General features: G+C 37.6%; 18 protein-coding genes and 1 pseudogene across 31 annotated transcripts in view; 9 read left to right on the forward strand and 10 right to left on the reverse strand.

The window, feature by feature from the left end:
* Positions 1 to 3,100: 3,100 nt before the first annotated feature.
* On the reverse strand, positions 3,101 to 6,577 carry LOC137950895 (uncharacterized). Of its 3 annotated transcripts, none has more exons than XM_068797557.1 (5): positions 6,433 to 6,577; positions 6,293 to 6,335; positions 4,107 to 4,151; positions 3,923 to 3,978; positions 3,101 to 3,396 (listed from the first exon to the last, which is right to left on the reverse strand). In XM_068797557.1, exons 1-5 carry the CDS (start codon positions 6,495 to 6,497, stop codon positions 3,291 to 3,293), a joined length of 315 nt encoding a protein of 104 aa, XP_068653658.1. In that variant the 5' UTR covers positions 6,498 to 6,577; the 3' UTR covers positions 3,101 to 3,290. The 3 variants fall into 3 exon arrangements, with proteins under 3 accessions (XP_068653658.1, XP_068653659.1, XP_068653660.1); XM_068797558.1 differs by having other exon boundaries at positions 3,102 to 3,396; positions 4,107 to 4,179; positions 6,433 to 6,560; XM_068797559.1 differs by lacking the exon at positions 6,293 to 6,335 and having other exon boundaries at positions 3,105 to 3,396; positions 4,107 to 4,179.
* A 1,911-nt stretch (positions 6,578 to 8,488) lies between these two features.
* Positions 8,489 to 15,657, reverse strand: LOC137949865 (uncharacterized). 4 transcript variants are annotated; one of them, XM_068796081.1, is made up of 16 exons: positions 15,524 to 15,657; positions 15,374 to 15,405; positions 15,153 to 15,264; positions 14,921 to 15,018; positions 14,621 to 14,717; positions 14,438 to 14,527; positions 13,950 to 14,012; positions 13,762 to 13,836; positions 13,613 to 13,678; positions 13,069 to 13,146; positions 11,493 to 11,600; positions 11,298 to 11,375; positions 10,114 to 10,233; positions 9,033 to 9,076; positions 8,892 to 8,956; positions 8,489 to 8,743 (listed from the first exon to the last, which is right to left on the reverse strand). In XM_068796081.1, the coding sequence occupies exons 1-16, from the start codon at positions 15,554 to 15,556 to the stop codon at positions 8,739 to 8,741; spliced, it is 1,164 nt and encodes a 387-aa protein (XP_068652182.1). In that variant the 5' UTR covers positions 15,557 to 15,657; the 3' UTR covers positions 8,489 to 8,738. The 4 variants fall into 4 exon arrangements, with proteins under 4 accessions (XP_068652182.1, XP_068652184.1, XP_068652181.1 ...); XM_068796083.1 differs by having other exon boundaries at positions 8,490 to 8,743; positions 8,902 to 8,956; XM_068796080.1 differs by having other exon boundaries at positions 8,490 to 8,743; positions 8,892 to 8,959.
* Positions 15,658 to 16,263: 606 nt separating this feature from the next.
* LOC137949699 (histone H4) lies at positions 16,264 to 16,909 on the forward strand. The gene has a single exon (XM_068795844.1). It carries the CDS (start codon positions 16,370 to 16,372, stop codon positions 16,679 to 16,681), a length of 312 nt encoding a protein of 103 aa, XP_068651945.1. The 5' UTR covers positions 16,264 to 16,369; the 3' UTR covers positions 16,682 to 16,909.
* A 1,208-nt stretch (positions 16,910 to 18,117) lies between these two features.
* Positions 18,118 to 20,300, reverse strand: LOC137949698 (RING-H2 finger protein ATL43-like). Its single transcript, XM_068795843.1, has one exon. It carries the CDS (start codon positions 20,028 to 20,030, stop codon positions 18,816 to 18,818), a length of 1,215 nt encoding a protein of 404 aa, XP_068651944.1. The 5' UTR covers positions 20,031 to 20,300; the 3' UTR covers positions 18,118 to 18,815.
* A 1,183-nt stretch (positions 20,301 to 21,483) lies between these two features.
* LOC137950619 (uncharacterized) lies at positions 21,484 to 31,067 on the forward strand. 3 transcript variants are annotated; one of them, XM_068797185.1, is made up of 14 exons: positions 21,484 to 21,765; positions 22,073 to 22,379; positions 22,693 to 22,779; positions 22,935 to 23,025; positions 23,157 to 23,223; positions 25,143 to 25,185; positions 25,352 to 25,523; positions 25,879 to 25,977; positions 27,246 to 27,314; positions 28,560 to 28,698; positions 29,705 to 29,906; positions 30,066 to 30,232; positions 30,313 to 30,352; positions 30,613 to 31,067. In XM_068797185.1, exons 1-14 carry the CDS (start codon positions 21,631 to 21,633, stop codon positions 30,798 to 30,800), a joined length of 1,806 nt encoding a protein of 601 aa, XP_068653286.1. In that variant the 5' UTR covers positions 21,484 to 21,630; the 3' UTR covers positions 30,801 to 31,067. The 3 variants fall into 3 exon arrangements, with proteins under 3 accessions (XP_068653286.1, XP_068653287.1, XP_068653288.1); XM_068797186.1 differs by having other exon boundaries at positions 30,088 to 30,232; XM_068797187.1 differs by having other exon boundaries at positions 30,103 to 30,232.
* A 2,512-nt stretch (positions 31,068 to 33,579) lies between these two features.
* Positions 33,580 to 35,957, forward strand: LOC137950829 (uncharacterized). Its single transcript, XM_068797457.1, has one exon. The coding sequence runs from the start codon at positions 34,001 to 34,003 to the stop codon at positions 35,795 to 35,797; it is 1,797 nt and encodes a 598-aa protein (XP_068653558.1). The 5' UTR covers positions 33,580 to 34,000; the 3' UTR covers positions 35,798 to 35,957.
* Positions 35,958 to 39,021: 3,064 nt separating this feature from the next.
* On the reverse strand, positions 39,022 to 40,254 carry LOC137949489 (probable xyloglucan endotransglucosylase/hydrolase protein 23). The gene is made up of 3 exons (XM_068795534.1): positions 39,953 to 40,254; positions 39,645 to 39,838; positions 39,022 to 39,550 (listed from the first exon to the last, which is right to left on the reverse strand). The coding sequence occupies exons 1-3, from the start codon at positions 40,229 to 40,231 to the stop codon at positions 39,172 to 39,174; spliced, it is 852 nt and encodes a 283-aa protein (XP_068651635.1). The 5' UTR covers positions 40,232 to 40,254; the 3' UTR covers positions 39,022 to 39,171.
* A 2,378-nt stretch (positions 40,255 to 42,632) lies between these two features.
* LOC137949523 (probable xyloglucan endotransglucosylase/hydrolase protein 23) lies at positions 42,633 to 43,705 on the reverse strand (annotated as a pseudogene).
* Positions 43,706 to 47,284: 3,579 nt separating this feature from the next.
* LOC137949578 (probable xyloglucan endotransglucosylase/hydrolase protein 23) lies at positions 47,285 to 48,449 on the forward strand. The gene is made up of 3 exons (XM_068795660.1): positions 47,285 to 47,671; positions 47,749 to 47,942; positions 48,040 to 48,449. Exons 1-3 carry the CDS (start codon positions 47,375 to 47,377, stop codon positions 48,446 to 48,448), a joined length of 900 nt encoding a protein of 299 aa, XP_068651761.1. The 5' UTR covers positions 47,285 to 47,374; the 3' UTR covers position 48,449.
* A 1,306-nt stretch (positions 48,450 to 49,755) lies between these two features.
* On the reverse strand, positions 49,756 to 50,944 carry LOC137950922 (probable xyloglucan endotransglucosylase/hydrolase protein 23). The gene is made up of 3 exons (XM_068797586.1): positions 50,635 to 50,944; positions 50,327 to 50,520; positions 49,756 to 50,232 (listed from the first exon to the last, which is right to left on the reverse strand). The coding sequence occupies exons 1-3, from the start codon at positions 50,911 to 50,913 to the stop codon at positions 49,854 to 49,856; spliced, it is 852 nt and encodes a 283-aa protein (XP_068653687.1). The 5' UTR covers positions 50,914 to 50,944; the 3' UTR covers positions 49,756 to 49,853.
* A 2,474-nt stretch (positions 50,945 to 53,418) lies between these two features.
* On the reverse strand, positions 53,419 to 54,481 carry LOC137949535 (probable xyloglucan endotransglucosylase/hydrolase protein 23). The gene is made up of 3 exons (XM_068795602.1): positions 54,203 to 54,481; positions 53,897 to 54,090; positions 53,419 to 53,802 (listed from the first exon to the last, which is right to left on the reverse strand). Exons 1-3 carry the CDS (start codon positions 54,479 to 54,481, stop codon positions 53,424 to 53,426), a joined length of 852 nt encoding a protein of 283 aa, XP_068651703.1. The 3' UTR covers positions 53,419 to 53,423.
* A 3,671-nt stretch (positions 54,482 to 58,152) lies between these two features.
* LOC137950283 (probable xyloglucan endotransglucosylase/hydrolase protein 23) lies at positions 58,153 to 59,226 on the forward strand. The gene is made up of 3 exons (XM_068796674.1): positions 58,153 to 58,449; positions 58,526 to 58,719; positions 58,817 to 59,226. The coding sequence occupies exons 1-3, from the start codon at positions 58,153 to 58,155 to the stop codon at positions 59,223 to 59,225; spliced, it is 900 nt and encodes a 299-aa protein (XP_068652775.1). The 3' UTR covers position 59,226.
* A 1,226-nt stretch (positions 59,227 to 60,452) lies between these two features.
* On the reverse strand, positions 60,453 to 61,717 carry LOC137950918 (probable xyloglucan endotransglucosylase/hydrolase protein 23). Its single transcript, XM_068797580.1, has 3 exons — positions 61,408 to 61,717; positions 61,100 to 61,293; positions 60,453 to 61,005 (listed from the first exon to the last, which is right to left on the reverse strand). Exons 1-3 carry the CDS (start codon positions 61,684 to 61,686, stop codon positions 60,627 to 60,629), a joined length of 852 nt encoding a protein of 283 aa, XP_068653681.1. The 5' UTR covers positions 61,687 to 61,717; the 3' UTR covers positions 60,453 to 60,626.
* Positions 61,718 to 65,997: 4,280 nt separating this feature from the next.
* LOC137950350 (probable xyloglucan endotransglucosylase/hydrolase protein 23) lies at positions 65,998 to 67,177 on the reverse strand. The gene is made up of 3 exons (XM_068796758.1): positions 66,882 to 67,177; positions 66,576 to 66,769; positions 65,998 to 66,481 (listed from the first exon to the last, which is right to left on the reverse strand). Exons 1-3 carry the CDS (start codon positions 67,167 to 67,169, stop codon positions 66,103 to 66,105), a joined length of 861 nt encoding a protein of 286 aa, XP_068652859.1. The 5' UTR covers positions 67,170 to 67,177; the 3' UTR covers positions 65,998 to 66,102.
* Positions 67,178 to 67,865: 688 nt separating this feature from the next.
* Positions 67,866 to 102,760, reverse strand: LOC137950349 (rRNA biogenesis protein RRP5). Of its 2 annotated transcripts, none has more exons than XM_068796757.1 (40): positions 102,496 to 102,760; positions 102,215 to 102,417; positions 101,174 to 101,314; positions 100,892 to 101,068; positions 100,604 to 100,703; positions 93,894 to 94,006; positions 93,656 to 93,778; positions 93,418 to 93,489; positions 91,003 to 91,095; positions 90,765 to 90,878; positions 90,521 to 90,643; positions 90,047 to 90,232; positions 89,785 to 89,859; positions 82,796 to 82,932; positions 82,373 to 82,507; positions 82,140 to 82,288; positions 81,993 to 82,058; positions 81,634 to 81,740; positions 81,454 to 81,534; positions 81,300 to 81,374; positions 81,103 to 81,204; positions 80,813 to 80,981; positions 80,546 to 80,673; positions 80,356 to 80,439; positions 80,103 to 80,203; positions 77,096 to 77,249; positions 76,892 to 76,966; positions 76,661 to 76,757; positions 75,919 to 76,570; positions 75,747 to 75,807; positions 71,993 to 72,138; positions 71,734 to 71,917; positions 71,549 to 71,647; positions 70,192 to 70,565; positions 69,918 to 70,097; positions 69,207 to 69,303; positions 68,978 to 69,133; positions 68,659 to 68,889; positions 68,445 to 68,573; positions 67,866 to 68,242 (listed from the first exon to the last, which is right to left on the reverse strand). In XM_068796757.1, the coding sequence occupies exons 1-40, from the start codon at positions 102,686 to 102,688 to the stop codon at positions 68,144 to 68,146; spliced, it is 5,781 nt and encodes a 1,926-aa protein (XP_068652858.1). In that variant the 5' UTR covers positions 102,689 to 102,760; the 3' UTR covers positions 67,866 to 68,143. The 2 variants fall into 2 exon arrangements, with proteins under 2 accessions (XP_068652858.1, XP_068652857.1); XM_068796756.1 differs by having other exon boundaries at positions 76,661 to 76,808.
* A 4,867-nt stretch (positions 102,761 to 107,627) lies between these two features.
* Positions 107,628 to 112,175, forward strand: LOC137950503 (deoxyhypusine hydroxylase-B). 2 transcript variants are annotated; one of them, XM_068797001.1, is made up of 7 exons: positions 107,628 to 107,857; positions 109,703 to 109,860; positions 109,964 to 110,199; positions 110,283 to 110,421; positions 111,395 to 111,521; positions 111,728 to 111,846; positions 111,925 to 112,175. In XM_068797001.1, exons 1-7 carry the CDS (start codon positions 107,713 to 107,715, stop codon positions 111,955 to 111,957), a joined length of 957 nt encoding a protein of 318 aa, XP_068653102.1. In that variant the 5' UTR covers positions 107,628 to 107,712; the 3' UTR covers positions 111,958 to 112,175. The 2 variants fall into 2 exon arrangements, with proteins under 2 accessions (XP_068653102.1, XP_068653103.1); XM_068797002.1 differs by having other exon boundaries at positions 107,629 to 107,857; positions 109,727 to 109,860.
* Positions 112,176 to 112,812: 637 nt separating this feature from the next.
* On the forward strand, positions 112,813 to 130,107 carry LOC137950000 (serine/arginine-rich SC35-like splicing factor SCL33). Of its 2 annotated transcripts, XR_011111913.1 has the most exons (7): positions 112,813 to 112,914; positions 124,225 to 124,389; positions 127,035 to 127,112; positions 128,182 to 128,346; positions 128,512 to 128,634; positions 128,756 to 129,180; positions 129,287 to 130,107. XR_011111913.1 is itself a non-coding variant. In XM_068796324.1 (6 exons), exons 1-6 carry the CDS (start codon positions 112,888 to 112,890, stop codon positions 128,895 to 128,897), a joined length of 687 nt encoding a protein of 228 aa, XP_068652425.1. In that variant the 5' UTR covers positions 112,823 to 112,887; the 3' UTR covers positions 128,898 to 129,277. The 2 variants fall into 2 exon arrangements, 1 of the variants encoding a protein (XP_068652425.1); XM_068796324.1 differs by lacking the exon at positions 129,287 to 130,107 and having other exon boundaries at positions 112,823 to 112,901; positions 128,756 to 129,277.
* A 625-nt stretch (positions 130,108 to 130,732) lies between these two features.
* Positions 130,733 to 135,627, forward strand: LOC137949733 (glucan endo-1,3-beta-glucosidase 4-like). Of its 4 annotated transcripts, none has more exons than XM_068795892.1 (5): positions 130,733 to 131,352; positions 132,213 to 132,334; positions 132,436 to 133,695; positions 134,789 to 134,816; positions 135,182 to 135,627. In XM_068795892.1, the coding sequence occupies exons 2-5, from the start codon at positions 132,268 to 132,270 to the stop codon at positions 135,342 to 135,344; spliced, it is 1,518 nt and encodes a 505-aa protein (XP_068651993.1). In that variant the 5' UTR covers positions 130,733 to 131,352; positions 132,213 to 132,267; the 3' UTR covers positions 135,345 to 135,627. The 4 variants fall into 4 exon arrangements, with proteins under 4 accessions (XP_068651993.1, XP_068651996.1, XP_068651994.1 ...); XM_068795895.1 differs by having other exon boundaries at positions 132,219 to 132,334; XM_068795893.1 differs by lacking the exon at positions 130,733 to 131,352 and adding an exon at positions 131,359 to 131,433.
* A 433-nt stretch (positions 135,628 to 136,060) lies between these two features.
* LOC137949734 (constitutive photomorphogenesis protein 10-like) overlaps positions 136,061 to 136,069 on the forward strand; it is a 4,784-nt gene continuing 4,775 nt past the window's right edge. Inside the window, exon 1 of the mRNA XM_068795897.1 lies at positions 136,061 to 136,069. This exon is cut by the window's right edge and continues 412 nt beyond it. The gene's annotated coding sequence lies outside the window, so the exon portion shown is untranslated.

A 136,069-nucleotide genomic window follows, 5' to 3' on the forward strand; every position in this document is an offset into this window, starting at 1 on the left:
CGTCTGGATAAAAAAGAAATTAATCAGCAACAACAACGACCAGCGGGCATGAGTCATCCACTTGGAGCCCTTCTGGGAGTGTTCTTCCGCCTGTTCTTGCTTCTGTTTCCGTGCTTGGAGCCACATGCTTCGACCTGGGCTTTCTCTACAACTCTCCCTCCCTTACTCATCGGTTCCTTATTAACACCCACCTCCTTGGTCATCTTCCTCGGTCTCCCCCTCTTCTTCTGCCGATGCGTGACGCTGTTTGTGCTGTTCTCGACGTTCGGGTCTTCAATCATTAAACACTTGCTTCGGTTCCCTTCTCCTTCTTCTTCCTCTGTTTCTTCTTCCGTGACCTCCATGGGGGCTTACCCTACTACATCACCCAGCCCTGTTCGACATTAAATGATCTCCTGAAACTGCCTAAATCTGGTAAGGTTATGGAACTGAGGTGAGGAGGTGAACGAGGGTTATCTATCTCTTCTGCCCCTGAATGGGATGGACGGTTGAGTGCACGTAGCTCGCATTAACTATCTCTTCATGTATAGGAACTGAGGTGGAAAGCACTTGTGTTCTGCAACTTAATGCGAAAAGAGGATCCCAGAGACGTGAAAGGCAGAACCTCGCGCATATTTGGGAAATTCAAACCGGAAAAAATCCCGGTGGTGATCCTTACTTTTCTTGTGATTAACGGAAGTAAAGTTCACTAGGTAAAGATTAAAATAACTGTGCAAATTGGCAATCTCACGAGTAAATACATAACAGATATGAATGGGAATCTCAAGAATAAATACATCAACAGATTTAAAAGTTACTGATATACAGATCTACATACAAAAAAATAGGTTAAGTTTAAAAAGAATTACATATTGTATGCTACATCCAATTTCATGATTTCATGCCGCTAAGCCAACCCCAGCCAGTCTCCAAGGGGTGCAAGCCAGAACCCAGTCAAGCCCTTGAACTCCTGATCTTCTCTTGGTGTTTGCCGCATGTCCGGCCACCATCCCGAACTCTGGTGGTGGGAACTTCAACCCCCGCAGTTTTGTAACTGGAGAAGGGCATGCAGAGGAGAAAGAGGAAGAAGAAGAAGAAGAATCGCGAGGGGAGGAGAACAAATTCCCTTCAGAGCTCCACAATCCGAAACTGTCATACCTCTCAACGTCATCGTATTCACTAGTATTTTCAGCTTGTTGGCAGTTCTGGGCCTTCCTGCCCTTCTTCCAAAACCGAGTCTTCGACCGGTTCGATCCTGGTCTCGGCAGAGAGCAGCGCTCCTTGGCCAGGATGGAGCTCATCACTGTGGGTGGAGGGCTAAGCGGTGGCAGTGGAGCACTTTGTGGCATGACTTTGGGCTGTCCAGGCTGTGCTTCCCATTCAAAAGGGACTTGCCCAGCGCCATCCAGGTAGTAGACCCTAGAAGAGAAGCCCTTTGAATTGTCTCTGGAGAGAATCCTGTCAGAGAAAACTACTTCCCCTTGAAGCAGTGAAAAATAGCGACGGCTGTTGGTAGAGTTCAAGGGTTTAGAGCTATCGCAGGAGACAACGTTGTCTGTCATCATTTTCACAAGGGAAGCTGATGGATAGTCTTCTAGATAATAGCAGCAGGGATCTGTGTTATATAAGAATGATAGTAGTACTGGATTTCGAACTTGATGAAGGAAGAGGCTTAAATGGTGCTATATATACTTCGGTGTTATCCGGTTCTACAGGAGAATGCAGGGGAGGAGAGGTTACATGATCCGGCAGAGCAGGCCTCTCAAGCTTTAATTAAATGGAGTAGATATTGTCGAGAATACTATAGTTCCAAGTTTATTTTTCTTTTTAAGAAGAGTATTAAGAAAATAAATCCAATGCTTAGAGACTCCTGCAAGTCACCGTCCAACAATTTCCAGCCGTTGACTGCTACATGCAGAATGTCGGTCATGTTATCGTATTTCCTCTTGTTTAGGATTACGTTGATTGATTAGGAAGATTTTACGATACTTGGGCAATGAAGAATTTTTCCAATCTCTGCTTTGTTTTGTACTAGACGAAGTTCAGAGAAGTGCAGATATATGAAGACGAATCATTGCTTATGCATGGCTTTATTCAAACTCTTGATTATTATATATATGTCCTTTTTCCCTTCGATCGAAAGTATACAAAATTTGTTGGGCGGCTGTATAACATGGATTTGTTGAGGACAAAGAACTTCTCCTCGATTCATTTTTTAAACTCTCGGATTATAATACATTTCAGGAAGTTTTGAATCCTAGATTGCCTGGCCTTTGCTTATGTTCGTCATTTGCTTGTATCATAAACTGTGGCATATGATTGCAACTTATCTTGAACTTCATCACAATCAATTGTAGGTGGAGTGTACAAACTGGGTGCAGTATCTCCTCAGGGAAACTGTTGCATCAAGTTAGCTTCACATGTCACCAGCAAAACTACTCGGTCCTGTAATCACGTTTCAATGTCTAAAGGACAACTTTGTGAGGATGTCAACTTGATTAGCTTGCACTGCAATGTCTACCAGGTCTTCTTTCACTAAGTTGATTGATGACCTAAGCGGACTGAGCAATTCATAAGAGCAGCAGCAACGGAACAATTTCATAAAAAAAAAAAAAAAAAAAAAAAGCAGGCCATATTTCATTTCACTAGTAGTTCACTGTACAACATTAAGGATGTAGAGCGGCCAACAAAGCTCCAAGCCTCCAAGCCTTTGTGGCAACCTAGTTCTTCAAAATGTAACTTTTTAACACTATGTGATCTTAGCTACAACCACAGACGGTTTATTTTCACGCACAGCAACTAAAATCTAGTTTTATCTCTTGTCTAATATGACATTCTTGAATTCAGTGTAGTTAAAGAAGCTAAAAGAATCACATCTGCAGGAAAATATTTGGAATGTTATAGGAGATTTGAAGTCTTAAACTCATGGGAAACTTCTCTAAAATAACATATTTATATACATATTTTTCTTCAAATTTAAAAAGTAAAAGTAAAAATTGAGTCAAATTTGATATAATCAGTTAATTGTAATATCCTAATATCCTTTCGAAGACAGCTTTTCAAACTGCCCTTTGAATTACTATGTACTGGTTTTCACAAATATTCATAACACATTTTAAAGTTAGATGAGATGGTTAGGAAACAGGAAAACGGACAGTAGAGAATCCAAATTTGTCCATCCCATGTGGCAAAGCTAGTTGGACTGATTCCATAATCATGTATCAGAATACACAATACATGAGGGAAACGTTGCCTACCAGTACTACAATTACACATGATTCAGTAAGACAGTATAAGTTACTACATAAATCTTACTTGGGTCCAAATTCTTCAATGGTTTTAGTAGCAAGTGTCAGTATATCCACGAATGCACTGAATGATGCTCTTAGAAATCTAGGCTCCACAGCTTCAAAATGACTGAAATGAAGATAAAACATGTAAGAAAAATAACAAAAATCGTAGAAGGTAACCCAAATGATCCACTGGAATCGAAAGAATATTGTAATAAATGCTTTCACTTTGCTGAATAAGGCATTTGACAGCATTAAGTGTTAGAGCTAAGGGGAAAAATTGTAGGCTCCACCGGATAGTGGTAAACAAAGTTCCCTTGTGTTTCCTTTTTATGAATGATGATTATATTCACAAATGCATGACATCCCATACCCACCGAGAGCTGAACCCAACCTCAAAATAGAAGTTCCCCACATTGGTACCCCACTTCCTTTGTTGTTGGTACCCTTTCACATAACAAGGCTGCCCCGTTCATAAGAGTGAAACTTGCTAGAACTTGGTCTTTCACATAACATGGCTGCCCCATGGATAACTGTGAAAACTGCTAGGAACTTGGTCCTAGTTGCATCACTCACAGCATATGTGTATCTTTTTAGAGTGAAGCTTCTTCTAATTCCACTTTAATATAGGCAAGACAAAGTAAGTGACTCACACTGAAAGCTTTCCAGCAGAAATTGACATTTGCCTCTTTACTTTGTCTGGTTGCAACTGCAATTGAAGATTATGTGTAAGAAAATGGAGCTCAAAATGTCTAAAGACAATAATCATTTGATCTCTACCACGTTTCATAGTAAAAATAAATAATGCTCTTCGGACTTGCAAGTATTTAAGCATACCTCTTTATCAACAGCTAAGGCAGCGTAGACGACAGAAGCAACCTCCTGAGATCCATAATCAACATCCAAGTCACTGAAGACAAAATTCTATTAAAATAAATGACAGTATAACCTCCAAAAACTTGCAGCAAAGAAATATATAGGTAAAGATCAATATAAAACACACAGAAGCTAGAGACCACACTGACTAAGACAATGGAGAATATTGAAAAAGAAACTCCATTTTGACAACAGGCAGGATTGACAAGAACTGGGCAGTCATTATATCAAGTGTATTAATATTTTAATTAGGTAGTGAAATTCACAATTCTATGTAGACTTCCAGTTTCTAGTTGCATCTCTTGCAACTCGTCTAACTGCTACTGCACTATGAGCAATGCCAATTTCAATAGCAAACTTCCCCTCATAGCTTACCAGTCTGCAAGCAAAGGCACTTCTTGAAATAGGGGAGGATACTGAATCACATAATTATAAGGTTAACAGTTGCTGTAGGGAAACTTTTACATGCAGGTTAATTTTTTTTTATGGTCATTTATATTTGTATTCAACATATTACATATTCTCTCTCCTTAGTGTGCATCAACCAGAGAACTGCAACAATCCAAACAGTCTTTATCCATAGCAACAGCAGATACAGTCAACAGAAGTATAAGACATTCTTTCATTAGTTAATCATGTTGAGAGTCTTTGAGGATATACTACATATATAAAGTTTGCTTCTAGGTTAAGTTATTCAAAGTCGGTCATCATGGGAGTTCAAACTTGAACAAACTCTATTTGGCATCACATCTGCAAGATTGAAAGCATGGTTAGCAAATGATGGTCAACCAGTGTAAAGTGCTGTATAGAACTGTCTAGAGATGTTAACTTTGCGACAGTGAAGTACAGGAACTACCACAAGCAAGTAAAGAGGTATTCTTTCCCCATTCACCTTTCAAAGAAAAAGGTATAATACATATAAACGTGAAAAGAAAAAAAGATCTTATAATTTAAGACTAGAGTTCAACAAGAGTTCAAATTGGATGAACTTCAAAGATTTACGCTATTTGAACAATTTAAACTTTACATTCACGAGGAAAATGCCAAAAATGAAGTCAAATGATGGATGTTCCAGATAAATAGCAAAGCATTAATAATTATTGCTGATACGTGGTTATCTTAATTCTTTTGATCCATTGTTTTCGTCGTTTAACTTCCAAATAATTTCTTTTTTTTTAGGCTAGTCTCTGATTCTGCAAAGCATCTACAGAAGATAGGTTTCAATCACAGACTTACAATTGTCAAACTAAAATATGTGATGGACATGGTTAAATACTTGATCAAAATGCTTGAGATTCTCATTAGCCAACAATGGGGGCAAAGACAAACGAGAGACAACATCATGGAGGACAGATCAGGTGGACATCCTGAGACCAAAAAAACTTAAATCTCACACTTACTTGTTCATTTCAAATGCCAGTGAGAGGTCCACATGTTAAAAGGCAAACAGTCTCAGACTGTTTGGCTTTATAATTCAGAACACAATAACAGGGGCCAAATCCAAATCAATTTATGACCCACATATATTAAGTTAGGGAGCAAATGAAAGAACAGAACAAACTCATACGCTATTACTCATTCTATTTCAGTTATAGGTCCAAGCATTAAAAAGTAAAACCATTTAGAGTGTTTAGCTCCACAAGCTAGAGCTACAAATCATGAGTTCTAATTTTGACGGTGAAGGTTACTAAAGTATCAACCAACATTCTAAAGAAAGTATAATTTCTGCAAGAAGCATGATGATAACACCAGAGGCTTGCGCTTAGTTAAAAGCATTATGATAACACGAGAGGCGTGCGCTTAGTTAAAAGTTTATCTTTACCAGGATACGCATCAGACAGTCGGATATCTTGTTTCATTCATGCAACAGAAAAAAGGAAAAATAACAAACTTCTTTCTCCTAAGTTTACCAAGTCAAAGGAATTAATTTTAATCTATCAAACTCTTCCAGCTATCACTCACATTTTTAATTTCTTCCGGTATAAAAAACCTTCAGCCAGTAAATGCACTAAAATAGAACAGAATCAGGAAGAAGAACCGTCAAAGAAGATGGATATATAACTGTTCAAAATTCAATACAACCTGCACAACCTCGTAAGCTATGAGGCACATGAAACAACTTTAACAAGCAAAGACAAACATCTTACCAGTGTGCAAATGCCGGACTTAACAGAAATAGGGACAGAGCGACTGAATGAGAAGACGAAATAGCCAAATTAAAACCTAAAACATTACTAATGAGTATTTAAGGACCACAACAAAAGAAGGAACTCAAGAGAGAACTAACCAGCTAAACTCCCATTCAGAAGCGATTCCATGTGCTACACCAGAGACGTGAGGATCGACCTCCATTCTGACAAAGCGAAGAGCTAAACCAGAGTAGAGAGTTTCAGCGGCGAGAAGCGGCCAAACCCCTCAGGGAGGACGAGAAGGTTATTATAGCCGTAAATAGATAGATGTGGCAGACCAGAAAAGGATTCAAATTTTTCAGTGGTATCAGTATCGAGTCGCGCACAAGTGACAGTAAATTCATTTCCACAATTAATTTTCACTTTCATTATACAATTTACTTTTATTTTTATATTCATTTTTTCCTGCATATTAAACAAAAATACACTAACCCCATTATTTCATTGTAAATACTAATTATGTTTAATATATAATTAAATAAAAATATCAAATTCAAAATGGATAGTATAATTTTATAATTTACTAAATAATAAAAATATATACTTCTTAAATATTGAAATAATCTCCATTTAGTAATTTTTGCTGAACTTGGAAAAGGCTATCTGACAGGCAAGTTCACCTTGGCACCCTTTCGTCTGCTTCTCATTTTAATTTTCAGTTCCATTTTTGGAATTGTTCCTCTGCCTTTACAACCTCTTTCACTTGAGTCGACAAAAATAAGGGTTTGTTCTTCTTGGTTTGGAATCATTCTTCTTGATTTGGTTACCTTCCCCTCTGCGTTTCGCATGAGTTATCCTCTTCGATATTGATTTACAGTGTTACTTCAGTTTTGATTTTTTTATTATTTGATAAGAAATCCATATACTGTGACCATTTTGTTAAAACATATATGTTGTATATTACATAATTATATAATACGCATGGAAGATTACATGGATTTATTTGAAGATGAAAATGAAAATGATTTTGGTGGAGAACATTGTGAAGATAACAATGAAAATGAAATGAAGACAGTGATAATGGTGATGATGTTGAGGATGATGTGAAAAATCAAAGAAATACTCAGAAGGAGTCTGCAATACAATATGCAAGATCATCGTATTTTCAAGATGTATTAGCAATTCAGTCGTGGCAAAAATATTGATTATTATGTTTTAATGCTATTAAATATTTTTTGTGTTGTATTTTGTATGTACAATTGTAGTTTTTTTATATTAAATAGGTAATTGAGTTATATTTTTATTTTTTTATTATTACAATGTTCGTGTAGTACGCTGGATAATGAATTTAAACAAATATAACTACGTATGTACGTTAGTTTAAAAGTGAGAATTTAAACACTTTTAATATAGTAATTGCATTTAGTTTTTAGATATTATAAAAATAAGTATTTGTGTAAATATTTTACTTTTTATAAATTATGTTAATAAATTAATATTATTTTGATATTACTAATATATATTTAGTTAATAAACATTTTATAATATCCTTTTTATATAACTATTTCATATTTAGATATTACAAAATTACAATTTGATTACAACTTAATAATATAAAAGTAATTATTTGTTTAATTGTTATATATAAAATATTTTATTTATTAACTAATATTAATTTATTTTTCTGACATCTAATATATCAAAATATTTTATTTAACAAATAATTTATCTGTACTTTATACTACACTTTTCATTATGCACATTAATACAAACAAATACTTTACCCTACACTTTTCATTACTTACACTAACACAAACAAGTGATTCATTTTAACCAGAGAAGGGAAAATACACTTTCCCTCTCACTTTCCCCAACACTTTCAAAGTCCCCCTAGAAAAAAACACAAACAAGATTCCAAATCTTCCAGAAGTGTCGTTGAGATTGAGAAAAGGATAATCTTTCCAGTTTACAAATTCAAAAGTTTGCGTTGTACAGAAGGATCTTTTAATTTCTTATTGTAGATAATAGGAACAAAATAATTGCCATTAAAACTAACTACAGAACCATCTCTTTATAGGGAGGATTGCTTGAGAACTCAAAAGCATGATGACATTTGGCAGAGGCAGCAGATTTCAGGTGTTGCGTCTCATGTATTTCTCATAGCAACAAAAAGAATCAGGTTTGGTTTTCTTTTCTTTTGGGACATAAGGAATCAGAAATCATCCGCCACTTCCTAGACATAATTGGAACGGATTGAAGAACATAGATTGGTTGATCATCATAGGATATAATAACGAACTACATCTTCAAAATTCATTTGGCAACTACATCAAGGAAGTAAGATTACATTAGAGAGTTGCTCTCCAGCTGTGATTGTCTAGCAAAGCCTGACATGGGCCTAAGATGAGCCAAAAATATTTTACAATAATTAGGATAACAAGTTGAAGTCGGTCTAAGGTTTCATTTAGCCTGCAAGGAACAAACGAGGTTAGAAATAAACTAGGAACAAGAGAACCCACAGCTAAATTATAAGGATTGCCAGTAAAGCTTGAGTTGGTTCATTTGTGAGAAAGTGTGTGATGGAACATAACAGGAAGCTAGCTAATAAGAGTTTTACCGTTAAGTACCTCGGTTGCACCTGGAAGAATCGAGTCCCTGTCAGGATCTAGATGGCCATTCACTCTTCTGATAAAATAGTCACTTAGTCATTTCTGATCATTCAAAATATTATTGTTAAAGGAGTGTGTGGTGGCATTACCTAGGTTTCTCAGACTTTGCAAGATGTTTAGACATTATAGAGGCCTGCAAATAAACTTTGCATAAATAACCCTTTTAGGTAGTAGACAACAAATGATACTAGGTATCTTAATACAGATGAAAGACATTCAATTGCAAAGTGTTGTCACATCGGTAAATACACTTATAATCTAACTGTTTTCTCATTAACACACTTGCCTTATTGGAACCAAAGCATTAACCCAGATTGCATCTCATATGGCTTTAGAATGAAGATAACTAACATGATCGTTCAGAACCATCAACCAGGTTTACACCATTAGTCATAAGAATCAACAGGCACTACTCACGATAAATGTGCACACGATAATGCATTGGCTAAAACTGAACTTTATGCATAGAGGAGGTGTGAGGACTATGTATTGAAACTAAAATGATTAACTCAATTATTTATTCTGGTTGATCAATCACAAACTTCCACCACAATCCAGCTCAAAATCTGTAAGATTTATTTTTCATAAAGAAGTTTAAAAGCTAAAACACTTAAGAGCATTGTTTAGCCATAAAATATGTAGCATTGAGAACACAGTTACCATGATTGAACTTCCAAAAGTAGTAACATACAAAGGTATATGCTATGCTTCATACAGGACTTTACATGCTTTCACTGTCGGATGTTAAGATGTTCAGGAACTGTACAGCAGGACTAATGCCACATCAAACATTCGATAGACTTTTTCACTTTCATGAATCTAAAAAGCTCTTGGTGCTCCAGAATTTTTCTTTTCCCTTCAACATTGTGTACACCATGATACTCCCATACTTTCTTCCCAAAGAAGCTCCATAAGTTAACCATAGGCAGATACTACCAGAATCCTTTTTTGTTTTTTTTAGTTGTTGAACCCCACACCCAGGTTAGACTTGATCCCAAGAACATTAATCCAAGGGCCCAATCCACTCCCAGATGTATTAATCATCAAAATATTTAGAAGTAAAAAGCTAAAAATGAAAGCTCAATCCAATATAATCAGCTACGAGAATAAGATAACAAAATAGCAAAAATAATTTTAAAAGTAAATAAGCAATGCAAAAAATTATGAGACCTGCTCTTGGATGATGCTTTGTGCCTCAACAAGTTGAGCTTCGAGCTCTAGCTCCCTTTCAGTTGCCTCAGAAGAGACCTCTGCTCCCTTCTGTGCATCTTGAAGTTGTACCATTCTCTCCTTTAAAGAACAAGGAAACAAGTGAAATTTACGGTGACAACTAACAAAAAGATGGAATGAAAATCCAAAAACCATTTGCATTTCACCATCGGGAGAAAATGAAAACGATTATAGAAAAGAGTTCAAACAATCAGGAGCAAGATTTTGTTGTATAACAATTAAGTCTGTCGATAAATATATAGTAAAAAAACAAGAAATAAGTCAACTCAAGATAATTGGATCAAGAATCAGAATCAATTCAAAAGTATGACACCCAATCCAGTTGCTAACACTCAATACTACTGCAATATGTTGTCCAAATGATTACATATTTAATACATCCGGTGTATTTTGTGTGACATAAATAGTAGTATTTGTACATAGCTATTTGCAAACTGTTGGAAGATATGATGTAATTAGGATGGCACTGATGCAATTAGTTTACATTTTCTGTCTTTTATTCACTCTTATTAGGGTGAAGGGTATACATGTAATATTGATACTTTTGATACCTATAAATATGACTTATGGGGGAGGGTTTGGCATAAGTCCAAGACCCTAATTTCTTCCTCCTTTTTCCTTCGCATACTCTACTCTCTTTTCTCTCTTGGACGTGTATCATACTCTCTCCTCTCTTCTTTTTCTCACTTCTTCCTTCTCTCCTTTGCATAACCTTATTACCTATGGAATACTGAAAATCAACACAACTAATGAAGTAAAATTATCATGGCACATTCGCATCAAATGTGACTTAGGCCTTTGGCTCAATGGTCACATAGGGGGGTTTCATACTATGAGGTATTGGGTTCAAGAGTCACCAGAGTAAAGAGTTTCAACAGTCAAAAGAAAAAAACATTTACATCAAATGAAGTTAAAACTTAAATTTAGACCATAATCTGATTACTAGTCAGATCCAAAGCCAAAACCTGTAACTGGATCAGGCTTCCAAGTTGACTCGGGTCAAGGTAAAATATGACGTATTTCTAACCCACACATTGACCCTCTCCTGACTCTTTACCTCAATATAAACAATGTACTGCATCCCATTAGTAAGAGAACAGCTCATAAGTGGAACGTGTGCTTACCTTTATGGAGGTCATCTTAGTTCGAAGGCTTTCTTCTATTTGTTCTCTAGCCATGTGAAAAGGTAAGTCAAAGACATCCTGCAGAGGATTCAATCAGTTAAAGAGCCACCAAAACCTCAAGCAAAATATTAAAAGAAAAAACAATCGATGCAGTTTCATGTAACAAATTGAAGTGTTTTAGTGTATAGCTTGTACCGTCTTGCCTCCCAATGGAGATTGAGCGGGCTCCATATCATGTTTTTCATTCATTGAAGAGATCTGCTTTGGTCCAGTAGGAGCATTCAGAAGGTCACGCACTTCCATCTGGAAGAATGCCATCCAAAAAGATATTATAATGCTTGTTTGTATTTAACCATAGAGCAATTAAACCATAAGCATGAAGTGTAGTTTGAACTGATAATTGCAACAAGTCAACTAACCACCACCCTGTGCGAAATTAAGGTCAAAGAATCTTGAATAAGGAGGCCAAAGAAAGGAATGTACTACTACAATACTGTTCCTCCAGAATGCCACATGTGCAGTATGCACTACATGAGAGTTCTATAAAAAATATAACCCACAGAAGACTCATCTAGACAAACTTTAAGTGATGGAGACCACAATCTTTAACTCCATACTTGATATCGAGCATTGGTAAAAGAGGGGCACCTTTTCAGGTTTGCAGCAGTTGTAAAACCTTTTGCACAACTCAGATAGGAATCCTTCATATAAGACAATGAGAAGTTGATATTGGTTGGTGGACCAGCAAGAAATGGAAGGCTAAAATAAGTAGTGAAGAAGGACATGAAGGATAATCACCTAGCTATTGTGGTGGCAGATAATTCAGTGAATAAGGAAGGAGAATTATGTAGGCCAAACCAACATAGTTGAGAAATGACTATAATGAGGATGATGTTTATGATAATCCAAAATCCTCCTTTCTCTTCCGAAAAAAACCCATGCTACCACTTCAGCCGCCAATGCCACTTCCATCTTCACTATTATCTCAGATACATCAACACTAAGCTTTCTGGAGCATAAATTTTTATGTGAAACATTCCATTGTCACAGCTCTATCAACAATAGCAATGAATTTGCAGTAAGCATCTTCTAGAACTAGATATACAATAAAAGGATATATCTCCCCTAAACAAGTAATGAATTTTTTCTTGAAAACAACCACAAGCTCGTTTAAGACATTTGCATCCATTTCAAGTTCTTTTTAATGCAAGCTTTATTTTTTGAAATAGTGAAAGGTTTTTATTGCTAAAACAACAAGCAATAACATAGGTATTTCATGCACTATAACATAGGTCAGACTGGTGTTGATTAGATAAACAATAGTTTCTAATTAAAAACTGAACTATGTAAACAGTTTACAGAACAATTTTCTCCAATTCCATGTAGTCTTGTTCAGACAATAGTTGTGTAATTGGTGCTAATTATCTCTTGAGGCTATTTATCAAGTTCTGTAAACTTTTTGGTTTTTGAATGATCAGTTTAGCTCCCCGAACAGCTAAATAATGTATGTGTTTTGTCTCGGTACTTGTTACTGAAGTATGAAATTAAAAACTTGGTTACAAAAGGCACTATTCAGTATGCAAGGTTTTTAGAAATCCCTGGTATGAACTTAAAAAGCACCTCAACTGACAACCAGTAGCATGTCATCATAAAATCTTATTGAAAACGTTGATATCAGAGAACCTTTTCTATGTATAGATCCACTGCACCATCTCCATTCAAACAACAGTTACATATGTTAAGTAATAACCATAAAAAGATTAAATGCAACCTGTAAGGAACGCAATGAAGCCCTTAAATCAGCATTTTCAGCCATTAGCTCTTTCTTCTTCGCCTCGTATGCATCTGCCTGCCAGTCAAAGAGTTTTAAAAGAAATCAGTAATTAAAAAAATAACCTGGCTTTCCTTCATGCTACCAAAATATTCTCCCAATAAAATTCCTCTTCCCTAGCCAATGAAGGAAATTCAATCAAAAGCCATGAGCTGAAGAAAAGATTCTGATGCTCCCACCTCCCTTACCATTGGACCATGCATATGTAGAAGTAGTTGATTTTTCATTTTTTTTAAATGAGAAGTAGTTGATGTTTGTTGCCCATGTTAGTCTCATGGGATCATATTTTAAGGAAAGCGGACATTTTTGCAGAGAGGGAGTTATCCATCATCAAGTTGTAGTGCTCAGGGCTTGTTTCTCCTTCTACTTGTTAATTCTTATATAAAGCCTTTCAATTTCATAAAATTTTGAAGTCATAAAAAATACTACTTTAGAAATGTTGGAAAACCAAGACAAAAAATATTTAAAAAAGATTCCTCCTTACAATCATTTTATAGAAATCATTGTCAGCCTTCTTTCCATTCCAAGTTCCACGTTGCCGTCCTTCTTTCTGTTATAAATAGCACAGAAGACCTTATGTACACAGAGTTGATAGGCCTTTCTCATAAATGACTCTTTTGAACTAATCAGCACCTGAAGTAAATTCATTATTTCCATTCCAGATCTGGATTCCTTCTTTTTTTCCATCAATACTTGATTTAGTCTCTCCTGAAGAAGAACATATGTAATCCCACTGTTAGTTCAACACGTCACACCTTGTACCATAAATTGCCTCTGCTGTTAACATTCAAGAACAGCAATGGAAAGAAGAATCACATCACCTGCAACTTTACATACTCCTTTTCTTTTTTCTTCATTTCATGTATTTGTTGAGTTCGGACTTGCTTTTTAAAAAACAAAGCAACATAAGATAGTGTTATGATGTCACCCATTTCCAAAACAAAAACCTAATATGGACATACAGTCCAAACTCACTAATGTGGGGAAGATGTCAACTTCATTGATAGAGAACCAGAGCTAAATGAATTCTCTGAATAAATTAAAGGTATTCAACCTAATATGCACCTCTTCCGACTAGAAGATTCCATCAAAGCATGAGATTAGCAAAGTGAAAATTGGTGAATACATGTATAGCATCATCAACATCATCATCTCTCATCTCCATCCTCCACATTACTTTGTCCCTCTAATGGTAAGGTCAGCTACGTGAGTAAACATAATACAAGGAAGAAACGGCATACGTGTAATTTAAAGCCCAAAATATAGGATGGGTGCGAACACCAGTGCATTCAGAGGTAAAAAGCTGCACCTGATTACCAATGACCATTTTCTGAAATTCATCCCTTTCCTGCTGGAGCTTTTCAATTTGGCCCTTGAGAGTTGCTCTAGCTTTAGCCTCCTGTTAATATGAAATTTCACAGCAGCTATATACTAAATCCATGAGCTGTAATATTGACAGTATCGGAAGCAGAAAATAAATAATTCAGCAGACCGAGCAAGTGATGGTTGCTATTTCTCGTTCTTTGGTAGCTATTTGTGCCTCGAGTCTTTCAATCTTGCTGTCTAACCTTGATATGTCAGATTGTAACCTGCAACAACATAGAAAAGAGTAAAACATAGTACAAATACTTATATATTTTGTTAATTTTCTATTAATTAGTTTTAATATATCAAATATATTGCAAATGACATCAAATAACAACAGTAATTTATTGTATACGAGAAAATTACTTCTACATCAGATGACATCTAAGAGCTGGAATTCTAGATCATAACTGAAACGAAAATTCACCTCTGCTTCTGTTCGTTAGCTGACTCCCTATATTCAATGTCTCTCTGCCGCTGTTGCAGCAATGAATAAATGCAGTTACAAGTACGTGCAATTGAGACCTTGCAACGGTAAAAACATTCGACCATGAGTCACAAATTACGCAGACACACTGTATCCCACTCCTGATCCAGTCGGAAAAAACAAATAAACGAGCAAATGCACAATCAACCAGGCAGACGCATCACAATCTCACCGGATCATTTGCAAACAAATCGAGTGACACCGGAAAACCATATGTAACCAAAGTCTGGTTCAGATACTTTGTACAATGATCCAGATTTCCCACATCAGCAAAAGCATAGTCCCTGAGACAACCCAAAATCAAAATGCAGGAAAAGAAACAAAAAATATACTGCACTGAAATGGAGTCGACACAAAGTGTTGAGATCCCTCGACAAAGAAAGATATTCTCACCCAATTCCGAGACCGGAATGCGTAGTTGATGTCTGCATCAGTGTAAACCGAGTCATTATCGTAAATGGAGAAAGAAAAGGGCGAAAAGGCGGAGGAGGAAGGTAACGGAAGTACAAATACGGAAAACGCGCTGTGAAGAAAACACTGTACCGTTAAACCGAAGTCGAGATCTGTTGCAGACATTTGTGAGAAGTATGCAGCGAAAGATGAAAATGGAGGAAACAGTTGTTATGAACGAAAAAAAGAAATGGCGGAAGAAAGCGAGGGTAACTTTCGACCGGGTGGATACTGGACGGGAAATTTGAAATTTGGGTCGGATGAGGGAAGCGTTTGAAAGGAGTTAGCTGAAGTGCACCGTGCTGGAAAGACGCGAGCGGCCTAAGCGTGGCCGCGTGCGTGGCTGCATGGTGTTCATTTTCAACAGTATTTTCGATTCCAAAACCTATTTCTGATTAATAACCGGTTTTTTTTTTTTCATTTATATCCAACAAAAAATGAGTACGGTGGCAAATATTTTTATCTAAATTATAATTTTTTAATAGCATCAATCGTTCTATTTGCTTCAGAATTATTTTTAATTATTTTAAAATTTTAAATTTCAGGCAAAAGTTATTCACCCTCTACAACTTGCTTGGTGACTGCTCCACCAAAAGGAAAACCCCTAAAGGAGATTTAGATTTTTCTTTGATTATCTTGACCCCAATGTTGTCAACAGATTTTGTGCGTTAGCACGTTCCCGTCCTCGATCCGACACTTGGGCTCTCCACCAATAAGAAGCGGCAGTACGTAATCAACGGTTCAAGGTAAAAACACAAACTCGTTCCGGATCGGGGTCAAATCTAACGGTTTACAATCCCCTGCGATCGCTATAAAAAACTAGATTCCATGGTCAGCGAATCGTAGGGTCGAATTTGTCTTTCTATTGCACCCGTGGTCTATCTCTCTCCGTCTCCGCGCCTTGCGACTGCGAACAACTTCAGATAGTAGTCGACGAAGATGTCTGGCCGTGGGAAGGGAGGCAAGGGTTTGGGTAAGGGAGGAGCAAAGCGTCACAGAAAGGTCCTCCGAGATAACATCCAGGGTATCACCAAGCCGGCTATTCGTCGGCTCGCTCGTCGTGGTGGCGTCAAGAGAATCAGCGGGCTCATCTACGAGGAGACGAGGGGTGTCCTCAAGATCTTTCTAGAGAATGTTATCCGTGACGCTGTAACATATACGGAGCATGCCCGGAGGAAGACTGTCACGGCGATGGATGTCGTCTACGCTCTGAAGCGCCAGGGCAGGACCTTGTACGGTTTCGGTGGTTGATTTGGCGGATATGATGGATCTAGGGTTTTTGTGGCTCTGTTGGTCTTGTAAAGAAAGGAGAGTTAACCAGTCGAATTGCAGTTAATCTTGTGAGAATTTTAGGATTTAGTATTGTGTTGTTTCTTGTTTATTTGCTTTTTTCTTCAATCATCGTTACGAATACCAATTTACGGTATGTAGTAGCGGTAGGCAGATTGTTGTTGAATGGAATTGAACGAAAATTGTCAACTCACTTGTGTATTTTACTTTTTGTGTAATATCGTATCTGGGAGTAATCAATTCTCACTGTTGATTATTTCAGTATCTTCTCTCCGTTTATTAGCGCCGATAGAGAGGTGTGTTGGTTTCTCTAATCCTTTTTAGTCGCTTGAACATTTTTTCAAGGTGTTCCATCGGTGTCGGTATTCTTTTGGTTCTTTCCGTAATATATAGGAACCTCTGCCAAATCCTGACATGGCTTGTGTCTCACTTCAATCGACAAGCAAAATTGCAGAACGTCAACTGCTGAGAACTGGAGGCCCTTCCATCGAGCAAGACCCCCCTGCCCCTTAAATTTTGTGGTGATTTCGCAGCCCATTTGTTGACCCGACGGATGCTGCTTCATTTTCTATGAAGGTATGGGTCTGCCATAATGTGGGTTTACCCCACGTCACGAGTTAGGACGAAGTTTGTGTCTGGTAACAAATTTGGATAGGCGGGAAGTGGAAACGTAATTCGAAAACATTGGACATTCCCACGTGGCTGCGCGACTGAGAAATTTTTTTCTTATTTATATAATTATTATAAAGTGCTGTGAATATGTAAATGTAAGAAATTATATTTAATAATAAAAACTAAATACTGACAATTGAAAAATTAAAGCTATTGCTCGAGCATTATAATTTTTATAATTGTTACATATGATTAAAAACGTATAAAATTAAATAAAATATAAATTAATAAAAAAATGATATTAACAACAATGTTAAGTAACGAATAAATAAATATAAGATCTAAACCAAAGTATTTATTCAAGCATTTTAAAAAGTTAAAAAAATCATTAGACATATAGACTACACAATTAAGTAATATAGAAATTTAAACAGGATAATAAATTAAAAAATTAAAAATTAATCTTGAACCATCCTTATTTTCTCTTACTCTTCATAATTGAACCTACCAACAGAGCTCGCAAGGGTCAGATTTGGGTAAGGTTTTTAAAGTTTGAAATGGAATCCTGAACCCAAAATCGAAATGTGTGAGTGTACACCAATTGTAGAAATCCCTCATGCTCACTTGTCACAACCCGAGTGCGGACAATCACCTAACCATCACATGGGATGTTAATCCCTCTGGCCCCAGATTCCTTCTTCTCGACCTCCCAAATCAGAAACGTAAAACACTTCCGACCGGTATTATCCCATCGAAGGTCTCCTCCGAAAACTAACAACTATAAAAAGACGAAACTTTTCTCCCTCTGCCCGTTGAAGAAAAAACAATAACATCACCTATTACATAACAAAGAAGCCAGTCACGTCGCCATTAGTGTCGAACGCTACTATTTTTCTTCTCCTTTATCCGATTTCTGAAGCAGGAGAAACAAGAGAACCAGCAAAACCGGACGACAGGTTCCGGGCCCATGGAAGAAAACCCGACACGCCGGCCTGCCAACCCCACTCAGAACCCTCCACAGTCCACGGCAAACGGCTCTTCACTGTCATTAATGAAAAGCGGAACGGATGCGTTGGAAATGGCGTTGGTCGCCCTCGCCCCCACTGCGTTTCCGTTCGACATCATTCATTCTTCGCGCCATTGGCGAGAGAGAGCAGGGAGATTGCTTGTCTCTTCTGTCTGGAATCTGGACCTCTGCATCCGTTTTTACTTTTTCTAATGAAAATTTCTTGTTCCGTGTCGGAGTGTTTCACATTTCCCAAGATCGGATCGAATACGGGATAATATCGGGCGGATCTGGACCGTCCGTTTCAAAATTGGAATTGAACTTTCTTCCTCTGGTACTCTTCGACTTTCCGATTACCGGTGTGGTACACGGCCGTAATTTGTCAGATATCCAACGCACATCAGTAAAAATGGAATTTTTTCTTTTTCTTATTGTTTCCATTTTCTTTCTCCGGCTTGTTGTCTTGGTTTTCGCTGTTTAGGTTTCCGGGGCGTCGTTCTCGTCCTCCGTGCGCGTGGCGGCGAAGCCCAGCCACTTGCTGTTCCTGATCACGGTCATTTCCTCCTCCGCGCGGCGGAACCGGCTCAGGCCGGTGATTTCTGATACGCATCTTGATTTTATTATCTTGCTGTCAGTGTCCCGAGCGTTGCTCGGCTGGGCAGCCGAGCACGAGGCCCGGCGGTGTGCGAGCGAATATCGACCGCTTTCGCTGACGATCTTCTCCGAGGGGAGGTAGAGCAGATCCGACGGTTTGAAATGGCCCCAACGTGGGTGATGATCGATGGCGGCCGCCGAGTCTGAGATGACGATCCGATGCTCGAACCGGTCCCGGTCGGTTGCAAGAAGTGTGTCTCTTCGGTGCGTCCGCTCGAAGCAGCTGATGCTCACAGTCTCTTCACTCTGCCCTGTTGACTTATTCAATCTGCCTATGTCCACGGACCTTCGACCATTGAAGATGAGTTGCAGAAACCCGCTTGATCTCTCCCCTGCCGAAGAGTGCCGACCCGAGACTCGGTGGTACCCGACTTCCAAATCGGCCTCTATTTCGTGCCCGGTCTTGACTTCCGGCTTCGTTGGTCCGTCCATGGCGGGTGGCTCTGCTACCAGGAGGACGTCTTCTGGGTCGACCCTGTACCTGCAGAGCGGGCAGGTGGAATGGGCGTCCAGCCACGTATCGACGCACTCTATGTGGAAGGCATGTCTGCACTTGGGCAGAAGCCGAAGCAGCTCGGAGAGTTCGAACCGGCACAAACAGACAGCGCATTCCAGCCCGTCTTTTTCTCCCTGGAGCGAACCGAACCGAAAAATCGGCAGCGACTCGATTATCCCTCGATCAATCCCCGAGTTCCTACGGGCGGCATTTGTCTGGAATGTGGAGTTGGGATTGGAGCCCCCTCCATTGGTGCCGCCACGCTTGCAGTGTTTAGCATATAGGAGAAGAAGAAAAGTAATGGAGAACATGGTGGTCAAGACCCCAACAATTACAGCTATACTGGGCCGAAAAGGAGCTATATTCGGTCTCGGACTGAAGGGGCTTCTGGGAGGAGCCGAATCAAAAGGCTGGAACGAGGAATCCACGTTGTGTGAGGCGTTGAGAGAGGGTTTCAGAGGGTCTTCCGCCATTGAAGGCAGAAAGAGGGCCGCAGAGAAGAGAAGGCAAACCCAGATGAAGCAACGTGGAGAAAAGGCCATCTCTGGTCTCGGAAAGCGAGATTTCCGAGCCAGGTGAGTAGAAAATAGTGGGGGGCTTTCGGAAAGAAGTAGGCTTTGAGAGAAGAAAAGACTGTGTTACATTTGGCCCGACGGCAACTAAGATACAGAAAGTAGAAGACAAAGGCATCTAACTGATGTGGAGGCGTTTTTTTCTTTTTTTCCTAATGCAAGAGGGAAGAGGTGGAACTTAATAAGAGGAGCAGTCGTTTTTAACCGATGTTCTTGACGGCTTCGTCATTTTTTCATCATTGGTCCTGATCATCCAGGAAAGAAGCTTCTCTCCATCTCCCTTGCAGCCTGCTTCCTCTTCACGGATCTCTCCACCATACTCAAGAGTCGGTCACTAGTATCCCAAAAGCCACTGAACTAGTCGCATCACCAAACCACAATAAACGAGATGACACGAATACCTTTCTCTATTTTTAGATGGCAGACTCTTTGGTGGTCGAAGCGGAGGGTCGAGAAATACGGAGTTGTACGTCAGGAACGAGTAGTGGACAAGAAATTAAATAAGCCTGCTTCCGAGCAAAACCTGGTGTGGACAAGATCTTTTATGGGCTCACTAAACAATGTCGAATTGGGATGAAGATGAAGTTTGAGGTTCATAGCTCTTGAAGAGCTTCCAGAGACGCAGTTTGAAAGACATATCGGGCTCCCACTCCCGTCCCCAGTACAAGGTGGCTGCCCCCCTTGATTAGACACTGTCTTCGTCTTGGATATAAGAGTCAATGAAATATAATAAGTAAGAATGATTATATCTAAGAAAAACAAGATATTCCGATAGCTAATTTCCTAGGCAGGTGCTTTGTATCTACAGACAAGGTACTTTCAGTTGAAACCACACAAGGGTCGTCATTATAATGTAGATAAAATTCCTTTTAGCTTGTCGTTGGATGGAAGAAAATAAGGAGGCAAAGGCAATTTAGGACGTTGTTGGCGACATAGTGAGACTCTGTAGCTGAAATTTCGCCATGCTCGGATTCAACGCTGTTTTCGATGGACTTAAAAAGCTTTTAAATGCTTTGTTTCACCTGACCTCAAAGAATGGATTTTTAAATTGATTTGACAGATAGCTCCTTGGAGGGTTGGTTTCTGTCCCTCGCTTTCTCTATCAGTGTGAAAGACACATCGGGGAGAGGAAGAGGTGGTGTTTGTTGAAGTTCTGTGTATTGTCCACTTCGTTCGTCTGTCTCTGAGATATTGATAATGCCTTGTCCTTAAACTTCTATTTATAATAACATAAATAAATAAATAAATTAAATTAAATTATAATTAAACTACTTGTGTTACAGTTACACCCAATCTTTAACTCTACGAGATCTTAGTATCGTATAACTATGGATGTACAATTGTACGAGTTGCTATAGTCCTCGATATATAATAAGCTAATTTGTGAGTTTTATTGTGAATGAAGTTTCGGTTGCATCCCTGTCCCTCGCCACTCGTAGATCCGGTGCGGCAAAATTCAATAACCAAAAGGGTTTCAACTCCAAAGCTGAACTGGCTCAACCCATCACATGACCACGTAATCTGCAGGTTCCGCTTCTGTTCCCGGTTCGGCGACTCCTGATCACGCTCAATGGGAATCATCAAAGATGGCGCTGTTTCCGGCCTTCTGCCCGAAGTTACGGCCTTCGCCGTTCATTACCCTGGTTATCCTTCTTCCACTTCTCGTGCCCTTGAGACACTCGGAGGCATTGACGACATTGCGCAGGTATGCTTTCGAAAACTCTCCCCTTTGATTTCTTGGGGAACTATATTACTAAATTCACGAAATTATGTGCTCGAGAACTCAATGGGCTCCGACAATTTGGTTTGTCTGTTTTTTATTTTTTTATTTTTTATGATTGTACTATATCAAACAACTAGTTCTCGAATTTCAGCCGATTGAATTAACAGATTTTGATGCTCAATAACCGAACTTTTGTTCTTTGATAATACAAGTGGGCTTAATTTGAACTAGTCTTCCTCTCGACTTGTGGTTTCTTAGTTCCTTGTACTCGTACCTGTATTTTTTCCAGGCACGCAGTTCTCGGCCAAGCTCTTTGGAGCTTCGTTTTCGCCCCGAAGATCCTTACTCTCATCCTGCTTTTGGGGAACTCCGTTCTTGTACAAGCTTACTGCTCAAAATTTCTAAAACGAAAACCAATGGTGAACAAACTTCAACGAGTTCTGAGGATTTCGACAAGTCACAATCAAACACCCAATTAGAAAGTGAGGTAGGTCGTCCTACTGTTAGCATGATTGCAGAGAAGTGCGAGGACGAATCACCAGTTCAAGTGTCTGCTGATATTGTCGCTAGAATATCTGAAGCCTATCATTTCGATGGTCAGTTGACATGGGAAAACTCTGTCAGTTAAATAATGATGGTAGAATTGCTTTTTTTTATCTTTTTTTAATGTTCTTCCAGGTTGAAAAGGTTTTTCTTCTTTAATTGGTAACTTGTGTGTGGTTCTCCAGAAGCTTATATTGGTACAAGTGGGCAGAGTTGTTTTCATTAGAGAATTATTTATTTTCAGACATACAATTGAGCTAAATTTGTTTGGACAGATACCTTAGAGAATTTTGTGTCCCAATTTCCTAAAACATGTTTGGCCTACCTTTATCTTAACTTCACCTTTTGCTATCATCTGATTGGCAGGGATGGTGGACTACCAATATGTTCCTGCAGTTCATGCTGAGGAAGCTAGAAGGAAGAGACATTGGGCTGAAGTTGAACCAAACTTTGGTATGACCTTTTTTTGAAAAAAAAATATATTGTTATGGAATACACGATGACAAATGGCAAATGTGGAGCCCTTTTAGAATCTGAGGCTGCTGCTTAACTTTTCTCATTTGGATCCATTTTTGTGTACATATTCCAATGTGTTTTATTGGTTGCAGAGAAAGTTGGTCTCATCGATATTGATCAGGACAGTATTATGTTATTGGTACCTCCATTTTTCACTCTCAAGGACATCCCAGAGAATTTAGTGTAAGATATCTAGCGTATAATAACAATTTGATGCCTTGGGCATGTTTCCAACTGAGAAAATTTGAATCTGAAAAATCATTTTTCTCATTGCGTTTTAATTTTCTTGATCTTATTTATGTTTGAACTTTCAGTTTGAGGCCATCTGCTACCATGCATGCAAAACAGAAACTTGAGGGTGTTGTGCAACATCATTGGGAGGTAAAGTTCATGTCAAGTGTCAAATAGAGCAAAAGCAATTATTATGTCTGGGTGTTTCTGCATCTTGAGTAGATAAAGTTTGTAGAACTTTCTCAAATTTCAGTTTCACTGATAGCACAGATGAAAAATACAATTTCAGAAAAGTTTTAAAAGCCATCTCCTTTTTTTTTTTTTGGAATGGAACTATTTCTAAATATGACTGGCATACTAAATCCATGATAAAAAAAATCTATACTCTCTAGCCACCAGTTTGACTGGCACATCTATCTTTGACTTTCTTCTTGCCCTTAAGGCTAAACCTTAAAAAAAACTTGTTGATGATTAGTAAGGGCTATCAAGTGCTTCACAGATCTGATGCTTAAGTTGATACTGGCCTTAAATTATGTATTTTCACTTGTTCTCTTATCTCTGTCAGCATGTGTGCAGCCGCAAGCAAAACAGTGGTTGCTTTTGTAACTTGAGTGGGAAAGGCTTGATGAAGATAAGGAGTTTTTCCAGGAAGAGGCAGTGTCCCTTTTTTTCTTTTTTCTTTTTAATCACTTAGGATGACTATCATGCTTGATTCTCTTCCCTTATTAATGATGCTCACCTCATACTGCACCTTGTAAAAGTTGATTTACAAATGTTTGCTTTTTGAGTGTTTCTGGTGCAACAAAATCTTTGGGAAAACTTGAGATATTCTGATGGAGCAAAACTGAAAATACACTGTCATTACTTGTAACTCTTTGAATGGAGGATTGGAAGCTCCACATTACAACCATGTCCAATACACAGATGGCAGTTATATTCTTCTAACCATGACATTTATTCTATGTCTCATGTTTTGTGAAATAGACTTCTTTAGGTTTGTTGTTTTTGTGGAATATCACACTTGGGTGAGCCAATGGGTATGCAGATCAGCTAGCCAGAGGGTGCTTCCTGGCATCTACTTGTTGTCGGGAGCTCCCTTCTTCTGTAACGTCAGGGCTAGGTTTCCTCCTTGTTTTCTAGCAAAAATCCATATATCATTTAGAAATGTGTATATATATGCCATTTCAAACTCTTTAATCATGGTTTTTTTAAAGTCATTGAAGGTACTTGGATTACCCCTGTAGACATGCTTGTACAGGTTTAAGAAGCATGCTCAACTATCGCTGATACCTCTCAAGTGACTTATAGATTTTGTCCTAGGTTAATTTTGTCATGTCTCCTCCTAGCTATGTAGATTCTTTTCCAAAAGAAAAAAAAAGAAACTATTGCATGCATCATCTTGTATTGAAGGGCAACATTGTAACAGGGACCAGTCATGGTACTGCTGGTCTGTCCAGTCCAACCAGGTTCATTGATCAGTTGCTATGTTATAATGTCATAGGATACATTAAACAAAAAAATTATTTCGTGTTTGTGTAATACAATCTAAGCGTGTCACTTTTATACTTTCAAGTTACAAAATCAGAATGTAACAATAAGTAAAGTTTGTCTAATGGAATCAAACTGGTCCATGAGGGTAGGTTAGTGCTTAAAAGGTTTGACTAGTCAACTTTGTCTGTTTTACTATAAAACAGGTTTTTAATATTTATAAGAATTGAAAAGGCCTAGTTTCCAATGCTATTAGATTTGACTAGTTGTTGCACTCCACTTCTTCCGACACAGTGTGAAGATCATTTTGTCCATGTACACAGATGCTGCTTGTGCTCTACTTACCAATTCTGGCTGTGACATCTGCACTGATTGTTTTAAGTTTTGCTTAAATGAAACAGTGATTGTTCCTTTATTGGTTCACTTTTACAAGCACATATAATTGCAAATTCAATGTGTGACTCATTGGATATTCTTAAGTGATTGTTCCTTTATTGGTTCACTTTTACAAGCACATATAATTGCAAATTCAATGTGTGACTCATTGGATATTCTTATTTGTTGCTTTATTTGTTTTGCAGATGGATATTGAGCCATGCCTTGCCATCAACTTTGATATAAAAGATATCCTAATTCTTAGTTACTCTAGTCAGCCTCTTTCATTTTCAAAGTCTTTTATTTTTTATTAAAATTGGGATCTTAGTTGATGATATGCCTTAAATTAGGGGAAAGAATTGATAGTTTGAGTTGGCACCAATTTTTATTTTTTTGTCTGGCTTAAAATACATAAAGATTCCCAAGACAGTTAATTGGGAGAACCACATTCCACAAGGTTCAGCTCAATGGGAGTTGCAAATGGTTGTTTCAAAACTTTTTGATGAAAGACCAATATGGCCCAGACGTTCAGTGCAGGAGCGCTTGGTCAGTGATGGCTTGAGAGCCAGTCATGATCTATTGAAGAGGTTTTCCCCTCATCTCCTAAGTCTTTATTTATTGTAATTTCTTCCAATTTCATCAATTTACCTGAATGTTAAAATGAAAAATGGGCTCAATTGCTGAAAAATGTAAATTGCCAAAAATTTACTTCTTCATGTTAATATACCTTGCCAATTCATCTACTCGGTTATTTTTGGGTGTGTCTATAAACTGTAGTCTGTGTTGAGCTCAGATGTGTTGTATCCTTCTTACAATTTGATCGATAATCTTCTCTTTGTACATCTATTTGGTGGTTTTTTTTCCCCTGTAACAAGAAGGGTTCTGTTGAAGTGTTAGGTTAAATCTGAATCTGCAAACTTGAGGTCTTTATTGGTTTTACAGGCTTCTATTCAGAGCTGCATACTACTTCTCAAAGGGTCCTTTTGGTAACTTTTGGATCAGAAAAGGATATGATCCTCGGAAGGATTCTGAATCTCGTATGTAAGATCTCTGCTTCTCCTTCTGTTTAATTGTCACTGAAATTTTTCAGGATGGTTCATTGGCTTACTGTGCCAAACTATAGAGTTTTTCTCTTCTCATTTTTCTCTTCACAGATCTAAGTGTTGATAGTATATATCTGGCCAATAAGTTGTAATCACTAAGAAACCCCTTATTCAGCAATGGATTTTTAGATCCTGTGATTAGTTTTGTTCCTTGATTCTGTTATAAAATCTTAACTGAAACCAAGTGAGAGATTTTTTAATTTTTTTGTCTGGAATCAACATTGGACTAATGAAACTCATTAATAAGTTTATTATTTTTTGTCCAACCCTGTTATGGTAACTACATATTCATATTCTCTGGTGGTATTCCTTGGTACACCAATCTTTGGACAACACTGTTTTCACATTATATTAGTATGTGGATTTCTTTCTCTTCTTTCCCTGTCAACAATCTTCTGTTGAGAAATGTATGACTGCCGCTAAATTCTTTTGTTAACCAGGAATGTGAAAGCTGAGAATCTTGCTCGTAGCACAGTTTCTTGATAACTTCTTTCTCTCAATTGATCTTTTAGCTAGGGAGGAAAGGTCTTCCGTAGATTCCCCAAACTTTGATTGTTCTACTTGGTTTTATCTAGTTAAATGTTAAAAGCCTTCCAAAATCTTATTTTGAAAAACTCATTAGTATTTTAAAGGAACACTTAAACTTCAACAAATTGTCCAACAAACAAGGCTTTTTTTTTTCTTTAATGACAAGATACTATTTAATAAGAAACTAATAAGGTATACGTTTGAGAGAATTCATTCCCCTTCACTGTATGCAATTGAAACCAAATTTAATGAAATAAACTGAACCCCTTCTTCTTGTCAGCTCCCTATTTTTGTTATTTTTGGTGTCAATCTGATGCAGGACAGTTTATTAATCAATCATGTAACTGAAGATAAATACAGAGCAGTACCATAAATTCCAGGTTTTAAGTAGAATAAGCAACTGATTAGAAAATGAAGGCAAAGATGGACTCTGCATCTCAAGATGGAAACGACACCAACCAGGACTTGGCAGGGAATTTATAAAAATTATCAACCTTCTGAATTGCTTAAACTTGTACATGGTTAAGTTCTACTATTTGGTTTCCAACATATATCTCAGACTCTTTCGATATGTGTTCTGTGTTGGTGAGGCACCTAAAATTCATTGTGTATTTATGCTGATATCTAATCCATATCTGTGTCTGCAAGACCTTATATTCTCAGAAATTGGCTTTGCAGATACCAAAGGGTTGAATTTCGAATCCCACCTCAACTGCGGAAGTCTGGAGATACAGTGGTCTCAGAAGAGTGAGTTATTTCGGTTGCCCTAGTTTTCTCTTTATATTTTGGGGTGCCGCTATTAGGGTTTGATCGAGGATCCTGTGTTGTGGGAGAGAAAGTTTATTTCTTTTGTAAACTACTTCATCATCATAGTAAATTATTGCAGTGGCAGAAGATAGGACGTAGTCTCACCTTGAGGCGAACTTGTATAAATCTTGTGTTTTTCGTGTTTGATTATTTTTTCTTCTGCCATTATTATTACTCTCGTTAGTATTGAATTAGGGCGTCTAATTCCTAATAATTTATTGATGGTTAGTGTTTAGCTTGTACAACTGAGAAGACTTAGCATGCTAACTACTTTTGTCAATTTACATAAAATTTATAAATAAATGGATCTGAAGGAAATTTATACGATTTTCTATTTTTGTTCTACTAGCTTGAAAATGGGGCTGTTCATTTATGTTTGAGCTGGTCTTGGGTCTGCTAACCAACTCTTTGACTGCATGTAGTAGATTGAGTTTTAGAGCAATGGGGCCTGATCTTATTGTCTTGATAAATTCTTGATGGTTAAAAGTCCTTCCCTTCTTTGACCCATATGGATACTCTTATTATTTGTGCTGGTCATGGAAGGCGCTTTTATGTGAAGAAATAGGCCAACATCTGTCTGTAATTAAAGATCCTTAGCTTATTAGTTGAAAAAGGCTTCCTAATTTCAGCAAGTTAGTTTGGGGGGAATAGTTCAAGTTCAACAAAATAAATCTAATTGCTTGTTTTTTCATTTTTTACTTATTAAATGTTATAATAACCTCAAGAGGCTTGTGGTATTGTTTTGGAAAGGTAAACCTCATGAAAGACTTCTTGATTTTGAGCCTAAAAAGTTTAGATTTCATGATGTATGCCGGATCAAGGATTGGTCTGATAGTGTTCGTATGAAGTGGAAATACAGATAACCAATCTACTAAGGTCATCTTAATATGATCTGGTTTGATCTGTACATACCTCTTTTGGCTTCTCTTGACATTTCTTGAATTTTTTTTACTTTTATTGTCAAAATTTTCTTTTATCCAGAATTTTATTTTGGTTCTTGGTTTTTTACCGATAAAAGAATGAATACAATCTAGAAAGATTATAAGTATAGTGCTTAATTTGAAATCCATCTGTGCATAAGTTGTACAACACCATATTCTATGTGTCCACTTTTGTTTTATAGCTGCCCATGGCTTCTTGCTCCATTTGCCTCAATTTTTTCTTTCCTTTTTTTCTTTTTAATAGGTTGAAGCATTCATGGAAAGAAATATGCGAGTTTCGCGCATTTCCTTCAAAGAGTTTTAGTTCCTTGCAACTTTTTGAACTTGCTGATGATTATATTCAACAAGAAATCAGGGGACCTGTAGAGCAGAGTACTTGTACGGTAAGTTATTTGTTTGCAGGTTTTGGTCTATGATGAAAACCCTTTTTTCTGGTTTTAAAATGCAGGAAGCATAATGTGTAATTGAGTATAAATCAAATTTGTTTGCTCTGATGCCACATGGGAAAAAGTCAGTAAAGGAGAGAAAAGTGTCCGTGGATAAAAAGTCCCTCAATCTGTAATTATACGTGTTATTTGTGGGAGAATAGTCTAGCATTGGTTTAGGCTTAAAGAGATTTATGCTTATTAGTTGGAAAGAGAGCTTCTAACATCAACTGATTATGTTGGAAGAAACGGGGCCAATTTTAACATGGTTAAATGGTATTGGAGCCAACACCAACCCATGTTTGTGCTCCATGTAACTTCTATGTGTTCTCTCTATGACCCAGTGTCTATGCCCTCCATGTCTTGATCCAAGTTTTCTGTGCCCTATACACGTTGGGGAATGTTGGTTGGTAAACGACCCACTAGTCTATAGCTAGACATGCTCCACATCTTAGGTAGTTGTCTAAAGTGATAGTTGTTGTGTTTAGGTGAATACATCCATACTGGTTTGAGTGTGAAGTGATCCTATGCTTTTTAGTTGTAACTTTGTTCTAGTCTTTTTGGAGGCACTGATCCAAGTTCAATAAAAAGAACTTGAAGTGAGAAGATGAAAATTTGCTACTACTCTTTAATTGCTGAATGCGCTTAAAAATAATATATATTACATTTTACATATGATTAAAAGTTATTTCTGTGAATTATGTTAATGGACCAAAGTAGTTAAAAAACTGGAAGGCCAGCCGAGCTAAAGAGTTCACAGATAAACAGAAAGGGTTCATGCAGCTGACTGGCACGTTGCAGAGATAAGGCCCTAAATACATGATAATCTATGATGATGGTATCTGTTATATTTTCATTGCAAACAGAATGAGAAATTGGATATCGGCTTTAATTTATCCCAGACTGAGTCTCAATGTTTTTATGACAGTAGTATAAAATACTGACCGAATATTCCAATCTCCAGATACAAACGGGATGGTTTTCCAAAGCCCGTTTTCACTGCTTGAAGCTACAGGTCAGTGTGAGATATCTTTCAATATTTCCTAGAATGGGTGCTGCTGACATATTAAAAGCTGCATCTAATAGTTTTGAAAAGTCAAAAAGGCTTCGAGTTCTTACAAGAGATTCAAGACATGAAGATCGAGAGCATCAACATATTAGTAAAGGTTTGATACTTTCTTTACCAAAAGGAAAAAAATTCTAACTTAGGTGGAAAAAGAACCCTAGATGCAGATCTCGTTTCCTATTGCTATGGCTCCAATGGTGCCTGTAGATAAAGTATAGACGTTCTATTTGGTTCCTTAGACGCATACTTTTTACTTTAGAGACTGCTGGGCAATCATCCAGATCGCTGGTTATCAGATCCAATGACATGGAAAGCATGTGCAATGATGACAACAACAATGGCGAAGAAGAAAATGATCATGAAGTTGAGTATGAAGAAGAAGAAGAAGAAGAGAAAGAATACAATGAGTTTGGGTTATCCAATATGGTAAGTTGACTGCTAGTTATGTTGTTGCTATGGTAGTTCATTATGTCTCTTGATGCTTAAACTACTTTTTCTTCTTGTAGGGTGCTGGTGACATTGATTTCCCTCTGGAGGATGGTTCTTGTATCCTTGATAAGATCTGTGCGAGTCTTATTTGTTGGTTTACTATTTCTAATTTGATGAAAGATAATGTGCTCCCTGTTGGAATCATTTGGTCAAATTTTGTATGGCTTTTTTTCAGAAACTTTAGAATTTATCTACATTTTGCTTGAAGCTATTACACTGACTCTTCTTGTTGTACAGTCCCCATGTGAATGTTAGCTAGTCTACTTGCATTGTCAACTAATTGGATGACTTGTTTAGATGTTTCCTATATTAAACAGATCCAGTTGGAGAAAACTTTCCAAACAACTACTTGCAGGAAATTCTGGGAGGCCTTTCCTTTACCAAAGACAACAATGAAACTGGTGTCGGGTTTCATGAAGCTGAAATGAGTGATGGAGAGTATCAGATTTATGAGCAAGAGAGCGAGGATGAGGATGACTATGGTGACAATTATGGAGGCCTCTAATGCCTAGCCCAAGCGAATGGACCGCTGTTAAATATGATGGTTGCAATAGGCGATTGCACAGCCTAGGGGCAAAATGGCTGGTTTTACTGCATCTTATTCCTGAAATTTTTGGTCATGTTTGCAATTTGGCTGGCGCAAATTGATGTCACTGAAAAGTAGTGGTCCGCAAGTTGTAGGAGATGTCTGTAAGCATTACAATGAAATGAATTACCTCAGAACTGTCTCAAACTATTTAAAATAGAATTCCAAGCATTTGAAAACATCCTTATGTGAAATCCATCAATTAGAGACTAACAATTATGGATGCATCGGACAAACTACATCTAGAAAATAATTGACTCAGTCAATCTCAATGACTACAGCTAACTTCACAAGAAAGAATTTCTTTCTGGAACATCTAGAGATCACACATAGAAACTGCCATTCACAAATCTATCCACCCTCATGTCTTGCCTCCTTTGAAAATATTAATATACAACCCCTTTCTCCAAGCATAGATCACCTAGCTCTACTGTAACTGTTGGTGATATGGCAGATACTAAATGCTTAATCAAATTCTTTAAGAATCCGCAATCTCTTTCCCTAGTTTTCTTACCTAAGTGTATGCACAAACACAACTCAACTCTCAGTTAGCCCCATGGTCCGTCATGCGGAACTATGCCCAGCCTTGGTGACATTACAGATTCAACAACGTTGGGAGGGTTTGTCTGATTGATTTCTATTAAAATACAAGTCTAGGGGTATTTTGGTTATTTATTATATTTTTCACATTACATTTTTCTCTTAAAGTATAGTTATTGGATAAAAAATGTCTTATTTTATCTCTAGTTAAATTTTTATTCAATTTAGACATGTATTTTAGGAGAGATGTAATTTTGAGCATTGAGGAGCATTTTTGTCTTTTGTAAAATTTCACTAACATCCTTATTATAAAGAAGTTGGAAGACCTTTCTGGATGGCATTCCGCAAAGCTGCCTCTCTTCATGAACTCTTTTTGCTCTTCTATTTTCTCCCCAAATCATATATTTTTCATGATATCAAAGCTGAAACACTTGTCTTGGGCAAGTTTCTTTCGGTTTTTTGGATATTCTCTCTATTTTTAGCAATCTTTTTTAAGGTTTTTCACTGATTTTTACAGTAGTAGGGGTAAAAATTTTATTTATCCCTTTTTTTTTGCTTATCTTAACCTATTGGTTGATGATTATTGTTTTTATTTGATTTATTGTTGGGATTTAAAAGTGTTTGATGGTCCTAATTTGAAGAAATTTCTCAAATTACCTGTGTCATCAACCCAATGCTCGAGTCATCATCTATATAGCCTGCATCATCCTGGTTTCTTATAATTAGGTCATTCTTTAATAGATTTATGGTCTCAATTGCTAGAATTTATCACTATTGGTTTTAAATTGAGTAAATTGGGAGCTGAATTGCCCTAATTAAATTCATTGTGGGGCCCACTTGACTATGCAAGCATAGAAATTTGGATAAAATGTTTCTCTTTGGTTAATTGACACTCTAGTGTATTGAATTATGGTATTTGGTGATATTTAATGGTTGATTCTAGAACATGGGTTATTTTCTAGAAGATTGTTGAGAGCTCAAATGTGAAATTCTCTTGGTCTATTCAAATAAATACGCTTCGATTGAATGGATCGAATTATGTAAACTGATTTAAATCAATTTTGATGTATTTGAGGGCAAGAAGAATGACAATATATATAATCGATGATCCTTTGGTGCCTGTTATTGAATATTGGGTGGTAGAAGATAATTTAGTAATGATCTGGTTGATCAATAGTATGGAATCCAAATTTAGTGATCAGATTTTGAGTTGCAGTACTACTAAGGCAATGTACCTTGACTTTCATTTTATCTCAAGAAAGTAATTTTTCAAGGATCTATGAGTCATATGTGAAATTCTTTAATATGAAGCTTGGAGGTAGAATAGTGATAAATTATTTCACTTAGATAAGGAGAGTACTACAAGAGAATAATACATTCTATCATTTTATTACGAATGTTGAAGATATTTGTAAAAAAAAAATCAAATTCAAGTAGCCCGGTTTTTGGATGATTTGGGGCATGAGTATGATGCTATTAGAGCTAACTGTTGGTTAATGAGGATGTGACCACCCTTGAGCAAACCTTTAATAGAATTATTCGAGTTGAATGTGCAGTTGTAAATAAAAATGAGTTAGGTGGAGCTTTAACCTACAACCTTCTACTAGTAAGTTTGATAATCAGTTTCATTGTGGTAATAATAGAGATAGAGGTCACTCTTATACTACACATGGCTGAAATGATCAGGGGGGATCAAAAATGTATTTATTGTGGTAAGACTAATCATATTTCTAAAAAATGATGAAAATTTTTTGGTAAACCTACCCAATTAAAACAAAGAGGAAGATAAATGGTTACAAAGAGAAAGAAAAGTTGAGGAGAACCAGCAAAGTAAGATACAAGTAAAGAAGAGGGAACATAATCTTCCTGTTAATCGAGTGAGAGGTAGGTGTAACAGTGAAGTCACTCATCTCATAGAGTGAATTCATTGTCGCTCGGTTTTTCAATTGAACGCGTAATTCACTTTCGCTTCCTGCGTACTTAACATTTTTGGGGTCACTTTCCCAACTACAGCAGAGTAACGGCCTAATATATGATATTACGGATGTCATCAAGTCGACCGGTTAGCTAATCGTGTGACAAAGTTGAGTTTTATAACATTGGTCCGCGTTCCCCACCGAACCGAACACCCAAAAACTGAAAATCGTCGTTTTACTGACTTGAGTCACTCAATCGCAGACTGAAAACCCAAGCTACGCGTGATGGTCTCGAAAGCTTCGAAAACCGCCTGGGACGAGAATCTCTCTCACCGACTTGGCCTCCATCCTAGGGCTTTTTCCCCCCCTCTCTGAGCATCCGATTCATTAGGGAAAACTCCCGACTTTTCACTCTTCTGCTTATATACCCTCGTTCTTACTCGCCTTCCTAGACCCGGCCAACATCTCTATGAAAACCCTAACCTCTGATTATGATTTACTCTACATCTTTTCTCTTTCGCTCCATCCATTTCACCGAAATTTAGGTTTTCTCTATCGTGTCTCTTCCTAAATTCTCCGTATATCAGTATCCGCTTCCTTTGAACTTTATTTCTGGCTCGGGAGCTTGATCCCTCGGATTTGTATTAGGTTTTCTCTTTCTCCATGGACGACGCCCTGCCTGGCTCGTCCATCGCTAGGCGCCTCGCCTCCTGTGACAAGCACGTTAGAGACAAAGCTATTCGCTCTCTAGGCAAATGGTTCGCGTCACATCCGGACGTCAGGAACGAGGAGCTTCTCTGGATCTGGAAGGGGCTCTTCTACTGCGTTTGGCATGCCGACAAACAGCCCGTACAGGTTGAACTCATCAATCGCCTTGCTTCGTTCGTAGTTACTCTTGATACTTCCATGTCCATCCGTTATTTCGAGGTCTTTCTCTCCACACTACGTCGCGAGTGGAGCGGGATCGATTTCCTAAGGTTAGATAAGTTCTATCTATTGATTAGAAGGTTTTTGAGTCATTCCTTTCTTTTATTGAAGAAAAAATCTTGGGATTTTGAACTCTCAAATAAATATGCGGAGATTTTGGCAGACAGTACTCTTTTGGTAGTAGATAAATATCCAGCGCAGGGTGTCAACTATCACATTTCTGAAATTTTCTTGGAAGAGCTCAAGAGTTTTCTGCCTGTTCCAGTGGAAATCGTAGATATACTGATCAAACCTTTTCTCTCTGTTATGGAGAAGTTGCCAGATAAAGTTTTGTTGAATAAGATCAAATCGAATATGTTCAATTGTTTGCTTGAGAATGGCAGGATACTTGTGAATCAGAAAAAGAGGGGAGATTCTGATTCTCAAGATGAAGTTCCAAACTTTGGCTGTATAGCATTGAAGATGGGGTTCGCTAAGAAGTTTTTTGATCTGGCTTCTTCTGCTGGTACTCTTCAGGGAAATAGAAAACTTCTGTTTTCGTTGCATGAGGACTTTCTTAAGCTGGAGAAGGATTTTGAGAAGTTAGGAATTGAGGTAAAAGAGCTAGCTGCAGAAGACGCTGCTGATCCTGATATATTGTCCAACCAAGTTGAGTTGTCTCTGGAGAATGGTAATACTTTGGCAGTTAAGGCTTCAAAGAAGAACAAAAAGAGAAAGAAGGTGCCAAAAGGTGTTAGGGATTTGGTTTTAGACGAAAAGCTTGTTAATGGTTTACCTGCTGAGTCTTCTGAGCAAGTTGGGCTGACAATGGAGGATGGTAATGATTTGGTTGAAGAGTCATCAAAGAAGAGGAAGAAGGTGAAAAATGCATCTAATGGAATGAGTAGAAGATCTAAGTCTAAAAAGAATGGGTTGTCTAGTTCTGCCACTGGTGAAGAATCATTGCTTAAAAAGGAAAGTGAGAAAGTTAATAATGGTGATGAATCAAATGATTCTTTGACTGACTGTGGAAATCCTATCACTTTGGATGAATCTGTTATTTCAAATTTACAGAAGCAGTTTGAAAAGGCTGCAGCAGAGGCTGGAATGGATATGGATGCAATTATGTGTCCTATGCCTACTGTTCTAGTGAATAGTACCACATCAAAGAAGAGGAAAAAAGCCAAAGGGATGGATGGGATGGATGCAAAGCAGGTTTCTTTTCAGCGATCTGGTGATGAGGTTGAAGCTGGAAATGGGTTGGGAAAGAGTGGGGATAAGAGTTCCAGGAAGGTTAGATTTGCGATGAAAAATAACCTTGTATGGAAGCCCCATAATCCTCTACCTCCTCAGAGTTTGAGATTACCTCCATCGGCCACTCCCAGAGGTAGTGCACTCAAGAAGGGGATACCACCAGGTCCTATCAATGAGACCCCAGCAGTGAAGAAAAAAGTGAAGCAAAAGGTCAGTTCTGTGAAGAAGGGGCTGAAAACCCCAAAAAGTGTTTCTGCATCTATCAAGCGGCTTAGAAAATTGCAAACTCTTTCTGTGTAGACAAGTTGAAAGAGAACATAATTTTCACATGCTCTAGATTTCAGTTGTGTGGATTGCACTTTCTACTTATTGCAGATCATTTCTTCTGCGGATGGTGTTATTTATTTTGTAAGCCACATTTCTGAGCAAATTGTATTGGTTATATGCTGGTTCAAGAAAATATCTGTCATTCACTCTTGAAAAATTATTCTTCTAAAAATACATGATACATCAGGTTATTTAGTTTGCAAAATTCTGGCATTTCAATGTGCATAATTGAATTGTTAAAAAAAAAAATCATTCTTGTAGTTCTTTAACACTTACCTTAGTTGATCAGTGGGAGCTGTTGTTCTACATTGCTAATTTTTTAATTTTTCTATTATTTTATGGTCTTGAACATTGCTGATTTTCCATGCGAAACATTTCCTTCTTCTTACTTTTGAGTGTTTTTTATTGAATCTTTGGAAAAATGTTGCTTTGGTCTTATATTTTTAACAACGGCTCTTTGGTATAATGTCGCAATATTGCACTGGATTCAAAATACAGGATCTATGACTTGAACTGTCGTATCAGATGCTTGAAATTTTAATAGTTTCAGTTTTGTGTTTTATAGTGATTGAAAGCTTTTAGTTTCTTAGCATATGCTTTGAGTCCCTTTGTTAGAATACTGGATCGAGGTATTTTGGTCATTTGACAATCTCATATAGGTCTCATCAAGTTACAGCAAGCTAGACTACGTATCAGGACCTTTTATTTCAACTTCATTGGAGTTCTGTCTTGTATTTATGGAGTTATAAGTAATTTTCTCATGAAGGGCATAACTGTCCTTCCATGTAATTTCACTCAAGTCAATGAGATAAAGAGGGCTGTGCTTTCGAGCCTTCACTCAATGCAGCATCGACAGCTGCTTCTCCCCCTTCTTTGTCTCTTCGTTTTTCTCTTTTCTTCCTCTTTAATCCTCTCTCAACTTTACACCCTTTATGACCCAATTGTCTATTATGTAATAAAATCCAAAATCTATGATCATTCTGTTGCTTTGGACTTTAGCAGAGTAGCAGGCTACTATATTGTAGTTTTGAAAAAAAATGTGTGATTATTCTGTTTTCATTCATCTTCATGTTGGCTGTTTACCAATATTTTTTAATAACCTATATATTAGGAGGGAAATTAGCAATTGTACATAATGATGCTAGAGGGCCTGCAGGTTTCTTTTGGAAGTTACGAAATACGGTGTGATGCAAAAAGCATTGCAGGTTTCTTGTGGAATAGACACCCTTCTTATTGTAAACGGGAAGAGTGGGTGGAAACAAGCTAAAAATTGGCAGATGAGATTCATACCTTTGTTTTTCTTTTTTACTGTAAACGGGAAGAGTAACAAGCTTGCACACGGAATTCCGGGAACAAATGTTCCTACCTTTTTCTACGTAGCCCTGTTTATATCATTTCATGTGTTGCTTCTCGTTTGACATTTAGTGGATTTCATTCGTCTGTTGTGTGTTCCGAGTGGGTAGGAACCATTTTTCAGGTCAGTGTCTTTAAAAGGCTTATGAGATGAGGTTTAAGACTTTACCTGTAGTTTGGTTTAGGTTCTTAGAATGTGAGGCTTACGCTTCAGGATTATGTACTACATCAGCATGATACTACTTATAGATGCAAGTTGATATGTGTTGGTTGTACTTGTGAAATCCTTATCACTAAACACAACAAAACTCTTACGGGGTTGGGGTTGGGTTTCTCGAACCCAAATTTGAATTCCAAAAAACGTGTAACTTTCAAATCTCATTCTGACCAGATCACTGTTTTTGCAATCCTGAATCATCTCTATAAGCTTGATTTAAACTCGATCCATTTCCATTTCTTTCTTGTAAACAGGGTTTCTTCACAGATTGGTTCCCAGTAAATGTGTCGAATGGGGTTTTTTCTCACCCCATGTGGTGAAATCTGAGCTGATGCCCACCCCTCACCTTGATCCCCAAGACCCTACGTGGGTCACTACGTTATAAAAGGTATTTCAAGGGGGGGGATATTTCTCGACGGTCAGATGATACTATTCATATGTGCTGGTTGCTCACAATATCGTTAAAAGCAACGTTTTTTCAAAACAACCAGTTGTTGAAACTTCTCTAAATCCTCAAAGCTTCAGATAATACTGTTATATTTGTTACTAAAATATTTTAAAAAGAGCATTAGGTTTTATTTAGTTTTGGTGTTAGACAATTTGGAACTCTAATTTATAATGAAAATTTAATATTATTTAACAAATGATTTGTATTTATGAATTTTCTCCCTTGCTATACAAGTACTTTGTCCTTAAAACACAGTAAATTTATATCCTAAAAATAATTAATATATTTAGCTAATCATTTATACCATATTATATATTGAAATTTAAAGCAAGAATGTAGCAGAAGATTTCTTCTCTAAACGTTGTTTGATTTCTGACATGGATTTTGACCCATACATTGACTTCTATTTTGATTTTTGAGTGTTAACCTTGTCCTTAATGCCTACAAGCTCTGGTTCTCCCCGACTTCTTTCTGATCAGTCAAAATGGTGGATTCCTTTGTCTTCCTTCCTACATTTGCCATGCTTCTATTACTGCAGGCAAACTCTAATTCTAATTTGATGTTACTAGTAACTTTTAGAATGGGCCTTGAACCCACATAGTATCAGAATTTTCATTGCAAGTTTTGAAGTTAAACTCCAGGGGGAGTGTTGAAGAATTGTCTCAACTTTCTTGGGAATGAAGTTTCACACAAAGTCTTATTTAAAGCTGTTTCAGTGTTTAATTTTATTAAAACTTATCTATGTGTTTGATTTTGGGTATAACGAGTAGTTTAATTGTAATCAATTCTACTTGTTCTCTCTATTTATACTCATTGTACTCGGTAATAATCAAGTAAAGTATAATTATTTCTTTGGGTTATTAGTTTAATGCAACTACCATGATTGCAATCCAAACACTGTTTGGCGTTCTAAATTCCCTAATACATGTCATTGAGAGCGGGTAGGCAGTCAAATTATCAACAAAACTCATATAAAAACAGGGCATGTATTAGCCAAGTTGTGAAAGCAATCTAACGATTTGTGCCCTGCTTTGTATGAACGATGTTGTATTCTAACAGTAACCGGAAATTAGTTTTTTTTTTTTTAAATAAAGATTAAGAAAACAAGTCACCAGTCATTAGTTCAGTGAAAGAGATCACTGGAACCCAAAAATTCTCTGATTTGTCTTGTTCAATTTTATTGCTGGTAAAATTTGACAGAAGCAAAATGAATAAAAAATCTGACTGAATAAATTGGACTAAACCCCCCAATGCGAAACAATCGAAAATGACAGAATTGTTGTATACATCTACAGATGCCGATGGCAGATGATGTGATGTCCCTTCTCTTTAAGATAGCCGGCACTCAGGAGGAAGACCTTGTGGAAAGCGCTTGGTGTCAGTGCAGTAGTTATAGATCATGTAGTTTTCTTGCACCCATTTCAGCTTGCTTTGGTTCGTCTCGTCCAGTTCTTCCATCAACCAGGAACTTTTTGGATCGCAAGAAGAGGCCCCTGAAGACCTGACGCAAGCATTGGCATTGAAGTTTCTGTAGGAGGCGGTGAAGGGTGCGTTACTCCAATCTGTTTTCACGCGCCCACCCTGTGTCGCCCAGTCGTCTGCGTTCCACAAGCTGGAGTAAATCCTCATGGGTTGGTTCTTGGGGAATGGGACGCCAATCGACTCTGCGTTTTTGAATTCCCTGATGGGAGTTCCATCGACTGAGAAGCTGTTGCAGAGAAGCAAAAGAATATAAGAATAAATGCCAGAAATTTAAGGTTAATGTGACTAAGTAATGATAAAGAAATTGGAAGACGGCTTACATGATGCGCTGGGCGTTCCACAAGATAGAGTAAGTATGGAAGTCTTCGGTGGGATTGAACCAGAGATGGAACTGCTGCTCCCTGTTTCCCTTGCCTTGCCCAAACACATTGGTGTGGAGGGTGTAAGGTTGCCCACTTTGATTGCCCAGGAATTCGAAATCAATTTCATCCCATGTTGATCCTTTGGACGAAAGCTGCCACATTGGGACGGGTATCATAAGACTTCAGGATTATTCCAACTTCAAATGACATTTTTATCGGGAAAATACTGGCTGAAGCGAAAGAAAGAGAAAAAGGCAAGCACTTACATAGTAGGCGGTCACAGTGCCTGCAGAATTGCCAGGGACAAGCTTCAACTGCATATCAATCTTCCCGAAGAGATACTCATTCTTGGACTGAAACCCGGAGCCAGAGGCCTTGTCGAGAGACAGGTTAAGCAATTCTCCGTTGTTTAGTATCTTTCCTCTGCCATCTCCCCAGGTGATGTCGAAGTCAGAGTAGAGATTGCCAGCAGAGGCAGCCATCAAAGAGCCGGCAAATACCAAAACCAGTAAAAGACTAGAGGCATTCGAGGAAGGGGTAGCCATGACTGATGGGGAAAGAGAGGAGTGCTGAAGATGATGCGGAATTGGATACCTGATGAAAATATTTCATGAAGAGTTCCTTATATACAAGAGGCAGGAGTACCAGTTCATCGCGCTTTTCTGTACTGCGCGTCTTAGTTGGCGACAGGTTTTAATTTTTCTGACTTTGAGCTGGCGACAGATTGTAAGTGTTCTTCCGATTGCCGAAGTAATTGATGGATACCGACTCCACGCGCAGGACGAAAGGACCTGGCTCTTTCTTTGGCTGGCCACCGTCTCAGCACCCCTGCCTGCAAATTTAGGCCAAACGTCCAGACCAGAGTTGTTGAAATTTTCAACAGTGCTTTTACAAACACGGGGTGGCATCTATACAATCATGCTCCAGCTCGGCTCGGAGTGTTTGATTCAGTTTATCTAGATCTCAAATCGAGTAGGAGATCTGGCTAGTTTAAGTTAACAAGCTGAGTTCGACCGGACTTCGCGAGCCGACTCGTTAGTTTAACGAGTGGCCCGGGAACTTGAGTCCGAACCTGCCTATGTTTGAGCTGGGCTAATTTAAATATTTTGAACTCGAGTTCAAGCCGAGTTTGGCCTCGAGCCTAAAATTGTAATCAAACTTGAGCTCGAGCCGAGTTCGAGTTCCAACCTACATTTAAAACTTTGTATAATTTACATATCAAATAAATTGTATATAAAATTATGCATGACACTTAAAATTAGGCATAAACTCTTTATATTAACCTTGTATAAAATTATCTATACACTGTGTATAAAATTATTCATAAAAACTAAATAATTATAATACACTTTATTCAATAATCAAACACAAATATTCATTTAAAAAATAACACTAGTTTTGTCCATTTGTACTCAATCAGATCGTTCTGATTCAAGAACTTAAAAACTAGATCATCAAAACAAAAAAAGTTTAAGAAAAATGGTTTTGGATGACTTAATCGCATGCCCATTTTTGTTTTTTCTAGTTATCATATGTGAGAGTTCGCATGCTATGGGATAAGGCGTCAAGGGGGTGTTTGAGCAAAGCGAACGACGAAGACGATGGGCGACGACAAAAGCGTCGAGGAGGGGAGAATGAGAGATAGAGACAGAGAAAAGGGAGAGAAAGTTGTAGGAGGGGGTCGACAGTGATTTGGATCGGCGAAGGCAAACAAGGGGAGGAAGAAATCGAAGACTGAGAGTAAGAAAGGGAAGAGGAAGAATGAAAAATAAGAAAGGTGAAATCAAGAACTAAAGACAAAGAAGTCTCGAACTTGAAGAGTCGAAGATGCACCTCCCGTCTCCGCGCTCGGGCTTACGTTAAGTTAACGAGCAGGATCGAGAACTTTCGAACTAAACCTTGGTTCGAGATCCAGATAAACCGAATTGAACCGAGCCGAGCTTGACCTGCTTGCGAACAGGTTCGGTTCGATGCCACCCCTAGTTAGAGTTGAGTTTTTGAACGAGAATGGGGTGGAAGGAAAAAGGAAAGATGCTTGTCGGGGTTAGTTGTCTACCTCTAGTTGTTGTTGTTTTTTTTTTCTCTTCAAAGTAGAGTCTAGAGCTTGGGTATAGGGAGGAAGTTAGGTCCTAAACCCTTGGGGCTGAGAAGGAGATGAGGAAAAGGGAAACAAAGTGAGAATGTGATTAGTTTTTCAACCCTTGGTTTTCTTCGAGGTTGGGATTAAAAGTTTTTGAGCTTGAGTTAAGTGTTTAAAAACCCAACCTAATCTAACTGGTACCCACCATGATATAATATCTAATATGATATATATTTTTTGTTTTTTTACTTTTTCTTTCTGTGTATCACACAAGGTTCATAGTAGTGTAACTATACGAGAAATACATATAAAAATGACATACTAGTGAAACTATATGAGAAATATCAAATAAAGCCCCATGAGCAAATATAATTAGTTTGAATTCATCACAATATGTGTCTAAGTTGTTGATATCAACCCCACGCCTTTGACGTAATCATGATCATTGCAAAAATATATACGATCTTCATCCTTCATTATTCATATCCACATACCTAATTTCAAGTATGGTCGCTGAATTCAAATTTAGTGACCAAACAAAATCTTGATATAATTAGTGCACCCTAATTAAACATTGGGAGTCACTAGAATTATACACATGATAACTTTTATCTTACAAGTAAAAATAGTTCAACAAATCATCTATGTTGTGGCATTGAAGATTGAGACACATCTCCATTGATATAATAAAAAGGTTGATAAATGATAAGTCTTTGAGACTCTTGACTTTAGTAGCTTTTATTCTTGTGTGGATTGTATAAAAAGAATGCGAATATATTAATTGAATTCGAGGTAAAAACCAAAAAATCAACAAATGAATGCAGTAGTATATACACTCAAATATGTATATCGTAGTATTCGTAGATAGTGTCGATTGTCCTTAAGATAGCTGGCATTCAGGAGGTAGGCCCTGTGGGAAACGCTTGGAATCAGTGCAGTAGTTGTAGATCATATAGTTTTCCTGCACCCATTTCAATTTGTTCTGGTTCGTCTCATCCAGATCTTCCATCAACCAGGAGCTTTTGGAGTCACAAGAAGAGGTCCCTGAAGACCTGACGCATGCATTGGCTTGGAAATTTCTGTAGGAGGCTGTGAAGGGTGCTTTACTCCAGTCTGTTTTCACACGCCCACCCTGTGTTGCCCAGTCGTCTGCGTTCCACAAGCTGGAGTAAATCCTCATGGGTTGGTTCTTGGGGAAGGGGACGCCAATCGACTCTGCGTTTTTGAATTCCCTGATGGGAGTTCCGTCGACTGAGAAGCTGTTGCAGAGAAGCAAAAGAATATATGAATAAATGCCAGAAATTTAAGGTTAACGTGACTAAGTAATGATAAAGAAATTGGAAGTAGGCTTACATGATGCGTTGGGCGTTCCACAAGATAAGAGTAAGTATGGAAGTCTTCGGTGGGATCGAACCAGAGATGGAACTGTTGCTCCCTGTTTCCCTTTCCTTGCGCAAACACATTGGTGTGGAGGGTGTAAGGTTGCCCACTTTGATTGCCTAGGAATTCGAAATCAATCTCATCCCATGTCGACCCTTTAGACGAAAGCTGCCATATTTGAACCAAAATGTTGAGAATTCAGTTTTATGACATTTTCGAGGAAAATAAAAGCTTTAATTCTTAGCTGAACTGAAAGAAACAGAGGCATGCAAATACTTACATAGTAGGCAGTGACGGTGCCTGCAGAATTGCCAGGGACAAGCTTCAACTGCATATCAATCTTTCCGAAGAGATACTCATTCTTGGACTGAAAACCGGAGCCAGAAGCCTTGTCAAGAGACAGGGTAAGCAATTCTCCGTTGTTTAGTATCTTTCCTCTGCCATCACCCCAGGTGATGTCGAAATCAGAGTAGAGATTGCCAGCAGAGGCAGCCATCAAAGAGCCGGCAAATACCAAAGCCAGCAAAAGACTAGAGGCATTCGAGGAAGGGGAAGCCATTACTGATGGGGAAAGAGCTGAGTATTGTGAACGATGCGGAACTGGATATCTGATGAAAAGATTAGAGAAATGGGTGCTTTATATAATATGAGGCAGCAACTAGGAAGAGCTGGCGGAAACTTCCTACGTCGCCTTTTGCTCTTCTCCGCGTCTGAGTAGGCGACAGATTGTAAAGTATTATTTCAGCTGGCGACAGATTTTGCCAAACTGTAATTGGTGCCGGTGGCCATGGGCGGGGGGTTATTCATGGTCGAGTCGTGGGCTCTTTCTTGATTTCATTTTGGCACCTGCGCACCCACTTACACACCGACTTTCACAAGTCGCAACCTTTGGTAAATGGTGGACCTGCGTCGTTGAGCAGCTTCTACCAGCTGTTGCAGGTACAAATTGGAAAATTAGCATAGCCGGGCATTTTAGAAATGTTAGACTTGATGTCTCATAATAATATAAACATCATATAAAATAGATCTTAAATCCTCCATAATTCCATTATCATGACAACCATACATATATCATAGAATTGAAATAAGAAGAATAAAGAGAGCGTACCTTTCATCTTGAACAATATAAACAGAACTTGAAGTGCACAAGATAATCTTTTATACTTCGTTTACAAGTGATAAGCTTGCTTCCGTTCAGCCAGACTCGGTGTGCAAATAGCCTTAGCCTCACTTGTAAGACCATGGAGGTTTATATAGATTTTCAAATGGTGCACTAATGACTTTTCATAAGGACACATCCTCTTAGAAGAGATACATCCTCTCAGGAGGGATACATCCCCTCAAGAGAGACATATCTCCTTAGTCCCAAGGGATGTGTCCACTAAGTCAATGCACCCATTTAATCTACCTCTACAGGGGGATGTGCTGGCCATTATTCCCTGTACTGAACATCCAATGACAACATCTAGAAGTGGGCCCCATGCCTCTAATATCATGGTAATTTTATTTTATAAATTATCTATTTGAAATCATAATTCTAACAAGAAACTTACTCTTTATCTCAATATTTTGATCTTATATTTATTAGTGAAAATGAGGATGATGTCAGAATGAGGACAAGTTTCAAGTTAGTCCACATAGTAAAAATGATAAGTAATAAATTATAAAATTATGTGGAACGTAGGACAATTTGTTGTAACAATCTACATATATTAATGAAATTAACATCTAATTAAAACAATAAAAAATTTTATGTTGAATTTATATATATAATTTTTTAAATATAATATATAAATAAACATTGCAATGTTCCAAGCAAAGATGGGATGATTTTTGTATTTAAGCCAGTCTAAACAATCTATCCATTATTTAAATTCGAATTTTATATTCATTTTTTACTAAACTTTCTGATGGTTGAAATGTATTTCTAGATGATCTTGAAAGATATATATAAGCAATTCTTTTCTTAGTTTTTCTTCTTCATATAACAAGAAAATTCAGATTTGATAGTGATATTTTTACTTGCAAAATTATTTATGTCGATGATAAGCAGTTTTCAACGGAATTATTTTCATAAAATGGAGAAAGTATTTTGTAGAGAAAAAGATTTTGCCAAACAAACTCATATATTGTAGTGGAATTAATCTCCGTCGACAACTATTTTCGCGTCAACACCCTAGAAACTTTTCTATTTGGTGGAATGTACTTTTCCCTGGTAATGATTTCCCAACAATCCCAACTCATTTTTTGAAAACTCGCGAGCTGGTTTGTTAACTTAAGGAGGGCTCGAGCGTGGAGGTGGGAACTGGGAGGTCTATTCGAGTTCATTCCTCCCCCTATCTTTCATTCTCCTGCCTCCGCCGAAGACGTCCTGCCAATTTCTTCCTCCCCTTAATCCCGAAAAATTAATTTCTTCCTCCTCCCGTCTATCGTCGCCGATTTATCACTGTCGAGTCCCTATCACAACTTTCTCTCCCTCTTCTCTGTCTCTGTCTCTCATTCCCCCCTCCCCGACACTTCTATTGTCACTGTCACTGTTGCCTGACGTCCTCATCGCCCCATTGCAGCCTGCCATCGCTGGTCGTCCGCTTTGCTCAACCACCATCGTTGGCGGCACACAAAACTCCCCCTCCCTAACGGCCCGTCCCACACCGTGTGAACTTGCACGTGCGAGTTTTACACATGTGAATTTTTTCATTATAAATACTATCATAACATGCTCTGAAGAAAAAATGAAAAAGAGGCATGCAATTAAGTCATCTAAAACCATTTTTTTAAAACTTTTTCTGTCTCGATGATCTGGTTTTTTTGTCCTTGAATCATAACGATCTAATTGAGTACAAATGGACAAAACTAGCGTTGTTTTTCAAAAAAAAAAAAATTTAGTTTAATTATTGAATAAAATTTATGTATAATTATGCAACTTTTATGAATAATTTTATGCACAATGTATATATAATTTTATGCAGGATTAATATACAGAGGTTATGCCCAATTTTAAGTAGAGGTCATGCCGTAATTTTATATATAATTTATTTAACATGTGTTTTATGCAAAGTTTTAAATGTAGGTTGGAGCTCAAACTCGGCTCGAGCTCGAGTTTGAAAGATTTAAATCAAGTCTGGCTCGAACATAGGCGGGTTCGGGCTCAGCTCGATTCGACGTCACCCCTAGTTTTATGGAGTGGTGTTTGGTTATTTTTCATGCTCTACAACTGAATTTTTTATTGATTTCTCATGGAAAGAAACTTAGAAATTATCTGTTTTGGTACAAAAAAAAAATGATACTCAATGAAGTTCTTCTAGAAAACCTGCATTCTTGCATTGTTGATTTCATTTGATGAAATCTGGAAAATATTGAGGTTGTACTCAGGAATTCATTTGATCTTCATGAAAGAGACTTCTTTGTTGTTTGGTTATGATTATGAAATCTTTACATAGGTAACGCATTTAAGGGAGTTTGCTTCATGCATGAGAGGTTTAGTTTGAAAAAAGAATTTCAACCGCGTCTCTTTACTTAATTAATTAAGACTCGTAATGTGGAATGAGCTATTTGCTAATATCGTTACCAGCTTAATCCATAATAAACAACTCTTGCGTTCTTCTGAAAGGTGGAGCCATTGCACGAGCAAATTCACATGCGTCATTAACACAAATAAATCTAATGTAATGCATGAATTTGTGGATCCAAGTAAAGCATTTAGCAGAAAATTAATAGAATGGGAGAGTCCCACCAGTGGTCGTCTCCTGCAAGTGATTCTTCCAGCTTTCAGTCGACTGCGTTCTCCCCCAGAAGAGGACGTTTCTGCGGGGGATTATTGCCTGTAAAATCTGTTTAGCCGCCTTTAAGAAAGCTTTAGCCGAATCCTACTTTAGAGCCCTTGACCAACGATGGACATCACCACGAAATTATCACATAAGATACATAGATGGCTCAAATCGGAAGGATATAAACAGTCTCATAAATTTTTATCAAATTATCTGATCAAACCCAAAAAATAAGACTGCCAAAACGTACAATTCGATGAGGTAAGCGCGCCTACGCCGCTCCACTTCACGGATATTTCCTCCCCTTTCCCTCTCCACGCTCTATTTTAAACACACAAGACACTCTCCTCTCTCTCACCCCACAACTCAAACACTGTCCTCTCCTCTCTCTCTCTCTCTCTCTCTCTCTCTCTCTCTCTCTCTCTCATTCTGGTTTTCTCTCGCAAAATCAAACTTCAAAAATGCTGTCTCCTCTTTCCGTGGCTCATGTTACCATGTTAAAATATCCGGTCATAGTACTAGTACTAACTTCCTTTCTTGCTGCCGATGTATCTGCTACTAATTTTTACCGGGATTTTGACATAACGTGGGGCGACGGCCGAGCCAAGATACTAAGAAATGGAAAGGTGCTCAGCCTCTCCCTGGACAAGGTCTCTGGCTCTGGGTTTCAGTCCAAAAATGAGTATCTTTTTGGTCATATTCATATGCAGCTGAAGCTCGTACAAGGCAACTCCGCTGGAACGGTTACTGCTTATTATGTATGTTTTTATTCTTTCTATATTAGAACAGAAAGAAAGTAACGGAATTCTTTACATTGAAGTATGATATTTTGCAGCTTAAGTCACCTGGTTCGATGTGGGATGAGGTTGATTTCGAGTTCCTGGGCAACCTAAGCGGGCATCCTTACATCCTTCAAACAAATATCTTCACGCAAGGAAGCGGCAATAGGGAGCAGCAGTTCTATCTCTGGTTCGATCCAACTAAAGCTTTTCACACATACTCCATACTCTGGAATCCGAAACACATAATGTAAGAAACTCCATGAGTGTCTCTCTTCGCCTTTCTATGATCCTCCTATGTTGTTTAAATTTCGGACGTTTCCCGTTCTTTTTCTTTCTCGTCTCAGCTTCTCCGTGGACGGAATCGCCATTCGGGTCTTCAAGAACCTGGAATCCCTTGGCGTACCCTTCCCCAACAACCAACCGATGAGGCTGTATTCCAGCTTGTGGAATGCAGACGACTGGGCAACGCGTGGTGGGCTGATTAAGACGGATTGGACGAAAGCACCTTTTACAGCTTACTATAGGAACTTCAAGGCCAAAGCCTGTATATGGTCTCCTTCTGGCGGATCTTCTTGCGCATCCAAGTCTTCTTCTTCCCGCGCGAATGAATGGCTAGCTGAAGAGATGGATTTGAGGAGACAAAAGATGCTGAGATGGGTTCGGAAGCATTATATGGTTTACGACTACTGCAAGGATGTGAAGCGCTTCCCTTCGGGTTTGCCAAGGGAATGTAAGCATAACCCATTTCCTTAGACTCTACCAAGAACTATCAATTTTCTCAATCTAACTTTTTTAGAGGGAGATATAAATTCCACAGGTGTCAATAGTCATGCTGGCCAAAGAAAAAAAAATCCTTAGTTCCACTAGATTACAGAGTATCAAATATATGAGATTATTTCTCTAAAAATAAATATATTTTATTGAGATAAATTATACTTAGACGAAAGATATCAAAGTCTAGTTTCTAAAAAAACTTCATGTCAATCTGATCTATATTAAAGGAGATAAAATCATATTGGAGTCATAAAATGTCAAGATACAAAACAAAGAGAATCAATTAGTCATAAAATATTCAAGAACAAATCTATTTATGTCAAATTAGATTTAAAATTAAATATCTTTGAGTCTAGTTTCTTGATCAACAAACCATTTGTAATTCTGGGCTATATTTTGGGAGATATTCATATAAAAAATACCAAAAGTCAGTATTACCAAAAATCTTTCTTTTTTCCTATTTTTTTCTCCTTTCATCTCTCCATGCATTGACGCGAATTAAGTTTCCTTTTCTCCTAAAATCTGAGTTTTTTAGCCAAATGTGCCTTCTAATCAGAGAGTTTTAGTCCAACTTAATCACTCTATGATGTGTTGATTCAAGATATACAATATCTTACATCAATGTTATTTTTAAGTTTTGTGTTTTTGTTACTTAGTTGTATATATTTCACATAGTTAACTTCAAAAAATTATGGTCACCCAAAAAAAAAAAAAAATTCTTTGTCAAATTTGTTCAATTATTTCATTAACATCATTACAAATCTCCTTCTTATTAAGGTGGTGGTTACTTTCTCTTCCTTTAGTTCCCCATACCTTTTATAGGTAGTATTTCTCCTATCATCACTTTCCATACTCTCGTTTACCCTTTTTTTTTTCCCCCTTTGGTGCGTTGCTTTGGTTGTTCCTTTTTTTATACATGCTTCAAAAGGAACAACTTTATGTAAATCTCCGGAAATGTTCATTCCTAACTGGTTTTTTGGGCTTTGTCATAACTCCGGTCGGCCTCACTATAGATCCCTAGAAAGTAAAATCAATTATTGAGTATTTTTAAAAGCAAAGTTGTGAAAGCAATCTAACGATTTGTACCCTGCTTTGTATGAACGATATTGTGTTCTAACAGCAACCGGAAATTGTTTTTTTTTTTAATAAAGATTAAGAAAACAAGTCACCAGTCATTAGTTTAATGAAAGAGATCACTGGAACCCATAACTTCTCTCTGATTTGTCTTTCGCAATTTTATTGCTGGTTAAATTTGACAGAAGCAAAATGAATAAAGAATCTGACTAAATAAATTGGACAAAACTCCAATGCGAAACAATCGAAAATGAGAATTGTTGTATACATCAACAGATGCCGATGGCAGATGATGTGATGTCCCTTCTCTTTAAGATAGCTGGCACTCGGGAGGAAGACCTTGAGGGAAGCGCTTGGTGTCAGTGCAGTAGTTATAGATCATGTAGTTTTCTTGCACCCATTTAAGCTTGTTTTGGTTCGTCTCGTCCAGTTCTTCCATCAACCAGGAACTTTTTGGATCGCAAGAAGAGGCCCCTGAAGACCTGACGCAAGCATTGGCATTGAAGTTTCTGTAGGAGGCGGTGAAGGGTGCGTTACTCCAATCTGTTTTCACGCGCCCACCCTGTGTCGCCCAGTCGTCTGCGTTCCACAAGCTGGAGTAAATCCTCATGGGTTGGTTCTTGGGGAATGGGACGCCAATCGACTCTGCGTTTTTGAATTCCCTGATGGGAGTTCCATCGACTGAGAAGCTGTTGCAGAGAAGCAAAAGAATATAAGAATAAATGCCAGAAATTTAAGGTTAATGTGACTAAGTAATGATAAAGAAATTGGAAGACGGCTTACATGATGCGCTGCGCGTTCCACAAGATTGAATAAGTATGGAAGTCTTCGGTGGGATCGAACCAGAGATGGAACTGCTGCTCCCTGTTTCCCTTGCCTTGCCCAAACACATTGGTGTGGAGAGTGTAAGGTTGCCCACTTTGATTGCCCAGGAATTCGAAATCGATTTCATCCCATGTTGATCCTTTGGACGAAAGCTGCCACATTGGGACGGGTATCATAAGACTTCAGGATTATGGCAACTTCAAATGACATTTTTATCAGGAAAATACTGGCTGAAGCGAAAGAAAGAGAAAAAGGCAAGCACTTACATAGTAGGCGGTCACAGTGCCTGCAGAATTGCCAGGGACAAGCTTCAACTGCATATCAATCTTCCCGAAGAGATACTCATTCTTGGACTGAAACCCCGAACCAGAGGCCTTGTCGAGAGACAGGGTAAGCAATTCTCCGTTGTTTAGTATCTTTCCTCTGCCATCTCCCCAGGTGATGTCGAAGTCAGAGTAGAGATTGCCAGCAGAGGCAGCTATCAAAGAACCGGCAAATACCAAAGCCAGCAAAAGACTAGAGGCATTCGAGGAAGGGAAAGCCATGACTGATGGGAGAAAGAGATGAATGCTGAAGATGACGCGGAACTGGATACCTGATGAAAATATTAGAAGGAAGAGTTCCTTATATAATCGAGGCAGGAGTACCAACCACTTCATCGCCTTTTTCCGTACTGCGCGTCTGAGTTGGCGACAGCTCTCTTTTAAAAGTAGTTTTTCCGACTTTCAGCTGGCGACGGATTGTGAGTGTTCTTCCAAGACGCCACGCGCAGGACGAAAGGACCTGGCTCTTTCTTGGCTGGCCACCGACTCAGCACCCCTGCCTACAACTTTAGGTCAAACGTCCGGACCAGAGTAATTGAAATTTTCAACAGTGCTATTATAAACACCGGGTGGCATCAACCGAGCGGCTCGAGCTCCGGTTTCGTTCAATTCTGTTTATCTAGATTTCAAATCGAATTCAAGATCTGGCTCGTTTAATTTAACAAGTTGAGTTTGATCGGACCATGGTTCGGTTAGAAAGCTCACGAGCCATCTCATTAGTTTAACAAGTGGCCCGGGAGCCCAAGCCCGAGCCCGAACCTGCTTATGTTAGAGCCGAGATGATTTAAATATTTTGAACTCAAGTTGAAGCCGAGCTTACGCTTGAGCCTAAGATTGTAATCGAATTTGAGCTCGAACCAAGTTTGAGTTTCAACCTATATTTAAAACTTTGTATAAATTACATGTCAAATAAATTGGATATAAAATTATACATACATTTTACATAAAATTGGACATGACCTCCACTTAAAATTAGGCATAAAGTCTATATATTAATCTTGCATAAAATTATCTATACATTGTGCATAAAATTATTAATAAAACCTTAATAATTATGCATAAAATTTATTCAATAATTAAATACTAAAATATTTATTTAAAAAACAACGCTAGTTTTGTTCATTTGTACTCAATCAAATTGTTCCAATTCAAGGACTGAAAAACTAGATCATCGAAACAGAAAAAGTTTAAGAAAAAATGTTTTGGATGACTTAATCGCATGCCCATTTTCGTTTTTTCTTCAGTTATCATATGTGAGAGTTTGCATGCTACGGGATAAGGCATCGGGGGGGGGTTGTGCGGAGCGAACGATGAGGACAACGGGTAACGGCAAAATCGTCGGGAGGGGAGAATGAGAGATAGAGACAGAGAAGAGGGAGAGAAAGTTGTAGGAGGGGGTCGGCAGTGATATGGATCGGCGAAGGCAAACAAGGGGAGGAAGAAATCAGAGACTGAGAGTAAGAAAGGGAAGAAGAAGAATGAAAATAAGAAAGGTGAAATAAAAAACTAAAGACAAAGAAGTCTCGAACTTGAAGAGTCGAAGACGCACCTCCCGTCTCCCTGCTTGAGCCCACATTAAGCTAACAAGCCGGATCGCGAGCTTTCGAACTGAACCATGGTTCGGTCAAGCTCGACTTGTTAACTTAAACGAGTCTGATCTAGATCTCGAACATGGTTCGAGATCCAGATAAACCGAATTGAACCGAGCCGAGCTCTAGCCACTTGCGAACAGGTTCGGTTCGATGCCACCCCTAGTTAGAGTTGAGTTTTTGAACGAGAATGGGGTGGAAGGAAAAAGGAAAGATGCTTGTCGGGGTTAGTTGTCTACCTCTAGTTGTTGTTGTTTTTTTTTTTTCTTCAAAGTAGAGTCTAGAGCTTGGGTATAGGGAGGAAGTTAGGTCCTAAACCCTTGGGGCTGAGAAGGAGATGAGGAAAAGGGAAACAAAGTGAGAATGTGATTAGTTTTTCAACCCTTGGTTTTCTTCGAGGTTGGGATTAAAAGTTTTTGAGCTTGAGTTGAATGTTTAAAAACCCAACCTAATCTAACTGGTACCCACCTTGATATAATATCTAATATGATATATATTTTTTGTTTTTTTACCTTTTCTTTCTGTGCATCACACAAGGTTCATAGTAGTGAAACTATACGAGAAATACATATAAAAATGACATACTAGTGAAACTATATGAGAAATATCAAATAAAGCCCCATGAGCAAATATAATTAGTTTGAATTCATCACAACATGTGTCTAAGTTGTTGATATCAACCCCACGCCTTTGACGTAATCATGATCATTGCAAAAATATATATGATCTTCATCCTTCATTATTCATATCCACATACCTAATTTCAAGTATGGTCGCTGAATTCAAATTTAGTGACCAAACAAAATCTTGATATAATTAGTGCACCCTAATTAAACATTGGGAGTCACTAGAATTATACACATGATAACTTTTATCTTACAAGTAAAAATAGTTCAACAAATCATCTATGTTGTGGCATTGAAGATTGAGACACATCTCCATTGATATAATAAAAAGGTTGGTAAATTATAAGTCTTTGAGACTCTTGACTTTACTAGCTTTTATTCTTGTGTGGATTGTATAAAAAGAATGCGAATATATTAATTGAATTCGAGGTAAAAACCAAAAAATCAACAAATGAATGCAATACTATATACACTCAAATATGTATATCGTAGTATTCGTAGATAGTGTCGATTGTCCTTAAGATAGCTGGCATTCAGGAGGTAGGCCCTGTGGGAAACGCTTGGAATCAGTGCAGTAGTTGTAGATCATATAGTTTTCCTGCACCCATTGCAATTTGTTCTGGTTCGTCTCATCCAGATCTTCCATCAACCAGGAGCTTTTGGAGTCACATGAAGAGGTCCCTGAAGACCTGACGCATGCATTGGCTTGGAAATTTCTGTAGGAGGCTGTGAAGGGTGCTTTACTCCAGTCTGTTTTCACACGCCCACCCTGTGTTGCCCAGTCGTCTGCGTTCCACAAGCTGGAGTAAATCCTCATGGGTTGGTTCTTGGGGAAGGGGACGCCAATCGACTCTGCGTTTTTGAATTCCCTGATGGGAGTTCCGTCGACTGAGAAGCTGTTGCAGAGAAGCAAAAGAATATATGAATAAATGCCAGAAATTTAAGGTTAACGTGACTAAGTAATGATAAAGAAATTGGAAGTAGGCTTACATGATGCGTTGGGCGTTCCACAAGATAGAGTAACTATGGAAGTCTTCGGTGGGATCGAACCAGAGATGGAACTGTTGCTCCCTGTTTCCCTTTCCTTGCGCAAACACATTGGTGTGGAGGGTGTATGGTTGCCCACTTTGATTGCCTAGGAATTCGAAATCAATCTCATCCCATGTCGACCCTTTAGACGAAAGCTGCCATATTTGAACCAAAATATTGAGAATTCAGTTTTATGACATTTTCGAGGAAAATAAAAGCTTTAATTCTTAGCTGAACTGAAAGAAACAGAGGCATGCAAATACTTACATAGTAGGCAGTGACGGTGCCTGCAGAATTGCCAGGGACAAGCTTCAACTGCATATCAATCTTTCCGAAGAGATACTCATTCTTGGACTGAAAACCGGAGCCAGAAGCCTTGTCAAGAGACAGGGTAAGCAATTCTCCGTTGTTTAGTATCTTTCCTCTGCCATCACCCCAGGTGATGTCGAAATCAGAGTAGAGATTGCCAGCAGAGGCAGCCATCAAAGAGCCGGCAAATACCAAAGCCAGCAAAAGACTAGAGGCATTCGAGGAAGGGGAAGCCATTACTGATGGGGAAAGAGCTGAGTATTGTGAACGATGCGGAACTGGATATCTGATGAAAAGATTAGAGAAATGGGTGCTTTATATAATATGAGGCAGCAACTAGGAAGAGCTGGCGGAAACTTCCTACGTCGCCTTTTGCTCTTCTCCGCGTCTGAGTAGGCGACAGATTGTAAAGTATTATTTCAGCTGGCGACAGATTTTGCCAAACTGTAATTGGTGCCGGTGGCCATGGGCGGGGGGTTATTCATGGTCGAGTCGTGGGCTCTTTCTTGATTTCATTTTGGCACCTGCGCACCCACTTACACACCGACTTTCACAAGTCGCAACCTTTGGTAAATGGTGGACCTGCGTCGTTGAGCAGCTTCTACCAGCTGTTGCAGGTACAAATTGGAAAATTAGCATAGCCGGGCATTTTAGAAATGTTAGACTTGATGTCTCATAATAATATAAACATCATATAAAATAGATCTTAAATCCTCCATAATTCCATTATCATGACAACCATACATATATCATAGAATTGAAATAAGAAGAATAAAGAGAGCGTACCTTTCATCTTGAACAATATAAACAGAACTTGAAGTGCACAAGATAATCTTTTATACTTCGTTTACAAGTGATAAGCTTGCTTCCGTTCAGCCAGACTCGGTGTGCAAATAGCCTTAGCCTCACTTGTAAGACCATGGAGGTTTATATAGATTTTCAAATGGTGCACTAATGACTTTTCATAAGGACACATCCTCTTAGAAGAGATACATCCTCTCAGGAGGGATACATCCCCTCAAGAGAGACATATCTCCTTAGTCCCAAGGGATGTGTCCACTAAGTCAATGCACCCATTTAATCTACCTCTACAGGGGGATGTGCTGGCCATTATTCCCTGTACTGAACATCCAATGACAACATCTAGAAGTGGGCCCCATGCCTCTAATATCATGGTAATTTTATTTTATAAATTATCTATTTGAAATCATAATTCTAACAAGAAACTTACTCTTTATCTCAATATTTTGATCTTATATTTATTAGTGAAAATGAGGATGATGTCAGAATGAGGACAAGTTTCAAGTTAGTCCACATAGTAAAAATGATAAGTAATAAATTATAAAATTATGTGGAACGTAGGACAATTTGTTGTAACAATCTACATATATTAATGAAATTAACATCTAATTAAAACAATAAAAAAATTTATGTTGAATTTATATATATAATTTTTTAAATATAATATATAAATAAACATTGCAATGTTCCAAGCAAAGATGGGATGATTTTTGTATTTAAGCCAGTCTAAACAATCTATCCATTATTTAAATTCGAATTTTATATTCATTTTTTACTAAACTTTCTGATGGTTGAAATGTATTTCTAGATGATCTTGAAAGATATATATAAGCAATTCTTTTCTTAGTTTTTCTTCTTCATATAACAAGAAAATTCAGATTTGATAGTGATATTTTTACTTGCAAAATTATTTATGTCGATGATAAGCAGTTTTCAACGGAATTATTTTCATAAAATGGAGAAAGTATTTTGTAGAGAAAAAGATTTTGCCAAACAAACTCATATATTGTAGTGGAATTAATCTCCGTCGACAACTATTTTCGCGTCAACACCCTAGAAACTTTTCTATTTGGTGGAATGTACTTTTCCCTGGTAATGATTTCCCAACAATCCCAACTCATTTTTTGAAAACTCGCGAGCTGGTTTGTTAACTTAAGGAGGGCTCGAGCGTGGAGGTGGGAACTGGGAGGTCTATTCGAGTTCATTCCTCCCCCTATCTTTCATTCTCCTGCCTCCGCCGAAGACGTCCTGCCAATTTCTTCCTCCCCTTAATCCCGAAAAATTAATTTCTTCCTCCCCCCGTCTATCGTCGCCGATTTATCACTGTCGAGTCCCTATCACAACTTTCTCTCCCTCTTCTCTGTCTCTGTCTCTCATTCCCCCCTCCCCGACACTTCTATTGTCACTGTCACTGTTGCCTGACGTCCTCATCGCCCCATTGCAGCCTGCCATCGCTGGTCGTCCGCTTTGCTCAACCACCATCGTTGGCGGCACACAAAACTCCCCCTCCCTAACGGCCCGTCCCACACCGTGTGAACTTGCACGTGCGAGTTTTACACATGTGAATTTTTTCATTATAAATACTATCATAACATGCTCTGAAGAAAAAATGAAAAAGAGGCATGCAATTAAGTCATCTAAAACCATTTTTTTAAAACTTTTTCTGTCTCGATGATCTGGTTTTTTTGTCCTTGAATCATAACGATCTAATTGAGTACAAATGGACAAAACTAGCGTTGTTTTTCAAAAAAAAAAAAATTTAGTTTAATTATTGAATAAAATTTATGTATAATTATGCAACTTTTATGAATAATTTTATGCACAATGTATATATAATTTTATGCAGGATTAATATACAGAGGTTATGCCCAATTTTAAGTAGAGGTCATGCCGTAATTTTATATATAATTTATTTAACATGTGTTTTATGCAAAGTTTTAAATGTAGGTTGGAGCTCAAACTCGGCTCGAGCTCGAGTTTGAAAGATTTAAATCAAGTCTGGCTCGAACATAGGCGGGTTCGGGCTCAGCTCGATTCGACGTCACCCCTAGTTTTATGGAGTGGTGTTTGGTTATTTTTCATGCTCTACAACTGAATTTTTTATTGATTTCTCATGGAAAGAAACTTAGAAATTATCTGTTTTGGTACAAAAAAAAAATGATACTCAATGAAGTTCTTCTAGAAAACCTGCATTCTTGCATTGTTGATTTCATTTGATGAAATCTGGAAAATATTGAGGTTGTACTCAGGAATTCATTTGATCTTCATGAAAGAGACTTCTTTGTTGTTTGGTTATGATTATGAAATCTTTACATAGGTAACGCATTTAAGGGAGTTTGCTTCATGCATGAGAGGTTTAGTTTGAAAAAAGAATTTCAACCGCGTCTCTTTACTTAATTAATTAAGACTCGTAATGTGGAATGAGCTATTTGCTAATATCGTTACCAGCTTAATCCATAATAAACAACTCTTGCGTTCTTCTGAAAGGTGGAGCCATTGCACGAGCAAATTCACATGCGTCATTAACACAAATAAATCTAATGTAATGCATGAATTTGTGGATCCAAGTAAAGCATTTAGCAGAAAATTAATAGAATGGGAGAGTCCCACCAGTGGTCGTCTCCTGCAAGTGATTCTTCCAGCTTTCAGTCGACTGCGTTCTCCCCCAGAAGAGGACGTTTCTGCGGGGGATTATTGCCTGTAAAATCTGTTTAGCCGCCTTTAAGAAAGCTTTAGCCGAATCCTACTTTAGAGCCCTTGACCAACGATGGACATCACCACGAAATTATCACATAAGATACATAGATGGCTCAAATCGGAAGGATATAAACAGTCTCATAAATTTTTATCAAATTATCTGATCAAACCCAAAAAATAAGACTGCCAAAACGTACAATTCGATGAGGTAAGCGCGCCTACGCCGCTCCACTTCACGGATATTTCCTCCCCTTTCCCTCTCCACGCTCTATTTTAAACACACAAGACACTCTCCTCTCTCTCACCCCACAACTCAAACACTGTCCTCTCCTCTCTCTCTCTCTCTCTCTCTCTCTCTCTCTCTCTCTCTCTCTCATTCTGGTTTTCTCTCGCAAAATCAAACTTCAAAAATGCTGTCTCCTCTTTCCGTGGCTCATGTTACCATGTTAAAATATCCGGTCATAGTACTAGTACTAACTTCCTTTCTTGCTGCCGATGTATCTGCTACTAATTTTTACCGGGATTTTGACATCACGTGGGGCGACGGCCGAGCCAAGATACTAAGAAATGGAAAGGTGCTCAGCCTCTCCCTGGACAAGGCCTCTGGCTCTGGGTTTCAGTCCAAAAATGAGTATCTTTTTGGTCATATTCATATGCAGCTGAAGCTCGTACAAGGCAACTCCGCTGGAACGGTTACTGCTTATTATGTATGTTTTTATTCTTTCTATATTAGAACAGAAAGAAGTAACGGAATTCTTTACATTGAAGTATGATATTTTGCAGCTTAAGTCACCTGGTTCGATGTGGGATGAGGTTGACTTCGAGTTCCTGGGCAACCTAAGCGGGCATCCTTACATCCTTCAAACAAATATCTTCACGCAAGGAAGAGGCAATAGGGAGCAGCAATTCTATCTCTGGTTTGACCCAACTAAAGCTTTTCACACATACTCCATGCTCTGGAATCCGAAACACATAATGTAAGAAACTCCATGAGTGTCTCTCTTCGCCTTTCTATGATCCTCCTATGTTGTTTAAATTTCGGACGTTTCCCGTTCTTTTTCTTTCTCGTCTCAGCTTCTCCGTGGACGGAATCGCCATTCGGGTCTTCAAGAACCTGGAATCCCTTGGCGTACCCTTCCCCAACAACCAACCGATGAGGCTGTATTCCAGCTTGTGGAATGCAGACGACTGGGCAACGCGTGGTGGGCTGATTAAGACGGATTGGACGAAAGCACCTTTTACAGCTTACTATAGGAACTTCAAGGCCAAAGCCTGTATATGGTCTCCTTCTGGCGGATCTTCTTGCGCATCCAAGTCTTCTTCTTCCCGCGCGAATGAATGGCTAGCTGAAGAGATGGATTTGAGGAGACAAAAGATGCTGAGATGGGTTCGGAAGCATTATATGGTTTACGACTACTGCAAGGATGTGAAGCGCTTCCCTTCGGGTTTGCCAAGGGAATGTAAGCATAACCCATTTCCTTAGACTCTACCAAGAACTATCAATTTTCTCAATCTAACGTTTTTAGAGGGAGATATAAATTCCACAGGTGTCAATAGTCATGCTGGCCAAAGAAAAAAAAATCCTTAGTTCCACTAGATTACAGAGTATCAAATATATGAGATTATTTCTCTAAAAATAAATATATTTTATTGAGATAAATTATACTTAGACGAAAGATATCAAAGTCTAGTTTCTAAAAAAACTTCATGTCAATCTGATCTATATTTAAGGAGATAAAATCATATTGGAGTCATAAAATGTCAAGATACAAAACAAAGAGAATCAATTAGTCATAAAATATTCAAGAACAAATCTATTTATGTCAAATTAGATTTAAAATTAAATATCTTTGAGTCTAGTTTCTTGATCAACAAACCATTTGTAATTCTGGGCTATATTTTGGGAGATATTCATATAAAAAATACCAAAAGTCAGTATTACCAAAAATCTTTCTTTTTTCCTATTTTTTTCTCCTTTCATCTCTCCATGCATTGACGCGAATTAAGTTTCCTTTTCTCCTAAAATCTGAGTTTTTTAGCCAAATGTGTCTTCTAATCAGAGAGTTTTAGTCCAACTTAATCACTCTATGATGTGTTGATTCAAGATATACAATATCTTACATCAATGTTATTTTTAAGTTTTGTGTTTTTGTTACTTAGTTGTATATATTTCACATAGTTAACTTCAAAAAATTATGGTCACCCAAAAAAAAAAAAATTCTTGGTCAAATTTGTTCAATTATTTCATTAACATCATTACAAATCTTCTTCTTATTAAGGTGGTGGTTACTTTCTCTTCCTTTAGTTCCCCATACCTTTTATAGGTAGTAGTTCTCCTATCATCGCTTTCCTTACTCTCGTTTACCCTTTTTTTTCCCCCTTTGGTGCGTTGCTTTGGTTGTTCCTTTTTTTATACATGCTTCAAAAGGAACAACTTTATGTAAATCTCCGGAAATGTTCATTCCTAACTGGTTTTTTGGGCTTTGTCATAACTCCGGTCGGCCTCACTATAGATCCCTAGAAAGTAAAATCAATTATTGAATATTTTTAAAAGCAAAGTTGTGAAAGCAATCTAACGATTTGTACCCTGCTTTGTATGAACGATATTGTGTTCTAACAGCAACCGGAAATTGTTTTTTTTTTTAATAAAGATTAAGAAAACAAGTCACCAGTCATTAGTTTAATGAAAGAGATCACTGGAACCCATAACTTCTCTCTGATTTGTCTTTCGCAATTTTATTGCTGGTTAAATTTGACAGAAGCAAAATGAATATAGAATCTGACTAAATAAATTGGACAAAACTCCAATGCGAAACAATCGAAAATGAGAATTGTTGTATACATCAACAGATGCCGATGGCAGATGATGTGATGTCCCTTCTCTTTAAGATAGCTGGCACTCGGGAGGAAGACCTTGAGGGAAGCGCTTGGTGTCAGTGCAGTAGTTATAGATCATGTAGTTTTCTTGCACCCATTTAAGCTTGTTTTGGTTCGTCTCGTCCAGTTCTTCCATCAACCAGGAACTTTTTGGATCGCAAGAAGAGGCCCCTGAAGACCTGACGCAAGCATTGGCATTGAAGTTTCTGTAGGAGGCGGTGAAGGGTGCGTTACTCCAATCTGTTTTCACGCGCCCACCCTGTGTCGCCCAGTCGTCTGCGTTCCACAAGCTGGAGTAAATCCTCATGGGTTGGTTCTTGGGGAATGGGACGCCAATCGACTCTGCGTTTTTGAATTCCCTGATGGGAGTTCCATCGACTGAGAAGCTGTTGCAGAGAAGCAAAAGAATATAAGAATAAATGCCAGAAATTTAAGGTTAATGTGACTAAGTAATGATAAAGAAATTGGAAGACGGCTTACATGATGCGCTGCGCGTTCCACAAGATTGAATAAGTATGGAAGTCTTCGGTGGGATCGAACCAGAGATGGAACTGCTGCTCCCTGTTTCCCTTGCCTTGCCCAAACACATTGGTGTGGAGGGTGTAAGGTTGCCCACTTTGATTGCCCAGGAATTCGAAATCGATTTCATCCCATGTTGATCCTTTGGACGAAAGCTGCCACATTGGGACGGGTATCATAAGACTTCAGGATTATGGCAACTTCAAATGACATTTTTATCAGGAAAATACTGGCTGAAGCGAAAGAAAGAGAAAAAGGCAAGCACTTACATAGTAGGCGGTCACAGTGCCTGCAGAATTGCCAGGGACAAGCTTCAACTGCATATCAATCTTCCCGAAGAGATACTCATTCTTGGACTGAAACCCCGAACCAGAGGCCTTGTCGAGAGACAGGGTAAGCAATTCTCCGTTGTTTAGTATCTTTCCTCTGCCATCTCCCCAGGTGATGTCGAAGTCAGAGTAGAGATTGCCAGCAGAGGCAGCTATCAAAGAACCGGCAAATACCAAAGCCAGCAAAAGACTAGAGGCATTCGAGGAAGGGAAAGCCATGACTGATGGGAGAAAGAGATGAATGCTGAAGATGACGCGGAACTGGATACCTGATGAAAATATTAGAAGGAAGAGTTCCTTATATAATCGAGGCAGGAGTACCAACCACTTCATCGCCTTTTTCCGTACTGCGCGTCTGAGTTGGCGACAGCTCTCTTTTAAAAGTAGTTTTTCCGACTTTCAGCTGGCGACGGATTGTGAGTGTTCTTCCAAGACGCCACGCGCAGGACGAAAGGACCTAGCTCTTTCTTGGCTGGCCACCGACTCAGCACCCCTGCCTACAACTTTAGGTCAAACGTCCGGACCAGAGTAATTGAAATTTTCAACAGTGCTATTATAAACACCGGGTGGCATCAATCGTTCAATTCTGTTTATCTAGATTTCAAATCGAATTCAAGATCTGGCTCGTTTAATTTAACAAGTTGAGTTTGATCGGACCATGGTTCGGTTAGAAAGCTCACGAGCCATCTCATTAGTTTAACAAGTGGCCCAGGAGTCCAAGCCCGAGCCCGAACCTGCTTATGTTAGAGCCGGGATGATTTAAATATTTTGAACTCGAGTTGAAGCCGAGCTTACCCTCGAGCCTAAAATTGTAATCGAATTTGAGCTCGAGCCAAGTTTGAGTTCCAACCTATATTTAAAACTTTGTATAAATTACATGTCAAATAAATTGTATATAAAATTATACATACATTTTACATAAAATTGGACATGACCTCCACTTAAAATTAGGCATAAAGTCTATATATTAATCTTGCATAAAATTATCTATACATTGTGCATAAAATTATTCATAAAACCTTAATAATTATGTATAAAATTTATTCAATAATTAAATACTAAAATATTTATTTAAAAAACAACGCTAGTTTTGTTCATTTGTACTCAATCAAATTGTTCCAATTCAAGGACTGAAAAACTAGATCATCGAAACAGAAAAAGTTTAAGAAAAAATGTTCTGGATGATTTAATCGCATGCTCATTTTCGTTTTTTCTTCAGTTATCATATGTGAGAGTTTGCATGCTACGGGATAAGGCATCGGGGGGGTTGTGCGGAGTGAACGATGAGGACAACGGGTGACGGCAAAAGCGTCGGGAGGGGAGAATGAGAGATAGAGACAGAGAAGAGGGAGAGAAAGTTGTAGGAGGGGGTCGGCAGTGATATGGATCGGCGAAGGCAAACAAGGGGAGGAAGAAATCGGAGACTGAGAGTAAGAAAGGGAAGAAGAAGAATGAAAATAAGAAAGGTGAAATAAAAAACTAAAGACAAAGAAGTCTCGAACTTGAAGAGTCGAAGACGCACCTCCCGTCTCCCTGCTTGAGCCCACATTAAGCTAACAAGCCGGATCGCGAGCTTTCGAATTGAACCATGGTTCGGTCAAGCTCGACTTGTTAACTTAAACGAGTCTGATCTAGATCTCGAACTTGGTTTGAGATCCAAATAAATCGAATTGAACTGAGTTGAGCTCTAGCCACTTGCAAACAAGCTCGGTTCGATGCCACCCCAAGTTAGAGTTGAGTTTTTGGACGAGAATGGGGTGGAAGGAAAAGGGAAAGATGCTTGTCGGGGTTGGTTGTCTACCTCTAGTTATTGTTTTTTGTTTTTTCTTTTCCAAGTAGGGTTTAGAGCTTGGGTTTAGGGTGGAAGTTAGGTCCTAAACCCATGAGGCTGAGAAGGAGACGAGGAAAAGGGAAACAAAGTGAGAATGTGATTAGTTTTTCAACCCTTAGTTTTCTTCAAGGTTGGGATTAGAAGTTTTTGGGGTTGAGTTGAGTGTTTAGAAACCCAACCTGATCTAATGGGTGCCCACCCTGATATAATATCTCTCATGATATATATTTTTTAGTTTTTTTACTTTTTCTTTTCGTGCATCACACAAGGTTCAGACTAGTAAAACTATACTAGAGATATCATATACAAATGACATACTAGTGAAACTATATGAGAAATATCAAATAAAGCCCATGAACTACTATAATTAGTTTGAATTCATGACAACATGTGTCTAGGATGTTGATAGCAACCCCAAGCCTTTGACATAATCATGATCATTGCAAAAATTTATAAGATCTTCATCCTTCATTATTCATATCCACATACCTAATTTTAAGTGTGGTCGCTGAATTCAAATTTAGTGATCAAACAAAATCTTGATATAATTTGTCCACCCTAATTAAACATTGGGTGTCACTAGAATTATACACATGATAACTTTTACTTTACAAGTAAAAATAGTTCAACAAATCATCAAGGACATCTCATGGCTTGGTCAAAATTTTGTTTCCTTCCCTTTAGAGGTTACCCCTTCCCCTCTTCCCCATTCCTATGTGAAGGCCCCCAACTTGTATCAACGGTGAAAGCTCTTGAGCCAGGAGATGAAATCCAATTTTATGATTACAAAATAAATACAACGGAAATGTACTTACTTGAAGCCATAATACTTGGAGAAATCATTGCACCCTTAAGTCAAAAATTATCTTTTGTAAACTTAGAACAGTCTACCTGAATGAGTATGATACAAATTGACCGTTACAGTACTGGATTCTATAAAAGATAATGTACAATCAGTTACTTCCACCCATCAAGGAAGTTACTATCAAACAATTTTTTATCTTAACCACCTCTCGTAAATTAAATTTATGACTTATTTCAAATCTATTTGCAAAACCTTGTATCCCACAGTTTTATGACTGTGCATGGTGGTAAATGAAAAATCCTCTATGTTGTGACATTGAAGATTGGGACACATCTCCATTGATATAATGAAAATTTTGATAAATGATAAGTCTTTGAGACTCTTGACTTTACTAGTTTTTATTCTTGTGTGGATTGTATAAAAAGAAAGTAGATAAACACTACAAAAAAGAGGTGCCATGAAGAGTTCTAAGATATTAGGAACCATATACTTAGATGTTTGTTGTCCTTATGTAAGCTTTGATAGTTAAAAGTATTTTTTCACTTTTATTGATGATTACTCACGATTCATGCATCTTTACTTTCTTCATAACAAGAACAAAACATTGGATTTTTTAATTTTTTTAAAGTAAAGGTAAATAAGCAATATGGTAAACAAATAAAATTGTAACATCTAATAGAGGTGGTGAGTACTATGGTAGGTAAATAGGGATTCGACAAACTCGTCGTTCATTTGTTTATTTTCTTCAAAAACAAGGTATTATTGCACAATGCACTATTGTTGGCTTGCCATTTTAAAATGGTGTAGCAGAAAGAAGAAATAAAATTTTAATGGATATAGTGATGAGTATGCTTAGCAACTCCAAACATTCTTTGTCATTGTGGCCCTAGGTCCTAAAATTGTAGCATATATATTAAAGTGAGTTCCTATCAAGGTGGTCACTAAAACACCATTTAAGTTATGGAAAAGTTAGAAATAGATTTTAAAACTTATATGTGTTTAGGGTTGTTTAGTTGAAGTTAGGGTTTATAATATTCGATAAAGAAAGTTAGATCCTAAGACTATTAGTGCATACTTCATTGGTTACACTAAAAAGTCTAAAAGATATAGATTTTATTATTCATCCCATACCAGTAGAATTGTGGAATAAAAAAATATCATATTTGTCAAGACTGTTGTGGTTAGGAGTGATTAACCTTGAAACTTGATTTTTGAGGAAATTCTAGTTTTTTATTTGATTCCCACATCAAGATGTTGACTGATAGTTATTAATGATACTCATCAACTTATGGAACTTAGGGATCACGTCCAATAACTACCATATCTTGTTATATCCTAATGCAATAATTCTTGCTAAAAAAACTACCCATGTTAGGTAAATTTTACCCATAAGGTAATGGGTTACTCCTGCAACGCGTCCTTGTACAATGCTCAAGGCGCCATAAAGACTTAGTAGATCACGTTGTTAAACTTCATTATGAGATGGATCAGAACAACAACAACAACAACGTCCACCACATGTGGATCCTATTGTACCACCATCTCCACAACAAGTTGTTGATACAATACTATGTTGATCTACTAGAATCAAGATAAACTATTCTACTTATTATATTATGTACTTAACGTTATGATGTGACCAATGAAAATAACCTTATCCTTTGTTTCTACTTAAAGGAATTTTTTACCTATCCTGGATTAATACTTTCACAGAATTTTAGTGGAAAGAGAGCCCGGGTTTTAACGCAAGCCACACAAATGAAAGAAAAGGAACTTTAAACTTTGTATATCGATCATTAGCACCCATGTATACTCCCTCTCAATCGGAAAGCGTAGTTCTAACATAATCGAGGAGAGGTCAAAAGAGCAACAAAATAATAAAAGAATGCGAATATATTAATTGAATTCGAGGTAAAAACCAAAAAATCAACAAATGAATGCAATACTATATACACTCAAATATGTATATCGTAGTATTCGTAGATAGTGTCGATTGTCCTTAAGATAGCTGGCATTCAGGAGGTAGGCCCTGTGGGAAACGCTTGGAATCAGTGCAGTAGTTGTAGATCATATAGTTTTCCTGCACCCATTTCAATTTGTTCTGGTTCGTCTCATCCAGATCTTCCATCAACCAGGAGCTTCTGGAGTCACAAGAAGAGGTCCCTGAAGACCTGACGCATGCATTGGCTTGGAAATTTCTGTAGGAGGCTGTGAAGGGTGCTTTACTCCAGTCTGTTTTCACACGCCCACCCTGTGTTGCCCAGTCGTCTGCGTTCCACAAGCTGGAGTAAATCCTCATGGGTTGGTTCTTGGGGAAGGGGACGCCAATCGACTCTGCGTTTTTGAATGCCCTGATGGGAGTTCCGTCGACTGAGAAGCTGTTGCAGAGAAGCAAAAGAATATAAAAATAAATGCCAGAAACTTAAGGTTAATGTGACTAAGTAATGATAAAGAAATTGGAAGGAGGCTTACATGATGCGCTGGCCGTTCCACAAGATAGAGTAAGTATGGAAGTCTTCGGTGGGATCGAACCAGAGATGGAACTGTTGCTCCCTGTTTCCCTTTCCTTGCGCAAACACATTGGTGTGGAGGGTGTAAGGTTGCCCACTTTTATTACCTAGGAATTCGAAATCAATCTCATCCCATGTCGACCCTTTAGACGAAAGCTGCCATATTTGAACCAAAATTTTAAGAATTCATTTTTATGACATTTTCGAAGAAAATAAATGCTTTAACTCTTAGCTGAACTGAAAGAAACAGAGGCATGCAAATACTTACATAGTAGGCGGTCACAGTGCCTGCAGAATTGCCAGGGACAAGCTTCAACTGCATATCAATCTTCCCGAAGAGATACTCATTCTTGGACTGAAACCCGGAGCCAGAGGCCTTGTCGAGAGACAGGGTAAGCAATTCTCCGTTGTTTTGTATCTTTCCTCTGCCATCACCCCAGGTGATGTCGAAGTCAGAGTAGAGATTGCCAGCAGAGGCAGCCATCAAAGAGCCGGCAAATACGGCAAATACCAAAGCCAGCAAAAGACTAGAGGCATTCGAGGAAAGGAAAGCCATGACTGATGGGAGAAAGAGATGAATGCTGAAGATGACGTGGAACTGGATACCTGATGAAAATATTAGAAGGAAGAGTTCCTTATATAATAGAGGCAGGATTACCAACCACTTCATCACGTTTTTCCGTACTGCGCGTCTGAGTTGGCGACAGCTCTCTTATAAAATTAGTTTTTCCGACTTTCAGCTGGCGACAGATAGTAAGTGTTCTTCCAATTGCCGAAGTAATTGAAAGATACCGACTCCACGCGCAGGGACGAAAGAGCCTGGCTCTTTCTTTGACTGGACGTCTGGACCAGAGTGGCTGAAATTTTCAACAGTGCTTCTCGTTGCTTTTACAAACCTTTCTATACTACCTGTAGTTTGGACCATGCAGGCATACTAAAGTCGGTTGACTCAACATTTTATCTTGCATTGAGGTAGGCTACGAAAAATGGATAACGCGCTCCCTTAACTAATTAAACCCATTAATTTTTTTATTCATTTGCTATTCTTTATCACTTTGAACCTGGAATGTTAGTAGCCGATCCACTTTTGCATATTTTGCGAGGCCGTAATTTGGTGATAGCAACACATATCGTAGGCTTGTTACATTGGTCATTTATAATCTATTGGTTGATTATTTTAAAGATGATTTCTTATAATATTTTTTTATAGGGTCAGTTGACAACCCAACCCCTTAAAAGTTCATCTGTAAGGAACAACAAAGAAATGATTAGATAAATAAAATAGGATAAATAGCACAAAAGGGATTGCAAAACTGAACTAGTCTCAAAATTACGACCTATCACATTATTTTAGGCCATATAACCGATATTTCATTACTACAATTTACACATTCTCCCCATGGCAATTGCTCAGCCGCCTCGTAGATCCTCGTCGCAGCAATCCCAGACTAAATAGTGTCTGCTTCCAATAAGAATTGGATAGTGTTTAACACATTTTTCCTATGTAAACGAATCAAGGCCACCAATAAATCAACCTTCGACGTACTCAAGTGCCTTCTTCTTGACAAATTCTACCCGCTCTTCATCTCCGAAAGATTTTTCAAACTCGAGGAACTTCTTAAATATAGCCTGCAGGGCAATGTTCCAACGGTTAACATGTACATGTACACTATCATAGAAAGCATTAATATTCCTCCCAGACAGTTAAAGAAATTTTAAAATATATATATATATTTGGCGATTTTCAATTTTCTTTTTCCTTTTTTTTTCATTTTTTGGACAAGCTGGACAGGAAGAAAACTATCGAATGACTCATCCACAAACACAGTACCTTCATCTTTTTGGGAGGAAGACTTAAGCAAGTTGCCCTCTCGAATAAGGCACGTACTATCTCACCATCTTCCTGCAGAACCTCTTGTTTATCATGTACCTGCTTTTTCTTCTTCAATTGGCAAATCTCCTGTAAAGCACAGAAACTAACGTGAAAGTTTTTTTAAGAAAAGGAAATCAACAAAGCAGTATGCATGGAATGATATAAGCTTTACCTGATCAAGATAAACTATCCACAAATCTGTTCTCTTAGGATATTCTTTCAGAACCCCTTCAAACATAGATCTCCCTCTGTCAGGCACACCACATCTGAATTCAAGTATTGCAGTGTGTGAGATGAACTTGATATGCTTATGACGTGGAAGGCTAAGAAGAGCTCGCTTTACAATTGACTGAACTCCATCTTTCTCTTGCTTCAAGAGGCTCTGCACACGCCTTAACCAAACCTACAAGGAAATTAACACTCAAAACGTTTTTGCAAATTGATATTCCAAAAATAATAGAAGAATCCATGAGCTGGAGGAAATTTGATACCTTGCACGAGTTCTTGAATTTCTTCACCATTTTTTCCAAAAGTTCATCAGCCAGCTTGTGTTGCTCAGTCCGTTGATACAGCTCCAAAAGAGCCAAGTGTATCTTCTTTTGGTCACAATACTGCAGAGCTCTCTGGAATATCTTAACAACAGCCTCCTGAAAGTAGGTTTACTTTAGAAACGTAGTTAATAGAACCACAGTAAAACGTAAATAAAAGTATATGACCTACCTCAGGTGGATCTCCGTGCATCTTTTCCAAGTTCAAATATGCAACCCAAATATTCAACTTTTCACCCTCTTCTCGGAAGTTTATGGTTGTCAAAGCTCTTAGAGGACAAAGAAACAGAAAAAACCACACATCAACAAAGAGAAAAAACAGAATATTATTAAAGACAGAAGTTGAATGGCAACAAAGAAATCCTATTGAAGAAAAATCATTCCACTATCAAGCATCCTATTCCAATTTAATATTTTCCATCTTTTATTCCATATTTTCACCTTTGACATACAGCCTTTAACACCACTAACCAGAAGGCATCAGTAACTTAAATTCTCTATTGAAAAAGTAAGCCCATATTATGATGGAGAATCACATGGTAATTCCAGATTCCAGCCAATGGGAGTGTGATACTTTTAGAAAATGCATAATCATCCTTTCACTGGTACTAAGGGGCAAAAAGGAAAATTGAAGCTGAAGCTGAATGATTTCGCTGCTCACAGATCTCATGCTGAAAAAGCTCTCTGAATTTTTTAGAAGAATATCTAGCTTTGTAGGACCTTGCAGTTTCTTTTATGCTGATAATAGTTGCAAAACCAAGATAAAGCATCAAGAAGAACTGTGTCAATCAAGGTGAAGTGACCCAGACAGGCCCACTCCAATAAATGTTATATGCAATAGTAATTGGCGTGATGTGAAGGCTAAGGAAGACAGTAGTGCTACCTTTCAGCAATTGAACGAGCCCTCTCAACATCAGCCAAAGACAACATAAAATCCATATACTGAATCCAGACAAAACTATTATTTGGTGAGCTTCTGACCAACTTTTCATAATCATCAGCTGTCTCAGGTTTATTATATTTCTCCTTCAATCTATCTTCAGCAGCTCGAATTTCCATCTCTCTGCACATAGTCAACTTTGTCAACCTTCTAAGTCTCCGAGGAAAAATAAAATAAAAAATATTTATGGAAAAAAAAAAAAAACAAAAAGAAACACCTCTTTTCTTTTTCTTTTTTCTTCTGCTTCCTGAGATTCTTCTCAGAACGGCTGTTGTTCTCAATGGTCTCATCTCTTGTCTGAGTAACTACATTTTCAGAATCAGAACCCTCCAGATCATCTAGAGGAACTGTAAGAGGTGGAATAGATGCCCTTGATTCCAGTTGTGCAAGCACCAGGAAACTGGAATTCCTCTGGTCAAAAGATGCCTCTCTAGCATTATCAAAGTTACAAGCCTGAAGTGGACCACACTCCGAATCAATGGTATTATTTCCTTTACAAGGTTCATCCAGTTCATGGTTTGCAGTAGACGGATCATCTTCCATGTAGGAATTCTTCATTCCAAGAGAAACCCGCAGCCGTTCCTCATCCACCTGAACAGCATAAGATAAATACAACTAAGTTAAATGTTCCTTCCTCATTCTTACAGCACCTTTTTTTTTAATGTTGAAACCCCTTACCCTTGAGAAACTTGAACCCATGATTTCACACTAAAAATCCTCCCATGTGACCATTGAGCCAAAGACCCAATCTTATTGCACTCTATTAAGAAGAATTAAGAAACCTAGAAAAGGAAATATTGGAAGTGAAGGAGACAGGTCGCAACTTGAGGAAATTCTTGTTATCTATGAGGAATTTCTTCTTTTTTCCATATTTTTAGTCCTCAGCTATGATCATTATTGAAAGGGAAAACTATAAACCAGATTCTAATTCTGATAACAAGAACACTTTTCCAAAGATAATTTCAAGTTCTACCCTAAGTTCTACCATAATTAAAATAAAGCCAGTAAATGCTACCAAATAAAGGGGACACCACTCCCTCTTTCCACCACCCAGACTCCCTCCCCTCTTGTCACTTCTTTTTCTCTTTCCCTACTTCTATTCTTCTCTATATTATCAGAGCCTTCTTCTTCTTATTCTTCTTCCACTTCTCTCTGACATCTTCTATTTCTCAAAATCATGAAGCCCAAAAGTCACATCCAAATTAACTAGAGAGAATGATGTTTATAATTTTTTAATGATAATAACTGCTCGAAAAGTTCTTTCTGAAAATATCCTTTTTCATACCTAAAAATTATTTACTTGCCTAAAAACAAGATCTCCCTGTTCATGGCCCCTGTTTAAAAGTGTCTTAATATTCAGAATCATCTTTTTTTTTTTTTATAAAAGTGTTAATATATAAAACAAGAGAAAGATTACATAATAAGAGGGCCTCCCATTACAACCAGAGCAGGGAGGTAGGTCCCGTGTCTTAATATTCAGAATCATCTTAACCAAAAAAAGATCAAAAAATTGTAGATTTAACCCGTGAAGTGGGTAACTAATGCAACATACAAACAAAAATGACAAGATTTACCTTCAAGATTTTTGCAACAACTCTCTCTCCTGCTTTATATTTAACTTCGATATGGTCAATTTGGTTGTCAGAAAGCTCTGAAATATGGCATAAACCAACCTGGGACAAGCATAACACCATCAGAGTTGCCACATAACTGATTCTGTTTTTAAAGTTGCTGAACGTAAGCTTTATAAGCATATTACCACATTGGTATGGTCGATAGTGATAAATAAGCCATATGACTCAACCCGTCTAATGGTGCCACTGATAACATCTCCTATATGTAGGTCACATAAATCACCAAGTTGCAACTTCGACTCCCGGACTGCAGTGGTTTTCTTCAGAGTGACTTCAACTCTCTTAGACAAAGGATCAACAGATAGCACTCTGCATGACCAATACATTGTTACAAAAGGAACTAACCACACTCCAGCTGAACTAAAATTTGTTTCACACACTTACTTTCCCTTTACAAGTTTTCCAACAGGGAATTCTTGTTCAAGATTTACAATGAAACCATCAGACAAGTTTGATAGAAGAATTCTGGCCTCAATTTTCCGTGAAAGCATAATAAAACATCCTTTGGGCATTACATTCTTCACATAACCCTACAAAAAATCACATTTCTCCATTAGTAACACAAGAGTTGGTATAACCCATCACACCAGAAGGAATAGGCTACATATTATGCACAACATTAGCGTTCAATCCCTTCTACGCAGAAACAAGAAATCAGTTTGGTTTCAATATCTATGTTCTGAGATATTTTTTTATTTTTATTTTTATTTTTTTGAGAAAGAGATGAATTCATTAAAACCAGAAACAACAAACAAAATTAGGTAGACCTCCCCCTTACAAGAGGGGCATGGAGAGAGTTCCCCTGCTTGGCACAACAGTACAACAGTCTGCAAAATAATTTGCAGATCTGGGAACATGGGACCAAATACAGGCAATATGGGGGAGAATGTCCAAAATAGAGTATTAAACATCCCAGTGTCGCCATGGAGGGGAAGAAGGAGAGGAGAATCATCCAATGATCACCGCAAAGTCTCCCTCAATGTGGACCGGCCCAGAGAAATGCTCACATGTTCTGAGATTTGATAATGCCTTCAAATAAATAGAAGAGAACTGAGAGTTTTCTACATGTAAAGCTCCATTGCAAGGGATTAGTCCTAAATCTCTCTATTTCTACTTCCTTCTCACATTCTTGGATGTACATGTTGTATTCAATCGGCTGGGTTTTTAGGATGCTGAGAATTTTATTAGAAAGAGAGAAGAAAAACTAAGGCAAAAAATTCCAAAACAAAAAAAAAAATAAGCACTAAAAAAGGAAGAAACCGGCCACAACAAGACATTAATTGCTAACACCCTTTCTGGCAAGATAACCTGCAATCGCATTAGCAAATCTAGAGGACTGAAGTCAAGAGACTTCAAGAGATTTGGGTTTTTTTAATTGACATTCTCCTTAAAAATTAAATGTTTCATAGGATACTCTCACACTCAAAAAAGATATTAAGTGCTCAATGTTCCAAGGACTTTACATTCTGATGTCATGTTTTTAAGAAATACTCCATAGTTATGTGAGAATCATATTCAGTTTCTTGCCAAATTCTGTCAAAAAACAAATAATAAATAAATAAATAAAAGAATCTCTAGACAATTTTGTTTCTTCCTTATTCTTCCCCTGGTTCCTGTTGAAAAAATTCAACACACCAGAGATGAGCCAGCATTGGACTACTGCAGACATGCACTTGGAAGAAGAGGAAGGTGTTGAGCAGCCCTTTTCCTCTGGGGAAGCATGCTTGTACCAGCAGTCAAAAGCAGCCTAAAAACTTCCTCCACTGGGCTCTCTTAAATTACACTTTGACAGGGTAATCCTGGCTTGAGAAGGGGGATCCATGGAGTGATTAGAAATTGTGATGGGTCACATCCTCCTCATCTGTCCTGATCCTCATGGGATTGTTGATTCTATGGAAGCTGAGGTGCAAGTTATTCTTCAGGGGCTCATCCTTTATTCCCAATACTTTTCACAGCCTCTTACAATAGAAAGTGACTCTGTTTACTACTTGGGAGGATGGCATGGGAAAGTGCCCATGGCGTTTTGCCAGACATTTCCTCCAGATTGCTGACTTATCCTCCTCACAACAGTTTGTTTCGAAGCATGCCCTTTGTTGAGCAAATACTCTAGCTGATTCTTTGGCCAAGAGTGACCTCTTTTTCAACATCCTGTTGTTTATAAGGACTAATTTGGCCAGCTTTGTATCTTTTTTCTGTTTCTATTTGCTTGTTGCTGTTTTGCGCATTTTTGTCCCTCGTTTAATAAGATTTCTCATCTTTCAAAAAAAAAAAAAAAAAAAAGCAGGTGACCCTCACTTTAGTTGTCTACTTCTCTTGGTGATGCATCCTAATTCCACTGACAAGAGCATCCCTTGTAGTAAGCCTCCCTCCCTCCCCCTCCCCTGATTGTTTTCTTTCGCCCTCAGGCTTTGGAATGAAAAGGGTCCTTTAAAAAAAAAAACATGCAAATGCAGACAATCCTACATTTAGCCAGTATGTAAACTACCTATTGGAAGAAGAAGAGAAAGCTTTCCATTCTGTAGGCATACATGAGACTCATGTGACCATTCATCAAGTAGGGCAATTGTCAGGTGTTAACAGGTCTTTACTATTGTCACCTAACTGGGTCAATTGAGATATTAAGAGTACATCTAGTGCCAAAGGCTATGCGTAGACCTATGTAAGAAACTATGTCCTGCGAATGCCTTAAGTTCTATTAGAACTTTGATTTGTGCCAGTTAATAAAGATTGCCATTTTACTAATTATATGCTCTACACCTCTCTACACTAAGCTTGAGATTTTGAGTTGGATGTGCCTCTTCATGATATCAGGCCGCCTCCCAAAAGCCATCTACAGAGAAACCCACAAAAATTATCTACAAAAAGGGCCCACAAATGAGTGAGAATAATGAGGATCATCCTTAATCGGTACTGAAGTAATCCACAACATTGTATCAGAACTTGAGCGAGACATTTTTATTCTAAGCTTGACTTTTGAGTTGGATGACTTCCTTCAAAATGTCAACAGTGCCTTTTCGTATGGAAACATCACCGAGGAAGTATAAACAGAGCAACCTGATTGTGTTGGACAAGAAGATAAAGGGAAAATTGGCCGAAAAAGGCGCCTTACAGCTGAGACCAAACTGGAGGGTATGGTTAGACAAATTCAACAAGGAAATTATGGATTTTGGTTTTGAGAAGAACCATTTAGGTCAATCTATGCTTGTGGTAGAAGGGACACCAGGTAGTTGTGCTGATTATATATCTTGATGACATTATAGTCTCAAAAAATGATGAGAAAGGAACAGAAGATATTAAGTTATGTTTTAAACAAAATTTTCGAATAAAAAATTTGAGACAGCTAAGGCACTTCTCAGGATTGAAGTCGCAAGAAGTAGTAATAGAGTTCTGTTATCTAGAAGGAAGTATATTACAAGTATATTGAGTAAAATAAAGTTGCTAAGATAAAAAACCAGTCTATGCTATAACATGACCAAAATTTTGATTTAGAAGAGGAATAAGTAAGACAACTTACAGAGTTATCAATTTAAGCAGCAGTATACACAAGTTTGACATCATTAGTGATAGTGCAAGCTGGACAATGTTTATCAACTGTTGGAAAAAAACATGATTTGTCCTTTTTTTCTAATGTGATTCAAAATTTTAGCTTTTTCATGTTTTCCACATTACACCTGATCAATTATTGAGATTCCTGAACTGCACTACTTTTAGAATGCTAAGATATTTGACTCTCGTATCATTTAGCTACTCTTGACAGTCGTTCCACCTTAGCTCACTTAAACAGATAATAACACCAAGAATCAGCATAGCACCATAGCCAACTTGGTGAGCCACTCAGATCACACATCAAAAGAGCATAATGATAGAAAGAACCCACTGAAAAATGTCAATCCAAACTAGTAAAGAAGTAAACTAAATAACCAATAAAGCAAACAAGTTTTACAACCTATGAAGCAAAAAGCAATAAATAACAGATTCCTATATAGGATGGAGTTAAAATGCAAATTATTGAAGATCAAATAGACAGTCTGGATAATGATTATTTCTCCACTGACACATTAAGAAAACAGAGAACAAGATCAACTAAAAACATATAAGCTGGAGCATAGAAAAAACAATCCAGTTTTGCTTTTTATACCTGAACTTCCATACTAGGGTGGAGCTCCTCGATCTCCTCATATCGTTTATGATATGAATGCCTGGAAATCATTTACCAATGAAAAACCGGTAAAAAATATGCCAAATGTGGATCATCAACATACGTCTCAGCATACTTAACAAACAACAACAAATGCTCAAATAGTACTCACATATCATTGCTAGGTGTTTCTGATGTAGTAAATTGTAATTCTCCTAAAGCAGCTCGCAGGGACAATTCAACATGTGTCGTACCCTTAAATGAACGACTGATTTCAAGCACCTTGCATTTTACAAAGTCCCCTTCATGATATCCTTCTAGAGGATCAGACACCCATCCGTCCTTAAGTTCAGTGAAATGGACCTTACCATAAAGGTGGGGCCCAATCTGCACAACCAATCCCCCCACACCAGGAAATATTTTACTTATTCTGCCACCAATCAAATCACCTTGAAGGATATGAAGGTTTTTGTTATCATTTGTAACAGTAGTTCCTGAAGCTTCAAGTTTTACTGATTCAACCTCAAGGTGTGTGTTCTGTCGAGCTGATGGCGGGCACAACATTATCCTTAAAAGCCTTTTCTCCTGGTTAATACTCATAATATAACCAGATACAACTTGGCCAACAGAAAACTTCTTCTGGAACATTTGGAGTTCACTGGGTTCACAAGAACTATCAAGCAGAAATAGATGAGCGCTAACATTACGAGATACAATCAACCACACCCATTCACTATCCACCTTCCTCACATATCCACTGACAACTTCTCCAACTGAGAACCTAAAACGGTCATCCATGGCCAAATTATCTGTTTCCCCGGTTTCTGAAAAAGTTGGGAAGATTACTTAAAACCTTTACTAAGCAGATTATGTTGACAAAACTTAGTTCCCATGAGAATAAAATTTCCACATACCTGCAAGCATGGAAGGTTTTATGGATAGCTCCCACTCAGTTCTTTTCTTAGTCTTCCCCACATCAAGACGCTTAGCAATTATCCTTGCTGTAAGCATCTGTCCAACTTTCAATTCAGTAAATGGTTTTTCCATGAAACCATCGGCAACCTAAACATGGATGAATACTAAAACTATAAATAATTACTCACAAATATATAATGAATACATAAACAGCACATGAAAGAAATCACCTCTGTAATATGCACTCTGCCATAAAAACCAATGCCAAACTTCACCCACAATTCAAGTGGCTTTACGTGTGTGATCTGCAAAGAATGGAAGAGGTTTGGAAGAACACAAAAAGAAAGAACCAGAAAACAACAAAAGACATCATTATCCAGATGAACGACCGATCCAAAAGCTACTCAACATAGTAATTGTTGAAATCATTTCACCTCAGCCTGAACAACTGATCCCACATGGTAGCTAGACTTTTTCTTTGCTCTTTTCGAACTTGATGAGTCTGCGACCTCACTTAAAGTTTTGAGGAGAAGAAGAAGTTTTCCAGTAGGTGAGTGACTTGGAAGATCTTCAACAGTAACAAGAACACTACCCAATGAAGAGATAATTAGATTAAAAAGGGAGGCAAATAATTGCAGAATAGAAATACCATGCTCAAAAAAAAGTTGTTGTCATCATGTGTTAGTGTCAGTTGAAGGCAAGTGTCATAAGAGAGACATAAACCAGCACATGGTAGGAAATGAATTTGAGATTTATATTTTTTCAGAAATAATCAACAAGTTGGTGGCTTTAAAGGCAGAAATAGAATAAACAATTCGTAAAAACTGAAGACCAAATGTAGAAAGAGGGAACTCAAGGAAGAATTAACATTGACACTCAAGCTGCAGCAAGAAATGTCATGCACCATAACTTGTTACAAATTGAGTCAAAGAATTCCCCAGCCAGAGCCTTGGAAAATTATCACCCAAGACCAGAACCATGTAAAACTGAAGACAAATGTAGAAATGTTACTTTTAGGATAATCCCTCCAATAATAGCCTAAGGAAGCTTCTTCCCAAAAAATTAACAAGCAAATAATCTTTTCAACCCCAACCCAATGTGGGACTACGCTCTGACATGTGAAATAAGCTAGTTTCATACAATCTAAGGCGAGGGTCATGAAGAACAAGTCTCACAATTAGATCAAACTCAAAGAAGTTGGAAAGAAGAGAACGAGTAGAAGAGGTTTCCTAGCTGTATTAATTGTCTCTTTATGTTTAGTTTAGCAAGTTATGTTTGGGTGTAATTGGGACATAGGTAGTTTAGTTCAAGTATGATTCTAAGTGTAATAATTTTTTTAAAAAGAATGCATGAGACTCTCTCTCACACACACACAACTTCTCTCCCTAATACTCTTTTTTTTTTTCACAAGGTATCAAAGCTATGGTCCTGACATGGAGAATCAGAAGAAGATGGAGAAGAAGGGGAAGAAGAAGAAGAAGAAGAAAAGAAAAAAGGGAATGTAAAAAAGATTAGTTTTTTTTTTTATATTTGAGAGCCCTTATCTTTCTAAGGTTTCCTTTCCTCATCTGAGTTAAGCTATGCTTGTGAAGATCAGATAAGTCCCTGTTCCTTAATGCCCTTGATATTCTCTTTTGGTGCTGATAAACTGGTTCGAAAAACATATGCCCAGAAATCTGTATGTCTGATTATCCTGCTTGTTGTCACCAGTTGTTTAATGAACTTTTGAGAGAAATTTTTTGTACTGTTTTGGTAATTGTCACATTTGACTTTCAGCAAAAATCCAAATCTATCTTAGCATGTGATGTCTCACTCTACTACTACCGATATTGCATTTGAGGTAGTGTTTGTTGATTATGTATCTGCTGTTTTGGGTGTCGTGTGCTGCTTCAGTTGTGTTTCTCTGCCATGTTCCTATTGGTTTGATAGTGTTGCTGTTTTGACAGGTTGACTCTGTCTAAATTTGCCACTCTCCATTGAGGCAATTTAATGTTGTCGCACCGAAACTTTGTTAGGAAGATTAGACACTTGTCTCGCTATTTATGGTGTTTGATATTGTTTGTTGGCTTTGTTTCAACAATGCTGCTTCAGTCTTTGTATCTTCTTGTTTTGACATACCTGGATTTCTAGAGCTTCATAGAGGATGTCTGTAATTAGGTTTCAATATTTGGAGCTACGGTTGTTGTGCTGTCATCTCTTTCCATCAAATTCATGTGGCAAATTTAATCTCTGCTGCCATGGTTATATTGGTGTTCTATTTTTCATCAAAAGTGAGCAACAGTATGTGTTAGAATTTTACGAGCCGAAGGAGTCCTGAGTTAATTTCTATCTCTTAGTGTCATTTGTCTTGATCTCCACGTTACCCACTTCTCCTTATTCTGCTTGTCACCTTGTTTGTTCTGCTTCTTGTTTGGATGCTGGTTACAGCAGCTGTCAGTTTCTTTTTGTTTTCTGGTTTCATTCTTGGTTGGCCAGGCATATCTCCCTTGTTTCTCTTTTATTCTTGGTTCTAGAGAGTAAATAGAGACAACTTCCTCTGCTCCCTTATGTATGAGCTTGTCCTTTCTGGTCTTTAATACAGCAGCTTGTTTGAATAGGAAAAGGAGTCACGGCTAGACAAAAGTTTCTATCTGAGGAGAATGGTTTGCATATGCTGCACTTATGGCAATGTGGTTCTAGTTTGAGAATAAAAGTGACTGGAATCTTTTCCACGGAAGGATCAAGCATAGGAAGCTCTTCCAAGGAGTGAATTTATGGAAAAGATTCCAGTGTCACTTATAAGCTTTTTGAGCCTCCAAGGACAAGTCATAGATGATAAAAACAAAAACACCACAGCAATAATAGATGTCAAACAGAAATCATTGTCTGGTCAGATAGTGTGGGCCCCAATTCAGAAAATTAGGGGTAGAAACAAAGTACTTCAATCCGAGCATATTTATCAAACCTCTCAGAAGACTTATTTAATATTTATATTCCAGCTTGAGGGAGAGTGACAAAATATATATATAGGAGTATTCTAGTTATTTCCTATGATTGTATAGTCCTTCATAAGATGGTAGTAAACTGGTCTTCATTTATCAAAAAAAACGTTAAGAGTACAATGTTTCTATTTTCATTTTATTATGAGTTGAATTTAAGGAGATAAAGAGGGCATTATAATAATTTGGTATTGTTTTCACTCAAGTGAGTATAAAATACAGAGAAGGGTCAAATTCCAGCAATCGGTGTTCTTCTCTCTTTGGCACTCGTATCCATCTCCTTCCTGTACTTCCCTCTTCTCCTTTCTCCTTTTTCTCTTTTCTATTATCGCTTTTATAACATTGATACAGATAATGCTACTTCCCAAATGAAGAAAAAATTATCACATACTATGGATAAGAGAGAAGGCAAATAGTAGAAAAACTCTTAGAATCTACCATATTTGCAATTAATGATGTTCACCTTTGGCCGTTCACAAAGTGTTTGTGAGGAAGTTTCTGAGTGTTATAGTCATAAAGAGATGCATATCCTATGGCATGACCATACTCTGGTAGTGAAAGCACCTGTTTTGCCAGAGAAATAACATCCTTTCAGAAAACTAGTACAACAGAATGAGTGAACACAGTAATCCGAGTGTACAGCATGCTTTTTCTTTTTTCTTTTTTTTGAAGTGGGAGTCTATAGTACGCTATATTTGACATATTAAAACACTTGCCAGATAATTCTCTTTCACAATCTCCACAGTTGCATGGACTGTCTGGTGCACCTCTAACCCAGCAATTGCTCCTCTCTTGCGTTTCTGGAAACAGTTTGATAAAAACAGTGAAGCACAACAAGTAATGCAAATTAAAATGATAAAGGAGTAAGCCAAATACCAAATAAACAAAGGCTTCTTCAGAAGATACCTTTCCCTTTGCATCTTTGCTTTCACTGACAAATTCTGGCTTTAGAGATAAATCCACAATGCATTCCAACTTTGAAACATCAAGAACCGTAGCTTGAACAATAGACCCTGTTCCCACCTTCCCATTTACTGATAACAGGACACAGTCAGGAGGGAAAAAAAATAGAGGAGAGATGTCAGCATCAGAGTACTAGCCATGAAAACAAATAATTAGCCCATGCTGACCTGATACACATAACTAACACAGGCATGACCAAATCTGACTTACACTGGTAATGTGTGATAAAGCCTATGACATCACTCTGATCCTTGAAGCTGACAACAACACCAAACTCTTTTATCTCCTGAATCTCTCCCTCAACCAAACTACCAACCTTGAATTTCTCAACCCATCTCAAATCAGGAGTGCTGGAGTCTAATATTTTCAGCTTTGCAATCTGCACCTTACAGAAAGGTGTTAATGCCGCATACAAAGATAAGAAGATTCAAAATGAAAGATAGCACAATATTACCACAGTAAATATTTGAATACAATGGCAATACAAAAAATATAATAACCTTCTCCTCCACAACAAAGTATCCATTAATAAATGATGCATCAGTTGAGAAACAAGATGATTGCTTCAGGGCAAGCTTTATCCGACCTTTTTCACCATCGACCTGAAGAAAATGACCAACTTGAGTAATGGCATGCAATGATACATAATAGTAGGTGCAGCTCTAGACAGTATATTTAGACAAGCTTTGCCACTAACACTGAGAACATGACTTCGGACAGATTGCCCAATGTAAAAAGCTTCAGAAGCATCTGCTTTTTGGTCATCTACAGCCTGCAACAACATCAGAAAGTTTTATAGTTGGAGAGAGAGAGAGAGAGAGAGAGAGAGAGGTAAATGAAATCATCATCACTTTATCTTTGGGAGCAAATCCTGTCAAGCGCCCCAGAAAGCGAATGAAGTATCCACTTTCAATCATATTGCAGATGTAACCCTGTTTCAACAATTCAAAAAATGTTCAAGACCATTATCACCCTTTACCAGAACATTAGCATAGTGCACAAGGTTCAATATACTCCTAATAAGACCTTACATGGATCACTGAATGAGGATGAACTTGCTCAACTTCATGTGGAAGCTGGTCAGCAGAGTTTATAAGAGAGTATTTAGCTGAAAGAATTAAACTATCTCCCTCAACATCTACAGAAAAATGAAAAAAATTAGAAACATGGTCGAAAACAAAACTGAAATGGAAAAAAGAAATGGGTACAGAAGAAAACCAAAGTTGAAGAAATAAAGGTCTGTCAGTAAATTATTTAGTAAGCACGTTGGATAGAAAAGATCCATCACAGTCAAAGTAACTCGAAAAACTTCATCATAAACACAAGTATCAAACAAAATCTGAATTGATGTGGAAAGGGAACCATCAAGAATGCAATAAACAGCAAATACCTAGCACCAAAAGCTGATCAAACTCATATCCCATTTTCAACAAAGATTTCATCAACTCAGAATGGCCTGGATGTGCAAAACAATAGAATGAACCACTGTTATACCAAAATTGGGAAAGAGAACCAGCATACCAATTATAATTATTACCTAGATGGTCTGCTAAATGCTCGTTATAAATTGCTCCTTTAACATAACCTTCCGCATTCACCTGTACTATTACAGCAGAAGGGGTCAACCGTGCAACAGTGCCTGAAACAAAACTACCAACCTTTGGGACCTTGCCATTACCACAAGCCCTGCCAACAGATAACATTGAGAGAATTCATCAATGATGTTGACAAAAAGATAATTGAAGTGTAGAAAGGTAAAGAGAAATGAACCTTTTGGTAGATGTGATAAAACTAAGACTAATCTTTCGTGAAGAAGGAGAAACACTTATCACTCTGCACTTGACAACTTGTCCAACATGAAACATTGAACTTGGGTCACTTCCTGGATCCAGCCCCAGTTCGCTCCTGATAAAGAAAACAACCAATGCTTCAGACTCATCAGTACTGATGAGGGTCCAGATAGGATAGACCCTCACAGAAGGAAAAAAAAAAACAATTTTTTGAGAAAGCTAAGAAAGCCATTAAGAAACACAGTTGCAACTGACTAGAAAAGGTGTACCTTTACCTCTGAATAGAGGCCTCTTAATGAATTCTTACTCTCATTGCTCTCAAAAAAAAGGAGTAGAAAAGTAGGGATTTAAACATGGTAATAGCAAATTTAATGGCAAAGTTTATAAAAAATTAGTGAGGAACCTGTGGGCAAATCCCTTTACTCCACTATAAAATCTCACAAAACAACCATGCTTTTCTAATTTTTCAATCCATCCATGTGTAATGAACCCGTCAGTAGCATCTGCATATGAAGCAAGAATATCAAGCTTTGATCTCACCTGGAGGATAACAAGAAACAACTCCAGTAAGACAAGAAAATGTGAACAAATAAGTTTAAGGAAAGCTAAGACAAAGAATTAAAAAGAAAAAAGGAGCAAATATTAACAACATAGGAAAGGTCTGAAATACAACATGATAAGCAACAACATCTAATCTTTGGATTGACAAAAAGCTAGAAGGTATTCCAAACCATTTTTTTAAAGAATCCATTGAGAAGTGAAAAATATATTTTTTTCTGCTCTTTTCTCTTTGTTGAGTGGGAATAGTCCGACATTTATAAGTGTTCAAAAGTGTTATTGGTTTATAAGAATGAGAAATAAGCTTTCTAAGTGGCAAACCATTTTGGGAAGAACCCGGCTCAATCGAACAATAGCATCGAAGCACGATGTCTGCTTGGGCCGAGGCCTAATTTGTGCTCCATTGAGCATGTGCTCCATTGAGTTTGTGGTCCGTGTGCATTGTCCACATCACAGACCCGTTACCGGTTATATGTAAACTTGAATGGGATGGAGAGTCTTCCGTTGGAATAGTCCCACATTAAAGTGTTTTTAGTGATGAGAGGTATAGAAGGGTAATGTAGTAATTATCATATCAGCTTAGCTATTTTGTCTTATGTGTTGAATCAGGGGTAGTTTAGGAAGATAACTTGAAGTTAAGTTCTTTTTTTTATAAAAAGGCATATATGTCTTTTAAACATGTTTCTGTACTTAAGAAGGAGAAGGGTCGATTAATACCCTAATCCAGAAACTTCTGATATTTGCTTCTGTAATTTTATGTTCTTGTCTCATGTTCCTAGGTCAACAAAATCTTTTGCTAATAATCTTGCAAAGCAAGGAGCCTCCCTCCAATCCCTTGTTGTAAAGGGAGGGCTCCTTTAAGTTGTATTATTTTGTTGAAAAAATAGCACATCCTTTTCAAAAAAAAAAAAAAAAAACCTAACCCAGAAATTAATGAATTGTTGTAAGTTCTCTCCTGCTTCTCTCGTCTCTCTCTCTTCTATGTACTTTAACTGCCAATCTTCATGGCACTGAGCATAACCAATCAAATCAGGTGTAATTCTCCCTAATCCAGAAATTAACGAATTGCTGTAGATTCTCTCCTGCTTTTCTTGTCTCTCTCATCTCTTCTATCTACTTTAACTTCTCAATGCTTAATGGCACAGAGCATCAACAATCAAATCAGGTGTAACTTTCCCTCTTTAATTCTTGCTTATTCCTCTTTCTTCTTTGTATTTTCTCTTCTAGACCTGCGATCACTAATTCCAGGTCTTTGATTTCTTTGTCTGTGGCACCTCTAGGTTGCCTCTTCTTGCTGTTTTGGTGTTGTTACCTTATGGTAATAGCAGAAGTGACTATCTATTCATAAAAAACTGTTGTTTTCTGCCTGTCTACTTTCACTATGATCAACAATTACTGTTGAGAAGGTTATTTTCAGCCTAAAGCTGTCTCCTTTTTTACACTATGACTGTCTTAGTAAACAATTCTTGTGCAGTTGTGTTATTCTGGCCAGTAATTTTTTATTATTATGTACTACCTGGCCCTGTGACTGCCTGCCTTAACTGCTAGGTGTGTCTGAATCACCCTCCCTGGTGTCTAAGTCTACCCTTTTCTTCCCTTGTTTGTGTGTCTGGGTTGTTTGCTCTATTTGATTCTTCCCCTAAAGTGAAACAACAAACATAATGGCTGCTTCAAATGATAGAAAACATGCCAAGGTTGATGAGAAAGACAGTAATATAACGCAGATTACCTTTGTCAAGTTGAACAACAAGAATTATATGGTATGGGCACAAATTGTCCAAATTTTGCCTTAGTTCAAATAGAAAAGTTAAGTTTGTTATTAAGGACCCACCTGTTACTCGAAGAGAAGAGTGGGAGATAGAGAATTACACTGTGATGGCATGGTTACTGAAAAGTATGTACGTGCAGTTTGTCAATTAAGTAATCTATAACAAGACTGCTAGAGCATATGGACCACGTGGCGAAAGAGGTGTTCCAAAGATGGAAACATGTCAAGAATCTATGACTTGTACATTAAGGCCTTCACTATGCAGCAAGGTGCAAAGTCACTAATCGAATTCATTGGTTATTTATATAGTGTATGAGAAGACCGTTTATCATTCACTAGTAGATGATGAAAAATCTTAGAGCAGCAAAGAGAGTCAGGTAGTAAGTCTGTTGCGAGCCCCCAAACCAGAATATTATGCAGTTCGATCTCAAATTCTAGCAAGCTCCACTTTCACAATCTTTTAAAGAGACGTGTGCAAGCTTATTACAGGTTGAACCTTCAATATTTCCTATTCCAAAGGAACTTCCGAAAGGGGGTACATCTTCTGCCCCTAATACCAATTTTAATTAGAATGATAGAAGTCGCAAACATCATGGAGGTAGTCAAAGAGGAAAGGGCAGAGGCTGAGATTTTACCCCATGTATACACCGTGGCTACACCAATCACATGTCTAAGAAATATTATGATAAGTTTGGTAAACCTGAATCAGTAATCAAGTTTTACAGGAGCCAGTGCATCTTCTCAACCTTCTCCAAAAGCTGATATTTTCTAAAAATAAAGATGATCTTCACCAACTTTTCCAGCAATTTATACAACAATCTGGGCTGCAGTCATTTGCATCCCCTTTTGTCTTGGATTATTCATCCAGATGCATTTGCCCACATGACTAGTAAGTCTAACCTGCTCACCTCTCTCCAAAATAATCTATCTTTGGTTCAGTATCATTAGCTGATGGGTATGCATCTAAGATTCAAGGCCAAGATGAAGTGCATGTATCTCCTCCTTTGTCTCTACCATCTAGTTTATTTGTACCTAAAACCCAATTAATCTCTTATCAATTAGTCATTTGGCTCGTTCTTTCAACTATTCCATAACTTTCTTTCTATCTATATGTGTCTTCCAAGATTTACAGACGAGAAGGATAATTGGAGGAGGGCATAGCATGAAAAGAAAGGTCTATATTAGCTGACCGAACGAGGTGATCATGGATTAAAGGCTTTGCAAACATTTCTAGATATATACAAGTGGCGTTTGAGGCTTGGTCACCCATCCTATGTCAAGGTTTGTCAATTGTTTCCTTCCTTGGAATTAATTGGGTCCTTAGATTGTGAAGCTTGTGAGTTACGCAAGACCCATCATAGTGTGTTTCCAAATCGAGTCAATAAAAGAAGTTTAAAAACTTTAGCTTTAATTCAGTCCGATATTTGGGGACTGATTATCAAAAATGATTACATTTTTTAATGACTATAGAGTAGGGTCACTTAGATGTTTTAGTTGAAAGAGAGGTCTGAAATATTGAATGTATACAAACAATTTTACACTAAAATAAAAGTTCATTTTTTCTTCTATTTGTGTGATTCGATCTAATAGCGCAAGAGAATGCATGAGTAGTGACTTTCAATTATTTTGTTCTGAGAATAGGAGAATTTAACCGACTATGTGCCGATACTCCTCAACAAAATGGAGTAGCAAAGAGGAAAATCCTCACTTACTTGATGTTGCCCAAACGTTACTCCTTCAGATAAAAGTTCCTAAAAGTTTTGGGGGATAGGCACTTTTCACTGCCTACTATTTAGGTAATCAAACTCCTTAAAGTGAACCAGATAGGAAGCTTCCTTTGTCTATGTTAGATCCTTCATTGTCATTGTTTACTATACCTCCTCCAATCTTTGGATGTATTTGTTCGTTCATGTGTTTCAACCTGGTCTAGATATAGCTAACCCCATGAGCAACGAAGTGTGTGTTTCATGGTTATTTCAGATTTCAGAAAAGATTAAAATGTTAAGATCCTACCAAAGGAAAATGTACATCCATGCAGATGTTACATTTATCTTGAATGGCTGCCATACACTTCTAACCAAGTCCAAGACCCTCTAAACGACCTCACATCTTCTACATGTATTGTTCTTATCCTCCGCCTATCAAACCTACATCGAACCATGGACATGAAGTTGTCGACTCTTCAAGCAAGCATATCCAAGTGTACAAAAATAAAAAAAAAATTGCATTACCACCACAATCACCAGTGCCACCAAGTGATATAGATGAAGCTCCACCACTAGATGCCACTCCATCCTCGTTTGACTCTATCAATCCTCCTCAGGTCAGTAATTTGGATTAGATATTCTCATTGCACAATAAACAGTTGTGAGGTCTTGCACCAAAGATTCTCTTTCTAAATTTGTTTCATTGATCGCACATCACCTAGTTTCCATAACTTTGTATCGTCACTATCATCTTGAGTTATTCCTAACACCTATGATAGCACTAAATGTGAAGGGAAGTAGGAGTGCACAATGGAAGAAGAGATGCATGCTCTCCAATCATGAGGGACATGGGAATTATGTGAAGCTCCATCAGGTCTAACTTCTAATGGGTGTAAATGAATCTTTACCATAAAGTATAATGTTGCTGAGACCATTGACCGATACAAGGCCAGGTTAGTAGCAACAAGGTATTCACAAACATACTGAATCTATTACTTTGATTTGCTCTCTCCTGGCACTAGGATGAGTTTTGTTCAGATTTTAATCATGGCTGCATTTCTATCAAGTGGACATTTTATTGTATGATTACCCTCAACAAAAAGTATATATGGACAAACCTCTTGAATTTGCTGCTCAAGAAAAGAAAGCCAAGTACGCCAATTAAAGATAATTATTTATGGACTTAAACAGAGCCGTGGACCTGGTTCAAAAACTCAGTGAGATTGTGTTGGGTTATTTCATACAAAGTCAGTTATTTCATTCTATTTCTGTATGCAAGAAGAAATCTGGAGCTGTAACTTTGATTGTTACATGGATGACATTGTCATTTCAGGGAGAGACAACCAGAATTGAACAAACCAAAGCCTTTTTAAAACAACAGTTTCAAACCAAAGATCTAGGAAGACTCAAATATTTCTTGAGGATTGAAGTGGTTTATACAAAGGAAGGGAATGTATTGTCTCAAAGAAAATACATTACTTATTTGTGGACACAAACAAGGTTATTAGGAGCAAAACCAATTGAAACTCCTATGGATACAAGTCTAGATTTGCATGAAGGAAGTCCAAAGCTAAAGTACCGCAAGGTGGTTGGTAATTATTGTATGCCACTACTACTCGTCCAAATCTAGCTTATGTTGTTGGGGTCATCAGTCAATTTATGGAGGAACCAATAAAAGTTCATCATGAAGCAATTGTTTGCATCTTCATGTATCTGAAAGGAACTCCTGGAAGGGGCTTAAGCTTCCGTCCACATAGGCAACTAGAGGTGGTTGGTTACTGTGACACTGACTCTGTTGGTTTTAGAAGGACAGAAAGTTTATCACGGGATATTGCACATTTGTAGGTGGCAACTTGGTGACATGAAAAAACAAAAAATAAACAGTTGTAGCCCATTCTAGTGCAAAAGTAAAATATAGAGTTATGGCTCACACTACAATGAGTTAACGTTGGTAAAAGGACTTGTAACTGAGTTTCATTTTGTGACTCACAACCCTATGGACATGTTTTGTCAATCCAGTCTTCCACAAACAAAATAAGCATATAGTATTGACTGACTTTTTTTATCAAAATAGTATTGTTTAGAAAATTTTCTACCCTTATGTAACATCTTTTGAGCAACTAGGAGATGTCTTCACCAAACCTTTGACTAGAAAGGAGCTTATTGTTTTGTGGAATAAATTGGGTTTACTAGACATTTATGCTCTAGCTTTGAAGGGGAGTGTTGAGTGATGAGATGTATAGAAGGGTAATACTATACATTGAATCAAGGGTAGTTTAGGAAGATAACTTAAAGTTAGTTCTTTGCTTTATTTAAAAAGTATATATGCCAAGTTTTTGTAAGTGTTATTGGTTTATAAGATTGAGCAAAAGCCCCATAAGTGGCTAGTCATTTTGGGAAAGAACTTGGCGTGATCCAACACAGTATATTTTCAAAGGTTTTTTTTTAGAAAGCAAAATGTATTAAACAAAAAAAGGAGCCAACGGCTGGTCCTGCCATCAGCCAAGCAAACATAATAAAAAATTCAATTACTAAGAAATATTAATAACTATACCAGAGTGAAATTTCTCATACTAGTATAGTGGTCTGCCAAAAGACTTGGCTGAATGAAGCAGATGTGACCACTCTATTTGTATAGAGGCAGCAATTGAGTGTACTATTGATCAAAACACCAAGCATATCTGTTTCCCCCGAAAGCCCAATATATAATTACCTTTGAATCACCTTCCACAATAACCAGATTTCAGATTTCCACTTCCTCTAGTAAATAACAGTTTCATTCATTTCTTTTAGTAAATAACAATTTTTTTGAGAACTTACAAATAATAGTTCCCACATATATCACAAGTTGTTTTTGTTAAAAGGTCCATTCCAAATTAACTAGGCAAAGTCATTTTCCCAAGTAATAAGCACAAAACTTTCCTAATCCTGGATCAGTGTTGGACTATTCTAACACTCTCCCTCACGTGTGGAACCCCTCTATGGTTCCTACATGGGGAAACTTTAGGTAGAGGCTCACATATGAGCACCTGCTCTAATATCATATTAAAATCCTAATTATGGATCAATGTGGGACTGTTTTCATACTCCCCCTCACATGTGGACCAATGGCTCTTACATAAAGACAACTTTGGATAAAGGCCCCCATATAAGCACCTGCTTTGATACCATGTTAAAGTTGTGTCCAGGTTCATCCCAGAGTGACTAGCCAAATTTATGAGGCATATTCCCAAGTAATAAGAATAAGATTTTCCTAATCCTGGAACAATATCAGACTATTCTAACAGTTTTCAATTTTCAGTACAAAAACCAAGCTACCAAGCTAGATCAGAGTTCACAAGAAACTGTGACAAGACATACAAGTGTTTTCTTGTGTGTAACCGTTATTCGTTTGGATTTGCAACCCAGAACACGAAACAGCAACTGGGCTCCAACCTGCCAATAAAACCAAACCAGAGGATTGTCAAATTTGTAGACATAACAAAGCAAGACAAGGTATTTGGAAAGAGAGAGTGAGTACTAGAAAGACAGGCGGTTAATATACCATCAAAATGCTACCAACATAATCAAGCAAATATTCTAAATTAAAGGGGAAAAGACACTTGGACATTATCAAGTGAACCTTGAATTTTGCAGAAGGCTTTGGAAACTCAAACTCTGACATGTGGGAAACAGGACAAAGGGCTTTTACACCATCAGATAACTGCACAAGGGCGCCCTTGTGGTCCACAGATATTATCTTAGCCTTCACATGCATACCAGGCTTGACATCTGAATGTGTGAAAACAGACCCTTCAAACGAAGTAGCCTGTGTAGCAAAAAGAAGCAGCATATCTGTATTAACAGCAATTAAATAAATCATCACCATAAAGTAAAAAGAAGATCAAAAAGGTAAAAAATAAAAGAAACAGGAAAGAAAGGAAATATCCTAAAAGGAAAAGACAGAAAAATCAGTACCGACAGACAGGATTATCATTCTTTCAGTTTAAGAAGAGCTCAAGAAAATTGTTGCAAAGTTCACTTTTAATCGACTTAAATATAGCGAGGAAACTCACTCCAGAATTTGAAAACAAGTAACAGTGAAGAAAGCAAGTACCTTTAATGTTCCAGTTGCTATTCCTTCCATATGTTTAAAGCCAAGAATACGAAGACGAACAGTTTTTCCCTCCTTAAACTTTTTATCCAGCTTTCGAACTTCTTCATCAGCCACATCATGTAACTAGACATAAAAGATAATAAAAATATTTAAAAGAAGAAAAACTCTTCTAATCAAATAAAGCAAAAAAGGAAAGATCCAAGTTCCAACAAATAAGGCAATGAAGATAATAACAAGAACACACCATAACATAACCAGGAGTTGCAAGTGGAGATGAGGGGATTTCAAGCAGAAGTCCAAACCCTCTATCAACTCTGACAACACGAGCAGTATCAAAGATCTCGCCAGTTTTAACATGCTACAACACATACCAGAAAAAAAAGTAAGTTTTAACATACTGAAAAACACATCAGAAAAATAACTATGGAACAGGAATGAAGAGAACATCCTAGATTAACATAAATAGATGAAAAAGAACTTACAAAAGGAGGAGCTTTGTAATGTAAAAGGTGGGAATTCATGGACAAGCCAATGGCTCTAGTTGAAGGGTCAATAAACAATATCCGAGCAGTTACCTAAACCATAAGAAAAAACAAACTGATGACACAAGTATCTAAACAGTTAAGTGGTACAAGTGAGAACTTTAACACAGCGGTATTCATAAAAGAGAAATCCGAATTGAAGAACCAACTCTCAACACAACATGACTAGAGCTAGATAAATATACATGTCAATTATAATCAAATAGTCATATGTTTGGGTTTGCCAGAAAGAAATAAAAAAACCAGAAGCTTTAATTCTTGATAATTCTTGTGCTTCCAACATTTTTTTTTTCGAAGGTGATAATTTTATTAACCAAAGAAGCAAAAGACCAAAACTAGGAAAGTACACCCTTGATAAGGGAGTAGGCGGAAGAGACAGAAAACACATCACTAGCCTCCGACCACCAAACCATCGAGTCAGCCAAGGTATCTCTAGGCCTAGATGAGGAGATCAACTCCAAAAGGCAAGAAGCAAAAAGGATATCCGCATCATCAAGACCACGGCGGAGGCGGAGGTCCCAATCACTAATCTCCAAGCATCAACAACTGAGAGACAACATTGGGTGGAGGCCCGCAAACATTACTGAAGAAGTTCTTCAATGGCCCAAAGCTAACCCACCAATCCTCCCAAAAGTGAATCAAGCAACCGTTACCAATGTGGAATTGAATGCCCAAACAAAATAATGGGAGGAGGAAGTAGATAGCTCTCCAGATTGCATATATAAATAGAGGCTCATGTACTCAAATTACAACAACTTATAACTCCCTAAGAGCACAAATTGACAAATTTAGTTCTGTCAATAATCATACGGCAAAAACCATTCCATCTTTGTGAAAATGAGCTTTTTTAAGGAAAGTGTATGAATATTCAATAAAACAGGAGAGAAGACAGCTATTATGATCATGAATAACTCCTCAGAACCCAACTGGATCCGGGCAACAAATGGTACTACCATCGAAGTTCAGCTTGAAATGGCCCGGTGGAGGAGGGGACCATATCTTCATGATTGGGGAGAGGGGGAATCTGTCATCTCGGCGATCAGCCGCCAATTTTCTCTAAAATCAGTGTTGCTAAGGTGAATAAATTCCTTTCGGGTCATTAACCAAGTAGAAACCTAACCAGCAATGTTATCTGCAATCACCTAAATGGAAGAAGCTTTGAATTGGAATTTTCGATCATTCCTTTCTTTCCAGAGGGCCCAAGGGATGTGGCCACACAACTGGAGATCAGAATTTTTCCAAGTTTTGGGAGACGAGTATTTGTAATGGAGAGGATCATTTTTTTTCGATAAAGATGTATTTATAATAACAAGAGAAAAATTAAAAAGGAAGAGGGAGAGGATAATTGATGGAGAGTATTTGTGAAAATGAGTTCCCTATGCGTAATTATTTGAATTGAATGTCAACAACAATAAAATCATGTGAATTGCCCATATTGCAATAGCATATCTCAAGTTGTATCTTTAATCTCAGTTACAGACAAAAGATTTAAGTACATTGAGATATTTTGTTGTTTAGCTCAAAGAAAGCACCTACATGTCTCAAGAAATACATGTTAGATGCACTACAAAAGATAGGTAGGATAAGAACCAGATAATAACGCCATGGGTCCTACTCCTGGGCAACCTAACATGATTAGTCCACTATTTGATGATTTCAATCATTACAAAAAATTAGAAAGATTTGATTTACTTAATATCAATGAAAAAAAATAGTGTTTTAAATGAGTGCTGCAAATTAATATACACATATTTCATGGGACCGTACAGGAAAGCACTTGAAAGCATACTCCCTGCACCAAGTAGGGAAAGTGGACAAGTGGTCTTCTTGCTGACTTTAAAAACCTTGCAACATTACCTACAATCAGTTGTACCCTTGAATCATTTGCTCGACCCCTTAGTTTCTACAACTAATCCCTATTTCACAGACCCAAAAAGGGCTTATTAACCATTATTTTTGTTTGGAATGATAGGTTTTGAAATAATGATTAAACATGGGTTGAAAACTAACAACTTTAATCTCTCCGTAATTGGGAGCATCAGCTTTCCATGAGATTATTCCTAGTACTCACAAAAGGTGAAGATTATTCTTTGTACTTGAAACAAAAGGAAGCAGTAAACCCAATTTTCCACCTTTTTTTAATATTCTGATGATTGAAGTTACCCAAGTTTTGAAATTACTTTGGTTGAGGGACAGCAAATAATTAAGAGGATACCAAGACATACATAAAGGAAGTTTTAAAGAAAAAAGGAAGAAATCGAGAACTATTCATGAGACCAAGAAAGTATAAACAACAATCTTTAAAAAAAATGTCAAACTAGAAGCAGCAAAACATTTAGGAAATGATAAAAATACCCTTTTATTTTCAGAGTAGCTGTCCCTCCAAGTTGCATTTGGGAAATAATTCTGTAGATGAAAGATATCAACCTGCAAAAAATATTAAACACTTCTTTTGAAAACAAAAACAACACAAATCTGAAGTTTTGACCATAGCATATGTGTCATTGACAAGAATAGAACAACACCAACTTTTTGTCAACTATATAATAAAATTTACATGATCCAAGACTGAAAGGAAAGAAGATGAACGTACAGTGCCAGTGAAATAAGTAAGGAATGATAACATAAGCCCATTATAAAGCTGTGCTTGAACACGAGCAGTAACCATCATGCCAGGAACTAGCAAATCAATTGACAAGCCCTTAAGATCCTTAATCTGCAGAAGGATGAAACAAATATGTAGAAAGAAGAAAAAAAAGGTGACACAGAATATAAAAAAAAAAAACACAAAATGTAAAGGGCAATTAAGACACCCTAAAAAGAAAACATACCACAGAATTGGCCACAAGATCCGGATCACAATTAAGATGAACAACTCCTCTTGCCTTATCAATACTTCTCACGACCCCATGGACTAACTGGCCAATATGCATCTCACAACTACCTGCATAAGAAACAGTAGTTGTTCTAAAGTGTAACTTCAATATGAATAAGTAAATTGAGATTACAGTTTCACGTGATAAAAGCTGCCTTATGACTTGGAGCTGCTCTTCTCAAGGGTGTACAAGAAATTTTTATTTAAGCAGTTTAGTAAAATAAAAAATAAAATAAATTTCTTCTTAAAAAAAAAGAAGTTTAATAAAATATGTGAACATTGACGACATCATGAGAAGATCCTATGTATCAAACTAATAATATTCTTTTTGACGTGTTCCTAGACATCTGTCGAATTGAGACACAAAGGACTGTTGCTTAAGGCAACCTTTAACACAGATTTCCTGCAACCTGATGCAGGCTGCGATTCACAAGATAGACGATGTTCACATAGAACCCACAGGTTCCCTACGATTGTCACTGGCTGTGCCACAAATCACAGCTGTCCATTCTTGTGGGACCCACATATGTTTCAAGAAAACAAAAGCCTCCGATTCATGTTGCAGCCTGCAACCATGATAGTAAATCTCAAGTGCACTCACAATCAATGGATTCTTTTTTAAAATTTCCAATAGTACGAAAAATAAATGTCTAATAAGTAATTATGTTAAAAGCAATGAAGCAACTAAAACAGACCCTAAAGCAACTAAAACAGATAAATATGGCTTGCTTAATGCAAGAAAGGCCAAGAACAAAGGCAACTAAAACAGCTAAATATGCCTTGCACAATGTAAGAAAGAACAGAAGGGTTGCAAGACAATGAGTTGAACAAAAACTTGTGACAAAGGCCATCTGCACATGTCCTTTGCACACAATGATGAATCTGGAAAAAGCACTCACATGAGCACAATGATGATTATATAAACTTTTACCCTTTCAGCAGCCTCTTCCGTTTAACAACTCTTCCAACTTGCAATGTGTTAAGTAATGTGTAGCATCAGGGGCAATTTGGTTATTGTACTTATAGGTAATTGAGTCTTTTAGGTTACACCTCTCACTTAGGTTCTGTTTTTTGAGAAAACACCTCTCACTTAGGTTCATTAGAAGGGTATTAGAAGTAGTTCTGGTAATGTTATTTTCTGTGGTTTGGAGATAAAAAGAATTAGATATTAGTGAGAGGGGTATTATAGGAATTCTCGTGATTGCAACTTAAGTATCGTTAAAATTGAATTAGGGATCGATTTCTTCCCCTAACAAGTTTGGTTTTTTCTTGTGAGAACCAGTTTCTCTCTCTCTCTCTTTAAACTCCTATCTATTTCTCAATTCTACTTAAACCACATTGCATCAGAAGTAGGGTATACCTTTAGATTCATTAGATGGGTTTTAGAAGTAATTCTAGTAACGTTATTTTCTGTAGTTGGAGACATAAGGAATTAGATATTAGTGACAGGGATATTATGGGAATTCTCATTACTGAAACTTAAGTGATAGTTAAAACAGAATTAGGGATCGATTTCTTACCCCAACAAGTCTGGTTTTCTCCTGCAAGAACCAGCTTTTCTCAATCCCTTCTTCTTTTCTCTTTCTCTCTCTTAATCTCCTTTCTATTTCTCCATTCTATTTAAACAACATGGTACTAGCAATAAAATGGCTTTCAGGCAGCATTCATCAACTTTTCTTCAAATTGGTCATTGTACTTATGGGTAATTGAGTCTTTTAGGCTACCTCTCAAACTTGTTGACGAAGAAACACCAGATATGCTAGGAGAATTGACAAGGGAAAGGAGGTGGGGTCAATTGATTCCTCGGCAAGGTGGCAAAGAGGACAAGAGTTGCAAGGGACCCGAGGTTCGCAATGGGTAAGATTGTCTCTCATGAGGATTTTCCTATGGAGAGCACTCCAAAGGAAGAACTTTGCCTTAGGCAGACCTAAGAGAACCCAAGTAGAAGCTGCAGAGGATGGGAAGTTGTGCCCGGTGGTTAAAATGGAATAACAAGAAGCAATAGTGAAGCAACCATTTGTATCAAGGTGCCAGATAAGTCTGTCCGAATGGGTATGTCTGATGAATTCTTGCCAAACCATTAAGTGCTTGATACTAAGCTGATTGGCCAGAAGTCCCTTGGATTCAACTCATTCTTCATAGGGACCAGGGATATGAATGAGGCCCCTACGGCTCTGCTCATGATACCTCCATGGTAGAAACTGCAAACAAACTTTTTTTTAACTAGAAACTGCAAACAAACTTACTCACATATTCCTTGATGAAGTCTCAACTCAACTTCAGAATTCCCCAATAAAGCCATTAGACCCAGGCTTTTGTTGGTCAACATCTACATGACTGCTTCATGTATTTCTCTCTCCGAAAATGGAAGCTCAATCATTGCCACTAGCGCTTCCGAGGTTTTTAAGAATTGAGGTTGGGGAAAGTCCAGCCTAACGTCCATGCCATCGGAGAAAATATCTAGCAAAAAACTGGTGGGGAATTAGTGATTGCACTCTACCGCTGCTCGCTCCCTATTGATGGTCAAGGAGGGAACCTGGTTGGAGCACTTGCACGCCAAAGGCAATGGTGTGGAAAAACTTGGTATTTCAAAAGTCCACATTAGAAAATGGGAAGAAACTTTAATGGGCTATAAGGTTGAGCAATAGGCCCTCTAAGTGGCTAATCATTTTGGGAAGGAATTGGGCTCAGCCTAAAGTCCAACATGGTACCATAGCAAGTTGTGTGTGCAGGCAGAGGCCATGTTTGTGCTCCCTAGGTTATCTGTGTGTTGTAGACTCCATGAGGTAGGAGTTTGTGTGGTGTAGACTCCATTAGGTAGGAGTATATAGGTTGTGGGGCTCCACAAAGTAGAAGTTTGCGCCCACGTCTCAAACCTGTTATGTGAAAAGCCTGGACGTGAGAAGGAGCATTGAATGGGAAAAAGTTCCACATTGAAAATTGAGAAGAAAAGTTAATGGGTCATAAGGTTGAGCAACAGGCCTCCTCCGAGGCTAGTCATTTTGGGATGGAATTCAGCTGAACCCAAAACACAACAAAGCCATTTATAGTGAGCTCTCTACTTCCAATGTATACGATCAGCATTGAATGAAAATTTGGAGGTTGTTGTTTAGATAAAACCTTAAGTCAAATTCAAAAGAATTGAGACGACTACTTTCCTCAACAAAATCCAGGTTGGCAATTTAGGAGAGGAGAGTTATGGTGAGTTGTTTCAACCAGGTTCTCAAATGGCTCTTTAGAGCTCTCAACTTTACGCTAAAAATCCATTCCACGACCCCCTGAAAGACATATCTCTCCACCTGTTCTCAACGACTATGTAAACCCATGTTCGAGAAGTAAATTTGTAGTCAAAACGGAAAGGTTGGGCACCCCATCAACCGTACTTTTATCGAAGAGGACCAGCCAATGGCCCAAATTGGGCCTAGGGAGTACCCTGCCAATAGCATCTTCAAAGAGCCTCAATCAATCAAAGTTGGCAAGGAAGCAATCAATCTTAGATAAAATGGCTCTTCTCTGACCATAGCTCTAGGTGTAGGCTTCCCTGGAGGTGGGAATTGTTAAATTGTGGAGCCTAATCAATGCCCTATGTTGAGTCAGTACGCGAATTGATCTTCACGATAAGGTCACCGTGGGGGTTGGAAGGGGGGCGGGTAGCCCTCTCCTGATATATTAACTATTGTTTCATGGCAATTTGGGAATTTCACTCTTGTAAAGTGGTTGCCCTAGTTTTCTCTTTATAATTGAGGGGGCACCGCTATTAGGGTTTTATCATTGATGATTCGAGGAGCATCAGTTGCGGCAGAGAGAAGTTAGAGAAAAACAACACCTATAAGTGTGTGCGATGTCCCTTGTAAATTATTTCATCTTCATAGTGGATTACTGCAGCAACGAAAGAAATGACATAGTCTCACCTTGAGGCGTACCTATATAAATCTTGTTGTGTTTTTTCGTGTTTGCTTTTTCCTTCTTCCGCGATTATTATTATTGCTTTCGTTAGTTTGGAATTAGAGTGTCTAATATCTAACAAGAATTTCCTCCAATTCACATCCTCCAATAAATTAGCAAGAGCTTCTCTCGTGGCAGTGATTCTAGTGTTGGAGAAGATTTCTCATTACAGCATCATATTGCATTAAAATCTCTAGCTATGAGCCAAGGAAGAGTCAAGAGTTAAATGAAGTGTCAGAGAGTTCGTCCCAAAATTTGGTTCTCAGTTTGTGCCTAGTGGGACCCACATGCACCCAAATTGCCGTTCAGAATCTTGAGCCCGATGGAAAATTCCCTCAATTCAATTGCAAGCACATCAACAACATTACATTCCCATGTGACAAGAATTCCTCTTGCATGGCTGGTAGGGTCAATCGATTTCCATTCAACCAAGTTGTTGTACCATAGGCATGTGGGTTGTTTTCTAGTAGTTTGTCTAGTTGACAGTTTTGCGGTGAAGGTGTTGGCAGGGGATATGTTGTTTTGGATGGTGGAGTCGAAAGTTGTGTTCCCATAAAGTTGCATAGAGAGTGCTTGTTGTGGTGTGTCTAGGGAGGGAATTTGCCATCAAGGTCAATGAGCCCTACTAGGCTTTGTCCAAGAGAGGTTTGATCATTTTCTACATTGTGAGGTGTGGAAAGTTGGGGGATGGAGGGGCAAGGATGGGCACCACTCATGAATGTCAATCACTGCATTAGGAAGAACAGGTGTGTCAAGGTTCGTGTTGAAAGCTTCTCCAGTCCAAGCTAAATTCAAACTTGAATTTTGTAGCAAAGAGCCTAGGTGAGGGCAAATTAAGTTCCTCTTGACTTAGCCTGAGTCAACTCATGGGCCATAATCGCCACGATCGGTGTTGATCCGGTTAGCAATCTGGTGTTGACTTCTTCTTCATTGGGCAAGCTCTATTCCCAATATTAGTTGGTTGTCGTACATCTAGAGTCCAACTTTCAAAGATCAGCTTGATCCGAGAACCTTCACTTCTAGACAGGATCTTATAGACTAGTTCCAACAATCTAGCACAAAGTTCCTAACTTTAATTAGGACATGTCTTTGCACCTGGTTTCTACATCAATGCTTTCCAAACTAGCAAATTTTGCAGCAATTTCCTTCGAGACTTCGCCCTACCAAAGCTCCACTAGAAAATCACTTATCTGAAACCAATGGCCACACCAAGCAATGTGTTTTGTTCAAAACCATTCTTTGAGTATCAATAGAGGGTTGCGAATTTCCAAACGACCACTATTCCAGGTAATGTTTTTGTCATGGTCCTCAACAAATCCAGCAGCAAGCTCCTATGCACGAACCTTGAAGATTTGGGTCTGTTACTTATTTCCCAATTTCCCATGAACCAATCTCCAACTTGGTAGTGACCATCAAAGATCACAACAAAAGTTGGAACCAGACACCGACTCAAGTTCTTCCTACCATTTTTCAGGAGGGATTCAGGAAAGGAGATAGTCAAAGCTTTGTCTTCTCCATTGCAGAGCAACACGTTCTCCATAACAGGGGCCAAACCATAAGAGAACCAAACATTGGGTGCAGGATTGAGCATTGTCGACTGCAGAGAGGTGAGTACCGGGGGGGGGGGGGGGGGGGTGGGTGGGTGGGTGTGTGCTGAGAAAATTGGTCCAGACAAAACCATTGGCAGTGAGCTCTAGGAAGTAGATTTGTGCTAGGATATTCTCACCTCTAGATTCAAATACCATGCATTCCTTTCCCATTTGATATTGGGACATAAAGATTAAAAATATCAAGTCATTACTCCACAATTCTCTGCTTAAGGGGTAGGTAGTTGGGTCAAAGGTCTCTTGTAGCTATTTGATGAAATTTTAGCACACTAAAACCGAAGCCCCAATGAAAGAGGTCTTGCTTCTAGATAAAAATACAAAGACACTAGTCCATAGTTCTCTTCTTCTAAGGTAGTAGTTGGGTCAAAGGTCTCTTGTAGCTATGGGATGAAAAAATCTGAACCTTTAATGAAAGAGATCTTGGTTTCGATCTGACAGTGATTCTCACCACCCTTAAATTTGAGAGAGGCCCACTCAAATGGAGAGATGTGTTCTATCGTACCGAAAGGAGAAGAGATTTTCTCCATCTTGTCATCCTGCTTCTCTTCTCAACAATTCACCCCCCTAAAACGTTCTCTGATCGCCTCGTCTCCACATATGCATGCCACTGCATCACCGTCAGAGGTCTCCTATACCTCACTCCGTCACCATCCTCCGATTTTTTGTCGAGGTTGCTCATGGTAACAGCTGAAGCCAAAGTTGTTTGGCCAAATTGAAACATAACAGACATACAATGAAAGAGTACAAAAGAATTTTAAATGACTTCGTCATGACTTTTATAGACTTAAGAGCGTAAATATCACATAGTAAAAATCATTTTATTGATGATCTCCATGTTTGCACACCAAGATTGGTTAGTAGCTCATTGATTTAGCGCAAACTAGCACATCCATTTCCTTGGTCTCAAGCGAAGGCAAGAATATCAAAGAGTAACTTCAGCAAGAGAATTTTTCCACAACCTAAATGAAGAACAAGGATAAGATAAAAACTAAGATGTAGATATATAATGATAAACAGTTTAAAATGTAACATCCTGTGATTCATATATCGAAAAGAAAACAAGTAAAGAAGCTCACTCTTGACAGGAATAGTTCCTGTGTTAAGTAGCATATACCTTCTTTGCTATTGTTTGGCAGAAAACCAGAAAAAGAAGATGATCCGAAAAGAAGAATGTACCCATGATCTTCAACACTTTTAATATACGCTGAGAGGACCTACAAAAAGGTAATTTTTGCTAAATTGCAAACTTTTATGATTACTGAATACTTGTATACCATAACAATTGCCTACATGAACCCTCATGCTTCAATATTGATCATCTTATTTTCCTACACTGACTTTTGATTAAAAGCATTCAATTTTGTAGTCATTTCTTGCAAAAAAACACCACAGCATACTATACCATCCCATTTTGAACAGAGTCTAAAGTGAGAGCTTTATGCAACAAGGCAAGACGAAGTGAAAGCCGAATTCTTTTGCTTCCTCCAGTTTGCTTATTGTCCTCATCTACTTGTAACACTATGCTAGGCACGAGCTGCCCAACGTGAAAAATGCTACACAAGAAATTACTCTCAGCGTCCTGAATGAGGGAAATCAAAAGAAAGGAACTATTAGCACAAAATCACCAGTTAAATGTTAAAAGGTAAAATTATTTTAATTATATCACAAAGCAATAGTAGATGACCTTGACACCATTCTCTGAGAAAAGATCAGATGCTTCTTCTGCACGAACAAATCCTCGCAGCCCTCCTGGGAGACTAATTACAAGGTCTTTTGAGTTCACTTCCACGACCATTCCCCATAGCTTCATACCAGGAGATATATTCTAACGAATCAGAAAACAGAAAACTACAGTGAGGATATAGAGTTAATTATAGAACATTGTGTAGAAAATTAAAACATATCCCTAGATGATATGAAGTCAAATTTTACATGGCATTCTGTTGCCTAATTTTTGAAAGGATACAAAGTATTAGAGAGCCTATACAGAAAAACTTTTTGTTAGAAGTTGTCTCTCCAACAATTTCTTCTTTCCAGGCTGTTCTTGGAATTTAAAAAGTATTATGCTACAATATGTTCAATATTCTACATTTAAGGGTGCAACAGACCATCGGGTATTACAGTATGATTAGCTTCCCTGTTTGAGCATCCTCCATAGATAGTTCCCTATATATTTGTTTCTGATTGTTGAACACCAGCGCAGTTCACACAATACCTCATATGAAATTTAAACCCTAGACCTCACCATAAGAAACCTCCCTATGTGGACATTGCACCTAAGGTCGAATCCACTATTATCTCGGTTAATAAATAGAGATAGAGATGTAGAGAATAGAGGACCCCACAACTGATGATATAAACAATTAATGTTGCTCTAACTTGGCTTGCAATATTCATCCAAACAGCAAACCTAAAAATACCCACACCAACATGGTAAAGTTATTGCTCACCGGGAATTTCCCAAACAACAGTGTATCAAAGAGGAATAAGAATTAGTAATGCTACTATTTACTTCATAAAGCTTCTTGGTTTTTCACTTCCCTAATTTCCTCAAAAAATTGGTCTCAATGAATGTTGCAAGCACTTGAAGTATCAATGGAAGTCAGTAAACTGTTGACTGACAGATAAACGGTGTTCGAACTGTTGACTGTCAGAGTAATTTTAAATAACAAATAGAAAATAAACAATAACAATAATCATAAATTAACTACGTCGCTTTTTCCACCTTTAATGTAATCTTATTGGCCAGTCTAGGCAGCTTCCCTATGAAGCCGCCACCAAATAGGGAACCCAAATCGTCTTCGTCCGTCCACGACTTCTTCGATGCCTTTCTCTTCTTCTTCAACTCTCTGTCTTCCGCGTTGAACTCTGCTTCTGCTTCTGCGCGAGCTTCCTCCTCCTCTTGCCGAGTCAAAATGCTTCCACCTCCTGCCATCGAAAGCAAAGTCATAAACATCTAAAAATAAGGTGACTTGTCCACTAACCTGTAAACCCACTTTCCTTTACCTCGTGGAAAATCCGGCACATCGTCTTCGATACACAAAGGCATGAGGTCTGACTTACGAGCGGCTATCAGTTTGTTTTCCCCATTTTCTGGTTCGTCCGTGTGCTTCCTCTTTTTAGATTTCATCGCGGTTTTCTTAGGTTTCAGTCCGTCTATGGTTTTGCCTTTCCGGGATTTACTGGAAGGAGCTACCATTAGAGGAATTCTCCGCTCCTACAACTCTCAGTAACGTAGAGCTCGAACTGTCTCCGCGGCTAAACTCTTTTTCTTTCAGAGCCCACCGACGGAGGCTTTTGAAGGGTTTAAGGTTTCCTCGTGAGAGGTTTAGGTTTTCCCCGGCTTGGGCGAAGTACGTTTTTACTACAGGTTGTTAGCCTTTCCCTAGTCTTGTACATTTTAAACGTGAAATAGATTTCCTGTCATGAGCCAGGGCAACGAGTAATTTGGTCTCACTCAAGTATGTAGTTTTAAACTTTAAAGAGGAAAAAAATAAAATCGAATTTATGAATTTAATACTTAACTGGATGATATTACAAAAATGACACTAAATTCTATTCAAATTACATTGTTGAGAAAATTAGAATCATTGTGCTTGAGTGAATGAAAACAAACCAAGATTATATAATATAAGGCTAGGGTCAAAGTAAGAAACGATTAATGAGGTAGATTTTTAAAAAATAAAGAGCATACTAAATAGATGAATAAATAATTGGGTCCATAGATGCTTCATAGTCTCCTTAGGTAATAGGGTAAATAAACGAATAAATAATTAATCAAATATTTAAACAATGATATAGACAATCATACTAAATATGTAAACATCATAAATATAAGAAAGTATTAAACATACCACTAAAATTTGAGAACCTTAAATTTAAAAATTTTATTCATTCCCTGTATACATAATTATTTTTCTTATGATTGCATAGTGAATAAATAAAAATTATTAGCGATCAATGTTTGTATACAAGTAGTTGAAAACCTGAAATAACTTGTGCTTAAGATTGTTTCATGTAAATAATAGTATGACATAAAATGATAAATCCGTACACATTGAAGATTCTTGCATTATATTGATTAATAAATTAATTGGTTGAACGAGTAATTAGATAATTTGATAAACTTTGTGAAGTCAATAGGAAAATCCTAAGGGGTTTGAGATAGAGATGGGTTCATCAACTCTATCTCGAGAGAATGTTTGTTTGTCATATTGACAAAAAATTGTGTAGAGGGTGGGGAGGCTCTCTCTTCCGGAACAGATAATACATAGATAATGAGCCAAAAATGCCCACCCAAAGCAAGAGTTGCAAATTAAATGGGCTTAAAAAGTCATCCTTATTGTTCAGGATATTGGAGGGAAATTATGAAATGTCTTAAAATTCTGGTCTCTACTAATCTTGGCAAAATCACAAGGTGTGCATAAAAATTAACAACATTAAACGTCATTAGCAACAAAGTATTACTCTAGAAGTATGAAGTTGGATTTTTATCCAATGTGAGTTGCAATGGAGTGAATTTGGTGGTAAAAATTAATATCAACTTTAAATGCACATTGGCTAATGTAAAATGCGAGACAACGTATAACCATTTAAATTAACAAAAACAAACAATAAAGCACACATGAGTTGTTTATCAAGGTTTTGGCAAAGCCAATGTAAAACTACAACCATGATGAGTACAATTACTAAAATGATGTTGTTGTTTTGATGGCGCTATTACATTCCATGTGCTCGCCATCGAGAAAAAATGGTGATGTTGCTTACTATTTTGCCTATATGAACAACAAAATCTAATTAAAATTGGTTTATGGTTTGAACAGGATAAGACTTGGTTTTGATTTCCATATATTGTATCTATGATGTTAGAAAACTTTTATGTTATACAAGGTTATGAATGATGCACAAAATAAAACTTTTCCATTGAGCCTTTTTTTTTAATTAATTTACTATGTCCCATGAGAAACAAAGTTAAAGGAGGAGGAAGAAGAGGATGAGGCAAAAGATTAGGAAGGGAGGAGACCACTTCATTAACTCTACTACTAATTGGATTTCTCTTACTTTATTGTAATATGTGTTAATACTTTAATTGATTATAATGTATAATTAGTTTTACAATCGAGGTTTCAACACAAATAGTCAAACACACAATAATACCAAGGGATTTATAGCGGGTCTCATACTCTTTGGATATTGCTAATCCACTCTCAAGATGTTTACATATAAGAGTTAATTAACTGTACTGACTTGGGTTATCAAAAGACACTTGCAATAATCATCTCTACAAACAATTATATGTTTCACCCACACAAAAACTTAAGTTACTCGATTGATAATAAGTACGAAATTATAATATATACACTTTCACATAGATTCACAATAACAAAAAGGTTTTCTAGTAATTATCTCGGTAATATTGTTTATACCCACAAAAAGATATTGTAGTAGCTCACTAGGCACACTGGCCTACACCCACACAAAGATTTTTCAACAATCATCAACCCACACAGGGACTTATGATCAACAACAGCTAAAAAGGCTTAACAACCTTTACTTCTTAACTACTCATGTTTATCTCAAACAACTTGAGATGAGGACACTCTTGCGTAGCTAAGCTTGATCAAATCTTACAAGGTTTACTTGCTTACACTCAAATTAATATAAAAGACGTTTCAATAAGGCAAATATCACAATACAAGCATCAAATATAATAATCCCAGTTATATATTATATTTAAATGCCACCTCAATAAGTTGTTGATTGACAAAATTTAAAAACCAGAGGTTGTATAAAACTTGATTGGTTTTTCAAATATGGGGAAATACTCACGAGCAATGCAGTAAAAATGTCGATTTCAAAGTATATGCACACAAGCAATATTGCAAACAAAGCGATTTGATTTCAAACTAAGTGGGCATGTGTTCGTATATACTTTGACAACCCAATTAAATATACTTGCACCTAAGTAATATTGCAAACAAAGGAAATTGATTTTAAAGTAAGCGAGCAATTTGATTTAAAGTTTGAAAGTGCTTACATTATAGATAATCAGGTTGAATTGCATCCATAACTGTTGTTAGGCAACTTATTACCAAACCCTAGTTCCTTCTCCCTTTTGGCTATTTCAAACTCAACTTTGATGCTTATTTCCTTGGTAAACTTGATCCAATCGGATTTAGAAGTATTTTTCTTTATTATGACAACTAACCCCTAATTTCATTTGTTGGGCATCTAAGATGTTAACTCCACTGTTGTTAAAACCTCCATTCTCTTTCATTGTCTTAGATTTGGGACCAACAAATTCAATGTACCCCTTTTTCTTGGAGGATATTTTGCAATTATTATCAATAGGAGCACCCATAAATGGACGTTAGGATATTCTCTAACAAGGTCTCCACTCATGAGGAAGTTCTTAAGCAAATTATTCATCTCACCTTCTCCCTTGTGACCAGAAGGAGTTCAACAACTTTGAAAGTGTTTACATAATAAATAATTGGGTTGAATTGCACCCTAACTGTTGTCAGGCCTCTTATTGCCAAACCCCGGTTCCTTCTCCCCCCACCCCCCCCCCCCTTGCCATATCAAGTTTAACTTTGATGCTTATTTATTTGTGACCTTTATCCAACTAAATTTGGAGATATTTGATGTTATTGTGATAGCTAAGCTCTAATTTCATTTGTTGGGCATCTTGGAATTAACTCTACTTCTGCTAAAACCTCCACTCTCTTTAATGATCTTAGGTTCAGGACCAACAAATTTAATGCCCCCCTCCTTTTTTAAGGAGGTTTTGTAATCACCACCAATAGGATGACCAAGAAATAAAGTATTCACTAGTGAAAAGGTTATTGAGAAAACTATTTATCTCATCATCTCATTTGTCACCAAAAAGGAGTTGAACAACATTGAAAGTGTTTACATTACAAGTAACTGGGTTGAATTGCATCCTTACCTGTTGCTAGGCATGTTATTGCCATGCCCCGGTTCCTTCCCTCTATTGGCTATATTAAGCTCAACTTTGATGAATATTTATTTGTTAACCTTGATCCAACTAGATTTGGAGGTATTTCCTTTATCATGATAGCTAAGCTCTAATTTCAATTGGTGCGCATCTTGGAAACGTTAACTCTACCATTGCTAAAGTCTCCGCTATCTTTTGTGGTTTTAGGTTTGGGACCAAAAAATTCAATGCACCACTCTTTGTTGACAGAGATATTGCAATTACCAATCAGCAGGAGCACCAATAAGACCTCCTCCCCACCACATGTTAGTTCCACATTATGCTTGAGTTGATTTTGTGACCATGGATGGCTTCATGGCCCAAGATTTGCCAATATGGCAGTTCATTGTCTACCAAAGAAAGTAGTAACATACCTCCCTATTTGATTGTATTCCATGAAGATGTGACTTTAGTTTTCCATTTTTTTTGTATCTTGTGTATTTTTCTTGGTGCTCAACAGGGTTTAAGACACAAGTTCCTTTGTTATGTCACAAGAGATAAGAGGCATACCTCTCTTTTGCTTGCCTCGTTTATGAAAATTATTTTTATTTGACAATTATAACCATTCAAACTCTAAGCATAGGTTGTTAACTTGGTAAACATGATTACATAGTGGCTAATGCCCACAAGTCACTTTTTTATACTCATTCATGTAACTTGCACCATTTTATTTTCTTATACGTTTTCCTTCACTTCTTTTGGGTACTTCTCATATTTCCTTTAATTTCATGGTATGCTTGCCTTTAAAAAATAAAAATAAATATTAAAACAAAATGATAATTGTGCTTGTTCGTGCCTATCCTTAGATGTGATCATTTTGGTTATCCCTCTTAATTGCTTTAAAGTTTACCTTGTTAAACTAAAACCGTTGTACCTGTAAGCACAAGTGATGAAAAGGCTATATTAGATTCCACGTGATAGTCAATTAGTCATTGAGTATGGAAGGCGAAGTGCTTACTTTATTGCCTATATCAACAAGATAATCTAAGTAAACACGGTCCATGGTTTGAAAGGGATCAAACTTCTCGCTGGAATTGTTTTTTTTTTTTTTTTTTTTTCGATGATGTTCATATTTTTTGTTTTGTTGTAACTGTTGGTTCCACTTTTATTATTTGTCCGGTTGAACCAAATAATTTCAAAGTGCACTTTACATCCCCCAAGTGCACTACCCCCTCCTAGGGTTTATTGTTCTCAGGACAGGGCTTCGTCTTGTTCTGTGCAAAGCGATGACGTTCGAGTCTTCTCCAGAAAAGGAGGTATTTCTCTGCGAGCGATTACTCGACCAAAGCCAACCCATAGCAGAACGTTTCAGGGCTCTTTTCTCGCTTCGGAATCTCAAGGGTGCAGGTCCACGCAATGCACTTATTTGCGGTGAGTTATGTTTGTGAATTCCTTTATATTTATGTCAGGGATTGTTCGGTTGCACACTCTTGGTCGGCGAACGTTATACCATAACTAAAGTTTGACATCTTACGTGAGTAATTTTCTGTAATATGAACCATTAATAACTAGGATTTATTTTTAGATTTTTTTACGTGAAATTTAGTGAGCAAAATTCTTTTGATATTCATATCAGATGAACGAGGTTCGAGCCTTTGGTTGATATTGTGGGAATAAATGCATGAACTTGGTTGTTTCTTTGTTTATTTTATTCTTTTGTAAACCCTTCCGTAGCATCACTTTAGGACATGGCCTGTGTTTCTTTTGGTACTGGAAAAAAGATATACTCTTTCATTGCAAATTTCTAATGAAATTTCTGCTGAATAGGAGTTCATTGTTCCTTGCAATTCAACGTCGCCTAGAAATATGATATTGTGTAAAGGCATTGTTTAAATGCTTAGAACTGTTTATTCTGAAGCTTTTTAATGATAGTTTATATGATGCTCTTAATTTGACACCTTTTGTTAATGAATGTTGATTATACATGCCAACTCACCCCCACCTCCCCTCTCCCCCTTCCATTGTGACCATTGAGCTAAAGGTCCAAGTTTACTCTTCTTTTTTATTTGTAAAACTATGTTTTCTTTCATAGGTTATGAGCTGTGTTTTGTTTGTCAAACTTTATCGTATGATCGGTTAGCTATATGAGGTTTAGAGGCTTAAGGCTAATGAAGTGAGAGGAGTCTGTGAGAAAGGTAGGAGTCTTTTTTACTTAGTTTAATTGTTTATTCCAGCATTATTTCTATTTCATGTACACATCCTTCATATTACATTTATTTATAAAGATTGTAACCAAATGAGACTATAAATAAGGCTGGGTGTGAGGGGAGATATCTTGTTCTCTTCCTTACTCTCATGAGAATCTCTTTTCTTCTGGTAAACCCCTACTTAGTCAACTGGAAGAGTAAAAAGCAAAATTTGGTACCTCGTTCAAGTGCAAATGCTAGGTATAGAGCTATGACACACATTTTAAGTGAATTAATGTGGGCTAAGTCTGTTCTTTAGGAGTTGAACCTTCATTTTGCGAAATCCCTGACCAATTATTGTGATAACTAACAATTTTCATTGTAAGGAATCTAGTGTTTCATGAGTGAATGAAACATATCGAGGTTGACTGCTACTTCATCTGATGTGCTGTAATAAGGAGGAAAGTTATTACTCCTTGTGTTTGGTTTGGTAACCAACTTGGAGATATCTGTACCAAAGCTTTCGGTAAATGTGAGTTTGAGATATTTTTTTTTCAATCTGGGCCTTCTAGATATATGTGCTCCAGCTTGAGGGGGAATATTAAATATTAAGTAGGGGTATTTATCATTTTATATTCTCTGTATAAGTCTGTATTAGTGTCAGCATGATTAGATGAGTATGAGAAGTCTATAGTCCAGATTTCATGTTATTTTTATGTATATTTAGTGAGTTATGGAGGGTTATGTCTCAAGGGGTAGTTATGTAATTAGACTTCAAGTCATTGAAGTGAAATAAAAGAAAGAGGGAATTGTGCTCAGCTCCTTGTCTCTCTTCTTTCTTCTTTTGTTTTACACCTTTTTTCATATTATAGATTGAGCCTTTCGTTCATGGCCAAGCCAAAGACTAGACCCATGTCCTAGATCATCGATTATAAAAATTGAAACAAGCACTGCTGATAGACGTGATGCTGCCCTATATTTTGGCTTGTGTAAATTGTTAAATTACACGAATCATCCTTGGAGTTCATAAAATATTTTTATTTTTTCCCTCAGATTGTATGCTTCTTTTATTGGCTGTAATGGGGAGTAGTTTTTTTCATTTATTTCTATGCAGCAACAAGGGATTCTTCAAATCTGTTGGCACATGAAGCGGCATTTGCTTTGGGTCAAATGCAAGATACAGAAGCAGCTCCTGCCCTAGAAAACATTCTTTTTGATTTATCTCTTCACCCCATTGTTCGCCATGAGGTTGCCTTTCATATTTTTTTAACAAATTTAAAATTTTTAATCATTCTATTTGCCAATTTTTATACATATTTATTTTCTCAAGAATCTTTGATGTTTTGGTCAGGCTGCTGAAGCTCTTGGAGCTATAGGTTTCGAAAGTAATGTTCCCGTACTGAAGAAAAGCTTGGAATCTGATCCTGCGCCTGAGGTCCAGGAAACATGTCAATTGGCTATTAGGCGCATAGAAGAACAGAAAGGCATTGGAGATGAGAGCAAGAGTGCTGTAGAAGTAGGCTCACCCTTTATGTCAATTGATCCAGCCAAACCAGCTTCCCTTTCATCTTCAGTAGATCATTTAAGGTATTGCCTTGTGGAAAAGAATCACATTTGATGCAACGAATGAAATTCAACAATGATTACTAACACTAGTTTGTTTCATTAAGGGAAGTTCTTCTGAATGAGAAGAATGCCATGTACGAGCGATATGCAGCTCTTTTTGCTCTTCGAAACCATGGAGGAAATGGAGCTGTTGATGCTATCGTTGCAGCTCTAGGTGCAAGAAGTGCTCTTTTGCGTCACGAGGTTTGTTGAATCTCTCTGTATTTTTCTTTATTTGATTCATTGTATGTGCCAGACCTGATTAGTCCTTAAAAGAGTAGTAAAAATTTGTATACAAGATTTTAATTATTTGAATTTATGCACTAAAGTGATAAGATCCTCAGTGTTTTGATGTGTCGTTTAAATATGAAAATAATAGCTCAATTGTACCATCTGATGACTGTTTTCTCTTTTCTATAGAGAAAATTTGTTTCCTTTTATAGTTGTCATAGAAGACTAGCTGTAATTATGTATAGTTTCACAACTGACTAGTTCTAAATGTACCACTTGATAACAACATTTCTGTTTTTGAATGTTGAACCCCATACCTCTTGGTGAGACTTGAACCCAAGCCCTTGTGCTAGAAATTCCCCATGTAGCTGTTGATCCTACAAATCCACTGAGATTGCACTTGTACATTCTTATCCTAGATGTGATATTTGTTTTCTCCCCTCTAGTCACTTAAATTCCCTTAAATGCCCTTAAGATTCCTCGTGTTTATAGTTCTAATTGTTTAACTAAAACAATTTTTCTTTAAGCACTAGTAAGATGACGCTATTGACCAGATGGCTCTGTTACATTCCATGTGCTTGCCACTGAGCATGGATGGTGAAGCTGTTTATTATCTTACCTTGATCAATACAAAACCCGGTTAAATGTTGGTTAATGGTCTGAATGCGATCATACTTCATTTGATCTCCAAATGTCATATCCATAATTTGAAATATGTTCTAGAAAGATGTGAGTGATGCACTTCCCCTGGGAGCCTCTCTTTTATATACCAGTGGTTTTTCCCCAATGATTTGCATGCCTTTCTGTTTTCTTTTAACTATTAGTTTCACTTATTATTTGTTTGCTTGAGGTGTACTATATTTCAACTTGAGTTGAAACCGTGTGAAAGGAAAAGAGAAAATGATAAACTGTGTTAATCTTGATATGTATATTTTTTGTGTTCTAGGTTGCTTATGTCTTGGGTCAGTTGCAAGACAAAGCTGCGTCTGTTGCCCTTTCTGATGTACTCAGAAATATGTATGAACATCCAATGGTAAGACATGAAGCTGCAGAGGCACTTGGCTCTATTGCAGGTAAACAACAAAATCTCATGAATTTGTCTGTGGATATTACTGTTGACAGGTTACAAAAAATAGTTTCTATACAGATGTGACTGATTTCTGCTGTCATATGAAGTTGCCCTGAACATCATTCTTATTTGGAGTACTGTTTTCATTGACCTTTTAGAGTGGTACCTCATTCTCCTGTATTTGTTTCCGCTGACACTACCCTTTTGTAGATAATGAAAGTGTGGCCCTTCTCGAGGAATTTGCAAAGGATCCTGAGCCGATTGTCTCTCAGAGTTGTGAGGTTGCCCTCAGCATGCTTGAATATGAAAGATCTGGCAAGTCTTTTGAGGTAATTAGAATTGAGTTACCTATGCTCTTCCTCTCATCCTTATGGGTGACACTAATTTCTATTTTGTTCTGGTTGCAGTATTTCTTCATGGATACACCCCAAGTTCACTAGTCCTTACTGTCTTCCATTCTCAGCACCAAAACCGTCTAATCTATCAGCTCCAACATCAAGTATCACCATGATTTGCATCTGCTTTACCGAACCTCCAATAACTATGTTATACACCAAAATCACATTACTGTCCCAGAGGAACGATCAATAGTCATTTATTGGTTTTTCGGTGCCAGCAGTGTTTAAAACAGAAACAAGATTATTGATTCTGCCACTTATCGAGGTTGTACCCGTGGTAAGAATTTGCCCTATTTTGTTGGGAGTCATCTGTTTTAAGAACTCAAGGGAGCCCTACATTCGTTGAAAACCGAATTCTACCAAAAAACAAGTATTAAGCATTTTATACAAAGGGTACAAGGCCCTAATAGTTTAATCAAATCTTGAAGTTAAGTATCTATCAATTATTAGTTAATGTCTATATTTTTATTTAATCGTTATTAAACTTACATCAAAACTATTCTTTAATTAAATTAATATGCTTAATATATAACTTATATATTGTTAAATAAATCAATGTATAACAAATCAATATCTTATTGAATAGATATATTTTATTAATTGCATCATTTGGAAAATTATAACACTTATATTACATTAGGATGTAATAAGTTTGAGTATTGCTAGTAAAAAGTCATTGCAATAAATAAAAAAACTATAATACGTAATTTTTTATCTTTTGGTCCCGTCCTTAGTTTTTACGACGGCTTTTTTTCTTTTTTTTTCCTACGTATAAACTAACAAAAGTAATGTGAGCGCAGGATTTTACATTTCGGAAGCTTCTGGAAGCGGACCCGCGTAGGTAGACAAAGAGCGCGTCTGCCAGGCAGTTCCTGATTTCGTAGTTGTTTCCTTGAAGGTACTTTTGAGAAAGTCCCCAGTGTCCATACTCTCCACATTTTGTTTCGTCGAACTTGCTAGGGTTTTGTCCGGATGCATCACTCCCGGTAGTAGCAAATTGTATGTTATTCCTTGTTACAGTTTATAAACGTTTTATTCCTTATAGTGGATAAGTTCTATTTTTTGTTTCCCAGCTTTCCTTGGGTCAAATCGACCTTTTGATTGGAATATCAGTTTGGTTTAATTCTTTCTGCCATGAGCTAAAATGGATTCCAGAGAATTTTTATTTTTTTTGCTATTATCTTTTCTCTCCTGAAAAAGATTAATTTCAAGACTAATTGGAACACTAATTTTGCACACTGTCAAGAGTAAGCTTGCTATTTGTGCTGAAATATGACTCGAATCAACACAAGGAGCTTGGGATGTGTTTTTCCGTCATATCTATTAATACTATCATGTTGATTCAATATTCAAATACCGAACCTTTAATGTTCAATGGTCTAGAATTAACTTTCTTAGCCCTAAACTTCAAATGTGTTTGACCTTAACTCCTTGTGTTTGTTTTAGTCGAAATTTTTGCTTCTACGTTTCAATTGTTACTAATATATGTAAGTGTTAGATTTTTTTTTTTAAAAGTGCTATGTTTTTCACAAATGGAGGCCGTTACAACAATATCCTTCTGCTAAATATGTGGAGAAAACTACACTATCATGTCTTTTTGCCCCAAAGACGTCCCCTCATAATCAAATGACACTTTCATGCTCTCAAGAGTCTCTCTTACTCTGAGGCAATAATCACATCCTGTTTTGGAGCTTTAGCATGGACAAGAATACGAGTTGGTCAATCAAGATCTGTAAGTTTTTGACACTTTTCGAATTTTACAAAATGGTGAACTATAGGGTTTTGCAGGGCAATAGAAAATTAGAGCATGACCAAGATAGGTGAAGGAAACTGGGAGATTTGGCACCCAATTGTACCTCGTTTTCAAGATTTCTGGGAGTGGTGTTTATCCCATACTAGCAGATTTCCCTTGTTGACTTTTTTTTTGAAATAGGTCCTTATGGTTAACAAGACTTTAAGATTAATACGGGCCTCATAGAAGCACATGGCGTTATCTGCATATGGAAGGATATGAATATCTAGGTTAAGGCTATTAGAGGTGGTGAAGCCATCTGATTGTTTGTGATTGAAATATAGCTCGAGTAAATAGCGAAGGGGAGAGAGAACCACTTTGATGGATAGTAAGTTTATTTTCAGAGAAGCCACTAGTTGCACCTTCAACACAAATTAAAGAGGTGGAAGATACACACGTCTTGGCCTAAAAGCTCCATCTCTGGCTAAAATCTTGTGAATAAAATAGGCATGAAAATTTTAATTGACTTTTTTTATCACTTTTCTTCATGTCTATTTTCATAACAACGTGTTGGAGGTTTTTTTCTTTTTCATTGTTTGAGGTCAGTGGACTCTAGCCAAGCACAGAGTCTACCATCCTGCTTTCCCTTAATTCGCTCTCACCTGTGCTAAAGACATTTGGATGGGAGGGACACAGGATGTTGGCCTGCACCTTATTATATGAACTTGAAACCTAGTCGATTGGTCTGCTGAAGTCATTGAGGTTCTCATCTCTTTATTTCACGGGGACCCTAGCAATGAAGGAAGCTTTCCTAGATTTTTTGAGGTAGTTTCTCTTGAAATTCAGACAAATAAAAGGTGGAAACTTCTTCATTGATGAAGTCCACATGAGCCTTGTAAAATTCTATGGTGGGATCTGTCAGAGCTGGGACTCTGTCAGTAGCCATGATGAGAATGTTCATTTGGAGCTCCATAGGGAAGAAAGGGGCTAAAGAGTGGCAATGGATTTCTGTAAGCAGTTGGCCTCAATGCTGTGGGCTCACAGGCAGTGATGATTGTCATTCATTTGGAGATACACAGAAATTTTGTAGCTAATGTGCTAGTAAAGTAAAGTTAAACTCCTTTTCAACTAGGCAGGTAGCCCTGTTTGATCTTGATGAGAGAAGGCGATGGTATGAAATTTTTTGTGTTTAATTTCCCTCCTTCAGCCATTTTAATTGAATTCTCTGTTTCTGGAAAACTTATTCATATGATATGAAGATTTTATTTAGTTTTTAAGAGTGGTAAGGGGAAAAATCAATAGAACCAGTTGTTTTTTTTAATTTTAAAATATCATAAATAGGTAATTCAGCATTTGAAAATGCTGGTGGCTTTTCTTAAAAAAGAAAAAGAAAACGGTGATGGTGCTTCTTGGCAGCAAAGTTAAGGCTTTGGATTAGTTCTAGTGAAGGATTACAATACATGGAAATATTTTCCTACTAAAACTTTAAATCTTTCATTCAGTTTAGCTTTAAGGATGGCAAGTGCATGGCCCCAGGTCCCCATGATGATGTGTATTTGCCAGCCTGACATCTCGTGAAATTAGCCATCCTAATGCAAACATATGCCTCCAAGAATAAAAGAAGTCTGCTATAGTCCAAGTGGATTGGACAGTGGAGTAGGGCAGGGAGGGTACACCCAATGACATCTGGAAATTTCTCTATCTACTCTGTGGTGGAGAGGAATCTATTCAACTTCTACATAGTTTGGTTTGGAGGGGCGGACTGACTATTGGTCTTTGTAAGAGTTCCCCTGCAAAAGGAGTATCATGAAGGAGGCAGCATGCTCTGATAAAGTCAGCAAAGCTATCATTGCTGAATGTTATAGCATCGAATTCAGCCACAATGAGCCAAAAACGAGGCCACATCACTATCATTTCCTGAAGTTGATTCCCAAACATGTTCTAAGGTGCTGCACTGTGTGCACTTAAACCCTGCAATCAGACAAGTGGAGCTGTCAAGACTTATCTTTGAATGTGAACCAGAGAGAGTGAAGTTCATTAGGAGAGTAGAGAAGCTCCATAGGCCATCATGCATTATCGCCAAAAGACCATTGGGGGCACTCACAGAATGTAGAGTTGCCCATTTTGCTCAATTGTTGGAGCCTAAACCATGGTACTTTGGTTTGGTGATCACATTTGGAGTGGGGGTGGGGTGGTGGGGGGTGAGGGTTTTATTTTTAAGTATTGGGTTTAAGTCACACCAGGGAGAAGGGATTCTCTTCTTCTTCTTCTTTTTTTTTTTTTTTTTTTAATTTGAAAAGAGAGGTTTAACTTTAAAAAGGGAGGAGAGTACAAGCCAGTGGCCCAACAACTTGGGGGATAGAAATACAAAAAATAACAACTAAAGGCTAACAAACAAACTGAAAGCAAAGAATGACGAAAATAATAATTGAATGAAAGACCAATAGAAGAGATCAGAGGTGAATATTAAGCTCCATGAGGGTGGTTCCATCCCTTGCTAAGGAGTCAGTAGTCTCTTTTGTAGATCTGGACATGTGGCCTAACTAATGGATAGGTCTTAGGCATTGTTTAGGATCACCTCGAATTGAGGCAGCAATTGTGATGGGGGACTAGCCCCATTCTTACACCATGAGATAACAGATGAAGAATTTCCTTAAATCACAAGAGAGAAGTGGAAACAATCCCGAGCGATTTGGAAACCAATAAGGGGAGCTTGGGTTTGGTCTAGATAGAGTTAGATTCATCTCTACATAGGATAAGAGGGTGTTACTAGATTCATCTTTGAAAACTCCTCTGAAGTCAGTAGGGCCTGGGTTTCCTTTTGCACTGAAGAAATCTGAAATTTAATTGAGAAGAAGAAAGAAAACAAGAGAAGAAGACACAAGAAAAGAAGAAGAAGAGAACTAAAGAGAAAGGAAAAGATTGTATTGAATTTAATGAGTTACAAGGATTACAAAGCTTCCTATTTATAGACAGGAGACAAGTGCTATTTCTACAATTTCTCTTATTTGGCACTAATGATTTGGATGCCCCCTTGCTCAGTCTCCAAGCCATACATTGAACTTGAACACTTCTAGATTCCTCATTTGAGTCGGTCCCATTTCCCTAAATAATAGGAGTTAGACTCCCCTATAAGATGGGAGTTAGGTGCCAGCCACTTTCTTGCTTTCTAGGTGATTCAAACTACTTCTAATTGCAACTTTGCCACTCTCTCTTATTACAAGAAAACCACTTGAATTACAAGAGAGGGAACTTAGAAAAATTAGCATATGTCTTCCTCCCCCTCAAGCTGAGATATAGATGTTGTAAAGTCTCAGGTTGCTTGTGAGATCCTTGGATTGCTTGCTAGGAAGAGCTTTAATTAATATGTCTGCAATTTGAACCTTTGAGGAAATGCAAAGCATGCAAATCTCTCCTGAAATAAGCCTTGCACGCATTAAATGCTGTTAGTTTCAATGTGCTTTATTCGATCATGTCAAACCAGATTGTTATCAATACTTATAGTAGCTTTATTGTCATAATTCAACTTCAAAGGAGACTTAGATGCCAAAATGGCCAAGCAAAAATTTATCTCAAGAGCTCGATTACATCATGTGCCATGGCTCTAAACATTGGTTCTGCACTTGAGCAAGCCACTACATATTGTTTCTTTCTTTTCCATTATACAAGGTTACTCTTAATAATGCAACAATATCCTTTACTTGATCTTTTGTCACTGAATTCCTTGCCCATCTCCATCTGAATCAACCTCAACAAATATGGTAGAACCTTTTGTGAACAAAAGACCTATATTTGGAGTGCCTTTTAGGCACTTCAAAATCTGTTCTATTGCAGTCTTATGTGGTACACATGGAGCATGCATGGATTGACTAACAATACTAACTGAATAAGAAATATCAAGTCTAGTCAATGACAAATACATAAGTTTGCCTATCAATCTTTCTTATATATCTTTGTCACATAATAGGCCTCCTTTTGGAAGGCATAATTTATGTCCCACTTCAAGAGTAGGACACGACTTACAACCAAACATACCAGTTTCCTAGAGCAAATCTAACACATACTTTCTTTAACAAATATTTAGAGTTTTTTTTCCAACATACCTCAATTCTAATAAAGTACTTTAGATTTTCCAAGTCCTTAGTTTCAATTTCTTTGGCCAAAGTTGTCTTCGAATCTGTAATAAACTTCTCATTAGTATCTGTGCTCACCATGTCATCTACATAGACAATTAAGATTGTGAAATCAATATAATAATAATAATTATTTTTTTATGAAGATGTATTTTTATTAACAAGATAAAATTACAAAGGTGGAGGGAGCAAATCCCTTACAACAAATCAATATAGATAAAGTATGATGAACAATACTTTGGTGATAACCCTGTTGAATCATAAATAACCTCAACCCATACAATACCTTTTTGAATCTACATACTCTATTTCCCTTAAATTGTAACCCTAGAGGTGGAACTATATATACTTCTTCTAACTCCCCATTTAGAAAGGCATTCTTACTTTTCAACTGATGTAGACTCAAGCCTTTATTTGCAACCAAGGATAATAAGACAAATAGTATTGAGCTTTGCAATTGAAACAAAAGTCTTATAGTAATCTTCTCAGTTGGTCTGAGTGAACCCCTTATATAATAATCGGTTTTTTTTGACCTTTCAATCTCTCCTTTAGATCTGCACTTTATGGTATAAACTTACTTATACTCCATTGGCCTCTTACCTATTGGTAGCTCAGTCAGTTCGCATGTTCCAAATTATTTTGAGAGCAGCCATCTCTTCTTCCTTTACTCTCTGCCACTAAGGAGCATACATTATCTTTGCAAAGGACTTAGGAACAACTAAGGAAGACAAGTTTGCAATGGAAACTCAATGAGCTGGACCAAGATACTCATAATTTAAGATAATTGGAAAGTGGATATGGGGTAGAAGAGCAAATACCCTTCTTCTTAGCAATAGGAAGATCAAAATCATCAAATGGAAGAAAAAAGATGTTGACACTCACCAAATTCGTCATCAACATCCAAATTAGCATCTTGGTAATTGTCTGAAGTTGTATGTGTTACCTTCCAATTGTGGGTTTTTAGCACTTTTAGCATTATTCTTCTCTTCTAGGACACTCATAATTGGAGTAGGCACATTATTCTCAGTAGGGATAGGAGTACTAAGCTCTTTTGTTTAGGTAGAACCTCTTTGGCAAATACGACTAAGATTAAAAAAAGGTACCATCTTGAGCGACATAAAACTTGCTACTAACTGAATCAGAATATGCATATCCCTTCTAGACATTAGAGTACTTAAAGGTAATGAGAATAACTCCTCCCCAAGCTTAAGGAGTTGAAAAGGAGTTTTAAGACCCAACACTATAGGAGTTAGGTTGATAAGATATGTTGAAGTAAGTAAATCAGATCCCATAAGTACTTAAGAAGATTATGAGTAAACAACAAGATTGACCAACTTCTAAGAGGTGTTTGCTTTTTTCTTTTTGCTATCTCATTTTTTGGGGGGTATAAACACAAGAAGACCTATGAATACAATCGGAATCATAGAAGAACTAAGTAAGAGATTTTTTACTCAGGAGCATCATTAGACTTAAAACACCTTAATTTTCTTGCCAAATTGGGTTTGTACCTTATGAAAGAATCTCTTAGTAACAATAGAAATTTCACTACATGATTTGATCAAAGTCAACCAAGTGTTTTGAGATAAGTCATCCACAAAAATAATGAAGAAGTGAAAACCATTTATAGAGGCAACTAGATGTGGACCCTATACATCAGTATGAATAATATCAAATGCGTTAAGACTTCTTCTAGTGGATTCCGGATACTTTTACTTGCTCTATTTAGGTAACTCATAGTCCTCACATTCAATGAAATTAAAATATATTGACTTAAACAATTCAAGACAAAAGAATTTAAAATGACCTAAAGGAATGACCTAATTTTTGTGTCACAAAAAAATGGAATCCATGATAGTCTTGTAAGAAGAGGGGTGATGTGTAGTAAAAGCCACCTTCTCCAAAACATAAATTCCTCCTTCATGACCAATCCCAATTTGCTAATTGTCGACAAATTTTGAACAACACAATAGGAAAATTTTCATTGAAAAATTAAGTTGTTTGGTAAAACTATTCACAGACAACAAATTTGTGGGTTAAGTTTGGGACATGTAGTGTGGACTAAAGGACTAGGTTAGACAAGGAAATGTCCCCCCCTTTCTTAAAATAATATATTGTGAACCATCTGTTGTCCTAACTTTGTTTTGACTGGAGCAAAGAGATAAATATGAGTTATCTGCCATATGTTCTAGCACCTCAAAATAAATAATCCAAGAGTGAGAAAAAGAAACAGAATTGTAACAGGATATGTTTGCCGTTCAATCTTGTAGTACAATTGTCGAATTAAATCATTAGTTTTGGTAGAAGCAGCAAAGCTAGAACTAGAGCCACCTATAGCTGCAGAAGCCAGTGCATCAACTGTGCTCTCCCTTTCTTCTGCCTCCATCTTTTTTCTTTAGTAAAGATTTATTTCAAATTTAGATATTTTACCAAATCACCATACCTTTTTTACCACAATGTGTGCAAGGCTTCAATTTATAGATTGGAGATTGTATTGAAATCAATGAGTTATTTTTTTTTTTAATTTTTTAATTTTTGAAATGATGCTGAATTTTATTAAATCAAAAGCCCAAACGAGCAGCTTACAAGGGGGGAAGCCTTCCCAAACAATGAGATATTGTTGGGAGGTTCCGAATTTAGCCAATTTATCAGCCAAGAAATTGTCTGATTTAGGAATGAGATTCCAATTACAATGAATTGAGGACACAATGTGAACCATACAATCAGTGATAGGCCAGTGGCGCCAAGAGGGGGAGTTTTCTTTTGAGCACCAGCTGATGACAGTCTCCTTCAATAAGCAACTTGCCATGGAGGCGGTCCTTGAAGATTTGGAGGCCAAATAGAAGGGCACTCACTTCAGCAGTATTTGAGTCAGCAGTGTCCATTGGCCCAACATAAGAGAGAATAGAAATTCCACTGCTATCTCTGAAAACACCATGTGCTCCAGTAGGCCCAGGACAACCTAAAACGCTGCCATCAAAATTGAGTATAATGCAGTTGCTTGGGGAGGATCCCAGGTAGCCATAACCAAAGTCCTGCGAGGGCCCGCCATATGAGGGATCAAACTCCAGTTTTCCGGAAGGGAAACACCTGATAGAGAGGCAAATTCCTTTCTGGTATGTAACTAGCTAGAGATAAGGCCCATTGCATGAGAAGCCGCATTACCCGTTGCTAGCTTTGGAATTGAATCTTCGACTATTTCGCTCAAGCCATAAGCACCATGGGACATGCGCAAAGCATGCCAAGAGAATTAACTTGCCCAATCTAGGAAGGCAAATCCCCATAACCATCTCACTGGTGCGGAAGAGGTCTCGGTGTAGTCCTATTTGGAGGCCAATCATCTGAAAGATCTTCATCCAAACTTGCCAAGAGAACCGACATTGTAAAAGAACATGCTGCACTGTTTCGTCACACACACCATAAAGGGGAAAAGTACAATCAGGAGCGGTAAAACCTCTTTTGTGGAGGTTATCAGAGGTGAGGATGTGGTCCTTGATGGCAGTCCACACAAAAAAATTGATTTTAGTAGGCACTGAGAGCTTCCATGCCAAGTTTGCCTTATGTTCAGGCATGCTATAGTCGTGTTCTCTGATATGAGAGTAGGCGGAATTACTATGAATCGACCATTGATACTAGCTTCCTTATCAACTGCATGCTCACAGATAGTAATGTTGCTGAGTTTGGAAAAGAGAGAGCAAAAATCTGGAGCTTCCTCATCATTTAGTCCCTGGCGAAACGGGAGACTCCAAGAATGTTCACTCCAAGGGTCAGCTACGGAAGAAGAGAGGCCTCTAGCCACCCTAGAGAGCCCCGGGAAGACCTTAGAGAGGGGGCAGGGACTGCACCATTCATTCGACCAGAAGAGAAGGGTCCTCCCATATCCGGTGGAAAAAGAATCTTTGAATACTGGGAGAAGCTTTTAAACTGATTTCCATATCGGGGATAAGAGACGAGTGACGCCACCCTCTCTCCACCAAGCACCCGAAAATTTAAGGTAGAACCTGACCATATCTTTCCATAGGCTGTTGTGCTTGACGTTGAAGTTCCAAATCCACTTGAGCATAAGAGCCTTTGTTCATTTCTTTCGTAGGCCGGATGCCTAATCCACCCCTGTTGCCAATCGACGAGTTATAAGACTTCCCCTATTTATAGATCGGAGATTTGGAGCTATTTTTACGATTTCTTCTATATGGGACCAATGGTTTGGATGTTCCCTTGTTTATTCTCCAAGCCATTCATTGAACTTGAATGCTTCTAGATTCTTCATCAGAGTTGGTGCCCATTCCTTTAAATAATAGGCGTTAAACTCTCCTGCAAGGTAGGAGTTAGGCACCACTCATTTTCCTACTTTCTAAGTGGTACCAACTACCAACTACTATTTACAACTTTTCCACTCTCTCACTTATTACAAGAAAACCACTTGAATTACATGATAGAGAAAATAAAAAATTAAGTAGATATCTTCAACATGCACTATCGTCAAAGTTGAGTTTGAGGGAGCAAATTGGAGGAAGTGTTCATTCAGCAATGGCCGCATGCTTAGGGAGATTCATGGCAGCAACCAGGGACAAATTCTCCTTGGCATAGGAGCTGGAGGCTTGAGCAAAATTCAAACCTGAGAGGTGTGAATAATTTTTTCAGTCACCTGGATAGAAGTTTCCTGTTTCCAATTGAACACCCTGCTACTCCTTTCAGCCCAGATGGCCCCAGGGATGGTTGCCGCCACTGATTTCCATAAAAGCTTCTTGCGGTGAGGGAGATGCCAGAAGGTACATTGAATTAGGAAGTCAGTGAATCGAAGAGGTAAACAGAGACAGATGTTTAGTAGCTGGAAAATTGACTACCAGATTGTGGAGGAGAAACGGCAGGAAAGCAAAGATGATCAACAGTTTCAAGAGGTCACCATGGAGCCTACAACAGGTATTGATAATCAAGGCAACCCTGTTCAACAGGTTGTCATAGGTGGGGATTTTGTGCTTAAAGGCACACCAGAAAAAAATAAAACTTTAGGTCCCAACAACTTCCAAGCTCGGCCTGCTGCAGGATTTTTGATGCAGAGATCCAGCCACACTGTGCTTGTTGAACAATGCAGTAATGAATGAGCCATTTGGTTCCAATTTCCAGGTGATAAGATCATCTTCAAAGCTCCTCAGATACTGCCCCTCCAAAATTTTCAGTAACCTACTGGCATGTAGGGCTTCAGTATTTCGGAGATTCCTTCTTAGTCTAAGGTCTCAGTTCCCTTTTCAACTAGCATAAGTTTTGAATTATATGTAAGGGGTATTATGGTTATTCTACCTTCTTTGGATTATCCCTCTAGAGTAGGAAGGCATTCTACTCGATGTGGTAGTTAGGTGGTCAAATTTTCAGCTTTTTATGACATGTAATTTGGAAGTTATTGAGTTTAGTGTGGAGGGGTAATTCTGCATTGTACTTTATTTTTACTCAAGTGAATATTTAAGAGAGTTAAAGGTTGATTTCCAGAACGTTGCTGCAGACACCGCTGCTTTCTCTCTTCTTTTTCTCTTCTCAAATTTTAACATTTACAATGAGCACAATCTTCATGTATTTACACTGGGTAAGGGTGAACAGCTCTGGAAATTCAATGGCCAATGGGTCTCACAAAAAAAAAGGGTTTCAATATTAAAAAAAGCAAAAGAAAAAAAAGGAAGCCTCATTGTCATGAATGATTCTTCATATTTATGTGACAGAAAGACGTGCTAATTTTGTTTATATTTTTCAATGTTGATTACACATGCACACACACCTCTTACCCCTTTGGTGTGACTCCCCATGTTGCCATTGAGCTAAAGGTCCAAACTACAAGTGGGTATACTAAGCAAAGCCAATTTTTCTGTATAGCTGAAAATTAGAAATTCCTTTTATTTGATGTACAAATGGGTTTGAACTTTATTCCAACCTAAGAATTCCATCAAAGAATGAAGGTGTTACAAAACTTTCAATGTATTGATTAATTTTCTTAAATTATATGAAATTCAAAAGTACAAATTAGGATAAGTAAAAAGTGTTAAATTGGTAATTCTTTTTAAGAACAAATGGTATGACTAGATAGAGCCTGTTGTAGGCTTTCAGTTAGATGCTTCTTCTGTTCCAGCTAAAAAATTTCTCATGAAGGAGATGAGTAAGACTGCGACACTATCATGAGTAAGACTGTAAAGCTGTTTTGGAAGGGTTGGATGCGAGTGACCTAGAAAGAACTACTTTATGTGGGAATGGATATTTGTTGTAACTTGTAATGTTGGATTTGACTGTGGCTGCTCTGTGTTGTCTTTTTTATTTCACAAACATAATGAGAAAGGAAGACATTATGCTCTTATTCAAGTTGTGTTCTTGTACAACTTGGTGAAGCATATATGATACTTGTATTTAGGTGGCATTTATATGTTAATTTTATTTCATGTCTTAGCCTATTTGTATCATTTTCAGGTCACCAGTGTACAAGATGAGGGGCCGAAGCTACAGCTACAGTCCATCTCCTCCTAGGGGTTATGGAAGAAGAGGTAGGAGTCCTAGCCCAAGAGGTCGTTATAGAGGTCGTGGTAGAGATCCTCCAACCAGCCTATTGGTTCGCAACCTTCGCCATGATTGTAGGTCCGTACTCAATGCTTTCTGTTCAATTTTCATGACCTGACATTTTCTTTTCATCCTTTTGATGGACATAGTTGCTTTAAATAGAGCTATAAAGAGGGGAAAAGGCTGTGTTTCTCTTTGTAGCATCATCAATTTATTTAACACTTCCATTTGGAAGTGTTTTGACTGCAAAGGGATTTTAAGTGCATCCTATTGCTGTAAATTGTGGAAGCTATTTGATTATCCTTTATGTAATGACATGCGAACTTATTTTTTCTTGGACAATTATTTGCGCAAAAGGCTGTAGCCTTTTAGGCTTTTATCTTTTTAGACTTTGTCTATATGCTTGAGTATTTTTTTATCATACTATGTGTGGTCTCCTTCAATAAACAAGTATATGCATAACTTTCTCTAGAATCAGATGGCTGACGATACTTAATTTTTGTGTGATGAGGCTTTCTCTAGATTCAATCTGTTGGTTTTATTTGTATCAACATTCAAGAGCAATGATCTTGTTGGTCTTCTCCAATTTTTTTGCATATTGATATATGTAAAAATCTAGATTTGGATGAAGGAAGAACAGAGAAAGGAGAAGAAAAATTTTCTGAAGAACCTGAAAGACTTCGTTGGGAACTGTTCACGAATTTCCAGACTTCTTAAATAAGTGTTTTGAGTTACAAATTATAAAAATGCCCCTATATACTTAATAAACCTTAATCTCCTTATATCTCCCTAACTACACATCCTATGTACATGAAAATTTAACCACTGATATAATTTAAGATGCAGAACAAGATTATATAAATAAAATTAACCACTGAAGTGGTAAAATGACTAAAATACCCCTGGATGTATTTTCTAAAAATATATGAGTGTAGTTGTCCAGACCATGAAGGAGGTTTTATGATTCCTATATACCCCATTTCAGTTCTACATCATGTGTATAATGAGAATTTACTTTTACAAGTCTGTGGGTCATGCAAATTTTATCATGTCTTTATAGAGGTAATCTACGACCTTTGTTGTCATATAGGCCTATTTGGCTGCTAAAGAATGTGCAAAAATTTGCATGTGCTCTTAAGTTGTAGAATAATATCACTTCTTTGTTCTCTCTCTCTCTCACACACGCGCGCGTTCACACACACACACACACGCGCGCGTGCTCACACACACATAAACCCTTAGAAATTCTGTCATTAGATTCCTAAACATGAATTGGCCATTGGTTGGTGCACCATCGATTGATCTTATATAATACTGAAAGTGTGATTCCTTGTCAAGTAAGGAAAATATATTCTGAATTTAAAATTCCCTTTTAAGGAAGAACAACTTTTATTTCAAGATGATAGAATTCATTTGTTTGTCGGTTGATCAGGTTGAGGGTTTCAATGGAAGTCTTTAGTTGTGTAAACTTGTTATTTCGTTGTTTTAACTGTTACTGCTTGGTAGGTGATAGTGTTGCAGTCTTACTCTCTTTGTAAATTATTTTCATAACTATATGAGATTTCTAAGGTGAATGAATTGATGCAATCTAAAACCCGGATGCACAAAGCTGGGCTGGGAGGGTACATGATGACAGAAAATAGGTAAATGAAACAAAACTAAGAAGAAAAGAAGGTGGTTTAAAGAGAGAAGAGAAGTTATAGAAAAAAGATGGGCACCCTCCCACTCGTTTTTCTTTATTTGTAGATGGATCAATCTGCATGAAAGTGTTGCATACAAAAAGGAAATTGTAAACTAGAGGAAATTCTATTAAAAAAAACTAGGGGAATTACTATCCGGTCTCATTAGGAAATTCTGTTAAAATGGAATGCAAAAGCTACTCTACCTACTAACATGAATGATGAAGTCTCATTTAAAAAAAAATAAAAAAAATAAAAAAAATGAATGATGAAGTCAAATAAACCACTTCAGATATAGCACATGGAGCCCTATGAGAGGAATAGAAATTTCAGATCTAGAAGAAAGATGGTAACTTGTAATTACTGACAGTATTCTATGGTATGTAATGTTAGAACTAGTGTGTTTAAAAACGAATTTATGAGACTTTCAATCCTATACACTGCCCTTCTGATGGATAAAAGTAAGTTTGCTATCTGTTCATGCCACGTTTCTGCATGTGAGATGGATTTCTGAAATACAGGCATACCTATTGTACTTACATCTATGAATTTTTACTGTTTCATTTAATTTATTATTGTTCCGTTGGACTTACATTATAAGAGAATATCATTGTTGCACTTTGGGGTGCCTTGAATTGCTTTATTTTGCCTTAGTACTAGCAAGGCCGTTTTTTTTTTTTTTTTTTTGCAGCCTCACTTTGACTTCTGTAGTTTTCCATGATCTTCTCAGTAGAGAAGCTTCTTTTTGTATTTCATTACGACATCGCATAGGGGTTATAATCTGCAGGGCAAATCTATAAGGTGCCGAGAGATTGGATAACCTTGTTCCAAAATGTTCATGTGATCAGTCCACTCCGTGCTACTGTTGTTGATTAGTATCTATCCTTTTTATTTATCCACCCTGTTCGGTTGGATTAATATGCAGAAGTATCTGGAAATGTTGGTAGCTAGTGTACCAACTCTGATTTTCATTTCCTTTCATTTAAAGTATTCTTTCTGGCACGGACATCATCCCACCTATCTTGATGGTTTACATAATCACAGGGCAGAGGATCTTCGAAGGCCATTTGGGCAATTTGGTCCTCTTAAAGATATCTATTTACCCCGGGACTATCACACAAGGTAAGCATAACCTTCTGGACAGTTAGTAGTGATTTTAAGTTGGTAGAGATCTGAGTCTCTTCAAAACCAAGCAGAATATGTCAATTTGTTTCTTAATTTCTTGTCAATTTCTTTTGTTTAATTTTTATGTATGTGTTGTTTTGATCTGTTTGTTATGCATAGTAAATTCTGAAGATTTTATTTTCCTCTTTCGTAAAAGGGGTGAAGTTTTTTTTCAAAAAATGAAATTTCATGTTTACTTTTGCATTGGAAACAGGGCAAGTTTGGAAAATGAAATGATTATTTTTATTTTTTTATTAAGTATGAGTCTGTTTTTCTGCATTTGTGGAAATTTAATACTCAATTCCATTTGGTGAAAACATGGAAATCCCTCTTAGCCTTATGTGAAACAGCCTTTTATTTACCGTGTGTCATCTAAGTTCTGCATCTAGTCTTACATTCCGAGATCCGCAAATTTGGCAGCAGATGTGCTTGCTAAGCAGGGAGCTACCCTACAATCGCTTGTTGTCAGGGATCTGCTCCCTCCTCTTTTGTAATTTTCTCTTGTTAATATAAATACATCTTTATAAAAAAAAAAAAAAGTTCTGCATCTGGACTATTTTGTTTGCTTAAATTTTAGAAATTAAGAAGATCGCTAAAGGCTCAAATCTGAGGCATTTTCTTCTTTATTTACCTTTCTTATTGAAAATTGGATGTTTTGTTGAAGTTGTTGAGATTTAACAGTGAAAGTAAAGTCTTGAAGACATCAATCAAATCTTAAGAGTTCTCTTGAAGAGGATATTAGTGTTTATGAAGATAGTGGCTGGTGAGAGTGGAAGAGAGGTTGAGTTTGAAGTTGTACATTGTGAAGATATTCAAGTCTTGAAGAATTTGAAGTCATCTTTAACCTCTGAAGTGTTCAAGGTCAGCAGCCTTTGTGCTTGCCTTAAGTGAAGTACCAAAACATTTCTGCTTTCGACTCTCCTATATTTTTTTATCATTATTTTCTCTACTGCCTCGTGGTTAGTAATGTATCTTTTTGTTTTCAGTTTGTCCAGGTAGTCTGATGCATAAAACTGTTTGGTTGCAGAGAACCACGTGGTTTTGGTTTTGTTCAGTATTTGGATCCTGCTGATGCTGCTGAAGCAAAATATCAAATGGATGGGCAAATCTTTCTGGGACGGGAACTTACTGTTGTGTTTGCAGAAGAAAATAGAAAGAGGCCAGCAGACATGAGAGCAAGAGAGAGTGTGAGGTGAGTGTTTATTTCTAGATTTCCTATGTCCGTGATGGCACTAAAAAGTGAAGTTGGCCAGTTTTGTTCTGCTGGAGGAATTTAGTTTGTTGTTCAGTGGTAGAGATTTGATTTTGTTTCTCTTCCACTATTCCTGATTTTTCTGCCATTTCTGAGACTTGCCAGGGGTCGAGCCCGTAGCAATAGGAGATCTCCGCGATACTCCAGGTCTCCTCCACCTCGCTATAGGTCAAGGTCCCGGAGTCCCAGCTACTATTCTCCTTCACCTCGTAGGAAGCACTATTCAAGGTACAGGTGATTTCTATTTGGTATAATGCTCATAATTGGTATGCAGCCATCACAGTTTGGCTTTTGTGACTAAGAAGTGTTTAGAAGGATTCAAACAAATTTTATTTCTTTGGTTGCATAGGTCTGTTTCACCTCGAGCAGAGTATGAGCAAGGGCAGTCTTACTCCCGACCTCCTCCTTATAATGGGTCCAGGAGTCGGAGCCCTGTGGAAGATTACTCGAGAAGAACCCGAAGAGAAAGGTCTGTATCTTTTAGTCACTAGCGGAGGTTGTCTCTAATGATGATTGTGGACAGTGGAGTCGGTACATAAGGTGTTTAAACAGGTTAGTCTTTGTTATGGGTTAGACTGGGTAATTCTTTCTATATCCCCTGTAATCCTCCTTCCTATATGGTGTAAAAGCAGCAGGTTAACATGTCTTAGCCGTGTAGATTAGGACTGGTGTTGATATGTAGCCAACCAACTTTAATGCTGCCGCGAAGCTGCTCCGCTTCAACGTCTTCAACTCTTGCTGCAGCATGTGTTGAAACTCCTCTCGGGAGAGTTGGTAAAATAACTGAAACTTCTAAGCCTTTATTCATTATTACTCATCCGTTTTAGGTCCTTTATGTGAACAAACACGTTAAATTGCGAGTGTTCTCGTTACACTTTAGCAGCTGTCCCTGACGGCAAGCTTCTTGGACCAAGACAGAATGGACGAGATGAGATTGACATGATGCACGAAATATTCTAATCAACATCCGGTTTAAGGTGAATTTTCGTACATATCCAGTAAAGACAAAGGAGTGAATTTGGGTTTCTTCCTTCTTACCAGCCAAAACATAATGTTTCTGTTCTTCCAGGCATACTCAAGTGGACGGCGAAAGTAACTGACCTAATCGTTATTTTCCTTTCTTACAGTTCGACTGTATTCTTCCTTACTTTCGGTAAAGGCAAATTGAATCTTTGCTTTTGTCGTCGGGACGTCTCTGTTGTTCTCTCTTCTCACATATATCAAGCTAACATCTCTCATTTCTACGAGAAAGAGGAATGGTTTAGCTAGAAAAATGACGAGATTAAATCGACTTCTGTGAATATAAGGCTTTTCTAATTTTGAAATATGATGACATGACCTTTTGTTTTGTTTTAGCTTAGGTGAAACGTTTGGTTTTCCCGCGAGGAAAATGGGCAACAAAGTAGGTACTTGTTCTGATGGAGTGCTTGACAACGCAGCCGGCGCCTCTTAAGTCTCAAGTCCTAATAGGTCGACGTATCAAAATTCCGACGTAAAGACCAATCGTAGAGAAAGGAACTGGCTAAAGACTTCGCGTGCCCGCGGGAGAAGGGTTGGCTTGCAGCTCAGGTGTATTAACCCATTTTCAGATATTCCTGAAAAAAATCTCTTCAAAGGGGACCGTGACTAGCGTCATTTGGGTGAAGCCACTTCGACAAACAAATGTATTTCACCAGGTGTTAGAGAATAAGTGGATTATACATTTGGTTTCATGTTAAGTAATTGTTGATTAATCTTATTTGAATAGCATTAATTTGAAATTTTTTATATGTTCGTCTAAAATTTTAATCCAAAGTTTCCTGTTTCCATCTTATAATTGAGACGCTTTAGGCGGGAAAGGGGGAAAGGAAGTCCAAAAAGGAAAAAATGCAATTGCGCAGGACATTCGCCCTTTAGGACCTTTTCGGTGGATTGTGATCTCCCTTCCCTGTGGTAAATATGTTGCGACGTGTGGTCCAAAACAATGCCCACTCCAGAAAGGGTCCCACAGTTTAATATCTTTGTCAGTCGTCCATCCATCGCGTGAACTGAACGTGTGATTTATGAAGATAATCCTCTCTTATATTTCCTTTAAGAATAGCTAAATGGCCACGAGCGAAGACATCAGCCTTCATTTCCCGGCGGATGGCACGGGCAACGGAAATGCGAATCTTCCTGAAAAAAGAAAAAGAAATCGTTTCTTAAGCTTTTAACAGATGCAAAGGAGGTGATTTTCAAGCTGAGATTACCCGACCGAGTACCAACCAATGGTCACAGGCGACGGTGATTACATCACTTCCTGCAAACAATAATTCTGTCCTTTCTTTCTAAATTTAAGCCATCGATTTCGAAGAAAAACAAAATTCACTCCTTTGTCTTTACTGGATATGTACCAAGTCTGACCGCTTTCAGTGAAGCCACAAACGTCCAGCGGGTGTTTTGGTCAGTGTGAGGGAGAAGGGGAGTCGCCACTCGCCAGGCCAGCTCTATTCTCCCACTTCCTTTCGCGTTTTTTAAGAACATTGTTTTTAAAGACATTCATGGACCCAAGCCTCTTCTTCTTCCACTCTCGAAAAGCTTCACTTTTTCTTGGTTTCTATGACCTTTCCGTATTCCTCGTTTACTTAATGCTCTCAAACACTATTATGGGTCTTTGAAGAATTTTTTGGTGCTTGGCTATCTGTCTTTGAGGCCTGGGAAAGTTTGAACACTGGCGCTTTTGCTGTCATTGACTGATTTTTCTTCTTTCCTGCGTTTCTTATATGTTTCCTTAGATGAAGTTTTCTTGCGTTTGCTCTCTTTTGGTGGGTGTTTGTTGTTTTGATTCTTTGATGGTTAGAGTTTATGCCGTCACTCCGTCTGTGGGAAGTAAAAAAGGAGGCTTGAGTTTCTCTCGGTAGCTTTTGATCGTCAGTCTTTGCCTTCGATTTTGTTGTTTGATGCGCAGGTGGAAAAGCAGCGACTCCGGTGAGTGTCACATGTTCGCTAGATCTGTTTTACATGCTTGAGATAGCTGTACTACTGAATTCATTTTCCTATCTGCTCAAGGTAGCTTTTATATGTGTTTTTATTTTATTTTTTTATATCATTGTATTTGTATCTTATCTTTGAAACTCCTCGACTTCGTGCTTTGATAAGCTTTTATCTATTGAGTAGTTTATTAGAAAGTTTTTCATTTTTCTTTCGTAATCAATTTTCTCAGAAGCTCTTTTCAGTGAGGAGTCGGAAAACGATAAAGCATTGTGGGGATGAAGGAATGGTTGATGAGAAAAGAAAGGGTTGTTAAGATTTTTGCGACAGGGATTAGATAAAAACATTGTGGACTTTAATCTTAGAAGAAAAGCGCAAATAAATAGTGAATATGAAACGGATTTTTTTGTTGCAGAACAGCTTTTTCCTTATGTTATGAGATATCCATGTGTATGCTCTGCCCAAGGGACTAGGGGCGAAAGGGATAGGATGTGTTGCTATAGTTATTCTCTGTGTGGTATTTGTTCTTTAGACAGGTTGGTGTAGCATGTTTAGGAGCATCACAATGCACCATGTGGAACTCACTCCATTGAAATAAGAAAATTGGGTTGGCAGGCTTTCCTATGTTGGGAAATTGGCAAAATATTCCAGTTTGGTTAAATTTAAATGTGATGCTTGAGGTTGTAGAATTTTCAACCACTGTGTGACATACTTTGATATACTAATTTTTTCCCATGATATATATGGTAGGTTATGTAATGCTTTGCATGGTTTCACGTTCCCACTATCGTTGAACTTAAAGCTGTGATATGCAGTGTTGACTGTTTTTTACAATAAACTACTAATAAGTGCTTCAGGTGCAGAGAGGATCTGCAGGTGTGAAGGTCTTGACTGAAGCTGTTTGGAGGTCGGATGTCTCCTGGAAAATGGCGAAGCACCATTATCTTTTTAATAATTTTCTTGTTCTCCAATGTGTCTGGTAACCATCTTCCTCATTTCTGTTAGATTTCTGTTTGTTCCTCAATTTCTTGACATCGTCATACTCGTATTTTACTTAAAAAATTATGCCTATATCTGTAGGTGCATTCGTTGGAGTGAACATTGGCACTGACATGTCTAATTTGCCCCCAGCCACAGCTGTGGTAGAGATCCTGAAAAAGCAAAAGATCACCCATGCTCGTCTATTTGATGCAGATCATCATATGCTAAATGCTCTTGCAAATACAGGAATTGAGGTTATCGTGGGTATCCCCAACGATGAGCTTCTAGGCATAGGACAATTGCAATCAAAAGCTGCTGAGTGGGTCAACCAGAATGTTGCGACTTTCTTGCCTGCTACCAATATAACAGCCATTGCTGTAGGAAGCGAAGTTCTGACTTCTATCCCAAATGCTGCCCTTCTTCTTGTTCCTGCCATTAAAAATCTCCAGTCAGCTCTCGTGGCCTCTAACATTAATTATCAGGTCAAAATCTCAACCCCACTGGCAATGGACTTGATCCCAAAACCTTTCCCACCTTCCACAGCAGCCTTCAACTCTACATGGAATGATATCATGAAACAGCTTCTTCAGTTCTTGAAAAATACTGATTCTTACCTTATGTTAAATGTCCACCCCTATTATGGATATGTGCAAGCAAATGGTATCTTCCCTATTGAGTATGCCCTCTTCCGTCCACTACCTTCTACCAAACAAATTGTGGATGCCAATACTTTATTTCACTACGATAGTATGTTTGATGCGATGGTGGATGCGGCTTATTACTCCATGCAGGCTCTTAACTTTTCTGGTGTCCCAGTTTTAGTGACTGAATCAGGTTGGCCTTGGTCGGGTGGGGCTAATGAACCTGAGGCTAATGAGGATAATGCTCAGGAGTACAACAATAACCTCATACAGCGGGTGCTTAATGGGTCAGGTACCCCAAGCCAGCCCGATATTCCTGTTAGTGCTTACTTGTATGAACTTTTTAACGAAGATCTTCGTCCAGGGCTCATATCTGAGAAGAACTGGGGGTTCTTCTTTACAAATGGATCAGCAGTATATCCATTAAGCCTTAGTAGTAGAGTAAGCCAAATTGGTGGGAATTCATCAACTGGCATTGGAGTTTTTTGTGTCTCTAATGGTAATGCAACATCTGGTGCATTATTGGAGGGTTTGAACTGGGCTTGTGGCCTTGGGAATGCTAACTGCAGTGCAATTCAAGAGGGTCATCCATGTTACGATCCAAATAATCTTGACAATCATGCTTCATATGCTTATAATGACTATTACCACAGAACAGTGGCAACTGGCAGGACCTGCGATTTTGGTGGCACGGCAATGATTACCTCAAATGATCCGAGTGAGTCCTACATCATTGAATGCTTCTTTACATTTTGTTCTTGGAATTTTTTATTAGTAGTGGATATATCCTTTATGACAATAGGCACTGGAATGAGTTTCTTGATGTGAGGTCTTGGATTCAAGTCTAACGGGAATGGGGTAATTTCAGGATGTGTATACATAACAAATATTGAAAAAGATTTTTTGATTACTTGGAACAAACTTTGCATCAGAGTGTTGAATGTACAAGCTGTCAAATTCAGGTTCTGATCTCATTTCTAAATAATGTTGACAAAATAGTGCCGCTTGTTGGTTTTATAAAAAAACGAGTAGCTTCCCATATCAACCTAATAAGATGTTCTGGCCTGTCAAACAAAAACTTCGTTTGCTAGAGTATTTTAACTAAAAAAATATTCTGATGATCCTGTGGGAGTTGAGACTTTGTACTGGATCTGAACAGTCTATTCTCAGTAAAGATATTGGAAGCTAACTTTTTGAAGTTTCATGTAGTTACTGAGAACAAAAAAGTGAGTGAGATTATATGATTAAACTTTCTATAATTTTTATTATGTGTAACTATTACTTTTTGTTGTTTACTTGTACATTACATAAGGAACCTCTCTAACTCTGGATTGAACGGACTCATGTTTGTTGCTTGGCCAATTGTGTTGCTAATAAGCTTGCAAAAGAGGGGTGAGCCTTCAACGTCTTGTTGTGAATTTCGCCTCCCCTTTCTAGCTCATTGTTCGGTTTCATTTTTCTCAATAAAATTCTTATCACCTATAAAAAAAATTCACTTAAGGCTCCTAAGAAGTTTCATGTCCAAACATTATGCAACATGCAAAATGCTGACAAAATTTGCAGAGAATTCCATTAGGATGAGGAAGAATTCGATGTATATAATCCACTTGTTTTGTTCCAGTTTTGGTGTTTGCAAAAAGTTTGTGTGGATGTTTATAATATTTAATTATTTCTATCAGATCCTTATGCTCATCGTATTGAATCAAATTATTTAATTATTTCTATCAGATTCTTATCCTCATTATATTGATTCGAATTATTTATTTAGTTCTCTCAGATTCTTATACTCATTGTATTCATTCGAATTTCAGGTTATGGGTTTTGCATTTTTGCTGGAAGGTTTGTGGTTTCTCTAAAAGTATCCAGTATTTCCAGGACAAATCTTTCTTCACTGGTTCACATATGTTATGGTGTAGCTACCTGCAATGACTGTCGGCTGCACTAATAACGTATTCTGTCAAGCAAGATACTGTCTTAAAAAAAAAACTCTCTTATTTCTTTTCCATGAAATTCCCATCTCAATAAAGATCAGATTTACTGAAACATTGGTCCTGATAGTATCCATTTACATGGGGTGGATAAGTCCATGATCAATCTTAGTATTCTGTTTCAGATGTTCTTGCTTTTTTGTTTCAAGAAATCTTAACCCTGTCTTCTTTTTCCATCTATCTTCTAGATACTAATTAACTAAATTCTGTTGACAGCTTGAAGTCGAACACAAGTAGCAGTGGTTCAACTAACTCATTGGGCCCTTCAGACAGTTTTCCTAACGGCGCTCCGGCCACCAAGCTTTGTAAATTTCTGATTGTGGTTCCACCCATAATTCTCTCTTTTGTAGTGGGAAGGGCAGATACAATTTTGCACTGAACAGCAGTTAGATTACGGCTGAATGCAGTGGTGTAGAGAATTTATAGAGTGGCTACAGAGAGGCGTAGCATTCGTACCTTTAATCTTTCTTCTTGAGCAGAAGATGTATCTAGTCTTGAAGTATACAGGCTCCAATGGATTGATTGTTTGATTTGGTGGATTGAGAGCAGAGTTTCTGATGCTTAGATTGTCCAGTTCATCAAAAGTTTAGCAATATTAACAATTTTTTTTTTTTTTTTGGAAAACTTGAAAATAAAATTTAATCTAAATCTCCCTTAGATTCTGTGGCTCAGAAATTATGAAGATCTATATAATAGCAGAAGTTTTCTACATTTGTCAAGAGTAATGGGTCCCCATCTTAGTAACAATTATACGACTCTCTTTCAACTAGAAAATATTAGAAACCGTTACTATCAGATAATTAAAATAAAGCTCTATCTGGATTGATTATTAGAATGGTCAAAACATAAAAGGGTGTGTATGTGCTTATGGTAAATCAAATCGATATAGTAGGTTGGTTTAGTTTTACGCAATTTAGATAGGTTCAGAGAAAGTCAGATTGGATAGAAGGAGCATTTTAGTCCCAACATTGATGTTTCGTAATTTTGTAAAATAATTATATTTTGTAAAATTATTTTTAAAAGTCCCCTTCAAAGCCTGGTTAAAAAACAAGATCTAGTCATAAGCATCATTCCGATCGTTTTATGTTATATGGCTCACAATCT

This window comes from Aristolochia californica, unplaced genomic scaffold (genome assembly GCF_029961685.1).
Source record: "Aristolochia californica isolate CCGP_79_NKW_82.1479 unplaced genomic scaffold, dmAriCali1.0.hap1 SCAF_14, whole genome shotgun sequence".
Taxonomy (NCBI): domain Eukaryota; kingdom Viridiplantae; phylum Streptophyta; class Magnoliopsida; order Piperales; family Aristolochiaceae; genus Aristolochia; species Aristolochia californica.

What these genes read in the sequence shown, in the direction of transcription:
- LOC137950895 (XM_068797557.1), bottom strand. Translation starts at nt 6,497, where the DNA reads ATGGAGGTCGATCCTCACGTCTCTGGTGTAGCACATGGAATCGCTTCT. An exon ending in TCTGAATGGGAGTTTAGCTG is followed by an intron (nt 6,336 to 6,432) that starts GTTAGTTCTCTC and finishes CTTCTCATTCAG; the next exon opens with TCGCTCTGTCCCTATTTCTG. An exon ending in TCTGCTGGAAAGCTTTCAGT is followed by an intron (nt 3,397 to 3,922) that starts GTGAGTCACTTA and finishes TCTTCATTTCAG; the next exon opens with TCATTTTGAAGCTGTGGAGC.
- LOC137949865 (XM_068796080.1), bottom strand. Translation starts at nt 15,556, where the DNA reads ATGTCTGCAACAGATCTCGACTTCGGTTTAACG. An exon ending in CTAAGATGACCTCCATAAAG is followed by an intron (nt 10,234 to 11,297) that starts GTAAGCACACGT and finishes TGTTCTTTAAAG; the next exon opens with GAGAGAATGGTACAACTTCA. An exon ending in GCAAAGTCTGAGAAACCTAG is followed by an intron (nt 8,960 to 9,032) that starts GTAATGCCACCA and finishes CTATTTTATCAG; the next exon opens with AAGAGTGAATGGCCATCTAG.
- LOC137949699 (XM_068795844.1), top strand. Translation starts at nt 16,370, where the DNA reads ATGTCTGGCCGTGGGAAGGGAGGCAAGGGTTTGGGTAAGGGAGGAGCA.
- LOC137949698 (XM_068795843.1), bottom strand. Translation starts at nt 20,030, where the DNA reads ATGGCCTTTTCTCCACGTTGCTTCATCTGGGTTTGCCTTCTCTTCTCT.
- LOC137950619 (XM_068797185.1), top strand. Translation starts at nt 21,631, where the DNA reads ATGGGAATCATCAAAGATGGCGCTGTTTCCGGCCTTCTGCCCGAAGTT. An exon ending in TGAAGTTGAACCAAACTTTG is followed by an intron (nt 22,780 to 22,934) that starts GTATGACCTTTT and finishes TATTGGTTGCAG; the next exon opens with AGAAAGTTGGTCTCATCGAT. An exon ending in GATACAGTGGTCTCAGAAGA is followed by an intron (nt 27,315 to 28,559) that starts GTGAGTTATTTC and finishes TCTTTTTAATAG; the next exon opens with GTTGAAGCATTCATGGAAAG.
- LOC137950829 (XM_068797457.1), top strand. Translation starts at nt 34,001, where the DNA reads ATGGACGACGCCCTGCCTGGCTCGTCCATCGCTAGGCGCCTCGCCTCC.
- LOC137949489 (XM_068795534.1), bottom strand. Translation starts at nt 40,231, where the DNA reads ATGGCTACCCCTTCCTCGAATGCCTCTAGTCTTTTACTGGTTTTGGTA. An exon ending in GCACTGTGACCGCCTACTAT is followed by an intron (nt 39,839 to 39,952) that starts GTAAGTGCTTGC and finishes CCAATGTGGCAG; the next exon opens with CTTTCGTCCAAAGGATCAAC. An exon ending in TGGAACGCCCAGCGCATCAT is followed by an intron (nt 39,551 to 39,644) that starts GTAAGCCGTCTT and finishes TCTCTGCAACAG; the next exon opens with CTTCTCAGTCGATGGAACTC.
- LOC137949578 (XM_068795660.1), top strand. Translation starts at nt 47,375, where the DNA reads ATGCTGTCTCCTCTTTCCGTGGCTCATGTTACCATGTTAAAATATCCG. An exon ending in GAACGGTTACTGCTTATTAT is followed by an intron (nt 47,672 to 47,748) that starts GTATGTTTTTAT and finishes GATATTTTGCAG; the next exon opens with CTTAAGTCACCTGGTTCGAT. An exon ending in TGGAATCCGAAACACATAAT is followed by an intron (nt 47,943 to 48,039) that starts GTAAGAAACTCC and finishes TTCTCGTCTCAG; the next exon opens with CTTCTCCGTGGACGGAATCG.
- LOC137950922 (XM_068797586.1), bottom strand. Translation starts at nt 50,913, where the DNA reads ATGGCTTTCCCTTCCTCGAATGCCTCTAGTCTTTTGCTGGCTTTGGTA. An exon ending in GCACTGTGACCGCCTACTAT is followed by an intron (nt 50,521 to 50,634) that starts GTAAGTGCTTGC and finishes CCAATGTGGCAG; the next exon opens with CTTTCGTCCAAAGGATCAAC. An exon ending in TGGAACGCGCAGCGCATCAT is followed by an intron (nt 50,233 to 50,326) that starts GTAAGCCGTCTT and finishes TCTCTGCAACAG; the next exon opens with CTTCTCAGTCGATGGAACTC.
- LOC137949535 (XM_068795602.1), bottom strand. Translation starts at nt 54,481, where the DNA reads ATGGCTTCCCCTTCCTCGAATGCCTCTAGTCTTTTGCTGGCTTTGGTA. An exon ending in GCACCGTCACTGCCTACTAT is followed by an intron (nt 54,091 to 54,202) that starts GTAAGTATTTGC and finishes CAAATATGGCAG; the next exon opens with CTTTCGTCTAAAGGGTCGAC. An exon ending in TGGAACGCCCAACGCATCAT is followed by an intron (nt 53,803 to 53,896) that starts GTAAGCCTACTT and finishes TCTCTGCAACAG; the next exon opens with CTTCTCAGTCGACGGAACTC.
- LOC137950283 (XM_068796674.1), top strand. Translation starts at nt 58,153, where the DNA reads ATGCTGTCTCCTCTTTCCGTGGCTCATGTTACCATGTTAAAATATCCG. An exon ending in GAACGGTTACTGCTTATTAT is followed by an intron (nt 58,450 to 58,525) that starts GTATGTTTTTAT and finishes GATATTTTGCAG; the next exon opens with CTTAAGTCACCTGGTTCGAT. An exon ending in TGGAATCCGAAACACATAAT is followed by an intron (nt 58,720 to 58,816) that starts GTAAGAAACTCC and finishes TTCTCGTCTCAG; the next exon opens with CTTCTCCGTGGACGGAATCG.
- LOC137950918 (XM_068797580.1), bottom strand. Translation starts at nt 61,686, where the DNA reads ATGGCTTTCCCTTCCTCGAATGCCTCTAGTCTTTTGCTGGCTTTGGTA. An exon ending in GCACTGTGACCGCCTACTAT is followed by an intron (nt 61,294 to 61,407) that starts GTAAGTGCTTGC and finishes CCAATGTGGCAG; the next exon opens with CTTTCGTCCAAAGGATCAAC. An exon ending in TGGAACGCGCAGCGCATCAT is followed by an intron (nt 61,006 to 61,099) that starts GTAAGCCGTCTT and finishes TCTCTGCAACAG; the next exon opens with CTTCTCAGTCGATGGAACTC.
- LOC137950350 (XM_068796758.1), bottom strand. Translation starts at nt 67,169, where the DNA reads ATGGCTTTCCTTTCCTCGAATGCCTCTAGTCTTTTGCTGGCTTTGGTA. An exon ending in GCACTGTGACCGCCTACTAT is followed by an intron (nt 66,770 to 66,881) that starts GTAAGTATTTGC and finishes CAAATATGGCAG; the next exon opens with CTTTCGTCTAAAGGGTCGAC. An exon ending in TGGAACGGCCAGCGCATCAT is followed by an intron (nt 66,482 to 66,575) that starts GTAAGCCTCCTT and finishes TCTCTGCAACAG; the next exon opens with CTTCTCAGTCGACGGAACTC.
- LOC137950349 (XM_068796756.1), bottom strand. Translation starts at nt 102,688, where the DNA reads ATGGTAGCTCCTTCCAGTAAATCCCGGAAAGGCAAAACCATAGACGGA. An exon ending in TGTGCCGGATTTTCCACGAG is followed by an intron (nt 102,418 to 102,495) that starts GTAAAGGAAAGT and finishes TTTCGATGGCAG; the next exon opens with GAGGTGGAAGCATTTTGACT. An exon ending in CTATCGACCATACCAATGTG is followed by an intron (nt 71,648 to 71,733) that starts GTAATATGCTTA and finishes TGCTTGTCCCAG; the next exon opens with GTTGGTTTATGCCATATTTC.
- LOC137950503 (XM_068797001.1), top strand. Translation starts at nt 107,713, where the DNA reads ATGACGTTCGAGTCTTCTCCAGAAAAGGAGGTATTTCTCTGCGAGCGA. An exon ending in GTGCTCTTTTGCGTCACGAG is followed by an intron (nt 110,422 to 111,394) that starts GTTTGTTGAATC and finishes TTTGTGTTCTAG; the next exon opens with GTTGCTTATGTCTTGGGTCA. An exon ending in GATCTGGCAAGTCTTTTGAG is followed by an intron (nt 111,847 to 111,924) that starts GTAATTAGAATT and finishes TTCTGGTTGCAG; the next exon opens with TATTTCTTCATGGATACACC.
- LOC137950000 (XM_068796324.1), top strand. An exon ending in AGAGCAAGAGAGAGTGTGAG is followed by an intron (nt 128,347 to 128,511) that starts GTGAGTGTTTAT and finishes GAGACTTGCCAG; the next exon opens with GGGTCGAGCCCGTAGCAATA. An exon ending in CGTAGGAAGCACTATTCAAG is followed by an intron (nt 128,635 to 128,755) that starts GTACAGGTGATT and finishes TTGGTTGCATAG; the next exon opens with GTCTGTTTCACCTCGAGCAG.
- LOC137949733 (XM_068795892.1), top strand. Translation starts at nt 132,268, where the DNA reads ATGTCTCCTGGAAAATGGCGAAGCACCATTATCTTTTTAATAATTTTC. An exon ending in CTTGTTCTCCAATGTGTCTG is followed by an intron (nt 132,335 to 132,435) that starts GTAACCATCTTC and finishes CTATATCTGTAG; the next exon opens with GTGCATTCGTTGGAGTGAAC. An exon ending in TTTTGCATTTTTGCTGGAAG is followed by an intron (nt 134,817 to 135,181) that starts GTTTGTGGTTTC and finishes TTCTGTTGACAG; the next exon opens with CTTGAAGTCGAACACAAGTA.